At 40.5% G+C, this 139,777-nt stretch overlaps 14 protein-coding genes across 28 annotated transcripts in view; 8 read left to right on the top strand and 6 right to left on the bottom strand.

Moving 5' to 3' along the window:
• Window positions 1–809: 809 nt before the first annotated feature.
• LOC103716677 (dihydroorotate dehydrogenase (quinone), mitochondrial-like) lies at window positions 810–10,289 on the top strand. Of its 4 annotated transcripts, none has more exons than XR_005506712.1 (11): window positions 810–1,105; window positions 1,534–1,616; window positions 3,758–4,081; window positions 4,254–4,509; window positions 6,065–6,145; window positions 6,270–6,377; window positions 6,454–6,483; window positions 6,608–7,554; window positions 7,751–7,788; window positions 7,881–7,980; window positions 9,676–10,289. XR_005506712.1 is itself a non-coding variant. In XM_008804779.4 (11 exons), exons 1-11 carry the CDS (start codon window positions 962–964, stop codon window positions 9,766–9,768), a joined length of 1,395 nt encoding a protein of 464 aa, XP_008803001.1. In that variant the 5' UTR covers window positions 813–961; the 3' UTR covers window positions 9,769–10,289. The 4 variants fall into 4 exon arrangements, 3 of the variants coding, with proteins under 3 accessions (XP_038971041.1, XP_008803001.1, XP_017700599.1); XM_008804779.4 differs by having other exon boundaries at window positions 813–1,105; window positions 7,417–7,554; XM_017845110.3 differs by having other exon boundaries at window positions 814–1,105; window positions 4,284–4,509; window positions 7,417–7,554; window positions 7,866–7,980.
• A 7,802-nt stretch (window positions 10,290–18,091) lies between these two features.
• Window positions 18,092–19,858, top strand: LOC103716661. Of its 2 annotated transcripts, XM_008804769.4 has the most exons (3): window positions 18,092–19,064; window positions 19,169–19,262; window positions 19,508–19,858. In XM_008804769.4, the coding sequence occupies exons 1-2, from the start codon at window positions 18,258–18,260 to the stop codon at window positions 19,169–19,171; spliced, it is 810 nt and encodes a 269-aa protein (XP_008802991.1). In that variant the 5' UTR covers window positions 18,092–18,257; the 3' UTR covers window positions 19,172–19,262; window positions 19,508–19,858. The 2 variants fall into 2 exon arrangements, with proteins under 2 accessions (XP_008802991.1, XP_017700577.1); XM_017845088.3 differs by having other exon boundaries at window positions 18,092–19,262.
• Window positions 19,859–30,822: 10,964 nt separating this feature from the next.
• LOC103716654 (myosin-1-like) lies at window positions 30,823–44,173 on the top strand. 2 transcript variants are annotated; one of them, XM_008804750.3, is made up of 23 exons: window positions 30,823–31,684; window positions 32,273–32,374; window positions 32,456–32,599; window positions 32,695–32,845; window positions 32,957–32,984; window positions 33,958–34,123; window positions 34,332–34,395; window positions 34,522–34,535; window positions 34,623–34,707; window positions 36,090–36,193; window positions 36,334–36,472; window positions 37,472–37,590; window positions 37,673–37,825; window positions 37,908–37,997; window positions 38,154–38,231; window positions 39,056–39,214; window positions 39,311–39,514; window positions 40,862–41,067; window positions 41,169–41,304; window positions 41,546–41,675; window positions 41,802–41,948; window positions 42,044–42,117; window positions 43,259–44,173. In XM_008804750.3, the coding sequence occupies exons 1-23, from the start codon at window positions 31,352–31,354 to the stop codon at window positions 43,931–43,933; spliced, it is 3,501 nt and encodes a 1,166-aa protein (XP_008802972.1). In that variant the 5' UTR covers window positions 30,823–31,351; the 3' UTR covers window positions 43,934–44,173. The 2 variants fall into 2 exon arrangements, with proteins under 2 accessions (XP_008802972.1, XP_017701094.3); XM_017845605.3 differs by having other exon boundaries at window positions 31,580–31,684; window positions 32,260–32,374.
• Window positions 44,174–44,875: 702 nt separating this feature from the next.
• LOC103718580 (pentatricopeptide repeat-containing protein At2g13600-like) lies at window positions 44,876–47,288 on the top strand. Its single transcript, XM_017845173.3, has one exon. The coding sequence runs from the start codon at window positions 45,509–45,511 to the stop codon at window positions 47,087–47,089; it is 1,581 nt and encodes a 526-aa protein (XP_017700662.1). The 5' UTR covers window positions 44,876–45,508; the 3' UTR covers window positions 47,090–47,288.
• Window positions 47,289–47,368: 80 nt separating this feature from the next.
• LOC103716648 (B3 domain-containing protein Os04g0676600-like) lies at window positions 47,369–54,178 on the bottom strand. Its single transcript, XM_039115116.1, has 7 exons — window positions 51,449–54,178; window positions 50,994–51,109; window positions 50,349–50,429; window positions 49,995–50,095; window positions 48,818–48,864; window positions 48,672–48,748; window positions 47,369–48,067 (listed from the first exon to the last, which is right to left on the bottom strand). The coding sequence occupies exons 1-7, from the start codon at window positions 51,648–51,650 to the stop codon at window positions 47,783–47,785; spliced, it is 909 nt and encodes a 302-aa protein (XP_038971044.1). The 5' UTR covers window positions 51,651–54,178; the 3' UTR covers window positions 47,369–47,782.
• A 359-nt stretch (window positions 54,179–54,537) lies between these two features.
• On the top strand, window positions 54,538–58,036 carry LOC103716632 (transmembrane protein 53). Of its 3 annotated transcripts, none has more exons than XM_008804725.4 (6): window positions 54,539–54,704; window positions 54,920–55,042; window positions 55,196–55,931; window positions 56,008–56,113; window positions 56,672–56,877; window positions 57,588–58,010. In XM_008804725.4, the coding sequence occupies exons 3-6, from the start codon at window positions 55,219–55,221 to the stop codon at window positions 57,856–57,858; spliced, it is 1,296 nt and encodes a 431-aa protein (XP_008802947.1). In that variant the 5' UTR covers window positions 54,539–54,704; window positions 54,920–55,042; window positions 55,196–55,218; the 3' UTR covers window positions 57,859–58,010. The 3 variants fall into 3 exon arrangements, with proteins under 3 accessions (XP_038971042.1, XP_008802947.1, XP_008802940.1); XM_008804718.4 differs by having other exon boundaries at window positions 54,541–54,704; window positions 55,112–55,931; window positions 57,588–58,036; XM_039115114.1 differs by having other exon boundaries at window positions 54,538–54,704; window positions 54,920–55,931.
• A 972-nt stretch (window positions 58,037–59,008) lies between these two features.
• Window positions 59,009–60,747, bottom strand: LOC103716625 (putative GEM-like protein 8). Its single transcript, XM_008804707.3, has 4 exons — window positions 60,248–60,747; window positions 60,064–60,144; window positions 59,516–59,790; window positions 59,009–59,441 (listed from the first exon to the last, which is right to left on the bottom strand). The coding sequence occupies exons 1-4, from the start codon at window positions 60,414–60,416 to the stop codon at window positions 59,250–59,252; spliced, it is 717 nt and encodes a 238-aa protein (XP_008802929.1). The 5' UTR covers window positions 60,417–60,747; the 3' UTR covers window positions 59,009–59,249.
• A 1,113-nt stretch (window positions 60,748–61,860) lies between these two features.
• Window positions 61,861–69,039, bottom strand: LOC103716590 (transcription factor SRM1). 8 transcript variants are annotated; one of them, XM_008804686.4, is made up of 4 exons: window positions 68,880–69,039; window positions 68,698–68,776; window positions 67,963–68,586; window positions 61,861–62,719 (listed from the first exon to the last, which is right to left on the bottom strand). In XM_008804686.4, exons 3-4 carry the CDS (start codon window positions 68,334–68,336, stop codon window positions 62,224–62,226), a joined length of 870 nt encoding a protein of 289 aa, XP_008802908.1. In that variant the 5' UTR covers window positions 68,337–68,586; window positions 68,698–68,776; window positions 68,880–69,039; the 3' UTR covers window positions 61,861–62,223. The 8 variants fall into 8 exon arrangements, with proteins under 8 accessions (XP_008802908.1, XP_008802917.1, XP_008802884.1 ...); XM_008804695.4 differs by having other exon boundaries at window positions 67,963–68,589; XM_008804662.4 differs by having other exon boundaries at window positions 68,695–68,776.
• A 5,677-nt stretch (window positions 69,040–74,716) lies between these two features.
• On the top strand, window positions 74,717–86,503 carry LOC103716582 (probable protein arginine N-methyltransferase 6.1). The gene is made up of 13 exons (XM_008804629.4): window positions 74,717–75,212; window positions 76,131–76,196; window positions 76,306–76,374; window positions 78,488–78,523; window positions 79,046–79,111; window positions 80,407–80,475; window positions 80,666–80,743; window positions 82,154–82,232; window positions 82,663–82,757; window positions 85,134–85,218; window positions 85,359–85,567; window positions 85,661–85,779; window positions 85,879–86,503. The coding sequence occupies exons 1-13, from the start codon at window positions 74,931–74,933 to the stop codon at window positions 85,919–85,921; spliced, it is 1,296 nt and encodes a 431-aa protein (XP_008802851.1). The 5' UTR covers window positions 74,717–74,930; the 3' UTR covers window positions 85,922–86,503.
• A 10,276-nt stretch (window positions 86,504–96,779) lies between these two features.
• On the bottom strand, window positions 96,780–98,477 carry LOC103716573 (protein ASPARTIC PROTEASE IN GUARD CELL 2). The gene is given in 2 exon segments (XM_008804619.4): window positions 96,780–97,358; window positions 97,360–98,477. Coding segments are annotated over 2 exon segments (1,413 nt in total). The 5' UTR covers window positions 98,379–98,477; the 3' UTR covers window positions 96,780–96,964.
• Window positions 98,478–124,462: 25,985 nt separating this feature from the next.
• LOC103718571 (probable leucine-rich repeat receptor-like protein kinase At1g35710) lies at window positions 124,463–126,869 on the top strand. The gene has a single exon (XM_008807461.3). The coding sequence runs from the start codon at window positions 124,626–124,628 to the stop codon at window positions 126,654–126,656; it is 2,031 nt and encodes a 676-aa protein (XP_008805683.3). The 5' UTR covers window positions 124,463–124,625; the 3' UTR covers window positions 126,657–126,869.
• Window positions 126,870–127,196: 327 nt separating this feature from the next.
• LOC103716563 (high mobility group B protein 7-like) lies at window positions 127,197–128,943 on the bottom strand. The gene is made up of 8 exons (XM_008804608.3): window positions 128,823–128,943; window positions 128,586–128,668; window positions 128,422–128,470; window positions 128,230–128,337; window positions 128,068–128,125; window positions 127,926–127,970; window positions 127,727–127,816; window positions 127,197–127,623 (listed from the first exon to the last, which is right to left on the bottom strand). Exons 1-8 carry the CDS (start codon window positions 128,927–128,929, stop codon window positions 127,582–127,584), a joined length of 582 nt encoding a protein of 193 aa, XP_008802830.1. The 5' UTR covers window positions 128,930–128,943; the 3' UTR covers window positions 127,197–127,581.
• A 3,115-nt stretch (window positions 128,944–132,058) lies between these two features.
• Window positions 132,059–136,502, top strand: LOC103716555. Its single transcript, XM_008804597.4, has 4 exons — window positions 132,059–132,788; window positions 132,874–132,976; window positions 135,446–135,644; window positions 136,161–136,502. The coding sequence occupies exons 1-4, from the start codon at window positions 132,672–132,674 to the stop codon at window positions 136,219–136,221; spliced, it is 480 nt and encodes a 159-aa protein (XP_008802819.1). The 5' UTR covers window positions 132,059–132,671; the 3' UTR covers window positions 136,222–136,502.
• Window positions 136,503–138,495: 1,993 nt separating this feature from the next.
• Window positions 138,496–139,777, bottom strand: part of LOC120104257 — a 1,667-nt gene continuing 385 nt past the window's right edge. Inside the window, exon 1 of the mRNA XM_039115118.1 lies at window positions 138,496–139,777. This exon is cut by the window's right edge and continues 385 nt beyond it. Within this exon, the coding sequence (XP_038971046.1) occupies window positions 138,775–139,777 (1,003 nt within the window). The 3' untranslated portion in view covers window positions 138,496–138,774.

Below are 139,777 nucleotides of genomic sequence, written 5' to 3' on the forward strand. Positions count from 1 at the left end.
AGTATTCTTAGGTTGTGCTTGGTATCGAATTGTCATTTAAAAGAAAAAAATCAAAATTTTATTTTTACTTTTTCTTACATTTCTTATACCAGCAAATGTTTGGTGATAACAGGAGCCATTCCATCATGTTGGGGCTAGGAGGAAATACTCAATAGCCATTCCATCATGTTAAACAATCAAAACAACTCTATTGCAAACTAAATCCTAGATTGCATTATATAGACTAGTCTTGCAATGTTTAAATGAAAATAGGAAATACTCAAATTCCAGATTTTACCTAACCCATCTTGTTATCTATCCCTTGATTAATTGCCTCCCTTGGATGCAACTTGTTCTTTAGCCATTGAAAAATTCGCTGTGATAGTTTTATTATTTTAACCTTTTTGCATTTGACATGTAAAATTTTTGTTTTCTCGTTCCCTATATTACTATACATAATTAATGGATTTCAATACCATGCTATGCACATGATTACCATATAGTTTTAAACATAATCATGCATGTACTAATTGTGATATACGCGGCTTCCATTAAAGATTTTAGATGGAGAATAAATTTCGGAAAAACTGTAACGCATAAATTTTAGTTAAGATTAAATTTTGCTATAATTAATAAATCAGTGGGAGTTTGGATATTGGAGGGCATGAAAGTTTTATTGTGCATGGAAAGATGGAAATCTCATTCTTTTCTATAAAAGGTTAATATGACTTAAATATCCAAGTGGCAAAACAAAAAAAAATCTAATCGAAGTCACTATAAAAGGTGATTTTTAGAATAATTTACCAGCTTCCCCTTTGAGAGCTAAAAAGTAAAAAGTAAACGAAGTACAAGGTGTCGCCTTTTTGTCTCTCCTTTCTCCCGTCTATTACAGGACTCGAAAGGCGGGAGAATATATATTCTCCGTCTCTCTTGATCGCCTCTTGGAAGTCTCCTTCCTTTCCTGTGCGAGGGTTGCCGGACGATGGCGACTAGGGTTTGGAGAAGCTCCATCCGGGATGCCCTGTTCAAGAAACCTAAATCTGGGGCTGCTGGCGGAGCTGTCGGGCCGAGGCTGGCCAGCACCGGCGCCGGAGCCGCCCCGAAGATTCCACCCTCTTCCAAGAAGGTTTGAGCCTCTTTTTCTGATCAGCATTTATTTCGTTCTTTAGATTGATATTAGCTCTTCGTATGAGTGGTTGTGATGTTTCTAGGTAATTCTTGCTAGCTACAAAAAAGGTTTTTTCTTGTTATTGTTCCTGGATCATAGCCTAAGCTAGGTTTTTTATGTGATTCTTGGATTCGTATGCTAAAATTAGTGCGAACTATGCTTGTTTACTAGAAACAAAATGTTTTTTTTCCTTTCCCGATTCCTGGATTTATATTGGGAGGTTACATGAAACAGCTGATGCTTGCGAGACCTGCTATTTGATCACGATTCGTTTAGCAATTTTGGATTTTTTTCCCATTATTTCGAGAGGTGTGCCGCGCATCTTTCTGGGTTTGTTGTGGATTTCTGTTGATACTAGAAGGCAATTCTATTTTTTTTTTTTGTAGGGAAGGTTATTAAGTGGAACCATGATAGGGCTAGCAATAGCTGGAGGAGCTTATGTGAGCACGGCCGATGAAGCCACATTTTGGTACGTCTTATTAAATTCTTAGATTTGTGCATAATGATCTGTTGGCAGATTCAGACTTTCACTTAGCTTGGCTGTATATGTTACTTAGTGCTTAAAAACTGTTATGGATTTTGTTTTCTAGAAGCATTCAATTGGACTTCTTAGTCAGCACTTAACAAACTTCTCAATGATGTATACTATGTTATGATTAAGAATAGTATGCGCTCTATCTTAAAACTTTCATCGACCTCTATTGCAAACCTATTTATTAGTGAGGCCTGTGAACTATAGGACTGAAACTTTATAGAATGGCCAGTTTCTCTATATTTGTGGCAGAGTTCTTACCTTTCTATTTGGTTCTTCTTCCACACTTATTTGTTTCTGTGCTAGCTTTAACTTCTTGCATGTTTAGCTATGTTCAGAGCCTTTCCTCACTTTTTTTTTTCTGGTTCCAAGTGTTCATATGAGGTTCATCTCACAGAGTTCTTGACATGCATTGTCATTTAATTTTTATTATAAGATTTTTTTTGTTGGAGGTTAAATAGACATTCAAAAAAGAAACTTACATACAGCATATCTAGCACTTTCTGATATGCAACTTATATTTGTCTCTATGTTCGCACACATGCGAGAGATAGAGAGTTTACATTTGGCTGCATAAGTCCTGCACTTAACTACCTGTTTTGACATTAATTTTTTGCTAATTATTGATTTAACTCAGTGTCTCTCTTTATACATATGTTTGAATAAATACACATGCATGTGTATATGTACATGTCTGTGAGTTTGATGAAGGAACCGAGTCAATATTTTGAGTGAGTGAATAATGAACTCTCTAATGTAGCCAAAACCATCAAGTCGAGATTCAAAAACTCGTTATGGTTTTGGTTTTGCGTATTCAACCAAACTAGGCGAGTTTTAGTTTTTGTGGCCCTTGCTCTAGTTTCGGCAGTTTTTTTTGAATATTACAAAAATAACAAATGATATTAATCGAAATAAGGAAAAACAGCATATCAATAAATAGGCAAGCAGGAAGATGAATTAGACATCATTTTAAAGTACAGTTCTGTTGAATATACTGGTTACATGGTTTCACGTAAATGTCATCTTTTTAACTTATGTTCAGAGTGTACTCTATCGTCGTGCTTGTTGATGGAAACCTAACATGTGTTAATAGAAATGACAATTAGATTTCAACTCTGGGATAGTGAAACCTATATCAAAAAAATTGCTTTCCACCGAAATCTCCTTGCAAATCTTTTTAGAACTTCAAAATCTATTTTTGAATTGAAAGAAATGCTTGTTGACATTGAAAAATGAAATGGAAAAATATTAGCATAAGCAACCCAAATATGCAAAAAGCTTGGCCTTATATATGTTGGTTTCTGTGGAACTCCAAAATCATTCAACATCCAGCTGAAACTAAACTGTTTCACTTTTATTTTTGAAGTTCCTAACAAAACTTTAGATCATGCATTAGGTCATATGCCAACCATTAGCAGTCTCTACCTTACAACTAAATCAAGTTTGTTTTAGAGGCCTCACCTGCTAGCACTACAGGATTTTTGGAAACCATCATAATATCCATGCTACAAGTCTTTCCCTCTCCATTATGCTACCTGAGGTATTCTCCTTCATGGTGATTTAAAAAGTGGTGTATATGGCTGCATATGCAGATACCAGCCCTAAATCCATTTGCTATATGCACTGCAGATGGGTAGGATAGGTTGTTTGCATAGCATTATACATGCAAACACTTAAGCTTATCATTTCTAGTTGGGAGAAGAGAATGATATGAAAGTTTCTCACAGTGCTTGCAGTCCTCCAACTTATAAGTCTTGCTTGCTTAGCTTGCATGGTCATGAAGGTTGCCATCGAGTAGAACCTAAATTAAACTGGAACCTTCCGGTTCCACTATTCTTTTGCAAGCTAGATGCTTACTTCTTTCTTGGCATTCTTCAAGCATTGCGTACTCTCAAGAGATCTCCATGCGTTACAGAAGAATTATGTTATTTTTTATGCAGTTGTACATGATAAATCCTATATTACTTTCTGAATCGCATAACTTCTTTTGCTGCAGATACTGTTCATACCTTTTAAATCTATGTATCGAGTAATTATTTGTTTATCTGATTTAAGATTCTTTGCTTCTAATCTTGCAGTGGGTGGTTGTTTAAGGCTACAAAATTTTTGAACCCATTCTTTGCATTGCTGGATGCCGAGGTTGCTCATCGGTTGGCAGTCTCAGCTGCGTCTCATGGCCTCGTTCCTATAGAAAAAAGACCTGACCCAGCAATACTGGCATTGGAGGTCTGGGGAAGGAAATTTACAAATCCTGTAGGTCTTGCTGCTGGTTTTGATAAAAATGCGGAGGCAGTTGAAGGCTTACTAGGGCTAGGCTTTGGCTTTGTGGAAATTGGCTCTGTTACCCCTATTCCCCAGGAGGGAAATCCTAAGCCTCGTATCTTCAGATTGCGACAGGAGGGGTAAGCATGTATGTTGCAACTGAGTTTCTTAAAGTACTGATTTACCATTTAAAGCCATGGCATGAGACAGATTTATGATACCAAGTCTGCATAGCAAAAATTTGTTGGCATTTGAGCTTCAAGTCCGTACTTCTATTTCATCAATCATTGGGGTGCTTAACTTTATGAGCAGTGCTATAATTAATCGATGTGGGTTCAATAGTGAAGGTATTGTGGTGGTTGCAAAACGTCTTGGTGCCCAGCATGGTAAGAGGAAGATGGAAGAAACTTCAAGCTCATTACCTTCATCAGGTGATGAAGTAAGGCCGGGAGGAAAAGCAGGTCCTGGCATTTTGGGCGTTAATCTTGGCAAGAATAAGACAAGTGAAGACGCAGCTGCTGACTATGTTCAAGGAGTCCATACTTTATCACAGTACGCTGACTACTTGGTATCCCCTCGATCTGCTTCTAATTATCATAGTGCGAGGCTAATGACCTTATGATCTTTTGTTCATGTATGCATAGGATGTCATGCTTTCGTGACTTCCCAGATACAGCAAGTTCCTCTGGTCGGTTGGTTGGTCTAAGTGCTGGTAATTTCCTATGGTCTAAATGACCAAAGATGAGTTGCAGCTGCTAAGACTGCAATAAAAATGCGCGAACATGATATATATGCTTCTATGAGCCAGTTATTATCACATACATAACGTACATCGAGTCTCGTTGACTTATTACATGCATAACCAAAAAGTGGAAGATAACCACATTTGTTGTAATTGTAGCATGAAAACCTCAGCTACATGAAAAATCCAGTTACTTGCAGACAAACAGATCCCAAGGGTTTTGGTTGTGCATATATTAGATGTATTTTTGAAGGAATAATTTTGCGAGAGATGCCAGAATACCCTGTCCTTTTTTACTGGCTGGCCACCTTTGTGACTGCATTGCATTTAGTTCCTATCAATATTCTGCAGAAGTAGCAGTGTCATGAGGAATTCTGGCTGTCTGATGTTCATTTCTGTGGCTTGGATTTTGGAGGACAACCCAGATGTCTATCATTTTGGACATATTCTCAGTATAAGTTTCCTTCCTTTCTCTTTTGTTTCTGGGGAGCATTAGTCATGTGGAAAGGGGTTCTAGCTTGTTGGAGGTTATGACTCTGCTCCCTTTAGTTGTAATACCTGCAGTTTATATTTGTAGTCCCCTGTGATACAGTTCACCTTCCATAGAATACAAATACTTCAAGTTCAATTGAAGTGCCCATTCATGTTGTTAGACAGATATGATGAAGTAACAGATTGTTTATTACTTACTGGGGCAAGAAAGGAAAAAAGTCCAAAAACTGCTTTCAAACTTGTACTTAAAACCTAAAATTCAGAGTTCTAGAACTATAGTATTAGAATTTCCACTGTGTCATTTCAACTTTCCTGGAATTATACCAGTGCGGCTTTCATATCTAATGGTAACAGTTTTTTTATTAGAAAAACAAGAAATATGTGATAACATTCCGTATCTTATTTGAATGAGCCTCATCATCTCATTTAGAGTATGACTTGAGCATTAATTCATGGATATGGAAAGTTTGAGTTGGCACCAGGATGAGAATTGAGTGAACTCATCAACTAACTGTACTCCTGATCTTGGCCTATCATTAATATGAAAATCATAATGTTGGTGTTAGCTATAAATGACAAAATGTTATGTACTGCATTTACTTGGTTCTCTTATGTAATAGAATGATTACGATGAGAAACCTTTCGTACAAATAAAAGAAGGAGAGTATTTTACTATTGGGGATTTATACTTGATATAAGCTATAAAGCTAACCTCATATTTATAGGGAAGGGGGACCTGGCAGTCACTATGCGACAAGATGAACCATACTGCTTATGACATCTGACTAATTATGGACTATGATATCTAATTTTCAAACTAGTTTTTTGAATTATTGCTGTGAATATTAAGTATCTTTTTTTGTGTATTTGAAATCACATCATGTTTCAGGTCATAAATATCTCTTCTCCAAACACTCCAGGCCTTCGCAAACTTCAGGGGAGAAAACAACTGAAAGATCTTGTTAAAAAGGTATAGAAATTGGAATTTTAACTGGGCATTCTCCTCCCCATTGCTATTTTCTTTCAGCCTGTTAATTTAGTGCACTTGAGATGATGGGCAATTGATTCTTTTGACTTTTGTGATTGATTTGTAGGTGCAAGCTGCTTGTGATGAGATGCAATGGGCAGGGGAGGGTCCACCGCCATTGTTAGTGAAAATTGCACCTGACTTGTCTAAGCAGGACCTTGAAGATATTGCAGTGGTATAAACTCAGAGGAATCTTGTTTCCCCTCTGAATACTGTACCTTGTTCTGATAGTCTTCCTTTATGCTTTCTAGGTTGCTCTTGCTCTCCGCTTGGATGGGCTGGTAGGTTTCCCCAATATTTGTCTGAATCTTTCTTTTGGTTATTTTGAATTAATGTTTGTCAGTATATCTCTTTGTCCATATGTGTGCATGCATTTTATTTTTGTGTGGTTCGGTTGTTTTGCAGCGTCTTACTCAAGGATTAGGTGCTGGTACCCATTCCTGGTCTAATCCCAGGTTGGTATGGTATCAGGACAGACTGAAACAACCATCAACAGTAAGAATGAAGCGAAAATAAATAAAAAAAAGGTGTCCCAGGACACCAGGCCATCCAAAAGTGCTGCTATGCAACCGTCCCAGTCCATCCTGTCTGGTACAAACCGAGACAGTCAGGATGTCCTGGTCTAGTAAAAAAACCAGTGTCCTAGGTGCGTCCGTACTGTTCTCTCATCAGAATGTTATGGTACCGGCAGGACATGCCAGGATGCATCAGGACTCAAATCTCATAGTTATGAAGAGATGTTTTCTAAAACTCAGAACAATGGATTTTAAGGAAGCACTCTTTTCTTAGGTGTTGAATTTTTTGACGGATTTTGAGAATGCAAGAACTTAAACAAAAAGAGGGAAAAGTTACTGGTCATGCACTCCAACCTTTATATGCAGCTTTTGCAGTTTATTGCTCACGCATAGTTTAATGAATATGGTAGGTTTATGAAGGCTTTTTTCCTAGGTTTGTACCTTAGCTGTCAAGTATAATGGCATTGTTGCATATCTGGTCATCTTAACTGTATATCTGGGCACTGACCTCATTTATTGTGTTATTTCTGTATGATTTTATATGGCTTTGGAAATTCTGTATGCTCCCATAATTCTGCTTAGCAATAAATGTTACCCATATATCATATATTAAAACTGTTGAAATTTTAAATTACACCAATCTTTCATAATGGTTGCATTTGAATTTATTATGCACAAGTATAAACAATGCCTCCTCAGATCATATCAAATACAACTGTTTCAAGACCCGATCCTGTAAGTAGACACCCATTGGCTGGAGAATCTGGTGGTTTAAGCGGGAAGCCACTCTTTGATCTGTCAATGAACATTCTTAAGGAGTTGTACATTCTTACTCGGGTATTAATCTGCATCCATTTTTACTGGAATACATAGAAATCTTTGGTACTGCATTCCTTTTTCTTTTCAAAACTACATCTTTCATACTTTTTTTTTTTCTGTGTGCTCCAGAATGATGTTTCTCACCCCTGATCATTGCTCACTATTTTGTTCGCATTCAGTTTTGTAAACTGACTTCAGAATACTTGCATTGCAGGGAAAAATTCCCCTTATAGGCTGTGGTGGTGTTAGCAGGTATTAGAACCTTATAATTAGTAGAGACATTGCTGGATGCTTACTAAAAAGCAATTCATTAACTAAAGTTTATTAAGTGTTACCCAACACAGTGGCGAAGATGCATACAAAAAGATTCGAGCTGGAGCAACACTTGTTCATCTTTACACAGCCTTTGCTTATGGTGGACCAGCACTCATTCCCCAAATAAAGGTTTCTCTTGGAACAATGTTGCTTTGTAATATTTTTGATGTAATTCTTTTCATGTATTCCATCAAAGTGATCATTTCACAATCACGTGAAATAGATTATTCTGTTTCTTAAAAATTTTCTACTTTTGTAAGCTAATATAGATAAGCTGTTTCCAGTGATTAAGAAATAATCCTTTCTAACATGCTTCCTTTTGTGAATAATTGGTTTCTTACTCCATCTCACTGCATCTGGTGCATAATCATTCTATTATGTATCCTCTTATTCTGCATCTGCCATTCTCCTGTGAAGTTCAAGTGTTAATTAACCATCGATATTGACTCTAGCATTTTTCCTTATATGTTCGATTTATATATGTTGTGTTCGCACATTCTGAAGTCTTATTTTCTTGTGCATTGATACTGGTCAGAATGCTTATAATGTTCTAAAGCTGGGTAGGACCTCCCAAATTTTTGAAAGTTGAAATTGGTGAATGCAATAACCCTGAAAAATGCCTCTATGAACTATTTGAATTGGTAGATGTTCAACTCTATGTGGGGATCTCACCTGTTTGCATTTGAGGAGTGCATTTCTTAAATTTGATTCCAATTATGTGCACATTTAAAAGATATATTCAGAGATCATAAGCCTTTAAATTTGTTGTATTTTCAATAATGGTGTCAGAGCACAACTAGATTATGGTTTTAACGTCAGAAATATTTAATAAAAAATAAATACCAATGTGTAAATAGTTCTGTACGCAAAATATAGTGGATGTGTTTTGCCTAAAAGATTCGTTATGATATGACAAAAAGTGATACTCAAGTAGAGTCCCCAGAAAGTATATGTTAAAGACCACTTTGAAGCAAACCAATTGCAATGTCCAGAACTGGAGAATTTCTTTAAGTTTTAAATTTCTAAGTAAATGGGATTGCTCAAACTTTTAAAGGTAATCAGTATGTATATCTTCTTTTTCCTTTTTTTTGATGTAAGGGATTTAGTTGATTTAATAGCTAAAAAATCCCATGCCAGATTCCAATAACTCTAATTAAGGTATTAGTATTATGCAAACTTGAAATCAAGAATATAATAAAACCTCTATAGCAGCCTCAAAATAATCTTGGTTGACCAATACAATGTGGTGTCACAAAACACAGACCAACTTTGTCTGGAATGGTCTCATATTGGAAAATGTCAAACATAATATATAGCACCGTACAAGCACTGACCATACTGCCAATGATGATGCTTCTTGTCTCAGCCACAATTTTAAACCATACATGATAACATGACAGTTGACTAGTTGTGGTGGGTCTTTGATTCATCAAGTTGATTACTCTTCAAACCTGTGTAGGTTAGCACCTTGCAAAGTTGAGCCTAAGATTTTATTTTATTTTATTTCTGAGGTATGGTAGAAAACTGGAAATGCATCATCCAGGTTTGAGCCAGAACCTCTCCCCAGTGCATGCACAGGTGATAACTAGTAGTTTAAAGTCCTGTTAGCAGTAGTTTTTATGTGCTAGCATGGAAGGAAGCTCTCAAAATCGAATTTGTTATTTTGCTTCCCATCAACGCCCTTGCTTCTTTCACCAGTATACCATATCTTACTGGTCTGGATGGACTTTCATTTTATCTGAGCTAATGCTGATATTTAAGAAGCTATTCAATGTTTACAAAATAGGGTTTTGATAGTCTTTTTTTTTCATTTTCTTTTTCCAGGCTGAGCTGGCAGAATGCTTAGAAAGGGATGGTTTTAAGTCCATCCAGGAAGCAGTAGGTGCGGATTGCAGACAAACTTTTCATAATTCTTAGAAGGAACTGGATGGCTCAAAAATGCTTTGTGCTGATGGCAAGTGACTTCCCAATCTACTGATTTCCTTAACCAAGTTAAGCCAACTCATTCTACTTATGTGCAAAAATGAAACCAGTTTCCCACACTTGAGAACTCAAAAGTTGCGGCTAGTTTTCTCTTAACATCGAGCAATTTTCGTTCCTGGATTTTATTAAGTTTTGCTCCCTCGGTGTGACCTATCATCTCCATATTGGCGATGAAGTTTTGATTGATATATGTGGCTTCCCAAGGTATTCTAGAAACGTGCAAGTCATTTGAAACTTTGGGAAGTTTTTTATTCCTCAAAATTATATATATAGCTTGTTTTTGGAGGACAGACATTTTCCCATTTCTCAAAACGGGTCTGTTAGCCGTGTTTTTCCCTTTATAATTTTGCTTTTTGGTTGTTGGGAAAGGATGAACATTATTTTACCTCTTACCTTTTTGTAAGCTGTGTTGTAAGATTTTCAGATCCTATGATTATATTTTTCTTTGGTGCTCCTTTGACTCTGTTGTTCACTTGTTGGCATGAGACATCACTAAGGTAAAAACAAGGCCAAGCTCAGATTTTTAATTCTATATGTATCAGTAATATGCTTACTATTTATTGTTCAGCCTGGAGAGAAATATTTCTACTGAAATCACATTATGAAAAAAAGAATTTCTACTATGATCTACCATCGGTTACTATATGCTTTAACCCTCATAATCCAGAAAAGTGGGGTTTAATCAGCATAAAGTTGACCAAAGACTAGGTATTACCTTCCTACTTTGATCACTTTCATGAGGTTTAAACATGCATCATCTTAAGAAACATGGACTTGCCAATCCTGGTTTTAGAAAAGATTTAAGAAATATTTAGCACCTATAGGAATTGCATCATCTCCTTCAGAGTAGGAATCGATAAATCATTTTAAGGAATTGGCACCACAACATGCTGGTTATGATGAATTAGATAGTTTGTCCTTTGTCTTGAAGATCAAAATGTTTTAGTATATTGTCGCATGCAAGTTTTGACAAGAGACACTAGCCATAAAAATGCCAGTATCTATATGGGAGTTCTGTATCCTAGATCCTTTTTGACATAAAATATTATTATATTTCTATTTGACAGAAATTGGTCAAAATATGTGAGAATCCACCTGCAAAACCATCTATCTTCACCATAATATATAACAGAAGAAGTTCCAATTCATTATGCAGTCAGCCATATAATTTTTTCAGTATCTTTTATCATAGATTAGAATAGAGATTGTGATTTGCAGCATTTATGTGCATCATGCTGGAAATGTGCATACAGTTATAAGAAGTACCGGGCTGATGGATCATTCTTGCTTGCACTGTTTTCTTGCGCTGCATTTAACTCCTTGGAGATCCAACAACACAGATTGGTACTGCCTAGTGTCCAGCTTATAGAATTTCTACCTGACCTTGTGGGGTGAATGAATGATGAGTCATGGATACTCTCAGGACAAATTAAATTATGTCTTGTGAAAATTGATATTAGATTAAAATTAGAAACAAAACCCTGGATGTATCAAGTAGGACTGCACTTGAATTTGCCAAGAAATTATCCATACATGCAAAGAAAGTACTTGATTAGGAGAACTCTTGAAAACTCTTCTTGATCTGATTGCAAACACCCTGTTGTTCTAATCTTCATCCTTTTTTTCAGTATTCTTTGTGCTTTTAGTCTATCTTTTGCAAACACCCTATTGTTCTAACTTTTCCATATTTCGCCCTGAATATAAAAGAAACCATTGAAGTTCTAAAATCTCTGATATTGAGGAATCTATCATCTTGAGGCACCTCTTCCCCATGATGTTGTAGACCTCCTCCTTGATTATATCCTCTCTAAATCTCCCCCTAAATTTATAGTTCTGTTACAGTTCATGTAATCAAATTCTTATTAAGCTAAGATGTTCAACAATCATACAACATGCACCATGCTGTTTCTCCTATATTCCATGAAGAATTTCCATCTAGCTCTACAAAACTTACGTGTAAGTATAGATTAAATTATTCTTGGTACTCAATGAGAGATTCAATGCTGGTCTTGGAGCAAAGATTGTAGTTAGAGCATGGCATAGATTGTGAGCCATATAGTTATGATAACTATAAAAACTGCTCAGGTTTCTGCTGATAGCATTACCAAATTGAGGTGGTTGACTTATGCATGAGTTATTCTATATATGTACCTTTAAGTGTCTGAATGATTGTAATCCAAGAATTGTTGCTCTTAGAGCTCAATGCAGTATGGCATTCAAGTCTTTGGGAGCTGGACTCCTAGTAGAACTGGAGATGATAGGCAACTGTAATGTAGTTCACCCTAATGTAAACTAGGGACAGGCATTTCTTAAAATCAGGATCTTATCCTGAGGTATTATAATTGCTTGGTTCTTTCAATTAGGGAATGTTTCTTTTATGCATAATATAGACAAGGAATCTCATACTTGAGATGAAGCTACTGGAGTTGGTGATGGACATCACTATAATAAACTCTAATACGATATTCTATCACACCGTTTGCTGTCACTATCTATTTAAATTTTGGACCACGATCTTCATACGACAGTGTCTAGCATCATGCATTTCTCCACCTAAAGATTTCTGGAGGCATGTCACATCTGAGTTATGTAATCCTCATGTGCGCCCTCCTATTAGGTCTTAATGGTTTTCCTGTTGGGCACCATTGTTCATTTTCGGTCCGAGTATGTCGTTGTTCATTGGCTGTGCCTCGACAAGCAAGGTCCCAAGTGTCATTAGATTTTAAGAGATTCTTGAGTTCTGTTTGAGTATTCTGCAATATAGTATGCTGGCTGGGACAACAGTAGGCTTTAATTATTCTTTTCAAACATTATGTGAAATTCTGTAGTAATGTTTCTTACATGAATAAATTTAGTCCGCTTCTTACATTATCTCATACCCTTTGTCCATACCTAGCATGAAGTACCTGTGCATTCTATATCTAAATTAACCAACTTACAGCAATTGTTCTCGTGTCATCACGCACCGTGATGTGTTATGGTGTAGAAGAGGACTAGATAACAATCTATTGTGTGGATCATACCAGAAAGTTTCTCACAGCATCTCTTTAAACAAATTGCCTGGCTCTTTAGTCCAACTTGAATCACAATATTCATCGAAGTTGGTAGCATTCAGAAGGATTTGTTATCTTCTGTAATGGCCTTCAAGAATGGATATCTGAGCAATATTGAATCCCTTCCTCTCTTGCATGTAAGGTCTCACCTGCAGGCACCTTATCAACAAGCAGGTAAACAGAAAGTATTGACCCCTATTTAGCATTCTAGTGTGGTAGTTGCTTTTGTGCCAATGGTACAGTTAGGGTTGGAGAGCCCTCCCCAACCCTTAGTATTATAAAGGCAACAGCTGGCATGAAGATTTATGTGGTTATGGGTCATCATTGGGAGTCCCCACTATGATTTTTTAACTCTTTATCTGTTTGTGACTTCTGCTATTCCATGCATAAATTTTTCTACACTGAAAGGGCTAGATCTTAAGGCGGCTGAAAGCAACATAAAGTTGCAAGTTGGTATGGAGGAGATGCTAAAGGCTAATTGAAGTTTCTGGCTTTTGTCATTTGTCTCTGTAGTATTGCAGATAGGAGGTGGTTAGCATCAAACTCCTTCCCCGTCGGAGGTGCCTTTTTTTCCTTCATCATTGCATTCATGGAGGAAACATAAATTGAGATTCTGGGGTTCCTGTGGGTATAAGAGGCTGTGGACACTCAGGAGAGGTTTCTGGCTGCTGCAGCCTCCTGTACTTTAATTCTAACCACCGTGTCCTTAATCTCTACCCGTTCACCTCCTGTAACCTCCCAGGGACCTTAATTAATTAGGTTGCCTTGGAAATGCTTGTCTTGACCCTTATATAAAAACCCCGTAACTATAGATTGATATTTAGAAACAATGATTTGAGCTCTTTAGCTTTGTATAAATATTCAAAATCTATCTAGTGCATAATTGATGTAATACTAAATCTATGCCCGCATAGATTCTCATATACTTTTCTCATTTAAGCCGAACATTCTCGCCAGATTAAGAATTTAAATTCATACAAATCTAATTACAAATACTTCGATCGACTTGTGCTGCAGCATTTTCTAATCTACATAGGTCAATGGCTGAATCCGCTCTGATACTATCCGTCATAATTTAGAATCTCACCAAAAAAATTAGTTGAATTCTTTGACCTTGTATAAATGTTCAGAAGCTATTCAATGCATTAGCGACGTGGGATTAAATGTATGCCTATATAGATCCTCACTGCCCAAGTGGCGAATAGCTCCAGGCCAAGTAACTCCGGCATTAAGTACCTGGTTCATTGTATCTCATCTTTATCTTTATTCCCACCTACCGGAATGCCTCTTTCGGCTTAGAAGGGTCCGAGACCAAGCCATCATGAAAGGCCAAGAAAGTTGTACGCAAGTGATTGCTGCCATCACAACCGACCGTCCTACACGAGAGATCACGTTGGCTATGATCCATATACGACATGGAGGTGTTGCTCACCTCCTTTCGGGTCCCCTATCCCATGGTTTACCAATTACCATAGGCAGCCCCAAGCCTCCCAATTCCTGGGGTCAAATAATGCAAGATATTTTGTTTCAGGAAAAATTTATCCGGGATATTGCCGTATAACATTCATGCAATAACCTTGATCCGATTAATTTCTTCGTGATCTTGTAGTCTTTATATCATCGGTGCCAAGGTACAGTCCTTTCTTTCCTGCTTCACGCTGGCGCTGGCACATTCAATTAAGCACGTCAACTGGAACCCGTGAAAATGATGAAATTGTATCTGTGAAGCTACTTTGATGAATATTTTAGTGCTATGAAGATGTTAATCTGGTGGTACGATTAGAGTAAACTGAGGTTTAGGTTTTTTTTTTTTGGTTTTGGTTGGCTGGTAGATAATGAGCTACATAATAGAGGTGGCTGCCTTTCAAATACTCTTAATTCCCTAAGTCTTTTGAAGATGGAAGTCGGTCCCAAGTCACTTTCTTGGTTGAGCTTATGGAGCAAACTATTGTAGTTTTTTCACCAATTGATGGTGATATTTGTAACAAACCAAGACTTCACTCAAAATGGCTAGTCGTATGTATAAGTATCCAAAATCTATTTAGCACGTACGGGTCCTGATATACTCTTTCCATTTAAGTTCCGACGTCCTCATCACGATCGGCTCTGATACAATTTGTAACAATTAGGATCTCACCCATAAGACTAGTCAGAAGGTGTTATTATTTAGATTTTTAAATATTATATAAGTATCCAATATTTATCCAATGAATAATCGATGTGGGACTAAACACACGTCTGTTACCCCGTCATGACATTATTAATCACGTACTCATCCTAAAAAATAAAACATACTTGTGTGCTTGTCCTTAAATTGCTTATTTATTCTCATGTATCCTTCCTGACTTTTGTTGCTCCAGTGCTCAGCTTCTTTATCTTGGTTTCAGGAACAATTACAAGCTGCGAGCACATGCCATGCGTTCAAAGAGAAGGATGAATGGCTTCTCTTGTTTGTTTCAATGCATTGATAGCGAAAATAGTGGAATGCCAAGTCGTTTTAATTATAACTCGCGAGCACGCTCTCCTTGCATTTAACTAGTTACTTCACCTTTTTCCTTCCGTCGTGGAAGAGCCAGGAGAGCTCAAGAAAGATGGCAATGGGGCCAGAAAAGTTGAGAGGCCACCAATGCCAAGCGTGCCATTGAAGCCTTCCTGCCTTCCACTAGACCACTACCTTCTCGCCCAAGGTAGAGAGCGTGCGCGTGCTCTCACAATTCACAAATTGGGTCCCTTTCCCCTCCTTTGGGACCCTTCCATGTCTCTTTTCTCCGGGAAAGAGAGGAAAAGGAGCCACCGGCCGCCATAAAGAGCCCGGACGGACGCCGGACGCGCCCCCTGGCCGACCCCGGTGGCGTGCCCGCTTTGGCGCGGTGGGGCTCCATTCCGAGGGGATACGGTGGTGTGTGGATTCGCATACTTTAATATGATCTTTGCTTTAATAAATAAATCATGAACACAAGCATAATGGGTGGCTAAGGAATAAAGACCATAAAAGGTGATTAGGGAACTTATTTCCTTGGATCGGTGGCCAAGCCGTGGGAGCACTTTAGTTTTCATGTAGGCAAAAGCATTTGTTGTCGTCATTTGCATTTCTTAAACAGTAATATCTGAAAGGTATTATTTGAATCTCTTGATCTTTATAAGTATCCAAAATCTATTCAGCAAATAGTCGATGTAAAACTAAACACACACTCGCACGGATCCTCACATACTCTCTTCTTTGGATCTATTCTACAGTGTCCTCAGTGCACATAGGTTATGAGCTAGATCTGCTCTGATACCATTTGTAGCAACTCAGGATCTCATCCAAAAAAACTATTCTGAAAATATTATTTGGATTTTCGATCCTATATAAGTACTTAAAATTTATCTAGCGAATAATCAATATGGATCTATATACATGCCCGCATGGATCCTCACAATGCATCTTACATAGATAATTCTCTTGCCGTGGGACAATATGGCTACTTTGTAACTTGCAGGTTTGTCGTCAGACATAGCAGATCGAGGGATTATGGAATTGCCAAGCTAGTAATTACGAGTGCGAAAATTTTTTAGTGGATGCATGATGGATAACCTGAGGCATTTTCCTCTTCTAGATGGTGCACTCATATCTCTCTTTGTAAGCAAAGCTATAAATTATTGGTTTCTATAAGCATGGTGGATGAAGGCCCAGTAGTAAATGAAGGTTCAAGTAATTTATCTTATACCGATGGTGATTAATTAGATATAAAGAACTTGAGAAACGTGTCGAGGGGCCCCTTATCAAACACTCGCATATATAAATTGAAGCATATTTTATTAAATTAATCATGGATTAGTATTGTTGATACAAAAGTACCATACATGTGCTTCTCTTTATAAATAGGTCCACAAAGCCAAATCCGCGGAACAAAGATAACATTTTGTGAGCCACGTCATGTTGACTTGGGCTGCACTCAAACTCGTCAGGATATGCCAATCTTCTTCTTAATATAAAGTATGAACATAGAGTTTGATATAAGACCAGGAAGATGAACCATGTCCCATGACCTATCATGCATAGACCTCGACCATATCTCGTCACCATTGTTGGTGTTCTACTAGTATTGCATATATTTATTGGAAACGTTCGTACGTGTATTCTCCTCTTTTTTCCACATTCCCATTCGTGCCAAGTTTACGTCTCACACAAGAAGATTTCATATCCCCTCATTAATTCATTCATTCCTCACTCCCATCATCACCAAAACATACCACTCATTATAAATTTGCTCATACACTTCTTGCATCGATAATTTAGATACTAATATATATGTTTCATAAGACGCATGTATTATTGCATATATTTCATACTATTACAATCTATAAGAAATCATAATTATGCTCATGATTATGCCCAAAGAAATCTTCTATTTTTATTTTTTTTTAATAATGATCATGGATCTCCTGTGCATGACACCATAAAATGCTCTTGATAGTTGCTATCAAAAAATGGACGGCTAAGATTATCTGGGTACGCTGGTTGCAGCTGGAGGGCAACGTACCACAAGTCGGGCTGTTATTGAGGTAGAGTTGCAAGCTATCTAGGAGGGCATGTCCTATGTGAGGAGAGTCCTGGGAGCTGACAAGATAATTCTATAGAGGGAATCCGTCATGGTAGTTGATAGGATACGGGCACCTGATGCTTCGCAAGATCTGCGGTTTGGTTGGGAAGTCAGGCTCCTTCCAGGTTATACATGTTTATCGGAAAGCGAACAGTGCGACACTGGATCCCTTTCTTTGTGGCCCGACATTCGGATGGAGTGGTTTGGATCAGGATCGGAGATATTTCCCACCTTTTGTATCATTTTTTTTTATTTTGATTTGGCAGATTGTACGTATGTGAGAACTATATGAATGATGTTAAAAAAAAAAAGAAAAAAGAAAAGAAAAGAAAAGAGGGCGACTATGAAATAGATAACCTACGATTTGATGACTTACATATTCTTCCATCGGGGCGGACCATAGATGTACAGTATTTTAACTGCAGTTTTAGGTTTAAAACAATATGGACGTAACGAGATGCTGTACGTACGGCTCCTCCCACTCCCACATCGTTGGCCGTATCCCGTTTGTACCCCATATTCAGTATACGCTATCCCCTTCCCTCCCTATCCTTAGTTTTTTTTTTCAAAAAAAAAAGAACAAAGTAACGACGGCACCCTCCACGATAAATAACAAGAGCCCCCCTTTCATTCGAAAATCCCCTCTCTCTCTCTCTCTCTCTCTCGACTGTAACCAGACCACCACTGGAAAATAAAAACCTTGGCGGATCGCCGATAGTAGCGTCTTCCATCTTGCCTTTCTCTCTCTCTTCCTTTCGTCTTCCGATTCTCTTCTTGTCCTGCAATGGCCGTCCTCCGACGGAGCACGCCGAAGACCGGCCTTCATACCGCGATTTGGGCCGCTAAGTTCGCCTTCCTCCTCGCCGGAATCTTGTCCATTGCCGCCTTCGCCAGGATCGCCGTCCCCTACACCGCCGCCCTCATCGCCTCCGCGCTCCCCAACGCCTGGGCCGCCCTCCGTACCTGGCTCGTCCCCCCCTACCTCTTCATCACCGTCCACCTCATCATCATCGTCATCTGGAAGCTCTCCGACCAAAAACAACCCCACTCCTGGCCAGCCGACGACAAGTCCCCGGACTCCCCTCAACCCCTCAAACCAAAAGATTTCGGTGCTTCGCCTCTTCCGCGGAAGCCCTCGCCGGAGATCTGGCAAGAAATGTCCCCCGACCCGCCGGAATCCGATTCGGCGACGCCGGCTTCGGCGGAGGAACCCGGCGAGACCTCGCCACCGTCGGACGTGTCGTGCCTCACGACCGATTCTGACGAGCAGTCCGCCGCTGCGTCCCGCCTCGACGTCAAGAAAAGCATCACGCCCGCGCCGGAGACCGTGGAATCGGTGATGGAGGAGGAGTCGGCGCCGGCGCCGGGAGCGGAGATCGAGGAGAACGACTCGATGGACGACACGTGGAACGCGATCATGTCGAGGTCGAGGTCCTCAAGATCGGAGGCGGCGGCCGGAAGGGGGATGATCAGGGCAGCGCCGGCGGCGGCGGATCCCGACGAGATGAACCGCCGATTCGAGGATTTTATAAAGAAGAAAAAAGATGAGATCCGGCTTCAGAGGGACGAGTCGGACCAGCGGCGGTCGGAGGTGGTTAGCCGCGCTTTATGCTAATTAATCCCATCTCCCCCCCGTCACTACCCTCTCTCACTCCCTCTCTATTATCCGTTAATTAGTCCTTTAATGAACATTAGTGACGGAGATCAAAAGGTCACCACGGATGGATTACTCTTCTTCTCTCTTTTTTTAATCTCGTCGGATGGAGAGAAGAAGAACCCTAAATTTCAGGTATTGTTCTCCTTTTTTTTTCGAAAAATTCTTCTTTTTGACTACCGTACGATCGTGTTCCAGAATTAGTTTTTCTGTCCTTGTTCTGAAAGGAGGCCAGGGGCATTCCGGTCATTATATGTTTTCCCCTTTTTTTCTATAATATTATTCACTGCGGCCAATTTCTTTTGGCATTTGGGTTACGAGTTCAAATTTTGAATCCGTTCCCTCCTAGTGATAAATCTTTATTCCCTCTGTGGTTGCAGGCTTTTTTTGGTTTTTTTGGATGGAAGTGACTTGTTTGATGATAGGACGGGATGGTGGTTTTGCTGCTGGTCTGGTGTTCCCCTTTTTGGTCTTCCACTTAGGTATTACTAGATTCCTGTTTTCTATAGTTGTTTTACTGTTCCTTACGAGCTTACAGCTGTCCTGATACTGTTTATATAGTGCGCATGGCGTGACGTGTGTGTTTGTGGCATAAATTTCTCTTGCTGTAGGGTGGAATGTCGTGTTCGCTTCTTAATATCGATGTCTTATTCCTTTTTGTTATCATGCATCGAACTTGTCTCCTGTAATTTATAATTAATGATAATAATATGGTATCATATATTTATAAATCACAATAATATATGATGGAGGTTTTAAAGAACCCAAGCAACCAACGAAGAATTTTCAGTAATAGCAGTGGGTTGGATGAGAATTTGCAGCTGTTTTGGTTCTACTCCCATCAATCAGCTGTAATAAACACAGCAAGATTTGCATGGGGCTGAATGAGTTGCATATTAGTTTGAGAGAGTTCTGTACCTCAAAGGGACCCCAAGGAACCATAGGGATTCATAAAATTTTATCATATTCCCATCCATATAGGAGATGCCGAAGGCAAGGTTTATAAACCGACCTGCAGCCATTAAAATGGTATTTAGCATAAATAATTCTGTTCCGCATGAGAAATTATTAGGTAGATCAGATTCACCATAAACCTTGGGTTCTAGCTCATGTTGTTGTTACAATAGATTTGATATATCTAATAATTTCTTGCTCCACGAAGTAGAGGATGAAGAACCATATTAGCTGCAGCTTTCTATGTGATAAAGTGCACCTTTCTTTGATTGGAGGTGTAACCCCACAAAAAGGCACGAAACTCCTCTAATTTATCTGACACCTTCATGGGAACGGGCCAAAGAGACGTCAAAAGTAAGTAGGAGTGGAAATTAGCACTGATAGGATAAGTGTGAGCCGACCGACTGGACAAAGACTGCGATTTCCAAGCTGTCGATCTAGAATCCAAGTGGGTAGTTATCTCCTTTTCGCCATGGAATGGGGTGACAGATATTGTTTTTTTAATGTGGTATTATCACTAGAGCATTTACTTAATGAAAAAGAAGAATGATGTATTGTCCCGTTGGGCACTTCATGATGAAACAGTACTTGTAACCTAAAGTTAGATATACTAAGAACAACGTGGCCGTAATGTTGGTTAGGTTTGTATGTTGTGACAAATTATTATTCAAAAGAGTTTAAGTTCACTCATCAGCCCTTTTAACCATAAACCTCCTTCACTACCTCTACATCTGTCATGCATCAAGACTTCGTTGGCGGACAAATATTTTGTTTTAAGCTAATTGGGAGAAAAAGAAGTATCTACTGTTTTTTTTTTTGCCCTTTAGTTAGGTTTACTGATAACATCATACAGAATCATCAAAAGTGTTGTATTAGTAATGAATGTATGGATTGTTAAACACTATGTCAATTAATGGTCTTGGTTATGAGTAAATATCAGAAGAAATTAACTATGCCTCTAAACTATTACATAATACAAACTCCTGCGATGGGTGAGATGTGTCCCACTTTCTGCATTTGCTCATTCATCTAAGTTTAGCTAACAAAGAAAGGTCATTCTCTATCGTTTTATTTATAGACAAAGCCCTGTCTCGTACATTTTATTTGAAGTAATAATGTTTCCTTGGAATCTTGCATACACTCTTATGGATTGCTTGGTTACTTTTTAAACTCTTCAGCACAATCATATGGTGGGATTTCTATGAAATATCAGGAATACTAATTTTCCATTGCATGGGACCAACCAAAATAAAATCTTTGGACGGCCTATCTTTGATATTGATCTGTCAGAGCCCGCAAATGATTTTTAAATATAAATACCTTCGTTCATGTTCATCTTTTCTTTTCTTTTTTATTCTTGCTAGGATAAGTGGTCCACTGACAGGCCGGAGAGTCCTTTCATGGTCTCTTCTTGTCGTTCAAATATCTTCTCAAGGACAGTAGTCATGCGGTGGATAAGAGTTTTAGCATTTTTTTCAAATTGACTGCTGACTGCTGACTGCTGACTTAAATCAGTAGGTGACGGATACATATTCCCTTTTCCATTTTTGGATTAGTCAATTTTTGAGCAATCTACATGAACTTATGTAGACTGGTCTTTTAATTCTATTGAACTCTCCAAGCATGCTCCCAAGTTTTTGCCCACCATTTTTCGTCTTTCTCCACTCGGTTTCAAGAAAGAATAGTAAATTTTCGAGTTGGCTGCTGGTTTTTGCTGTAGGATCTATCCAATTTAATGGGAAGAGAAAACTTTAACATGTTGTCAGCTCTCCCCTTATGCATTACATAACTATTTTCTTTTTTCCTTTTCATTTTTTTTTTTTTAATTTGATGGATCGCGGGCTTTAAGAAGTCCTTGTATATACACATTTTCCAGCATCACTCATTACATTATCCTTAAATTGAAGACTCCCTATTAACAGCATCCTTACATTACATTGCATTTCCATGATATAACAGTTCTGGAATCACCTTCCAAGATTAGATTATCAGCCCGTAAGACAATAATGGCACTCGCCAGTCCTCCCCATATAGCTCTTGATTCCGCCGGTACCAAAATATTATAAAAAATTGTCCCATTTGCTGGGTTCTTTTTGGGATGTAACTCCTAATTGAGATTTAACTAGTGTTTGTAAAAAAAAAGGCATGAAAAAGATTGGATTAATTTGATTTGATGCCCACTCAACAAACAAACTATTATGCTTAATGAACAGACAAATTTCATGATAATATATCATGATCATAATTATCTAGCTTTTTGTTCTACAAAATCCAAAAAGAAACCTGTCCATTATGCTAGGATCCTTCGCCCTTGATTAACCACTTGTTGCTCTGAATTATTAGTTATGTTCAATATCCCTAACCACAATGATCCAAAAAACAAATCTAATCAAAATTTAAAATTTATTTTTGGACATGGACATTTTTTCCCGCTTGGCGTAGAAGTTATGTGAACCCATGATTGTCAATGTCATTCCTTTAAATAAATTTAAAGCGCTAATCTGCTGCTTCCAATGTTGGTTATGTTCTCTTTTTATATATATTAATAAAAAGAACTTGTGTGAGTTATGATAGAAGTTAACACGTCCATGCTTAGCAGTAGCCAATTTGAAATGGTTGGAGAGTTAGCAATTTTAATTTCATATAAAAAAGATGGGACAGGATAATAGACAAGGAAAGCTGAAAGCCTCAAAATATGAATTAATGGAAACTGAGTTATTTGGCTGGAATAGTTCAAAGACTCAATAATTAGAGCTTCCTACCATAGCCACATACTCTCAAAATATCAGTACAAGGCTACAAGCTTGTTCGAGGTCTACCATAAGAGTTTGCTGCCTTTGAAGCCCTGAAACCATGCAGGCGACTCCAGAAATTATTCTTGCCTACTTCATAATCTATCATGATTCTTGTAATTGACTCCAAAAGTCAATTAGAGAAAAGAACAGTTGTTTATAAAGTGGTGGAGGAAGCTGGCTGTCGCGTTCCATAGAAGGATCAGTGATCAGATAAGGTGCTTGCCATCACTGTCATCCGGTGCATCCGTAAATATGGCACACCCAAGCATCGATAGACAGCGCACCAACCCACAGGAGGTGATCTTTCTAACTAAAACAACCATGTCAAGCCAAGCAAGTGATCTAAAAAGATGCAGTGCCACTCATTGTTTCATAGATACAGCCGACAAGAATACCTCTAAGATTCACCGTTCTTACCCGAATTCACCCCAGTGCTCCCCAACTCGACCATGGATGCGACAAAGGCATCGAAGAAGAATCCGTTGAACCTTCGCCATCGTCTTGACGTCGCCTCGAGTCATCATGTCCCCATAGAGTCCCTGATGGGTCGCTTGCAGCCCATGACCTTCCTTCCTTTAGATTCTTGTTCTAGGCATTGTCTCCTCTGAGTCAGATTGAAGTCAGCCATGGGGATGAAATATTAAATACAACTTGCCCATAAAATAATAATAATAATAATAGAAGCGAGATACTCAAACCCCAAAATGTGCAGGTTGGTTTCATTTCATCCGCCACACTTTCGCATGAGATGTTGAATGTGAGTAGTGAACAAAATATGTCCGTGGGAAAACCCAAATCCGAACCTGAATCCGAACCCGAGCAAAAAAATAAATGTTTCTAAATTTTTAGATGGAGACTAGTCCAATTGTCACTCGCCACATCACCTTTATCAAAATAGGGGCGAGAATTCATCCTGTCATCCATCATTGTATATGTGCCCCAGGATTTGTACTGGTCTACTGGATTTGGTCGATCTAATAATTTCTCAGTTTCTGCTAGGTTGATGTGGTGCACCTGACTAACCTCCCAGACCCAGCCAAATTTAATTGTGGTCCCAATATGATTGTGGGCCATCGTTTATTTAGCACTTTGCATGGTTGTTATTGTCTGCACTATTTTCTCGTAGCTTCTTCTTTCAGCCCAAAATTTAGTTTTCAAATTCTTAATTTAGACTTGTTACGGAAACTTCCAATGATAGAGGGCAGGAATAGGAGAGCAGGCCTAGCCTTTTAATCGGAACTGATTCGATATTTTTGCTTCTTTTTTTTTTGCCCTTCTTGTTTTTGCGGCGGAGTTGCAACCAACCAGACCGCGGCAAGGGTAGTCAATCTTCTCAAATAAAGTCTGGTTGACAATCCGATGTAATTTTTGGAATGTTGATCTATTAAACCAATGTTTGGTTGAAACCTGCCTCCATGTGGATGGCAAAACTTATAACTCACTCCACTAACCCTCAAAAATCATCCACCACTTTGTCTGGCTAACTCTAGTTTGTACGTGCCAAGTTTTTTCTTGCTTGTGGGTGTGTGTGAACCTTTAATTGTGTTAAAGAGGTTCTTAGACACATACATCTAAGGAGTAAGGACCCAATCTCCAACTCATGATGTTGCCATGATTGCCCATTATCTGAAGAGAATTATTCCTTACCCTGCACGCATTGTGTGACCGTGTATGCCGCCAATCATAGCCGCTCGTTCTCATAAAGATGCACGCTTAATAAATGGGGCTCATAGAAATGAGTGACTGTGATTGATGACATGCATGGCTGCATGGTGATTTCAACCTAGAAAGGGTCTTACAGGCCATCCACCAAACATTGGGCTACCCAAAAATTGTATAGCGTTGGCCCACCGAACCCACCTCTTATTGAAATGAAGTGCTCTAGTCTCCGCTCCTATCGTTGGCATCATCAAACAGTGCTTGTGAACATGAGCACCTTGTTCATCAAAAGCACCAATAGTTTACACCGAAATCATAATATTGTTGAGGCATTTATAATATATTTATTCGCATGATAGGAAATATGGGAGAGATGAGAATGATGAACATTTTTTCGGGGAAATAACAATATATATATATATATATAGCAATATTAAATTGTAACTCATAAAGATAATTAATAAGGTTAGAAGAGATTATATTACATCGGATACAAATGAGCTTCTTCAAAGTAGTGCTCATAGAGATATAAATTTAATGGAGAACAAAAGCTTCGATTCATGATTCTTTATGTAAATCCAATCGGGTTGGTTTTGACAATGTCAATTAAATCAGTAGACAAAATTTTATAAAACCCCATAGATGCAGCCAAGCAGGGATGGTGGCATAAATCCTCCAAGTGATTTAAATCTGCTATTTATTCCATGCCCATGGTTGATCACCTACCCAAATATTAAAGATGAAGACCATATTTACCTACACGGTTAATCTTTTGATTTTTTTTTTTTGGCATGCCTGTCACGTGTGGGCTAAAGGACAAGGGTAGGATTCCGTCTCGTGTCACGGATGCTGGGCCACAGCAGAAGACTTGGGAAAGGAGAACTTGATGATGAGCGAAGTTGGAGGGTTCACGGGCCATTCCCAAAAACAAACAAAAAAAGGTTGTCCGGAACTCACTCCAAGGGCGGATCCCGTTTAATTTTATTAGGTCTAGCAATAGATAAGTTTTAAAAATAAAAAGTTACGGTTTCAATTAAGTAAAAGGGGATGCGTAGACTTAACTACGAATAGCGGGTACGCCCATCCAAGCAGGGCCTATTGGTGCAGATGAGTTGGAGTTGAGCTTTAGCTTGTTCGGGCTTCGCTGCTTGGTCATGCAAACAAAATGTTTTTAAGTTTGGTCGGAGCTTAAGCTAAGCTCCAGAGTAGCTAATTTAGAGGTGCAAATAGGTCGGATCGGGTCATATGTAGCTCCGATCCAACTTGGCTCTTTGTTCGTGTCCGAACTTTAGACCTAGATTTGATCTGATAGAAAATCGGGTCCATGTATAATCCAAACCTGACCTAAAAAATTCAAGTCCAGTTTGGGCCAACCCATTCATGGCTTCAGAACTTGTGTTTGCACCTCCGTGGGCTGCAGCTCGCGGGTCTAAATAATTTTATATATTCGAGTCGGTTCGGGCCGGATCGTAGGGTTGAAAACTCAAAATTATCCAAATTTCAAATGGGTTGGGTTGGGTCTGAATTCAATAAATCTAGATCCAACTCGAAAAATAGAATGGGTCCAATTTTAAAACCCGACTCGACCCCACGGATCCTTCAAAACAGGTTGGGTCAGATCATAGGAGCTATATAAACTCGGGGAATCAACCATGTAAATGAGTAACGTACCCCTATCCTAAGCCAAGTTTGAGCTTCCACGCTCTTTGCAAACTGGTCGATCTTTGAACTCTGTTTATTGATAACTCAAGTCCTACAGCGTGGCCTGAGCTTGGCTCATTTAAGAATGAGTTCGAGTAGGCTGGCTCCTGAAATGGACTCGAGTTACTCAAGAATAGCTACATTTTCCATTATAGCTCTGAGTCATCGACTAAAGCGAGCGACTGACCTAGAAAGGAAATAGAATGGACATGTAGGGTGATGGTTCAATATTAGCATTGCTCGGAGAAATGATATGTGGAGTCATTCAATTAACCTAGCCCCTTCCCATGTATGGAAGGAATCATTAACATAAGGAACACAAAAGCTTAATTACAAAAGTATATAGTATTATGAGCCATTGGTTAGCATTTGGATTGTCATTGCATGGTCAGCATATTAGGATCTTGCAATACCTTCGTATCGAGGTGCTCAAAAAGTTTTTCGAGACAATCATTTGATGGGTAACATCTTTCCTTTAAAATGATGCTAGACAACCAATGGTGCATATAAACAATTCTTAAAAATTAGGATCAAAACCCCAAAACTTTTGAAAAAGCACCTACCACCTAGGAACGTGACCTTCTACCCCTAAGAAAGATTTAACCCTAATATTTTCGGATCGTCTAGTATTGATGTGCCATCCAAAGGATTAAGAGCTCTTCATGAATCCTACTTCTGCTCTTGTAGCACCTCAGATAGTGTTTTTTACCTAGGAGCCCCCACCTCCGAGTTTTCTCAAAGTTAACTTCGATGGATACGTGCTTGATGGTGGCAGAAGAGGTAGTGCAGGCTTCGTCATCAGGAATTTGGACTCCAGGGTGGTTGCTGCTGGCGGGTGCCATATCTTTGACATCTTTGTTCAGAAGGCGAAATTGAGAGCGGCGTGGGCCGGTCTGGATTATGCACGACGTATTCTGCGGGCTAGAGCAGTCCTGCCTGAGGGTGACTCCGCCACGGTGATCGGTTAGATTCAGGGAGCATCGATGGCGTAGGTGGGTGCCACTCTCTGCTCCAGAATATCCGGGCTATAATGAGAGGCGATGTTGCATTCCAGGTCGAGCACGTTTATATAAAGGCCAATGGAACTGCAGATTGAGTGGCTTTGTATGTGGTCGATCACTCTGAAGGACCCTATGGATCGAAGCAAGAAAGGGCTATGTACATTGATGTGTTGTTTTTTATTTTTTTTGGATGTATTCACACTAGAAGTGTATAAGCTATCTGTTGCAGCAAAAAAAAAAAAAAAAAACTATAACCATTCAACACTTTTGTACATTGATTGGATCATATGGTGACGGTCGCAAAATTAACAAGCATGGTTTATCTGTGCCATGTGGCCACGAGGATTTGTCAATCATCAAGCAAGATCAGAAAGGGCTAGTAGATCATCCACACAGGGAATCCATGCTTCATTTAGACAGCCCAGCAATTACTGTTGCCTATTGATAACCCACTCAGTCACCAACTTCTTCTCCACTTTTCTCATTTCTTTTCAGGACACCAACACATGGTTTGTTTAGGTCATATCTCATCTTCTCAACTCATGACCATTAGACCCACCACCTTTTGATGCATATAAGGCAATCAATGCTCCTAAAAAGCCATCCATTTCTCATCAAGGGCAGCCAGCATAACTGTAGGGCTTCTGATTCCTGCTAAGTTGGTGCCAATGTTCTGCAGACATCTGAGCAAGTGTCTTCTTGAAAGGATTTGGACATGATTGGACTTTCCAGTAATGTATGGTCTTGTGGGATTTGCAGTTCTTTTCTCTCATACTGTGTGATCATTATCACTATCCAGTAGATTTTGGTTTAATGTCTGTCTCATGCTTCTTCTTTTTTTTTTTTGGCAGATTGAGAAGCCAACACCTGACCAAGTTCTTTACAGCTCACACCATTCTCTGTTGCAGACTTTGGACACATTGGTCCCATGCAAAATACCCATCCTTTTCTTGATAGAAGTCTTACAATCTCATGGATGTTCATGGTTAGATCAGCTAGTTTCGATCCATGAAATACATGTGCATGAAATCTATGAGACGTATGATGGACAACAACATCAGCAATACTTAGCAGCATAACTTCAGGTTAGGTAAATAAAGTCTAGAAATATGTTCAGCTGCACTTTGATTTGCCTTGGTCCTTGGTGGAAATAACCTAAATAGATATTGGGTAATTTAGCTAGATAGCATTGTATGAAATTGAACTTGAGAGGGTATAGAACTCTTAAAACTTTGCAGCACTACATTATAATAACTTTTTGCATGTAACATGGTTACTGATTGGAGCAAAGTGGCAATTGCACGAAAAATTTTTGCGAAAGAGCAAATAAATTTGTTGATGGTGTCACTTACTATCTAAAAACATCGAAAGCAGCTATCATATGGGTAGCTTGTCACTGCCTTCTCTCCCATAGACACTTGTGCATTATTAGCTCATGATGTTAACTCAACACCATTTGATGGGCCAAGTTTATCATGCAAGTTTAATAATCTCGCAACTACATCTTTCAATTACAAGTGCCCGAGAACTATAAAATATATTAATAAACAGGAAGATTTCATCTTCAACATTACATCATTTGTATGCTTTTTTTCTTTTTTTTTTCTGAGGGGTAAGGGAGGCAAAAAGCCACCCAATTTTTTTTTGTTAAATAGAAAAAAATATTTACATAATTATACAAAAGAAGAAAATGATTAGTGAATGTTATAGTATAGTTTTTATATTTTCTTCAGAACAAAATTTGCATCCAACAGAAAAAAAACTCTAAATACAATCAAATAAAATAACATACTTGGCCCACAAAACAATAGATTTTTCAACGATAATAAAAAATCACTATGGCGATATATTCTTCATCCTTTAACAGCTTGCTTCTTAGTCATTCTTAAACAGTGATAATATATTCTTTATTCTTACCCAGATTTTTTCAAAGTCAAGCATCAGCTTCTGATTGCACAAGAAAGACCAACAGTTAAAAGAAGCTAAGTCCCTTCAAAACTTCCATTTCACTCTTCTTAAAAAAAATATATATAATTTTCTCACTTTCTCAGTCCTCCATCCAAATACATAAATCTCCCTGCACGGAAATTTCAATAAACTCATGAGACTTGCTCCTATGAAACTACTCTGGCTAACGCAAGCCTTGGCAAGAATAAATAGCAGAGGATCTTCTGCAGCCATACAAGTCAAATGGTGGTGTTTGGCAGAATAAAAATGAACATAAATGAAGCTCTCCTTCCACTAAAATCAAGACCCCAGGTTATAGTACATGGGTTAGAATCAGACAATAAAAATTTTGCTATCTACTCCAGTTTTCGACGTTTTCTGCAACAAGAACTATGAAGGTGTCATATTAGTCCAAGCAATTTGTACTACCCTATATCTAGAGGCAGTCACGAACACTTGTTTCCATTGCTTTATCAAAAGAAATGAATAATATCATTGTTATTGCACCAATCCTACGACTAGCTACCATGAAAGATAGGTTTCATGATCATGACGTGATGCCAATTGTCATGACATTGCTTGGTACAAATGTAGCTGGGTCAATTAGATTTTTTTTTTTTTTTTTTTGGCTAAAGTGGATATTTTATACAACACGAGTACATATACATCCAAAATAATTAGAAAACAAAAGACCACAAAGTGCCCGAGACAGCTCCTCCTCTCCGACCTATATAATGTCTCTGAAATGGCTGGCTACGTAGGCAGTCACTCAATTTGCAGTTCTATTTGCTTCTCTAAATAGATGCTTAGCCTAGAAGGCGGGCCAATTAGATTTTGGCCTTCTATAGGCCGAATTCGAGCCATAGTTGCATCGAATTGAAGGATATTTGGTATGCAAAGCATGGACCATCTCATCACTCATTTAAAATATCCGGAGAAGGCTAAGCAATTGATGCAATTTAGGAGGGATCCGTGTAATTTCGTTAGGAATTGGCCACCCATTGAGTGCCATGTCAGCGCACCACTATAGTGATCTTTGTTAAACAACATAGCATGTAGAAAACTTTGTTTTCTGCCACTTGTTCGCTTATTTGGTCAGGCTAGACTTGTAGTTTTATTTTAAAATCAGTTCTTAGATTGGGTCTAAAAAAGTCTGCGTAGATCACGAGCCAAATCGAGTTCGATCTGCGCGATTTACGCACGAACCGGTCGGAATTCGCATCTCAATTTGAAACTCATGCCAAACGGGTCGGATCCCGGTCCGTGGTCTCCGTTCGGTCTAACTCGTAAATACAGACCGTCGGTCCGTCATCCGACGGTCTACGTTTAAAACGGGCCCGTAACGTTACTCCCCCGGGCTTCCTCCCCTTTCCTTCCTCGGCTCCTTTAACAAAATACCCATTCAATCCTCACTTATTATTCACATTATCGATAGTGTCTTTGTTATTTATGAAAGGAAAAGGGTAGTTTAGTCATTTAGATAACTCGGGACAACTAATCTCGATTTATTTTGAAATGAGGATTATGATTTAGAATTTTTAAACGTTGATGACACCATTAAAACCCCTATAATAAACCTCTAAAGGAGTTTATGACGATAATAATGAGGGCAAAAAGGCGGTGAGCAGTGGAATTGAAAAGCAACTCGGTTCTGCAGTCTCTTTGAAGAAGGCTCGTCGACGAGACCCCAAAAGGCCAAAACCCTCCTCTCGAGTCCCTCATTCTCTCCCATTTCCTAGGGTCTCTCCGCTCCTGGATCCGTGGAATGTCTCTTCGGTCCCCACGAAATCTCCTTGTTCTTTGCTCTGGATCCGAGTTCCAGCGCCATTCTCTTCTCCGAAGCCTCTAAAAGCTTCTTCTTTTAGGGTTTCGCAGTTGAGATCATCTCAGTTTGACCGCCATTTTCGATTTAATACGTTTTTTTTAAAATATATTCTGCTTCCATGCTGTTCTTGTTCAAAGGATTGCAGAGGATATCGTTCCGTTTAATGCGTCCTTTTGTTCGAAACTTTTTCTCGATCTTTTAGGGTTTAAAGCCAAGATCTTGCGGGAAATTTCAACTACTGAAGGAGGTGTCGGTGAATCTTGGTTTCTACGGGTAAAGGAGTGTTGGAGTGTTGCAGGAAAGAGTTGTTTTGGTCTCTTAGGGGAGATCGGGGAGTGTCGGATGGCGTCTGTCGGAATGCTGTCGCCGGGAACTACAAGGAGCCCATCGGAGATAACGACATCAGAGATCTTTGCTCGGAAATCGTCTTGGACGCCGCTTATAGTGGAAAACAGCGACACCAAATCTACTGATGTTGGTGCTGTTGCTGAAGAAGAAGGTTTGGAGGCTGCTGAGGCGAATGAAGAGTCTCCCTACAGTGCGAAGAGTGCCTATAGTAATGAGAACAAGCCTTCCGACGCGGATAATGGTGGAGATAATATGGTGCCTTCCCGTTTGCCTGCTACCTCGCTGGAGTCCAGATGGAGTGATACAAGTTCTTATGGTGCCAAGAAGGTAATTTATTTTTTTCTTGTTTTAGTTATTCACTTGCCCGTATTCTGTTTCTACTCTATTTAAGATTTCTTTGACTTTGATCTTCCTGTATATTGGAAACAATCTGCTGCTATTTCTTTGTTTAGATGTGATGGTTGCTCACCTTAGCGCTTGTTCTTGGACATTATTGTACCCGGTGATGTGGCGTCAGGTTTTATACTTAACTAGTTTCTGATATAGCCCCCTTTTCCATGTCGGCAACGGTATCTCATGCTTGTCTTGTGTACCGCTGTCACACTTTCAACAGAACAATTGTCATCTTCTAAAAAAAAAATTCACATTAATTGTCACTGCTTCTTAAAATGTTTGTACCAAAACATGTTTGTTATTATCAGAAAACTTGTTATTCTCCTGAATCACTCTACTGCCTGTCTCCTGTTATGGTAATATTGTAACTGTTGATGTCGACTTAGTCTTTTAGTGAGGTTATTGAAAATTTTATGCATGCAAATTTGGGTTAGTATCATATGATAACAATACTTTATTTTAGTATGATCAACATGCTGTCTATTGATTGCAAGACCTACATGTTGAAGTTCTTTGTTTCAGAAGCTTGAAGCTTGGTGCCAACTTTCAAATGGTGACTGGGCATCGGGAAAGATATTATCAACTTCAGGGGAAGAGTCTATTGTTTCTCTTCCAGAGGGGAAAGTAAGCTTTATTACTGTACTTGTTACGGTTTTTCTTCTTCTTCTATCTTTTTAGCTCATGTCATAATTTTTCATTTTTCAGGTTTTAAAGTTTGACACTGAGAGTCTGTTACCTGCAAATCCTGATATCCTTGATGGTGTTGATGATCTCATGCAACTTAGCTATCTACATGAACCATCCGTGTTGTACAATCTGCAATATAGATACCTCCGTAATATGATATATGTAAGTAGTTCTAGTTGTTACAACTTTTCCCCATTTATTCCGAAAGTGTAAATGTACCATTTATTGTATGAAACTTCTCTGTATTTGCATCTTAGACTAAAGCAGGGCCAGTATTGGTTGCTATCAACCCATTTAAGGAAGTCCATTTGTATGGAAATGATTACATTGAGGCATATAAGCGGAAAACAATGGACAAACCACATGTGTATGCGATAGCAGATACAGCTATTCGTGAAATGATAAGAGGTAACATTTCTAAAGCTTGCATCAGCATTATCGCATATGGAAACAAGGGTATAATTTATGTGTTCCTATGATTCACCTTAACCTCTAAGATTTTGTTTTCATTGTTTGCAGATGAAGTCAATCAGTCGATCATCATAAGGTTAGCAGTTTGTTTTTAATTGCTTTTAAGATTATTGGTTGAAGATGGGGCATGATCACTGAAGTTTCTTATTAGTTCCATATTGAATTCTTGGCATGCCCCTTGTATTTGCATGAATCATTTCTTGTTAAGAATATAATGTAATACAATATTTGCCACTAAAAATGAATTGTGAATTTAAAGAGACTACTGACAATTGTAGCCCTTGTTGTTGTTTTGTTCATTTAAGTTTTATTTTAGACATGCACATAAACATAATTTGTTACATGCAAACGTGAAGCATGTTTCCTTTGGCTTCAGCAGATTTAAGATATGTTAAACAAAAGCCATGTTTGCTCTTTTAGAGTTTTTTCTTATATTTACAATTAGCAGGAAGCGGTAGACTAATCAATCCTACTTAGTTGGGGCTGGGCTGGATTGGTGTGGTAATTAATTGACTGCAAATTTACATTATCGGTACTTTTTACCACATTCTGACAGGAAATAAACTAGGACTGCAGCCATTAATTGCTGCATGAAAGGAATGGAAACGGTTTAACTGAAGATCCATCGATAGCACGTATGTTACATATTAAATGTTGGCATAATATCATGCAACAGTTCTGCTTTCATGTTAATGGCCATCTGGGAATCAATCTAACGTTTGTTAAATGTAAGCAAGTTGTTTTATCCATGTGAGACACATCTTTTACTTGATTTGTGATGGTTTTACTTAGCATTCTGTACAATTTTTTTATTTTTGGTTTTTGTTGTTTGTTCAACTTTTGGTTGTATTATGATTCCTGGTTGTTAGAAGTGCTTTAGAGTTGATAATATAGAGAGATTTTGTGAAGGCTGTAGCCTAGTTTAACAAGGAGTTCTTTCTAGATTCGAATTGGCACGAAATGTGTATAAGCAACATGTAAGTTAATGAAGTTTGGGCCAAATCTGTTTTTTGCCCCTTCCAAAACTGACTGCCTTCTGCTTTTTCCAGTGGTGAAAGTGGAGCAGGGAAAACTGAAACAGCAAAAATAGCAATGCAATATTTGGCTGCACTTGGAGGGGGCAGCGGAATAGAGTATGAAATCCTTCAGACTAATCCAATACTTGAAGCATTTGGCAATGCAAAAACATTAAGAAATGACAATTCCAGTCGCTTTGTAAGCTTTCTATTATTCGCTTTTGAACTGTTTATCTTGCAAATTGCTTATATCTTTCTGTGAATGACCTAGTTGATTGCACTTACATAAAAAGTTAAAATAATATAATATTCTGTCAACTATCCCACGAAAATCATCAAGCTGTTCATCCTGGGAGCACTATCTTCTTTTTTTTTAAAAAAACAATATTTTTTTGGTGTTGATGCAGGGCAAGCTAATTGAGATTCATTTTAGTGAAACTGGGAGAATTGCTGGAGCCAATATTCAAACTTGTAAGTCATATGAACTGGGTCAAACTTTGAGAGGTCATATGCCAATCACCTTTATTTCCTTTTAACTGATTTTGACTGTTGCATTCTTTTTCTGTTTTTGGCAACGCAAATTTTATATCTGGACAGTTCTGCTCGAGAAGGTATTTGATTTGTCTTGTTGCCTAGCCTATGTTGATTTTTTGCTTTATGGTCTGTTATTTATTTTGATGTCTTAATATTTTGAGCAGTCAAGAGTGGTACAGTGTGCACAGTGTGAAAGATCATATCATATATTTTATCAGCTGTGTGATGGTGCTCCTTTATCTCTTAGAGGTATACTGTTCTACTCCATAATTTGCATGTTGTGAGTATTTTCTTGAACATCTCTTTGCACTGTAGTCTGACAATACAGAGTGCTGACTTATCTAAATGTGAATTCAATACTCTGATCTTTTCAAATAGAAAAATAAATTATATACAAGGCTAGAAGTTGTGCTGGATGGTGCATAGTGGGTGGTGGAATCTCAAGACTTGGGCTGTTTATGAGCACAAGCTCCTAAACTGGCATTTGTTGGAGATCAGAGTTTTTTTTATTGTGGGCCTACTTTTGGTCAATAATTTTGATTAGCTCTCTCTTGATTATATCACTTTGATATCTGCATATGCTTTATGCTTTAATGCTACCTAATCTAAGGTAGTTCTAAGTTTAAATAGAGCTTTAAAAGATTTCTAGCATATTTCTGAAGGAAGAAAACCTAAAGTTAATCATGATGATCTCTGCTTCTTGAATGAAGAACCTCCTTGGATTATCAGATATGGGTCATAGTTTGTTAAAAAAAGAAAAACAGAGAAGGTATATCTTGGAATTTTGAAGTGTGTGAACACAAAATGGAAAACAAATGATATATGTGATCCAAAAATAAATATACATGCAGACAGTCTTCGAATGATAATCTGAATTTAAGAGGAAATCACCAATTCGATCCTCCAGAGGAGGACTGTAGTGAAGATACATGTCAAATTAAATTAAATGCTAAACAACTGCTGAAAATTAAATTCCTTTATTCTTGAGCATAGATGCTTTCTCATTTTGTCAATAATGGATGTTACTTTTATTCTCTTGGTGTATTTTAGTTAAGAGCTTTTGTACCATGTAAGAAAAGGTGCATATAATTGGAATACATATACTGTTATAAAAGGCTTGTGTATCAATTTGTTCTCTGGAGCAATCTCGAATTCTTCATGCATCTGACAACCAGCAAGACCACAAAACTAAGCTTTGTTAACGGAATAGTGGATCAGAAATATATTATATCACCTTTTCTGTTTCTTCTACTGATAGCTTTTGTTAGCTACCCACAATAAATCACTTTTATTGTACATATTGATTTTATGAAGTTTATTTTGATATCTTCCTGCTTGGCTTTGTAAGAAGATATTTGGGTAGCTCTAGGCTTCGCACTTCATCTCTTAGCTACATGTTAATTATGCTTTAGATTTGTTTTTGGCGGGGCTGTAACTATTTGATGCATCTATTTGTAATACATTGGCATATAATGACATCTGATAGTCAAAAATATTTTATGTCTATTATTCTGTAAGTTACCTATTTCTTTTGATCCTATACCAACTGATTCCAATTTTATAATATATATTCATCTATTTGCCTACTTAAGTCTCCTTGTTTTGTTTGAGTTTTGCTTATTTTGAAACAGAGAAGCTGAATTTGAAATCTGTGGATGATTACAAATACTTGAAGCAGAGCAGTTGCTTTACAATTGCTGGTGTTGATGATGCTTCGAAGTTTCATTCTGTGATGGTACTCGATCTTGTTGTCCTGATAAAATCGTGAATTTTCCATTGTTAATAAATATGAATATAAATATCAAGTATTATGTATTCTTCCTCATCTTCATTATGTCATTATAATCACATTCTGCCAACTTGACTCATTTTCAGGAAGCTATGAATGTCGTCCATATTAAGAAAGATGATCAAGATGCTGTATTCGCAATACTTGGTGCTGTTTTATGGTTGGGCAATGTCTCTTTTACTGTGATTGATAATGAAAATCATGTTGAAATTGTGGAGGATGAAGGTAAATTCTTTCAAAACATCTTCAAGCAGTTTGAAATGCTATTGTCTTTTGAGCTACTGTTGGAGTCATTGCTTTCTGTAAGGTATTCTGTTTTACCAAAATGATCGATCAATCTAGATGTTGTATATGATGATAGAAGCACTAGTTGATGATATACCTGTTGTCATGGATTGTAATTGTCATGCCAGCATACTTGATGCAATGATGTCAATTCTGGTTTCCTTTTTTGGCTGCACTTGTTTAAGTGACAGCATAATTCTTCTCAATGGGATGCCTGGAGGTGAACAGAAATCTGAATTGATTATGATCTAGTACTTCAAAATTTTAACCTAGGTTTAAAACATTGGTGTTGGTACCCATACAGGTACCTTACTGGTACTATATTGTACTATTCCAACATAATATGCCTTCATGTGACAGCAGAGCAAATATGAGGGCACTACATGTCAGTATTACTGGTACAATTTGATACAGCCGGTCTGCCTTGGTACTTGAGTCCCTATTTTTAACTATAGTATTTTTAAGAGTTTCTTGGTGATACAGACTTTGACATTTTGTTTAATTGTATGAACCAAATATCTCTTCTGTAAATTTTTTTTTTTTGTTACTGCTAAAGAAAGATAGATCAAAATCAGTTTTAGGAGAGCATATCTACAATACATAATTAACTAGTTATGTAAATTTTGTAGCTTTTGATTTGGAAATTGATTGGTTGAGTAATTTATATTTCTGATTTAATTTTATGCCCAGTGTATAATTGGTTCATTGAGGTATGAGAAATTAGTTTGAAATAAAAAAATGATATGTGAACGATTCTGTATTTTCTATCTCTTTTTGACATTGTTATTTTTGTCATCAAATATCCTTCCTGTAGTCTTGCTTTTACATCAACAAGAATACTTGGATGGTTGAAAATTTCAAAGTCCTCCATTTGCTTAGCATCCACTACTGGTGAATTCGCTTATGTTAAAGTGTTTCTGATGTCCTGTTTTGTGTCAGCTGCACTTACTGTTGCTAAGCTTATTGGATGTGATATTGGGAGTCTAAAGTTAGCCTTATCGACTCGAACCATGAGAGTTGGCAGTGATACTATTGTTCAGCAGCTCACTCTATCTCAGGTTACCAAGCTTTTGATGTAGATGCATTGTGCTATTTTTATGTTAATGTGATAAATTTCTCTAGCTGATGTCTTCTTTTTAGGCAACTGACACAAGAGATGCATTAGCAAAGTCGCTGTATGCTAGCCTGTTTGAGTGGCTGGTAGAACAAATAAATAAATCTTTGGAAGTAGGAAAGCTACGGACAGGCAGATCCATCAGCATTTTGGATATCTATGGCTTTGAATCTTTTGATGTATGGTTCTTTTGATGTTATTATGCATATCACTGTTGTTGCATGGACAACCATTCAACATTGATTTCATGTTATTTTGCAGAAGAATAGCTTTGAACAATTCTGCATAAATTATGCTAATGAAAGGTTGCAGCAACATTTTAACCGCCATCTGTTTAAGCTGGAGCAGGAGGTAAGTTTTCTTTATCTTTAATCAGATGATATACTGAGATTACGATCTTTGCTATGCTTTGGCTTATACCATGAGACCCAATAAGATTGTTTCCTTTATTCTATGATATGAACATTTTCACTTACTGGTTCTCTTTCTTTTTGATCATTTGCTCAGGAATACATCCAAGATGGCATAGACTGGGCGAAAGTTGACTTTGACGATAACCAAAATTGTTTAAACCTCTTCGAAAAAGTACGTGTGCTATTATCTGTTCACTTTATTAATGATTGATTGCCTATATATCACTTGTTAATTCTGGTATGTTATCTTTTCTTGAAATAAATGCCAACAATAAGGTCAATGGAACTGGCAGTGGTGAAGATTATGCCTCTTTTTTTTTTTTGACATGTAATGATTTTATTTGCCCTGAAATTTATTAGACAACTGCTGCAATGTTGAATGATATTAGTCCAGTGTTTGATAAAGATTAGCAGATAATCTCTGGTTAGTCTTCTATTCTTCCAGAGTGGCAACAATTCTTCTCTACCTATGCTGGTCAATGATTATGATTTCCAGTTGTTTTGCATCCAGTGTCATGACTGGTGGCTGCTTTTTGTTCTTTCACAATAGAATATTGAACTCAAATGGTGTGCCGTATTCAATATTTGGGGTTAGCTTTCCTATCTATATCCCAAAACGCCCTGCCATTTGTCCGAATTAGGACAGTTGAATGCCTTTGCACAAATTTTTGACAAATTGTTTAAAATATTGGTAGACACAGATTAAAGTGCATATATACTGCATTATGATGCATTTCATAGAATTGACATCATCCACATACAGTGCAACTCATGCTCCTAGCTTGGCCATATGTCAATTGCATTCTCTTATGGTTAATTTATTTCATGTATAATTAATCATTTGTTTATATGCACGTGTACACTTCTTCTATGTGTTTTAGTCTGCTGTTGCTTTTTTTTTTGTGGGTGTTCAACATGTTATAGAATCTTTTCTGTTTTTAGATAGAATGTGGAATAACTCTTGTTGGTGTTGACTTGCTCTTGTCATTCAATCAGAAACCATTAGGGTTATTGTCTCTTTTGGATGAGGAGTCTACTTTTCCCAATGGTACCGATCTGACTTTTGCAAACAAGCTCAAACAGCATCTTAATTCGAATCCATGCTTTCGGGGAGAGAGAGACAAAATCTTCAGTGTCAGTCATTATGCAGGGGAGGTTGTTGCTAAGATCCTTTTTAAATGTTTGTGTGTGTGTGTGTGTGTGTGTATTGTATTTTTGATTTACAAAATTTATTTTGTCTCCCATAATCAGGTGGTGTATGACACATCGGGGTTTCTGGAGAAGAACAGGGATCTTTTACACATCGACTTAATACAACTCCTAGCTTGTTGCACATGCTGCCTTCCTCCAATGTTCGCATCCAAAATGCTTGCACAATCTGCAAAGACAGTGGGTAATATTTATAGATCTAGTGGAGTGGAATCCCAAAAGCTTAGCGTTGCAACAAAATTTAAGGTAAATGCTTTCCAGGTCTCAAGGCATGTCACTGAATCCAATTAATATAGAATTTAGATTGAACCTGTTGTCATTTACATAGGACACTAGCAGCTATGTATTTTTCAATGTACTTTTATTACATATATACAACTTTTCTCCTCAAGTTAAGAGGTGGTTCGTTTTAGTCTATCTGAAGCTATAAGTTTTACATTTCGAGTGATTTGTTACTGGGAGATGCTAATGGTTCAGTATGGTTGTCTGGACAGTTCTGCTTTTCCTTTGTGCTTTCTGTTTTTGATGCTCATACTTTTCTTGTCTTCTTCTGAATTGCCCTAAGCATGAGAACATGGTGCTCACACTTATTGGGTGATCCTTCTTGATTATAAGAGTTTTTGGTAATCCTAAATGTAACTGGAGATATTTCAGTAAAATTTTCTGAGTTTTTAATATCACTTGCCACTTAAAAGGAGATGTAGCTACTAGCTGCAAGCTAGACATATGTTAAGGGATTGTATAGGTTAGTCCATATTAGATGCAATTGCTAATGTAGCTTCATTAGATGATGCAATTTCTGTACCTTTTGATAACATAATATTTTGCACCATATAATGGAGAGTATGCATTTCAAATAATGAAATTTAGAGCATTTTGATGATGAAAATTTGCCTCTTTGAAATCGAACTTACTAACTTGTTAATCATTTGAAAAGCACAAATATATAAATATTTTGTTGTTTTCAGGTATAATTTTTCAAGAGCTTCTTGTAGTCATAATTGATCGGTGAGGTTGTTAAGCTAGTATAACCAACGGGCTTCATGTATCACCAGGAACTGTCAAAAAAGATACATAGGCTGGGTTTAGCCTCTCCTGGTTGATGATCCTTTGCTTGTTTTATTATTTGTTTTTTTTTCCATACGGATAAAACTTATACAATATGAGAACTTTCACTACCTAACAATCTATTTGTACTGCAGAGTGATAAACTTAGTGCCTGTTTGGCATCATCGTTTTTTCTTTTTTTGTTTCTCTTAGTGAAATACCACATGGAAATTGATGTTGAAGATGGCATTTGCACAGAGCTTCTGATATCTCTTGCTTTTATTTCATTATTTTTGAAATCAATAAATCTTTGCTACAAAAAGCTCTACAGATTTTACATAATTTCAAAAGGGTTCAATGCTGCATCTTGACCAGTCTAGTTCTTTTTTTATTTTCATGTGTTTTTGAAAACAAAAACAGAAAACAAAGACCATACCATTTATGCCCTTAGCATTTTTATGTTGCTTTCTCAGTTTTAAGACTTGTGAATTCATTGCCTTTGTGCGAGTTCCTCTTTGAAGTTCTAACTTGGTCCTTGGTTTTCAGGGACAATTATTTCAACTGATGCAAAGACTAGAGAGCACAACACCTCACTTCATACGTTGCATTAAGCCAAACAATTTGCAAGTGCCTGCAACATATGAACAAGGCCTTGTGCTACAGCAGCTGAGATGTTGTGGTGTCCTTGAAGTTGTACGCATATCAAGGTCAGGCTATCCCACGAGGATGTCTCACCAGAAATTTGCCAGAAGGTACAATAATGTTTCTTTAGACCTGTTATCGAATGACCTAAATTTTTCCTGTCACCGTGGTACAGTTTATGCATAATGTTCTTGTTTCGTAATATTGCCAGGTATGGATTCCTTCTTCTTGAGAATGTTGCATCTCAGGACCCACTTAGTGTTTCGGTGGCAATTCTTCAACAGTTCAACATTCTTCCTGATATGTATCAAGTCGGCTACAACAAATTGTTTTTCCGAACTGGACAGGTATGACTGGTACTCCAGATGATGCGAGTCTTCCTGGATGACCATCACTATCTAAACTAGCAACGACAAGAAGTACTGCTGTGATCCTATCATATTGCATCAGATCTGGCTATTGCCTTTTTTTTATAGGAGTACTTTATTATGGAATGAGATTTATAAAACCCTACTCTGACTGTTCATTTCTTGTCCACTTAATATACGACTACTTGCATTTTCTTACTATCTGAAATGACATCTATAGATTGGTGCACTTGAAGATACCAGAAATCGTACTCTTCATGGCATTTTGCGGGTACAGAGCTTTTTCAGAGGTCACCGAGTTCGTTGCTATGTGAAGAGGCATCAGCAAGCCATCATTACATTGCAATCATGTATCCTTTTCTCTGGAATAATTTTAAAATATTGTCAATGAAATGACAACAGAAACACATTTATGAGGCTTCTTTATTATTGTTTTTGGTCTATTGAATGCTTAGCAGAAATTTATCCTTTTGCAGTTATTCGTGGGGACAAGGCAAGGCGAATGTACTCAGTTTTGGTACATAAGCATAGAGCTGCTGTCATTTTGCAGAGAATTCTAAAATCCCAAACTACTAGAAAAGAATTTGTGAATGTTCGTAATGCTTCAATAGTAATACAGTCTGGTAAGAATCTCCATTATCTGTCTACATGCTTAGTGCAGTACAATATAGTTTTGTGTGATGTTCTTACCTTTACTAACTGGATATTCGTGTTATAGTAATTCGCGGATGGCTTGTTAGGTGTTCGGGAGATGTTATACTGAACGCATCAAAGACAGTTGTAGATACAAAGGTACACTGCATCTTTTGATTTATTTGATATGCTGAATGGTGTACTCTGCCATGATGTAATAGCACTGAATTACTGATTTCTTTGCCTAGGAAGCAAAGCAGCTACAACTAAATGTCCAGATCAAAATTTAGCTGACCTCCAAATTCAGAGGCTAAATTAGCATATTAGGATTTTGACCAATTAAAGGACTGTTTCCATATGCATTAGCATAGTTAGTACTGATAAAAGTCTGAACTCTAAATAGTGATCAAGAAATCATGATGATGACCAGGTGGATTTTGCATACATAAAAACGAGCCAAATTTTCTTGTGCAAAGATTATTGGTTATACTGCAATAATTTTTTTTGACTTCTGATTTTTTTCATCTTTTATGGGATGTATGGATGCATCTAGGGATAACTCTCATGGCAGTGGAGAGCCAGCTGAAGAGAAGACTAGCAGGAGGGAGTAAAGGGATCCGGGAGGATCATGGACCCTGCAATCCATCTAATAAAATGATTTCCGTGTGCCGGAGATTTTGGGATTGCTTGATCAATCATTCTCCCCGATCCCCCAAGATGTTCTCTTCTACCACTTTCCTCCAATTCTATCCTTGTGGGAGTTATCCTGCAGATGCAGTGATTGGGCATCTGCAGACCCTTTAAATTACAGTAAAATTCATGCATCAGTCCTTTTATTCTTCTTAGTTTAATAATTTTTGACCAGAATGTTTTTACATCTGGCTATCTGGACCTCTAAAAGGTGAGGTATTTGCATGGGAATATATCTGCTCGTCTCTACTGCAAAGCTAGGAAGTGGAGTTTTGCTATTTGATTTAGTCCTGTTGTTTTTTTAGGTACCCAGGTCTCAACCTAGGATCAGAGAGTTATCCTGAGCATTAATATTTTTGTGACATCATATTTGAGGCTATAAAACTGCAATATCTTATATCACTCTTCAAATTCCTGATTCAACTAATATGCTTTTTGACATATATTCTTTGACTCAGAAATTGTAGGCCAACTCAACCTTGAAGCAGTTCCGTATTAATCCTTGACACAAGTTTCTTGAACCTCTCATTTATGAAACTACAAATAAAATACTTTAATTGTATTTGCATTTAGCTCATTAATTTTGATCTATGATTAAACTCTGTCCTAGGTAGCGGAAACTGACCAGGTGCCAGTCAAGTCATCAGTCCTTGCGGAGCTCCAAAGGAGAATTCTTAAAGCTGAGTCCGCTTTGAGAGAGAAGGATGAGGAGAATGACATGCTTCACCAGAGGCTTCAACAATATGAGAGCAGATGGTCAGATTACGAACAGAAGATGAGATCCATGGAAGAAGTCTGGCAGAAACAGATGAGATCATTGCAGTCTAGCCTCTCCATAGCAAAGAAGAGCCTTGCCCTTGATGGTGTAGATGGGAACTCTGATGGGTCCACGGACCAAAGCTTCTGCACCAATGGGAATCTCACTGGAACCGAAGGCCTAGAAAACAAAGGGCCGCCTCTGGGATCACGACTTACTGGCAGAGAAATGAGCGCGAGCCTGAACATTATCAGCCGTCTTGCCGAGGAGTTTGAGCAACGGAGTCAGGTTTTTCTAGATGATGCCAAGTTCTTGGTGGAGGTGAAGTCAGGGCAGGCGGAGGCAAGCCTGAACCCAGACCGAGAACTAAGGAAGCTAAAGCAGACGTTTGAGACATGGAGGAAGGATTATAACTTGCGGCTACGAGAGACTAAGGTTATAATACACAAACTGGGAAATGATGAAATTAAAGCTGACAAGGTGAAAAAGAAATGGTGGGGGAGGTTGAACAATACAAGGGCTATCTAAGTCATTTCCCGCAAATAGCAATCCTTTTGTTATTTTGAAACGGGAAGTTGTTGTTCAGAATCCATTTATCTGCCATTGCAGTTGTAAAAAATAAAAAGAGCACGGTGCCTTTCAGTTTTTGTTACACCTTCTTATCTTCACCTACAGCTTGAACTCTGACAAGTATAGGAGAGCTTAAGAATCTCCAAACATGCCACTGGACCTGCAACAGGATGATTGGCTACCTGTTGTCCTTTTAGAGATTGTGAATGTTTGATCTGCAGTGTGGGAGATATTATTGCCTACACCGTGTGCACCAGCATAGACGTGTATGCAGCCAATCATTTCTATGGTGGTGCGTCAAGATGAATGAGGCCTACAGAAATCATCAGCCTTATTGATTGCATGCATGCAGGCAATAAGGGCAGGGACTTGGTGTCTTATGGATCCACGTACAATTCTACATCCTCCTAGGTCTCATTAACTATTTATGTGCATAGGCATTGCTTTTTAGCAGGAGATTCGTATGTCCTTCGCATGCAGTAGCACAATAATTTAGGGAGTGTAAAAAAGAGGAGGGGGGAACATCATGGGTTTTTAGCAGGCAATGATTTCTTCCACTTAGGCATCCGGATTAGCTATATAAGAAATCAAATTAGGAAATACCTTTTCCAAATCGGTGCATGTATGTGCTCTCTGGGCAATCAATCAGCTCTCAATTTGGACGTTTAAGTTTTCTTTCAAAGGAAAGAGCACACTTACGAAATAAGAGGGTCCTACTTAAGCCTTTGTGCGTGCCACTTCATATAACGGGCAACTTCGCCGGAACGCTGACCGACCTTTTAACTTAAATAAACAAAGAAATAGAATGCTTTGCTTCTTCGACCAAAATATTTTTAGGGTTCTTGGTGCTGCACATAGAAAGTTTTTTTGTTGAATACATAATTTTTTTTTTTTTTTTTTTTGTCTCATCTACTACTGAATGGGTAATTTGCTGTTCATCCACTCCTTGCATCTTATCCGCTGTTTGCATATCGTACCAATGGGATATCCTTTCAGGACACCCGTTCTTTCAAGAGAAACTAAATACAAACTTCATGGAGGATTATACGGAAAGCATCAAAAAGCGTACTTAAAAAAAAAAAGTTGAATGCTCATAAGAGTTGAACAAATAGCGTCAGCATTATAGTAATGGATGTAGCCAACTTCCTCCGAGAAAGAAGCCAGTCAACCCACTGCATGGTTTTGCTTTGCAATTTGAAGGAATTTTTCCGATCCAAACTCTTATACCATTTTGGAGCATCCAGTACTCACATCCCATTCTTCTACAGATTCTCTCGTGCCCAAACGAATTGATTGCTCAAAATTTCATAATGAAATTGCTGGAAGTTTAAGAAAATGACATCAAACCTAATCATTTAGGTTTCGATGATTACTCTCAGTAGAAGAATTCCAATCTCAGCGCCAATTGAGGTAGGCTGCGTCCTGCCTCGTCTCCTCAAGGGGTTTAGGGTTTAAGGATTTATCTGAAGATTTAAAGTAGCGCGCTGGCTCTCCCGCCAAGGCCATCCCTCCCAACTCCCGCTCCGGAGGGTGATGAGTCCGAGCAACCTGCACCACCTTTTGAGTAAATGTGGAACCTTGAAGGAGCTCCTACAAATCCACGGCCAAGCCATCACGCGAGGCCTCCACCCCCGCCTCCAACCCCTCTCCTGCCAAATCCTCAACTCCTATGCCCGGTTCGGCCGAACCGTCGAAGCCCGCGATCTCTTCCTCGAAATCCCCCACCCCGACCTCATCTCCATCACCAGCCTCATGTCAGCTTACCTTCAAACCGATCATCCTCACCGCGCCATCTCCTTGTTCTCCGAAATGCTCGCCTTGGGCCGACGGCCAGATGGCTTCAGCATCGTAGGCGCCCTCTCGGCTTCGGGCCGAATAGCTGATCCAGCCATCGGCACATCGCTGCATGCTTTGGTCTACCGCCATGGTTTAGGCCACGAGACGGTTGTCGGCAACGCAGTGATAGATATGTACTGCAGAAATGGGAAGATTCGGAGAGCCCGGAGGGTTTTCAACGAAATGCCTGCGAGAGATGCGGTCACTTGGAGCAGCATGCTGCATGGGTACGTCAAGTGCGAAGGACCTGAATCAGCTTGCGAGTTCTTCGACGAAATGCCGCGGAGAGACGCAGTCTCGTGGACGGTGATGATCACAGGTCATGTGCAAGGGAAGCAGCCGGTTCGGGCTCTGGAACACTTTCGCCGGATGAAATCAGAGGGTCATGATCCGACACTGGTCACGATTGTTGGGGTTCTCTCGGCTTGTGCTGATATCGGCGCGCTCGACCTTGGCCGTGCTATACATGGGCATATCAACAAGACGAAAAATGTAGGCTCTGATGTTACTGTTTATAATGCTCTTATAGATATGTATGCAAAAAGTGGGAGCGTTGAAATGGCATATGATATCTTTAAAGAGAGTATTTATAAGGATGTTTTTACATGGACCACTATGATTGCAGGATTTGCTGTTCATGGCAGTGGAAAGCAGGCTATGGAAGTATTCTTGGAGATGCTGAGTGCAGGAATTGAGCCAAATGAGGTCACGTTTTTAGCTGTTCTGTCGGCATGCAGCCATGCAGGATTTATAAACGAAGGGCGGAAATGGTTTGCAAGTATGAGCAGAGACTACAATATCAGGTACCAACTCGAGCATTATGGGTGCATGGTTGATCTGCTAGGGCGAGCTGGGCTGCTAAGCGAAGCAGAGAGGCTGATAGAAAAGATGGGTACAGAACCAGATGGTGTTATATGGAGATCTCTGCTCAGTGCGTGCCTGGTTCATGGCAATGTTCGATTGGCCGAGATTGCAGGAAAGGCAATCATGAAGAGAGAGGCAGATGATGATGGGGTCTATGTGCTTCTTTGGAACTTGTATGCTTCTTCAAATAGATGGGAAGAAGCTCTGGAAATGAGAAGGAGAATGAGGAATAGGAAGGTGGTAAAGAAGCCCGGTTGTAGCTGGATAGAGAATGATGGCTTTGTTCATGAATTTTTAGTGGAGGACAAGACACATTGCCAGCGAAGAGAAATATTTCTGGTCTTGGAAGGAATGGCGAAGCAGTTGAAAATGGATGACAGTGTTCTTTTATTTCAAGAAGCTGATCAAAGGTAATATTATTCAGCATGCACGATACTATTGTTGCATACGAGTTTTTTACTGATTGATTATTGTGTAATCTTTTTTTTAATTGAAGATCTGTAAGTGCATAAATTATAACCAATTTTGTTCAGCAGCATCAATGCTTGTAAGATTCTACAAACATCATGCTAATAGCCAATTTTTTCATTATTAACAAAAGGTTATTTGTAGATATTGTCTCTTTTTAAGTGCAGCTAGCTTTCAGGAGAATTTACCATCACAAGAGGGGTATAAATGGGCCTTGAAAAGCCAAATTAGTCAAAGAATGTTGCATATCTCCTCAAATGATGATTTAGTATAGTTCAAGTTACTAGGTTAGAGATGCATGACGAAACCTACATTTGATTTCTCGGTACATTATCTCATCATTTTGTTGTGAAACTGCAGATAATATTAGGGGTTTTGAGATGATAGCTTTTTTTTCTACTAAAAACCTTCTAAGTGTTTACATGATGTACTTTCTGTATCATTAAACAATGGAAACATAAACATAAATCCAAGGTCAACAGAATATAAAATGCAGCACCAGTACAAACTTTAAAAATTCAAAAGTTACATGGAGATGTTTAATACAGAGATTGGGAATCCTTCCTCCAAAAACTCATAGAATAATCGACCAGCTGACCCTGTAACTGAGAAAGAAACATGTTTCCTTAGGACTGTTATCTAAGGAGGGAGGTTTTGAAAATGAGGACCAGCAGGGTGCCCATCAAAATCATTCAGGACACCAGTCCTCAAGGAATCATTTCTGGCCACGGTGAGAAAAGAATGGCTACCCTGTCCCAAGCTTTTACTTGGCTCTAAACACAGCTGGTGTTTGGCACCTCTCACCTTCCCAATTCTTGACAAACAAGAGTTGCCATCTTCATTCATGTTGCATTGGTTCATGGTGTGACAATGTAGCAAATCCACAGATGTAGGCAGTCGATTGCCCTTCTTGCTAGCAACCGCCTGAAAAAGAAAATTGAAATTAGCTAAGTCAAATCAAATTTGAGGAAGGCTGGTTTGGTCTTTTAATTGATCAAATTATTTTGCACAGCCCTTTTAATTTGTCCATATCAGGAGAAGCTTGCATATTCAAGATTCTCATTAGTTGAATTTCAAGTCACCCTCACTGAGCTGTCCAAACCTGCTGAAAGCAAGTTGTTGAACAACGTAGTGCGACAAAGTTATCATCCAGTTTCATCATACTTGTAACATTGTGGGCATGTTTTCATGAGGGCATGGGCACATGTCAGTGTGCATGTGAGGGCAGGCAAAATCATGTTTCTGATAAATATTCTAATAATTTATAGTTGCAATAATACAGCAGAATGAAAGCTGGGTACATCCAAGGAAGGAAAAAAATTATATCTTAGATGAAGAATCCAAGAGTTACCTGCTACCTTTAAAGGAGACTTCTATCATGGATGCAAGAGGGAAATCTAAGAAAACCTTTACAAGAGACCTCTATCAAGGAGACTTCTATCATAGATATTTATCATATCTATAGGCAGGTCAGTTCAATTATTGTATTATGCCTTCAAAAAGACAAAAAGAAATGAGGTTTACTCACATAATTTCCAGATGCAGAGCTTTTGTAAATAATGAAGAAGTCCCCTGCCTCAAGACCGTGGGTTCTTACAAAATCACCTGAAAAGGGGGGAAAAATCATGAAATATACAGTAGAAATCATCCTTGGTGCTACCGAGATCTACAAACCTGTAGTTTCCATAATATACATTCTACTTCTGTTGTTTGGCCAGAACCTGAAAACACAGTAAGAGAAGGTATAAAGCAAAATTTTTAACAGAACAACATATAAGCTTCGGTCGAACAACATAAAAGCAAAATTTTCATTACTGGCACTTTAGCTTGTTGATTCAAAAATGGAAAACCAAAAAGAAAAGACTGTTTTGCAGAAAAAGCATTATGTTTATCCTTTGCTCTTTTTTAGGGAGTCAAATAACTTTCAATTGTTTCAGCATAATCAAGAATTTTACTGTCTTTGAGTAGTTGCTATTAAAAACAGTACAAGTAACATGGATTAATATTTGGCAAAAGATTCTTGATACTGAGATTTCTCGATGTAACATCGAGAATACATTTTAGGACTGCCGATCATTTCTAACAACTACACTGTACAAATTTACACTTTTCATCTTTTGAAAAATATGTCTGGGTTGCCGCCACCATGTTTGAAACTTGGACATCTCACAGGAAGGGAGGAATGCCAATTTTTTAGCTGACAAATTTAGACTTTCTTTATTTTTTAACTTGTAACATTAATTTCAAAGTTTTGAGAGGTGATTATGTGTCCGAACTCTGGCCATGAGAAATTCCACACGATTTTACCATTATTATTATTAGTGGTAGTATTTTTGACTCTGTGCTAGTAAAGTGTATGACACAGGAAACCTATTTTAGATGGAATGGTGCTGGAACTATATCTATTTGATGCATCACTGTCTCCCTTTATGATATCCTTTTTTGTATCACAGTCTGTTAGTTTCACGTATACCTTGAAAGTTCTAAAACAAAAACATTCCCAGAAATTCAAGTTTATTTTAAGAATTCTATTGTTCAGAAAAACAAGAAAAATTGTTCTTGTGGGTATTTATTATTTTATCTGCAAACTTCTGTTTTTCTCTCATAATTTGTCCGGAAAGGAGTTGCTGCATGACTGAGATAGCATGCTTCAACTTGCATAGTTAAATTTCTTCAAATATACTGCTATTTTTTACAAGTGTTGAAGCAATTACATTATAAGATTCAAAAAAAAGAGAAGGGTCTGTAGTTTTCTCTTCATTTGGTAAATGATTACATTTTTAGAATTACAATGACAGCTCATGTTCCGTCATCTTTTGATGATCTGGGATAGTGTGATACAAGTAAATACCTGTACTTGAATTTCCATGTTGTTGGAAGTATCAAGTCATCCATCTGCAGCATCATTCCATCTCTTTCAGATAAGGGAGGAAGGTTAGACTCGGCCTCCTTCTGCAAATTGGTATGAAATGGAAAATAATGTCAGTCATTCACTCACCATTCTTCATGAACATGGTATGAAGATATTTCAGATATTTACAGTTGAAGTTAGAAAGTATGATCCATCGATACTTCAGGAAAACAACATTTAAACAATCAGTTCATTCGTAGTAGCATACATATCAACCTCATTAAAAAATAATAAGAATAATAAAAGAAAGGCATCACATTCACATAAAAATGACAGGGTAAGAAGACTTCATACCTTAGGTAGGACTATTCTCCCAATTCTTCCAACATCACTATTTGTTAACTCTTTTTGTAGAACCATTTTCAATTCCTCCAGCTGGATTACAGGAAAATTCATATCACTTTTCTTATGTAAGAAAATGACGGATCACAAAATCTTTCTAGAGTCTGCAATGGTATTCTCTCTGATAAATAAGATAAAAATGCAGCAGTGCTTGATAAAAATTTTGACCATACATAGTGCACATGCAACAGCAGCAGCAAAACTATTTCTTACAATGATTGTGTCCACAAATGAAAGTTCAATTAAGTATTGATTTTAAACATCAAAAGAATGTTAGAAAATCAATTGAATGGCTCGAAATCATATCAAAAAAGGAAAACATGAATGCCTGAAATTAATTCTAACGAACAATTGAATATCAATTTTTCAAATATTGATCATTAGAGGTGATAAGCTGGTGTAGCAGCAGCTCAAATTCAAAGCAAAAGAACATGTAAAAGACAATTTGTTTCCATCATCACATCCTTGCAAAGACCCCCCCGCCCCACCAAAAAAAAAAGTTCCTAATTCATCATTCTCCATCGATCGAAATTTTTATTCGCAACTCATGCTGCTCATGCCCATCTAACGATCTACAAAAATCTTCAGAACACTCACCCCATGATTCATAGTCTCCTTGACATCAAGATGTCCATCATCCACGAAATTCATTAGTGAACCTCTTGTAGATGCTGAAAGAACGTTTGGTCCAGCCATAGGATTACACTGGCAAGCTGCAATGCAGCAGAGCTTTGAAGTTAATAAGAGTCGCATGGATTCATATACCGGTCATTAAGGGAATCAAAGGGCTGTGCCCTTCAGCAAAATACAAGAAGCTACTACTAACAAGTGCAGTACAATTAACTCATTGCAGAAATTCATACCAGTTCTATTCGCAACACATGATATATAACAGCGGAGATTAGTCTTTGCACCATCTTAAAACATGTCATGCATGGTACAGCTGCTAGAGCAGATGATGTTCACCTAGGATCTAGAAAAATGACATGAGACGTAAAGATGCTTCATAAAGGAAATTAGAACTGAATAGTTTATGTACAGAAAGATGTTACCTGATTCAGGATACAACTTGTTTGGAGTGTTTGGAGAGGAGCTTTTCATTTGCATCTGAGAGGTATTAGAAGGGTCTTTGATCGCATCGTTATGTACTTTCAAATTCGAAGCAGAAAATGGATGGGGCAGATCATCATATAGAGAACCATGATATGAAAGTAGATAATTCATAAGATTTGCTCTCAGTGCGTTAGTTGACATTGGAAAGATAGACGTGAAAAGTGAGTCTAAATTGTTAGAGGAGGCCTTGAGGCAGTGACAACCTATAGAAAAAGAAGCTTAACTAAGTCAACCTTAGTTTCAAAATACAGAAGAAAAGCTCGATATACTGTAAACAATATATCAACATTACTATAGATTCCAACGATACTTCTAATGAGAGCGGTACAAATAGTTGTCAACTCAAGCCCAGACAACACTGTGTCATTCATCAAGAATACATAATTCAGCATATACAAGTTATAGATTTATTTGATTAATGTATTTGGGTTGATTCACCTACAATATAGACCATTCAACATGATTAAAGTTAGAGGAAAAAAAGAAGAAGAAATGAAATGTAAGATCAAGTTATAAATTGTGAATTGTGTTCGTATCAATCATTAGTTTTCAGAATCAGATTAAGCACAGGCATCAAATATAAAATACACGAAGCATTCACGGCTCCACGCAGGCTGTGACCTAGTTGGAATTGCAAGGCAGGAAGCTGCAACGCCTTTGACGACTCCTGCTCAACCTGTCCAGCGATCATTTCATCACAACCTCCTGTCGCTTCCACTCCATTCGACGCCGTTTCCTCGGCGCTGTCAAATAAAGGCATCATCACCAGCTTGGTCACCGGCTGTCCCGCCGAACCAGAACCAACGCCGGCGCCTCCTCCCGTTGCCATCTCCGAAGCAACGACGAACTCGGCGGTGACTTGACCTCCTTGGGACATGATTAGGAGGAGCCAAAATCTTAGAAAACCCACTAGATATATAGTAGGAGGGAGGTCATGCGAGTGTCAGAATAATGGTGGTGTTCCTTCATGCAGCGTGGAGAATTCTAGAGTTCTAGAGCAGATTATGAGTTCATTTTGTGCCTAAAAATAGCATGGGAGAGAGAGAGTGCATGCGTGTGTGGCTTTGGGAATCGGCAAGGATATATTGGAGGGCGAAGTCAGAAGTAATAAGAGAGGAAAAGAGGAGAGAGAGAGAGAGACCCAAGTGGGGGAGTAATGAGGCCGGCCGAAGGATATCGACGTCCAGGTGGAAAAACGAAACGCACCGGCCGTTATTTTGCGTGCCCCACCTCCACCATTAATGGCGTATCATAATACCCTGGGCTCTTCTTTTGAAGCAAACTGTGAAATAGGAACTGGTAGGATGAGAGAATGGAAGCTGGCCTTTTTTAGGGTAGATGACGACATTTGGGTACGCCGTGGTGCTGCGAGATAAAGTTGGTCCCATCTGCTGTTTCGTAGCGTTAATGGAGGAGGGGAGCGTTTTCGAAGCTTTTGCGAAGTGGGGCGAGGGATTGATGGTGGAGTTGTTCCCGAGCTCTATCGATGGGGTCTACGTGGAGTCCATCCATGGAATGGTGGTTGATGCTGTGATGGCGGTGGTATCGGGTAGGATGAGCCAATCATTGTCGTCCAACCGTTGGATTTCTGCCAAGTTGATTCGGTCAAATTGACCGTCTTCCATCAAGGGGAATAAATTTAAGAAGAAAGATCTTCTAAGCCACCCTACTCTAACGGCACCCAATTTATATTCCTGCGACCCTAGAAGCTGTATGCAGTCATCGCAGTGATGACCCCAGGATGATGGAAGATGTAGATGGACGTAACAAAACCAGTGTATTTGATTACATTTTCAAATCGTCCCCACTTTTAAAATGTTTGCTGAATCTAATGATCTAGACCCATCCTTAAAAAATCACCCGAAGATAGTGACGTGGACGTAGAATTTGGAGGCAGAAATATTCCTTCAACCAGAATTAAAATATTAAAATATATGAAATATATTAGGAATAGCTTTAGTACTCGGTGATTTTGGATTTTCATAATATACTAAATAGATTTTGGATTTCTATAATATACTAAATAGATTAACTGTGAATATCCAAATATCTTTAGTCATTGGAACATAGCATACGGTAATCTTAGATCATTGAAGATCAGATAATTCTAAAATAAAAATTATTGGTGATCTCGATCACAATAGCAATTCTATTTAGATCACCAGATGCTACCTAAAGCGGCCCATCTAAACCTACGGGAAGTAGTCGGATTTATTGCAGTCGTTTAATCTTTGCTCATTGGCTTATGGCATGCAATGTATGTTAAATATAAATTCAGCATGCACACGTATGATCTAAAAATACATGCAAGAGAGTACATTTTTAGTTTCATCATTGATAAAATGTTTCTTCCAACAAACGTATGAAAAAAATATGGAGGTAAAACTCGACATTGATGTTGGAGAGTATGGTTCTGTATATTAGCATTTTTTTTATGAATTGCACTAATATCTTAGTACGATTTCGTAAGATAGTAATCTTGGTGGTTCGATATGTGAAAGTTGGGTCGCACATCCTTCAATTCCACAATCAACAAAGATACAAAAAATTTTTCCAAAAAAATAATAATAATTGCACAAAAAAATAATAAATTTTGCTGACTAATAATAAATTAAAAAAAGTCTACATATCATATATAAAACAGCATGCATAGCTATCAGTAAAAAAAAAAAGAAAAAGAACAAGACTAGCTTGCTAATGAGAGGAAAGCTACCTAAAATAAAAGATGATTACAAAAGTAATGCCTATAACATGCACAACCTATATATTCCACGAATTAGTATTTTAATTTTTCTATTTCTCCACTATTTTTCGTTCCCACGTACTGGACGACATTCCTTACCATTCGTTCACCTTGATATCTATGCCTCATCGCCAATGTTGTTGCCGTGAATCTAGTCAGGTTAGACGGTCCTTTTCATTAAATTCGGAGCTTCCTTCCATTTTTTCCGCCGCGCTCTGCTCTCATCTCGTCGCCCGACCGTCTAAAAAGCGAAATAGCCCTTCCTTTCCTCCATTTTTTTTCACTCCACCTTCTTAATCTTTTCCCCCTCCGCCTCGTCAATCCAGAAGAAGGAATCCCTCCTTCCCTCTCTCTCTCTCTCTCCACAACGAAAAAGGAGAGGGAGGGAAAGGGAGAGAGAGAGACAGAGACGAGAACTAAGAAGAAGCCTTCGGACGACGGGAGGGAGACAGGTCTCAATCTCTGCCCCTTTCCTTTTCTCTAGATTTTCTTATAATTTTCTTAGTTCTCTTAGACGAGAACTAAGAGAAGCACGCTAATTTCGGGGACCGCGCTCGGTCGGCGCTGTTGTTTATCGTCTCCTGACCTGGCCCTGCCTCAAGCCGCGCGAACAACCATTTCATTTTTCTCTACTCTTTATCTCTCTCCCTGTTCTATAACGTTGCAGGATGGAAGAATAGAAAAGGAAGGAAGGAAGGAAGGAAGGCCTCTTCTCCTCTGGCGCTGGGCTTGGCTGTCGACGCTCTTTTTTGACAGCCGAGCCGGCGCCTACCTTTCTCCCAATTCCTCGGTGAGTCCCAACTCCCCCTTCACCTTAATGCTATTATAGAGTACAACTAACTCGGTCAACAATACCCAGCAAGTTTCAATTTTTGTTCCTTTGGCTCGTCCTGCTTCCGCGTAAAGCTCTTGTCTTTTTCACCCCCTTCGTACCTGCAATTAGTTGGAACGCGTATTTCCGTCCTGATGGCTTCCCTTTCCGGCATTCTCCACCGGCCTCTCTCCACCGCCGCCGTCATCGCCCTCGCCGCCGTGTCGACGGACCTCCCCGACCGCTTCTCTCCCTCCAAGCCATCCGAACTCGATGCCGCGTCGCCACCCGCCTCAGCGGTGGTATCGGAGCCTCCGCGGCACCCCCGGATTTCCTTTGCCAATCCCTCCGGCCTCTCTTTCATCTCCAAGGTTCAAAATTTAAGCCTTCACCATGTGCCGGATTCTTTGTTCGGATCGTGTTCGATACCAGCTGCTTCGCCGCCGGTCCTCCTTACCGTGTACCGCTATGCTAAGTTGGCCGAACCTGCTAAGTTCGATGATTCGACGCCGCCGATTCCTTCGTCGCCGGCGGAGGTTCTGTATCGATGGCATCCCCCTGACCCGAGAGCTTATGGGGTGTCAGGGAAGGATGGTTGCTCGGCTGCCAAGTCTCGGACGGTCGTGGTTTTGCTTGGCTGGCTGGGAGCGAAGCAGAAGCATTTGAAGAGATATGCGGAGTGGTACACTTCGAGGGGCTTTCAAGCCGTGACTTTTACCTTCCCCATGACGGATATCATCAGCTACAAGGCCGGCGGTGAGGCGGAGCAGAACCTTGAGCTGCTTGCTAACCATCTAGCTGATTGGGTTTCGGAGGAGAGTGGGAAGAATTTGGTTTTCCATACTTTCAGCAACACCGGCTGGCTGATGTATGCTTATTTCTATTGAGTGATTTCTCTTTTGCAACCCACTTCATGACTAAACTGTTCGGTTATCTCCTTGCAGCTATGGAGCTATACTTGAGAAGTTTCGGAAGCAGGACCCTTCAATAATGGGGAAGATCAAAGGTTCCATTGTGGACTCGGCCCCTGTTGCTGCCCCTGATCCACAGGTAAAGAAATTTATTAGCTATATTAGCACAATTCAGTACAAAATATGCTTTTGTAAGCTTTCTAGGATGTATATTCCTTAGTTTTCATGATATGTGGTCTGCAATATGTTCTGGTGCTTAATTTGTCTTGGATACTTTTTTGTAAGCATATTTAAGAACCAAAGTCTCTTTTCTTTGTTAGAAATTCTAGTACCTGTTCTTTCATGTTTATGGGATCTTCCCACTGTATAAGAGTTGACAATGACCTTTTTAGTCAAGTATTTTCCCACAATTCACATTCATCATGATTTGATTGGTTTGCATCGTTTATCATTTGCCTGAAAATAGCACACCCTTACTTCATGGGAACAATAATGTACACATTGATAGTAGAGTAAAATCCGAGCAAAGTTTGCAGGTTATATCTCTTCTTAAAAATCATCCTCCATCTTCCTGAAGGTTAAAGTTCATGACATTTACTTATGCTTTTGTGTTATCTGGATTCAGTTTTCGATGTTTTTCCTTATTTTCCCAAGGTTGTACACCCTAAGAATTCAGTTTATCTTGTCCATGTTGTAGGTTTGGGCTTCTGGTTTCTCTGCTGCGTTTTTGAAAAAGCAGAGTGTAGCAACTAAAGGAATGCTGAGTTCAAACGGATCGGGGAGTGGCATGATGGTTGCTGCTGATTCTGGTGTGAAACCTAAACCAGCAGTCATGGAGGTTGCTTTGCTGGCAGTATTGGAGAAGTTTTTTGAGGTTGTCCTGAACCTTCCTGCTATTAACAGGTAGCAACTTCCTTCAGATTGGTTACCTGTCTGTAATCTGTAACGTATGATGAGTTTTTATTCTTTACAATCTAATTAAACAGTACATTCATGCTCAATAGACTCAATCAAGTATAGGAGTTGATTTGGATCTTATGCAAGTCTGGAATATTCTGGATGGTTGCGCCTAGGAAGACCTTAGCCCTACATTTATTTTGAGTACTAGGCTAAATAGGATTAAAATCTTATAGTTTGATTTTATGCAGTGGTTGATAAGAGCATAGGTGTCCCATGGTACCACGGATATGGATGTTTTAGATGGCATATGCATTTGTATGCACATATTTATTTGTGTTCTGATAGCTCAAGCAACAGCATCAATGAGCTGAATTGGAGTTTGATTCAGGATAGTGCATGCATGAATGCAGAGGGAGTTTCCTTTTTTTTATTTAAAAGAAGAAAAAAGAAAGATGTAAGTGTGTGTGAAACACTTCTTATTGATTTTACCCTATCATACGGCTTAAGGAAGTTTCTTTTAGATGTCAAAATGTGTTTCCTGCAAATTCCAGTAGATATTTCTTCTAATGGCATTGTCATTGAAATCTCCATGCTATCCATGAGATGTTGAACTTGATATTATGTTTGTGTTACTTGATTGGTTCGACAGCTATGTTCTTGTTGACTGATATATACCAAGATATTAACTGATAATTTGCCTGCACTATTAACAGGAGGCTCTCAGATGTTTTGGATGTGTTATCATCAGACCAACCAAAGTGTCCGCAGCTGTATATATACAGCTCTGCTGACAGAGTTATTCCAGCGAAATCAGTGGAATCATTTGTAGAGAGGCAACAGAGAGCCGGGTATGAGGTCAGGGCATGTGATTTTGTGTCCTCGCCTCATGTCGACCATTTCCGAAGCCATCCAGGTCTCTACACTTCTCAGCTCACCAACTTTTTGGAGGACTGTGTGCTTACCGGTTGCAAAGATTTGTCATAAGTTCTACATATAGATATATATTGTGATGCTTTCATTCTTTTCCTGGCATTGATCTATTTCTTGCCAGGCATAGCTAATTCAAGAGAAATTGTTCAAATTTCACTTGTGCATCCATCGCATGATTCTAATATAAGAGCATATAGTTACAAAAAGAAGGAAATACATTCAATCGTTTTATTTCCTTTCACTCTTGAATTGCAATCAAAGAGCTTGTGCAGTAAATATTAAATGGCTAGTGCTTCAGCGAATAGCAGATATATAGGTATATGAAGAATAAGTTTACAAAACAGATATTTAGAGTGGCGAATGATTTGCAAAAAGTTTTAGCAGTTGATTCGTCATGATGTCATCCTGCGTACTATGCAGAGACATGCTACGGCGTGATTTTGGATGTTGGGTTGCTTTGCTCTGAACAGAAATCTGCACATGGATGTTTTCTTGAGACATACACTGATGTAATCTGCCTCTAAAAATTGCATTGGTTTGCCGATATCGTGGTTTTGTATGACAGATAGGTTGCTTTGCCCAGAACAGAACTCTGAACAGCGACACTTCTTGACATGTAGCTTGCTGTAATATGCCTCTAAAATTGCATTGGTTTGCCAAAATCCTGGTTCTGTATCATAAACAGATATGTGGGATAGCTCTTATCTTTCTCTATTTTTCCAAGCGAAATGTGGGATTAATCCTTGATCCAGTGGAATTACAGCACCTGTCTCTCAAATTGCAAAGGTCATTTCAGTATGCTGGCGATGGTAATACAGTCTAAGAGTCCAGTTTTGAATGTACTTGTGAGATGACGATGACGAAGAAGAAGAAGAAGAAGTCCATGGATGGTTTCAGAGGCAAACAGGATAGTTGACTTACATCTCTAAGCTAAGATAGTTCAACTCTAAGAACTTCTGAAAACAGTTAAAAGTGCTTAATGTGTTCATAGATCATTAGAACAGGTCCCAAGCACAATAGTTATGTTAAATTGGGGTCTCAATTTTACAATGAATGTCATGAATGTGTAGATCAGTAGTTTTGAATATATACCCACTCTAGACAAAAGGGGCTTTTGTCTGTCTGCTAGGTTGCAATGCTTGTATAAAGACTGATTATCTAATTTATGAGGTCATCAATAATGTGAATTATTAGTAGTCTCACATGAGAATTCACCAACAAAACACTTGTATTTCACTCACTCATGTGGCATACAATGAGCACATATTCATGGTTATGTACAAAAGGCAGGCAAGGCTGATCCTATTTTGTGAATGGCATTTAACTGACTCTTCTGGAAAAAAAGAGTGGAGAGCCATTTCTACTGATTACAACAGGAAATTGTGATTTTCTTCACTCTATGTAGATAAACCATATGTTGAGGCATCCAACTCAAATCAACCAGTTTACTGCAAAAATCTTGCTTCTGAATCTGAGATAGCTTGCCTCAAGTACATGAAAGATCTCTGATAACTAACAAAACCCATAAACCAGAACTCAAATTCATCCTTAGTAACTATCTGCATGTACTTTTCGTTTGGCTTGTTCGCATTCTCACTCTGGCTGGCTCTCTTTATCCTTTCTAATGGGATCAAAACCTGTGAAAAGAGAACAAATTCAGCCAAGGCCTGCTGCAAAGATTTATTTAAAATGGCTGTAAGCCTAAAAGTACCTTGTAGGGAACTCTGGCCAATTCTCCTCGGGGAGAAGTGAGCGTTAGGGATCTATCACTACGGAACGTAATCTTCTTAGTTGAAATAAAGAGCAGCCCTGCAATAGGACCGGCCGTGGTTGACAGATAGCACTGAAAAGCCTTCAGCAGCTTCTCTCCTTTTTCAACAGAGAAATTTTGTCTGAAGACTCTCTTGACGCCTCCTGCTTGAAGAATCCTTGCACCCAAGCTCAACTTTCCCTTCACAGTTTCGGAGATATTGGGCCCCAAACTGACTGCAGAGTCCATGAAAGTGCAAGACATAAGTCCTAGCCATTACTTCTAGCAGTAGCAATCACCTACTGCCCTATGTATTGGGCTAAGCTTGTGAGCAATGTTTTCTGTCACAAGAATTTCAAGTCATTCTCTGACTGATACTAACTCGTAGTTATTGTTTTCTAGGTTTAGGATTCTTCTATTTAGCAACTATAGTTCGATCATCATATTCTATATGAAAGTAGCATTGGTTTTTCCATAATTTGAATTGAATTGATGAGATGGACAATTACCATGATCTCGGATGCCTTTCGCGTAGCTATCTGCTTTTTTGCTGAACTTGCTCATCCAATCAATTGCTGAACCCACTCTTTCTGCAAATAGAGAAGAGTTCTTTAGAACTTTTCCAAAGGCATTGAATAACATACCATGTGTCCAAGCATGTTTGATGAAGAGAGGAGGGGAGGTGGTTATTACTCTGTCTGAATTGGGAGGAACCATATGAGGTGGACTGGAGACATAAGCTACCAGCCTGAGAAGCAGAAGCAGGTTTGCCTCGACACTCAGCTGCATATCTGACACAGGTGATAGGAATGCCAATGACTTGATCATGGCTTGGCTTCTTCACATTTGATGAAGCTTCCATCTCTACTTGTCTCCTCTCCTTAAGAATGTCCCTCTGGTAGATGTCCTTTGGTCCAGAGAACCAGCAGGTAGGCCTTTTATAAGGTGAAGCAACCTTTGGAGCAGTGATTACATCCAAATAAATAAAGCACTAAATTAAAACACCACTTCATGATGCAGAGTCATCAGCAGCTCATTAAAGATAAATTCTTTGTTGTAAATCCAAAAAGAGAAAAAGAAAAAGTTCTCAATTCTTTTCTGTTCCTTAACTCTTAAATGAACTTGTATGGTAGAATCAACCCTCTACTCTGTTGCTGGTCTTTTCACAAAGTGGGGAGAAAATATGTCAAGATAAAAAGAGAATGACATACAGATGGGAATCAAAACTTTTTCTTAGTGCCTTCCATGTAATTCATAGCATATTTCCCTGATAGGCACACAGGTTTCTTATTATCCTATTGTCAGCAGAAGCAGAGGAAAAGAAAACATTATACACTTGAGTAGAGGGAAATTATTTTTCACACAGAGACATGCCATGTGCCTGGTTTGAAGTAAGGCAGCAATGCCCTAACTTTTCCTTTATGTTATTTTCTGTCATATTATGTTCCCCAACTACATCTAGTGCACTGACGCATCTCCAGGTCAGCAGTTTATTGTGCTGCCTGTCTTCATGGGCCACTTTATAGCAGCTTTCGAGACAGGAGGCTGGCTTACTTGTCTTTGTCTAGGTGGAAAGTAGATAAATGAGAAGGACCAGAGTAAGCAATTCATAACAAAATCCATTATTAAAGGATGAAGACCAAAGCAACCTTCTGATGTAAGGAAAACAAACAAAGTTTGTAAGATTGCATCGGCCAACAGAAAGATAGATGCATTGTTTACTCAAAAACAGGAAAAGTTTGATGCATTACGAAAACCCGACGATATATTCCTTATCTTAGGGTGATTCGCTGCTTATCTGTAAAGCTAACTTTTCCTGTGCTTTCCTTAGTCTGAGGTGGAAGGCTATTTTAAAGGGCCTTCCACTATAACTGCCTCCTTTTAGTCAAGATGATACAAACATTCGGATCAGATTGGATTTCCATTCAAGGTCAAGGTCCACTCAGGTCATGCAGTCACAGGACAAAATCACCAACCATACCATAACTAACAATCTAGAAGGCCACCCTTTAGATTGGGTATCTCAAGCCACATTTTTTTGGAGCTCCAAAGAAAAAACTCAGTGGTGCAAGTCCCAACTTGTCACAGCTATTTTAAATCAGCCACCTGCCTACCACGAAAAATTTTTGGACTCTAAGATAAAAGTGTTGCAAATACCACACAACGCTTTCGTTTAAATAATTCATAGAGCTAAAGGTAGAACACATACCATCTTAATGTAAAAAAAGATACAATAAACAGACACAAAGGATTATAACGCAACGAGGAAGAGTCAACTTAACGAGATGGAAAGAATTCAAAACACATTAATTAATGCCATGGGCTTCAGAATCCTGCATTTATTAGTTAACGTCATAGCCTTTAGAGTTCTGCATTTATACTCTTACACAAGTAGGAAGAATTAATACATCACACCATAACAGGACTCTCATGACCTAAGAGCTGCTCTCGTCTCATGTAACAACCACAACTACTACTTAATGCATGTGAACAGATCTTAACTACCGTTGCTATGGCTTATTTAGACATGATGCAGCAAGTTGACAGAATTCGACTATAGATTGAAACAGCCAGCTTATTCCACATCGAGGAAGAGGAGACAATAACAACACAGTAGGATCAACTCTCCCTTCTTTGTACACTAGGAGATCCTTTTGCTGCCGCTTATCTCATCGGTGAGATGTAGGAGGCATTGGGTAGGTCACTGGAGCCATGTTCATTGGCGCACCAGGGACTACAGCACCAGCTACTGGGGCTCCCACTCCATAGGCCATATGGGGTGCAGCAGGAACAGGCATATTAACAGGCGTGCCTACTGCAGAAACAAGGGGACCAACTGGCTGTCCTATTGTGGTTCCATATACACCAACTCCAGGAGGACCGCCTGATGGCTGAGAGGATTGCTTAGCAGATTTTCCTGAAGTTGTCGCTCCCCCATTTATTTGCCCAGTGATTGGCCCTTGTGGAGCTGATATCTCTGCATTAGTAACACTGGTGATATCATGGATGCTTGATCGTCTCCTGTCTTTGTTCATTGAGTTCAAACGAATAAAATATTTCTGTGCATGGCTTGCCACCTGCGTAGGTGTCCTTGATATTACAAAGTTTCGAGAAATGCTCCTCCAGTCACCTTTGCCATACTTATCAAGTCCAAGAAGAAACAATCTGTGGAATCAAAGATCAGGTGATAGATTCAAATAAGAGCAACTACATTCTCAGTACTGGAACCTAGCAATTATAGAATATCGAATAAAAAATATAGTGAAAACAGCAACATGATTTGATGCATATGATATAAGAAGTTATTAAATTAAAAAAGTGAAAAAACATGTTCTAGATGAACATGATAAACATTTGAAAATATTCAGGTATGGAATATTACTGTGCAATATATATGCATTTCCTATTAAGCAGTCGATGTTTTCATATTAAGTATTGCTGCCATAACAGCTTTCAATGAACAAATCTAGCATCATGAGCACAACAAAATTAAGAACAAGAACAAAATTTTATGTAATCAAAGGGTATCTACTGTCCATACTTTGTGTTTGTGAATTGTGTAGCACCCAATGTGACCATTGATGTCACAACAAAGCCATCCATGAGAACATTGACTGCTTAATAAACAGGCACCACAGAGAAAGATCTAAACATGTAAAATGGATATGAATCAAATAGTAGATTCTCCTATATATAAATATTTATACACATGTAAAATGAAAAACCTAAATTATTCACATCCTAATATGTCCTGTCTATTTACCAAATCTGCAAATCTCCCTAGAAAAGTATTATCTGAATGATTCATATAGAACTAAATAAGGGAATCAAGTAAAGAAATATTTATTCATTCTAGTCACTGTGTGATGTAAAGATCTGGAAAACCAACTAAAAGAAGTTGCATTAGGCTTGTTTCCAATACATGTCTATTATCAAAGTAACAGTTATTCAGTTTGGAAGGCAATGAAAAGAAGATATTAAATAAGCAAAAGGATGCATCCAATAATTCATATAAACCGTCACATTTTGTAGTTTCATTAATGGTTCAGCTCTGGTGGGGTGGCTTTGACATTTGAAGTTTTCCAACTAAGTTGCCAAATAACAAAATTGGTTATCCTCCAAGAGTCTAATCCACAATAAATTTCTAAAAGAAGGAAAAGATAGCTTGTAATAAAATTATGTGCAAAATCGGTTAACTGGATGATACCATACTTTTAATACTCAGGCTCATCATAATACTTGCACTGGCATTTTATTGTTTAAAAAGAAATCTTTCATTTCAAAAATCCTCAGGTGATGATTTTAGTTCATCTACAAGTATTAACTAATAGAACAGAATCTATAGCGACATCAGAGCATCTAGCATTATTTATTTCTGAGGCACTATGTTACTGATAAATAGGTGATGATTTTGGGCTCACATGGAGGGCCATAGGCAAGTGTTACACAATAAAAAAGCAAGCCCAGAAATAGTCACAAGAAATTATACAAGTTTTTTACCCATGCTCAAGATAACATCTAACATGTCACATCGTCCTACAAGATTTCTAGTCATCTATATTTTGATAACACTATATTTTAAATAATATTATAACTAGTATAAAAAACTGAAAGGCTCAAAAAGAAAAAAATGTAGCTCATATAACTCTTAAAACACATGAACAGAAACACTAAAATAATGGTTTCATCCTTTGTCCATTCCGTTCTTTCTATTTAATTACAGTTTCTTTTACTGATTCGCATTAGCATCAACAGACTGACAGGATCAAGACTAAGATGAATTGGTATGGAAGTGAAATCCACATCATTATCATCATTGTATGGTTAGGGCTCGAAACAGGCTGGGCTAGGCCACGCCCCTACCCAAGCCCAGCCTAAAATTTTAAGTCGAGCTTCGGACTGGTTTTAGGCCTGAAACTTTTAAAAAATCCAGGCCCAAGCCCAAGCTCGGGCCTAACCAGAAATCCAATTAGGCCGACCCAATTTAGTCAAAGCCTCTCCCAACTTCTGGGCCCACAGCATCCACTACCACACCCACCTCATCAAGGTTTTGATCTCATTGAATCCTACCAATCTGAGCCCTCCTGACTCACATCGGCATTGGTGCCGCTCAAGAATAACCACCAATGCCAATTGGCCCTCCTGATCTCCCTGCCAAGATCTTCGATTGGGAGTGGGATCTCATCTATTACGCCAAGGTCCTCTGGATGCACAAAAAGATATGGATCACTGCCGGCAACATCATCCTCGCCGGCCTCTGCAATTGCTAGGATGACAAGGCCGATGTCATCCTCAAGTACATGCCCAATGCCTATGGTGAGCTCCTCGAGAGCACCTGCCTCGACAAGGGTATCAATGGAGGTCTCGATGAGGAGGATGAGGGTGCCAGTGATGACTACATCGAGTTTGAGGATGATGACATTGACAAGATCTAAGAGAGCTCAGGGGATGCTTTGCCTCCATGTCACACCTCTCACACGATCACAGTTGAAGCCTAGAACCCCTCACGCAATCCGGGCTCGAGTTTGAGCTTAGTTTCGAGCCTTGTGTGGGCTCAAGCTAGGCTAGGGATATACCCAAGCTCGGCCCGAAAAATATATGGGCTTTATATTTAAGCCCAAATTTGACCCAAATTCTCTTAGGCCTACCCCATAGCCCGACCCGAAGTCGGCTCCCTTTGATGGGCCTCGAGCAGCCCGATCCCATTTCCAGCCCTACATATGGATTACACCTTTAGCTTAAATGAGTTCCTTCTTTGTGAGTTAAAATGCAAGTATCCACCTCATAGCATGCACACACACTTCACCAAATACAACCCTCAATATATTGAAAAATTAACTGATTCTTTCCGGCTTGCAACTGACCTATTAAGCTTCCGCACCATATGACCAACTAGTGAGTGACCTTTGCCTATGTCAGCCCATACTCTACCAGATAACAGCCCTGTGTCCAGCTCTAAATTGTTTCCAATACAACTGAAATACACAAGTTGTCCTGAAATTTAATGAATTAGATATTGTTGTCATGAGCTTCTACAAGTTAAATGGTTGTCGCCATGGTGATTGAAACAAAGAAGCTGCTATCTAGGTTTTTCAAAGCCAGCAACCTCTCCAGGCTTTCACATATTACTGGCTAGTTTTGTAGCTTTTCAAAATGAGCAGCTTAGTTACAAAGGCTCCTAGCACTAATTGGCCATCTGAGCATTTATAGAAAGTACATGAGTAATCAGACTGACATCTAACCTGTTCTTCTCCTTCTTTAACTATGAATGGAATAGCAGTAATATTACCTTGAAAATCATGTGAAACGATATCACTTATGGGATATTGACAAGATTTAACATTTGCAACTGGTTAACTTATCTGGTTATATATTCCGATTTTAAATAATTATGGACCGACCACTCTCACTATGAGAGATCGATGTTGGTGTAATAAGAATATTAGATCGGATAAAATAAAACAAATTTAATATATGAATACATTCAAGTCTTAAAATTGTGGATAGTGAACGAATTCCATGCAGTTCAAGCCAAAGAGGAACTTTCAATTTTAACTTTTATGGAACAGAAAAGAAAAAAATGTATTAACATTAAGGGGCACATTTATTTACAATTAGTAGTCAACCACCTATCTTTTAGATCATGATGTCCTTAATACTCATTTTGAAACCTTCCCTTTTGTTCGTGATTGGAGGAAGGGGAGGAGGGTGGGGGTGCATGGGGGAATATGGGCTCTTGACCATTAACTTTGTATATTCACATGATATTAAGTCAAGCCAGCATTTCTAACTGGCACGTGATCCATCACTTCTAGTGACTAAAGAGAAAAATAAGAGATTGAGGAAAAGGTTGGTCACTTACGAGTCACTCCCAAAGTAAATAAACTTGCTCAAAAAAAAAAAAATATATATATATATATAAATCAAGAAGAAATGTTAACCACATGCTGAGCGAAAAATGATTTTCAACTGCTCTGTTCAGATGGCAGGAAACAAGCCTATGAGGCAAGCCGCTCCTTTGGGGAGGCAATAGAGCCTTGTTCAAGATGTAGAGAAAGTTGGGAAGAAGGAAACAAAGAAATGGGTGCAATCCAACTTCCACATAAAGGCAATAAGGAAATAGGAGACCCAAAAAGGATAGAGCTTGGGAAACTCCTACAAATAACTAGACTGCTTGTGATGTTGAATGAAGGTATCTAAGAGTACTGTAAAAAGGAGGCATGAGAACAGATAGGAGAAGAGCGAAAGAATATACTATTTTGGCCATTGGCACTGGTTGAATTGTTGAAAAATGTTGGCAAGATGGTGCAACAACAGTGAAACTGATCAATTCAGAGAGTGGTGTATTGGTTTACTATGAATGACAACATTAGGTTGCACTGTATCTAGAAGACTGCCATGGTAGTAGGAGATAACTAGAACTAGCACGACTTTCGTTTGCTATCAACTATCATGAAGCAGGGAAATATGGAACAAGAAACAGAAAAATTACAGTGCCAATTTCTCTTAGAACTGCGTTACAGTTACTGTATGTAATATTAAACAACAGGTAATAAATTCTAATACACCATAGGGGTCAGAACAAGGAAGAAAGAAAGAAAAGTGAAAACAAAAGATTCATCACTCCTGTTTTATACTCATCAATCAAAACACTTAATGGCACGCATGTTCTTAGTTGCTAAGTCAAAATAGGTTATAATGGCCATCTCCTGTTGGTTCATAGTTCCAGAACACCCTAGGATGGTGCCATACAGTAGTACCATGCTATTACAGGAAAAATGGAAAAGCATTTTTAATGCTTAGTTGTTTATAAGTCATGTTTTTTTTAATAACAAAAACTTCTTGAAAGTGCACTAGCCAACTCCTTTAGTCTCAACAGATTAGATCTGACACAGATGAAGGCTGATGTTTGCCTTCAATTGTTAAAGGAGAACCAGTAGGCCTACCAGATAATATCAGGAAACGCATAGTCCAAAAGCCAGCAGAACATGTTAGCATCATTTTATCAGGGCATGAAATGATGTCCCTAAACTGCTAAATTGTTGAAAGCAGCAACATTGAATGGATGCAGCATCAGAAGTAGATAGATTAGAAGTCATTTTAGAACGTAAAGTCATCCACAGTGAATTAACCATAACAGTAACCTCAAAAATAAAGTTCAATTTGACAAGAAAATTTGCTGAGTCATCAAGAACTTCATATATTAAACATCTGTCAATGTACGGATCCACATGGCAAACACCAACTTTTCTTGGCAGCCAAATCTTGACTAGTTAAAGATGCCCAACTATGATTTTTTTCCCTCAATAAAGAAATGCAAAAGTAAAAATCAGTAAAAACAGTAACATAAATAGCATCTTTTGAGCTAATACCTGTGAAATCTGAGAAAGCTTAAAATATGAGTTTACCTGTGTTCATCCTCAGTCCATGCTATTCCTTTACGACGCTCTTGATCAGACCTTGATGCCTTACCACTATGACTAGAATCACCATGTGAGTGTCCGCCCTTTTTTCCGCTGCTGCCTTCATTGGCCTGGTCACCACCATCTGAGGAAGAGGGGTAGCAAGGTACAGGAACTCGTCCAGATTCGATGGCATTGACGTCTTCCACTAAAAGCTCATAGTGGTGCTTGATATCCTCAAGAGTTTTTCCAGGCACATCAGCCGCAATTTTCTCCCACCGATCACTGCAATCCTCAGGATGAGTCACCAGAGCATTCTCAAATGCCTTTTCCTGCTCCCGGCTCCACGAGGAGCTGCTGTTTGCCTCTTCCATCACCATCTTCCCCTATTCAAGCTATCTAGCATATAATTTGTGGAAAAGGAGAGATTGAAACAGCTGAAAGGAGGGGCTAACCAAGGTCCCTAAAACCAGAACCTCTCCAAATTCATCAACACATACACACAAGGTGAGAGCTTTTCTTTTCTCTAATTTCCCCTCTCCAAATTCATATGACTGCTAGACCCTCGCAGAATTCTCTGACAGCTCTTGGGAATTGGATCTGGATTACTTCTTCCAATGACAACAACACCTGCTGGCAAATTGATAGCTTGAAATTTAAGCAAAGGAGTTAAAATATAACACCTCAGGCAGGAAAAAGGATAGTAGATGTGTCAGAAGCGGGGCGAGGAAGGGTTACCACCACTGCCACAAGGAGCCAAGAGACAGTTGCACAGGGAGAAGAACAGAAGCTCGCCAGTCCACAACAAAAATAGGGCTTTCTGGAAAATGCAAAGAAGACCGTGAATCGAGGCCACAATTGCCAACCCTAGTGATAGAGGATGAATCAAGATTCAGCAAGATCAAGGGAAAATATCCCGTTACCTGAAACAAAGGTAGCAAGTGGGAAATTAGGGTTTCGATTGCGAGATGGAAAGAGACCAGAGCAACCAGACAAAGAACCAGTTGAAGACAGCAGAAGGATTTAAATCCCGCAACCCAAATCCCTTGATAAGTTCACAGTGTCTGGTCCACGGATATGAATCGTTCGAGCCCAAAAAAATCCTAGCCTTTTCTATTGACATCTAACCTTGCAGTAAAAACTAAGAATTTTCACTTCTATTTTTACACTGAAGTCAAAACTCAAAACCCATCACCAACAAAAACCTCTTTTTCTCCACCGACTGATGTCAAAAGAAACAATCTTTTCCTCTAAACACAATTTGATTCAATCGGAATGATCCCTAATACTCCAATCATTCAAATCCAATTCCACAAAACTTCTCGCTAGTTCAGCTTGTTTCCACCGAACTGCCGAAACCCACCAAACAAAAGAATCCAAGTTGCCCTTTAGCGACCGATTGGGACGCAAAAACCAATTTTTCTCCTACCAAAAAGTAGACAAAACTCCACCCGGCGCTCCTCCCACCAAGTAATAGTCAAGCAACGATTCCAGCCACTTCTTTATATCGTTTCAATTGGATAAAGACCATCCACATCAGTAAAAGCCCGACCCCAATTTTCTTGTCTTCTATCCAGTTTTCGCCCGCAGTAAGAGCACACATCCAGATGCCTTCACCTCCACCCAAACACCCATTCATCCAATGCTATCATAAATTTTAAATCTTTTAACCTTTACCATAGTAAAAGGAAGGGGAAAACAAGAACGCTACAAGACTAGCCAGAGATAAAGGTATGATTTTCCGGAGAAAAAAAAAAGAGATTTTTAAGTGAAAAGATGATATTTTGAAGTAAAAAAAGATCGAGATTTTTACCTTGGGGAGCAAGAGCTGTGCGTATGAATCCAAGAATTACGCAAACCCTGGGAACCGCTTAAGCCGGAACCCTCTCCGGTCCCCGCATGGACTGGGGAGGGCCTGTCAACCAATCACGACCGTCCGTGCTTGGCACGACGGCCGTGATTAGCAGAGCCTGCGGTCCAGTCATTCACAGCTGTCATGCCAGAAACGGATAGCCGTCATGCCAAAAACGGATTAGCTAAAAAACGGATCGCCGTGATTGCGCCGCCAGTCCTCCCCTTTTTTCTTTTTTTCTTTTCTTTTTTTTTTTTTTTTTTTTTTTTTTTTTTTTTGACACGGGTTGTTCAGACAACGCGTGTCCGAATACACCCAAGAACATCAAAATACAAAATCTCGCGTAGTGCCAATGGCAACTCCCGCTCTCCTGCCCACAGGGCGTATCCCGAATGGTGTGCTGCATATGCAGCTACCCAGTCAGCCGCCCCGTTGGCCTCCCTGAATACATGCTTGGCCTCAAAGGCCACAACATCCCTCATCATCATCCTAATATCCCGGATCAGAGGATGGTCAATGCTCTCCCGCCGAATCCACCCAATAACAGTGGATGAGTCGCCCTCCAAGATGATCGAGCTAGCCCGTAGTACCCGCCGCGCATGGCAGAGGCCGGCCCAGGCAGCTCGCAACTCCGCCGCTGGCACTGATGTGTCGAATAGCCGACAGCCGTCCGCTGCCACTACCCGAGAGTGAGGGTCTCGTATGACGAAGCCGGGCACCGCCTCGTGTACCACTGTCTAGTACTGAGCCATCAAAATTGACCTTGACCAGTCCTCCCCATTCCAAGCCGAAAAAAACCTCCGCTTGCTTAAACCCTGCAACGGAATTGAAGCTTTTGAGTCGATGGTTTTTGAACCGGACCCGGTCCAGCCTCCATAGGAAAACCGGATCGGTATGCAAACAAAATGAAACTAGTGGCGGCTAATTTTGATCAGAGGACACTTTTGAGTCACGTCCGAGCACGCACGCTTTGGCCAGCGTATGTATCCACGTGGCGTGAGAGGGTGTGGGGTTGGGTGCAATGCAAGTACATGCAATGAGAAAGGTTGGAGATCAACCGCCAATCATTACAAGAGACAAGGCCTGAGTGATTCAATTCACGACTGGCTCATGAGCCTGATGACTTTGAACAGTGATCTTGACCTGCTGAATGGCCGCATTCATATCGAATCTAAGCGCAATTATTTTTGATTTATATTAGCAGTATTTAAGAAAGAATATTATTAGAGAGGGTGAGCGACATCCATGATCAGCTAAGGGTCTTCTGGGTATTGATTCTATTTTTCTTAAAAATAAAATTATGAAAATTGAGACAAAAAAAATATGTTTGATATTATTATTTTATTATGTTATTTTTTAGAAAAAATAAAAATAAAAAATTCTTGCTTTCAATATTTTTAAAATTATGAAACTTGTGTTTTTTTATTACTATCGCTAGCATTGCCTCTACCACAATCATCGCTACCGGTATTGCCGACATCATCACCGCCTTCATCGAATCACCAGCACGTCCGCAACTGCCGTCACTGCCATTATTATCTTTGAGGATCCATGTGGGTGCATATTTAGTCTATATCTGTTATGTGCTAGGAGATCTTAGGTACTTATACAGAATTAAGAAATATAAATAATACTTTTAACTGGTATTTTTGGATGAGGTCCTCGGTTGTTACAAAATAATATCAGAGTGGATCTAATCTATGGCCCATATAGACTAGAGAACATATTAGTGCAGGCCCTTATAGGCTGACCATGGTATAAATGATCGAATTTATTGTATTTATAATTGGATTTGACTGAATTTGGATGGATTAAAAGTATTTATGATTGGATTTGATTGAATTTGAATTTGAATCTTTTAACCCAATGAAGATATAGAGGCTTAAATGGGAGATTACATGAGTATCCATGTAGATGCATGTTTGGTCTCATATAAATTATGCACTCGAAGAACTTTTGGATACTTATACAGGAACAAAAAATTTGAATAACACATTCTAATTAACTACATTCGGTGAAAACCTGTATCACTACTAGCGTGGCATCCACCACACCATTGCTACCTTGCAACATCTGCTTCTACTATTATTGCCTCTATGGCCATCACCATGTTTACCTTTAAAATAATCAACTACACTAAACATCTTTTTTTTTTTAAACAAGATTAAAAAGAGGGAAAAAAAAAAGAAAATGACACCAAATGACATCTGCAACCCATATTTTTGCTAGTTAACAAAGCCGGCCAGCCAACCTTGCCAAGTTGTAGGCAAGAAGCATTGATCTAATAATACATTCATGATTAACAAGTCTTATCTTCTTCTAATTATTAGTCAAGCTAAAGCTTGCCTATAATGCCAATTACTTATGCTATCTTATGTCATAACCAAGAAGTTTCATTCCAATTATTTGGGATTAGCTTTTTATTAAGGTTCCTAAAATTATAATCCGGTACAAAGTCACCTAGAAGTCATCACAATTATATATTTCACCATGATCTCGTGTTCTCTCCATTCACGTGAATTTTGTGGGAAGCTGTTGCGGCGAAAACAAGAGTCAGTGGAGCCCCAAGGTGGTAGCACAGTTGGAACGAGACTTTACTTCCTTCCACCAGCGCAGTCCAGATTCGAAACGCACGGGCGTCGATTAAATATTGGGGACCGTATGCTTCCTACCTGGATACGCTCGGTGAAAACGCTATTTAGTCCAGCTGACACTGAGATGGCGCTGGAATGACGTACTCACACGTGAGGTGACCCACGAGTCGGAAAGGGTATGAGCAAAAATTTCTACCCGCATCGAACATTCTTTAATGGAAGGGGGGCTCAGTGGGAGCTGCTACGCAGATGAAGTTTCCCCTCCCTCTCCCCTCTCCTTTTGTCCTAGCAAAAAAAAAAAAGAGCCGGGGGGACAAGCGGCCGAGGGAATCGCCGGGGACCAGAGTCCCTACAAATGCCATGCACCGAGGACTAGAGAGAGAGTTGGTGGAAGATCAAAAGGCAAAGTATCATTGGGATCAGAGAGTGAGGTTTAACCATTTGTAAGCACATGAGAGTGCACCATAAGTCCATAACATGTTAACGTCGGTCATTTCCCTGCAGCCTGCAAGCAGGACACCATGATGTTCTCTACAAACAAACTTCGCTACCGGCCAATTGTGCCCATGCCTTCGGTCCATCACTCCTCCTACATCTCAGAAAGAGACAATTGGAGAGGGTCTGATTCGTTTGGAACGATCCGTAACAAAAAGTTAACGTGCAAGCGACGCAGAAATGTGGCCTTGCAAGAACCATATGTTTCTTCTCTAATTTGCCTCATGATAGAGATTTATATGAAGATGATGGATTCATCCTTCTTCTTACATCTACTAAGTCATCTCCTGCAACCAAGCCCTTGAAGGATTGAGTCTGACATGATTAGTATTATGTAGATTATCACATTTTTTAAGTTCTCTGGTTTAGAGGGTGGATCTAGTTCTATGGCGCCCACCATTCTTTCTCTAGTCATGGTGACTGTAATGACTGATGATTGACTCTCTGATCGAGGGCTTTTTATTCCAACCTTTTGAGCCTTACTCATGCCGAAAAAATCCAAAATTTCGGAAAGGTATCAACAACAAAGAGTAATGGTTGGTTTGGACCATGACAATACTAATTTAAATAAGAGCTTTGGTTGTTAAATGGTAATGAGGCATCTGAGGCAGTCTGAAACCTCTCCTTGGGTGAGTGACATTGCTGCCATCTAATGATGGAAATCCTTGGTTCTTTGGCATTAAGAACTACCTCCAAGGTCAACGCTTCCTAAAATATGCAGTCACAAGGAACAAAGAAGCCAGAAGAGAAATGTGAATTGGGGCTTGTCCTAGTTGTCACAACTTGTTGCTTAGAAATTAGAATTCTAAATTTGATTTTCGAATAGTGCATGCTTAAAAATATGCACTCTTAACTAATTACTAGCATGGATTGGTCTCCTCTCTTTTTCTTTCCTAAAAAGATTACATGTAACCTACTTAAAACTGCATGACATTCACACTGCTGATTTTAACCTAAAGTGCCAATAAAATAATGCAAATTTGAACCTACCAGCCAGAAAATAAATCCCCAAAAACATATACATCCTCCTTCAATAGATGTGCCAGAAAACAATTAACTTAGCTTGCATCATACAAGAACGATGCACAAAACCTAGCCTTTGCAATCCAATGAAACACAAATCATACTTCATGAAAGACAATCAATACCACAACTAAAATGAAAAATTTATAATATAAAAAAATCCCATCTGGCATAGCTTGTGGGTTTTTTTTGATGATCTAGTTAAGACTAGACACATAAATTAAGATTTTACATATTGTCAAAGAGATAGCTAAGAAAGTTATTAGTGCAGTATCATTATCATTGCTCTTCGACCGTATATCACTATATCCAACCTCATTGCCATAACCAAACAAATTAAATTGTTGATGTTCCAAAAAAAAATTTATTTGTATTTTGTAGATTAGAAGGAGGGGTTAATTTCATCTTCCTATTCTATCCACCCTACCTCCCGAGAGGGGACTCTAATTGAAATCAAGCCCCTACCACCTTGCCATTTACCATGTGAGCAATGACTCTTCCTAAGCTGCATATTTACAAAAAGCATTACACATAAGCTAAATAAGAGAATTAGCCACATAATGATGGTAAAGGAGCAATGAAAATGGATCATTAATGACAATCAAAATACTTGCACCAGTCTTTATATTATCTGCTCTTTTCTGATTTTGTTGGTTGTACTCAACTTGTGAGCTGGTGAAAAAAAAAAGAAAAAGAAAAAGAGAAAAAAAAGGAAAGAAAAAAAAAAGAATATGCTGTTTGCTGTCCGAGAAAGACAGCCGAGTGAGAGATACCAAGTGTTCTTGGAGCGCTGGACTGCTGCTATTCGTCGTGCACGTCGCCGTGAAACCTAGAGGAAAGAATTAAAAGAACCCAAGCCCCCAACCCTTCGAATCCCCTCTGCCTGCCCCTTTGCCCTCTCCGCCCTCCTCGAACGCGAAAAGGAGGAGCGTTTTCTCTTCGGATCGCGATAGATTTCCTCTTCCCTTATCCTCGACGTGTCTCCTCTTCCTCCTTGGCTACTACTCGCGATGATGTACGGGGATTCGGGTTTCCGCAACGGCTACTCGCAGTACGGGGCGCGGGGGGAGCCGCGGTACCGGAGGGGGAGAAGAGGGCCAGGGGACTTGCGAGGAGGGCGCGGACCGTTTAGGGTTTGTTCGTATTACCCCTCTTCTTCTTCTTCTGCCTCGACTCCTTCTTATGCGCAGCCGCTAGAGGGCGATAGGGCTTCGTCTCCGCGGTGGTTGGAGTTCGATCGGGCCTACTTTCAATCTTACTCCCATGTCGGCATCCATGAAGAGATGATCAAGGTGAGACGTTTTCTCTTGTTGTTTCTTGAATCGTTTTTGCATTCTTGTTGCGGCTGGGACGGGTTCTGTAATGTTATTTTGTTATAAAGCAGTGCTGGAGTCAATCTGGAAGGTAATAGGTTACTGCATTGTTGGTTTATCTATCTTTTTTGGAGTAACGGTTTGAAAATCGTGCATTTAGCAGGTAGAATATTCATCCCCCTGTCCATCCGATCTTTTTTTACTAGAAATTTGTTAGTCAGTCAAATTTGTTGGGTGTTCTGGGATTGAATCTGGTAGGTTCTTTGATTTCACTTGCTTCTGTATGTTAGACTCTATGGTGGAGAGATTTCACTGAATTGTAATATCAGATTCTGGCTTTTTAAACGGACGGTATTAGTGGAATGGGCGACATAAGAGATGAAGGGTAGAAGGGACAACCTTAGCAAAGTTTATGGTGAAATCATGTAGTTATACCTATTCATTTGTATGGTAGTATTGTATGATTTCCTTATCGATGAGGCTATGAAATAGTTTTCCTTTTTTACTAGAGATAGATAAAATGCAAGAATTTTGTTGCTTAGTGGAGAACACACGCACTATTGGTGTCAGCTTAGAATGAATGAAATGGTCTAAAAACACAAATTTTAAATCCCAGGTTTATGATTGACATCATCTTCATAAATAGTACGATGTCCAAACTATCGATCAATAATCTGAAGTGATGAATTTGTTTTTTCTATGTTGCATAATATTGTCTTCCTCCTCATCCTCTACATTTGGCCTAGATTGTGCTACTTTGGGTGGAGTACCACCCACTGTTATATCTGTTGTCCTAGAATGTGGTGGCAATGGTGTTATGCAATTGAATTTGAATATCATATTATCATATAACAGTTTGTGTCTCGATAACTTTAATAATATGATTATGGTAAACAGGATCGTTTGCGGACTGATACTTATCGGGCTGCTATCATGCGACATCAACATTTCATTGCAGGCAAGGTAATACTCTCTGCTACATATGTAGAAATTGTACTGAATTAAAGATTAAATGTCTACAGCTCTTTGCGTCTGATTTTCCTTCATAATACAATATGAAATTTTATTGTAGGTTGTCATGGATGTTGGCTGTGGAACGGGAATTCTCTCTATATTTTGTGCTCAAGCTGGTGCTAGACGAGTAAGATATGCCACATTTCACATTACCATTCCACATCATGCATGTCTAACACGAATGTGATTAATATTGTACAGTTATTGAGTTACATTGTCTTCTTTGTATGGTTAAGCAATAAATTTGAACCAGTGGAACCATTCAAGTACAAATCGCATCTGCATTAAAATTGTAATTTTATCAACCTTCAGCACACCATACACCATAGTAACAAATTTAAATAACACTTAATTAGAACCACAAAATAGTGAATGAAGCAAACTCATATTCATGTTGCATGATGTTATATCAGGAGAGATCATTATATCATGGAGTGAGTAAGAAAGTAGAGGCACAATATAACAAAAAAAGAAAACTGTAAGAAAAAAAGGTCTGAGTAGAGGTCAGCATTGCATATCATTAATGCCCCTTTGAGTTTTGGGTATCATAGTATCATATCTTTATAATCTTTCAGAGTTGGTTGTTGCATGCTTCATGCATTATAAAAAAAAGTTTTCAGACTCATCTATTGTTGTTGTTTTTTTTTTTTTTTTTGGCTTTCCATCATGTAAGCCTAGCATTGATTCCCTAATGGTATTGACATGACTGGAGCAACAAATATGGAATCTATATATATTGCAGATGTGGAGAGACCTCATGGTAATTTGGGTCAGAGCGAGAATGTAGGACCTGTAAATGGATACTAGACTGGATGTCATATAGCCTAGTCATTTATAGATCATGATGAATTTCCTGCCAACACCTGCCGCATAAATTCCATGTTAATAATCTCAGTGGTCATGGACTGCATCTATCACAGTAGCAGAGTTAGGGATGAAAAAGAATTTCCTAATTTTGTCTGATGCCTTTATTTGTCTAATACATGACTCTAGAAGGTGAAACCTGTACATCTAGGTTGGCTTCTCGATTAAGTGGCTGATATGCCCCTTTGTAGAAGTGTCGAGGTCACATTATTGGCATGTGATCCCATCCTTCCACGCATAACTCCACCTTATGCTGCTAATCACCATCAGGATGATCTTTTTCTATACAGGGCTACTTAGGTTGTTGATGTTAGTGTAATCATGATATTAAGTATCATCAGGAGGCTCATTTTTAGAGTATCTAAGGATTTTTTTACAAGCATTGCTCAATCCAGTAGCACTCTTACCCATGATGGACAACTAATAAAGTTAATCATCTGGATGGCTTACCCTATCTTTGACCCAGTAAGTATCCTAGGTTTCTTCTGCTGCAGGCTTGTCTTTGACCAACTGATAAATCTTGTGGCCTAAAAGAATCACGTGGATCCACTTAATCATATATTAGTTCTTGTAATATGTCATCATTGCTGTGTTTGTTGTTGGGGTCAATTATGCCAGCCATATTCATCTTATCAAGCTTGATATTCTTTCATTTACTGAACTGGACATGATTTCTAAAATTGCTGGTTAAGAGTATATAGAGCTTAAACATTAATTCATGAATTTCAATATCTATAGCTACTGGTTAGTGAGTGAACTTACATAAAACTATATTCGACTTCTATCTAGTAATAGCCCTATCAAGCTTAGTCTTGCTGCTTTGAAGCTTCCTATCATGGGCAAAACCTAATTTGTTTTTGTAGCTCATGTATGTAATGGTATCTTGGTTTAGATAATTTGCTTCAAATGTAAACAATAGATTCAAAGTTTTAGTATTCTGCTAGAAATCATCTGTCTGACACCTAATATTCAAGTGGGTTTGCTTTAATGAATTTTACTATCAAAACTATTATACATGCAGATGAATATAGAGGATCTCTGTTTGTATAGATAAAGCTCTCCCATACTATGTGCTTATTCTTCTCTTTTCTGGTTAGACATGTACAGATATAGTATTCCTTAACATACTCAGCCTTAATATTAAGAGTTAGGTGGAGAATTGATTAGTAATGGAGTTAATGTACTCTGAGAACTATCACTGTTTATACTTTAAGAGTAATGCTTCAAGCTATTTCTTTTTTCTTATAAAAAAGGTTGTCTATTCACATTCTAAAGTTTATGATTTAGGAAGAGGTGTTCCTTTTTCATTTTTCTTTTTGTTATGCAACAAAAGCTTCATTTCGCTTTCAAACTTCTTGGGTTGCTCATGTTCTCAGGTCTATGCTGTAGAAGCAAGTGAGATTGCTGTTCAGGTACATTCTTGCTTTGCAAAATTATAAAATCAATATGTAACATTTTGTCTTATTTTTTTATTAATGTTTTCTTCTTTTGTCTATCTTGCCTTTTGCTCTTTATAACCAAAACCCCAACCACTGAACCTTGTGCCAGCTATAGGGGTTTGGCTTTATGGATCTTGATTCACTAAGCCTAACATTAAGTAGTATCCATTCCAGATCCATATCATAGCATGACATGCTTTTTGAATATTTTCTTATTGTAAATCCATGATTATGGATTTATGATTACTGAAGAACAATCCAAAAATGATAAGATAGCAGCCAGCATCATATTTACATGCGTATGTTCCTTGGTACAAAGGCACATGGAATGCACTTGAGAATAAAATAAAACATTCTTTTGATATACATTTTATTCCGCTTATCTTAATTTGTTACAGCTCCCACATTTCTACTAAGGTTTTGATGTTAAATTGCATGATGGTTCTGAAGAATAAACATTGCATTAATAAGTTATTTTTTAAAACATTTCATCAGGCTAATGAAGTTGTGAAAGAAAATGATCTATCTGACAAGGTCATCGTCTTGCATGGACGAGTTGAGGTAATTTTCTGCTGATACATATCTGTGATTACTCATTATTCTTCTGTGTGATGCTTATTTGTATTGTTGCAGCGCTTCTAAAGTGTGCTAGTATCATTCTGTGCAAATCTATAAATTATAAATATAATAAAGTCATTATTCTAGTCAATTTCTGAATTTTGCATCTAATCTGTAGAATGATATAATTTCAACAAATTTAGACTAAAGATTAGAGCATCATAATGCTGTTCAACAATGCTTGGTTTTCAGTAGAAGAGTCAAATTCTTAAAAGAAAGACTTCATAAATAAATATGAAATAGTCTACAAAATAATTTCAACAAGTTTAGACTTTTGTTCTTTCTTCCCATCTTCTGTAATTGCAATCTCATGCACCTTATGAAATCATTATGTAGGTTTTTAATCATAAATTGGTTTTTGTTCTCCCACTACTGATTAATCTGAACATCATTCATCTCATATATTCCCTTCTTCATTCACTTTCATGCAACCAATTAATTTGGAGATCATTCAACTCATAAGCTCCCCTCTCCCTTCACTTCCATTCAGTGACCTAAAAATAAGGAGACTCTGAAGGCCACTAGCCAAGCTAATAGAGTTGCTGATATGGTGGACACCCCACTCCCCGACAAAAATAAAAAAAGAAAAGAAGAGACTCAGGAGAGAGAACAGAGGTGGTAACAAAAAGAGCTGCATGTAGAAAGAACATAGCCAACATCCATATTTTTGTGTAGCCTATTATCAATCTTGTTGTGCTTTTGTCACATTATAGTTCCCTAATCAAACTATTGTATTGTAAAAAGGCCCATTATATGTGCTACCTTCTTTTGTAACTATGATGATCGTCACCACACCCCTACACCAAAAATTGCAATCACCTTGAACTATATCATCTTTGTAGCACTTATTTCTTACCTTTTTAAGAACTTAAACTCCTTCATTTCGGTTTTTTATTTTTCATTGGGGATCCAAATCAGACTTGATTCCCCTAATGATATCAATCCTTATTTTGTTTCTGAAAACTTTCATCTGAAATTTAAGCTGATCAGTTAGAGTTTAAAACTTAAGATGGTAGCATGTTTTTGTGACACTTAATATGGTTTGTTATTGAATTCTCATTTAGAGGTTTTATGTTGATCTTCTTTCTTAGGTGATCCTAAAATGCAATTGGGGTCTGCAACTAGATGCTGTCTTTCTCCTTGTCCAAGATTGTCCATTGATTTTCATATTTTATCCAGATTGTTTTTACAAATGCGAAGTTCATGTTTGCAACTCATCCTAAACTTAATGACTGCAGGATGTTAACATCGAGGAAAAGGTTGATGTCATAATTTCTGAATGGATGGGCTATATGCTTCTTTATGAGGTGCTTATACTGACCTTTGTCTTGATGTTTTTTTTTTTAAAAGTTTATTGATACTTGTATGAATGTTTCTGATGAATATATGAATTTGCATGAGGTATTCCAGCAGAACGTCTGCTTACGTAACACATGATCCAAATTTCATTTTTCTTTTGATCCGTATAGGTCTCTAATGCTGTGGGTTCTGTTTCAGAGTATGCTGGCTAGTGTAATATTTGCCAGAGATAAATGGCTTAAACCTGGGGGACTTATCCTTCCTTCACATGCAACGGTAATCTATCATTCCCTTATAGTAGCTCCAGAATACTTTTATTAGTTTCCTTTTCATGCTGATTTATATTTGGTGGTTATTAAAACATGAAATAAAGTTGGAAGCTATTGTTATAAGAGAGAGAGTTGTCTCCTCCTTGGGAATGAACATGCTTCTTCAACATTATACCACTTAAAAGATTCATGATATGATTGGAATGTTTATTGCAAATCTAAGCCGGGCTTCCAAAATTAAAAGCATCCACATGTAAACCACTTGAAATAATGTAGAAAAGTAAAATCTGCACAAATAATTTTTGGGAAACTTTTATATGTGTTGAGTCTAACCTTGAGATGTAAGATATGTTTCTTCAAGTTGATGCACATCAGGTTGGTAGACATGTGTTCATCAGAAGACTTGTTCCTTTCTAGTCCTAGACCTCTCTGTGGAAGTGTTGACTAGCCAAAATGGCTGGTCTAATATAGCAAGAGGGTGACTATGTGGGTGAGGTGGCATAGTTTAGAGGGATACGGTGAAAGATTTATATAAACTAGCACGCATCATATGTGAATTTTTTATATTAGAACATGGCATGATGCATGTTATGTCTCTTATTCTAACTGATATCACATGAGCATTATATAATTTGACGAGCTATGACGCAATAGTTAAAATTTTCTATTTAATAAGAAGTATTTTTTCCATGAATTCACTTATCAAATACACATCCTAGTGGTGCACCCATCTATATTTTCCTTTTCATTCCAGCTATGTTTGTAAGTTACCTTCTTAGGGTAACGCTTCTTTATAACACTTCATGTGCCTTTGGACCCCTTAATGTTAATTAATATTCTAGCCTTTGTAGTCATGACAATTTTTTCTAGTCAGCTCTGGCATTCATATTAATTGTTGATGTAATTACATGGATTTTGACACCTCAAACTTCTTTCCATTTCCTCCCAGTTTGATATCCGTATGACTGTCGATATAGTTCCTTATAGTTTTCACGTCCTGAATACCATCTCTTTTCATCCCAGTTTGCTGTCTCATATTTAGCAATGCTATGTTGTGTGGTTTTAATTAGTCTACCAAGAAATCCAAAATTATGGCATGATTATCCCTGTTGAAAATATTAGAAAGTGCATAACTGACTTTTTAGGAGGTTTATCATGACATTAGAAACGGAAAATATAATTGATTTGCTATATAGATTTGCAATGACAAGGCATTGTAACCAGGATCAGCTCCTAAAGGCAGCAGAATACCCATAATATACTGTTATCCTGAAACCGTAGAATAATAACTAATAAAAGTTTGTCATTGTCTCAATTAGTTTACCAACCAGTATGAGTGATATGTTGATTGTAAGTTTTGTTGTATAATAGATGTTATTTGAAACTCATGCTGGACAATCTTCTGTCTCTTTTGCAGCTTTACATGGCACCAGTTACAGATAGCGAGAGGTATCGTGATAGCATTGATTTCTGGCGTGATGTCTATGGGATTGACAGTAAGTGTGCAGTAATTACCCTAACAAATTTATTATTTGGATAGGGAAGTTGAATGTCTCTCCAGAATAAGGTTGTTGAAGTATCAGGTGCTATTATGTGTTTGACCATGTTCTTTGAAACTAATCAGAACTAGGAAAACCAGGCCATGGGCAAGAGGAAAGGATCTAGTTAAATGGGCATTGGAAATATATATCTATTGACCAATATTCATATGCATGCATGTGCTGGGGCATAGGTCTATGCATGGTAATATCTTTGTTCATTAACAAATTCATTAGAACAGTTCAAAAGACATGGCCTCTCAATTTTATTATCAACATGAGTATGTTGTTTCCAAAAAAACAGATCATTTTTTCAAATTGCAGAACTATATCTGTGGTTTGGCTTGAATTTTACATGACATACATGAATATTTTTTGATGATTGCAGTGTCTGCAATGCTACCACTTGCAAAACAGTGTGCATTCGAAGAGCCCGTTGTTGACACAATTAGCGGAGAGAATGTTTTAACATGGCCTTTTGTGGTGAGTCCTTTATTCTAAATGTTACTTATAGCCCATGTTTGGTCAATTGTCTTGTCTGATCATCATAATTTTGTTGTTAGAATTCCTTTCTGTTTATTGGCAAGCTATTGCTCTTCCTTAGAAGTTAGAATATGGTACTGCCAATGTTTCAAGTCTCAGTTCTGGTGGGAGTGCCAGTCATGGCTGGCTCAGCATGTGCCGTGCCAATGCACAAGCCAAGCTATTTCAAGTCACTAGCTGGCACAATATGTGCCATGCCAATTCACAAGCCAAGCGACACCTAATGAAATAATATTAGAAAAAAGAATTAAAGATTAAGAAAAACCTTTTTAAAATGAAAATATGATTTAACTGATGCTATGCCAACTTTGTGCTGATCCTGATTTTGGCCTGGCATGGACCAGCATAGGCTGGCACTTGAATCCTTTGGTTCCACCAAAGTAAGTCTCAGATGCTAGTTTAACATTTGAGCACCACAGGTAAAATTTTGCACTTCCATTCATCTGGTTGGTAGATAACAATTGGGCAGCAGTTACTCAAATATCAGCATATATCAGACATATTCTAAAACAAATGGACTGCTGATTCAACTTAGGCTATTCTTTCGGCACAAAAAAAGGTTAGTCAAGCTCCTATAGTGCATGGTGGGCCAATCCACTTTGACTCGTTTTTATAGTTTACACACTTTTGTATTGCCTCTTCTTACTGCCGTATTTATGTTAATGCACTTTCCAATGATACGTAAGCAAGGATCTTTTATATATTTTTCCAGTAGTAATTCTAGGTACTATCGTATGTAATGTAGGCTTAGCGGTTCTAGAACCGTCAATGATTGGTGAACCGGCGGATCCATTTGATTAGAAGAATGATCTAAGAGTGCAATCAAGAATATCATCATTATGCTGATATTTGATCGGTTACTTAACAAAGGAAGCAATTTGCCACTTATATTGAAGAGAAAATATCTTAGTAGATATTATCTTTGATTCTTGAGAGTATTCCACAATCTCATAAATTTTATATGATTTTTTTTTTGTGTCACCGTATGGGTCTATATTACATCCTGCTGAATGAGACTCTCAGACAAATGTCTATATCCAATTCTGTGTTCATGTCCACGCAGCTCCAGATATAAGCTAGTGTTTGCTATCTATGTTCTTATTTAATAAGCCCATCGACCAGTAATACAATTGGCTCTCGGAGGTTATGTTGATAGATCTTTTGAAGATAACATTTGTGGCTGCTAATAGTTAAGTTGGCTCTTGAAACAGTGGCATCAAGGTGTTCCCTTTTATTGTGCTTTGCCTTGTCAGTATTGATCTGTAGATAAATTTTAGATATGTGCTCATATGATACTTAAATATTTATTATTAGTCTCATGAAGTAATATTTATTAGAGGGAAGCTTTTCAGGGAAGGACTTGTCTAAGTTAGCTTCATTGGATAGTAGGGAGACTTGCCTTCTTGGTTATATGGTTCGAACTCATGTGACCAAGGATCAAAGATTGAAGGTTCTTCCAGACTTGGAAAGAATCTAGACAGAAAAAAAACAAGGTTTGATGCAGGAATCTTTATCCATCTATGATTTACTAGTTAAAGGCTAAAGAGTTAATTGAAGTGTAATTCATAGTGGTAGATAATTGCAATTAGTTTTTTAAATAGAATATTACAATTGGACTTAAACATTTTACCAAGCATATAAATGGGGCTTCACGATATTATGATGTTCCAAGCTTGGCGAAGAATTGCAAAACTAGCTCTTTCCAGGCTTTAGTTCACAATTAATTTGGAAGAAGAGTTCAAGAGAACGTATTACCCCCTCTATCCTTTAGACTTATCATTAATTGGGACTTAGGACATTTTCTGGCCTTACTCTATGTAATAAGTTGATGTCTACTTGTTTACGAGGTCTTTCCTTTCCTCCTCTTCTAGGTATCACAGACAGCTCTCGCATTATTTTTGGTAGTGCTCCCTTTCTATTTTATTCTGGAGTCTGGACATTTTTAATCTCAGGAAGTTTCATCGTACAAGGAAAATGGAAACAAAGGTAGGTGGTGTTGTCTCATTGCAGATAAAGAAAAGCTGCAACAGAGAATTCAGTACTAGCGGGCTTCCCTTGGCTGTGACCATCATTGTATCTAATTCTATGGTGTTACTTTATAGATACATGAGAATCTAGATAAGTATGCTCTGGTTGTGCATTCTTTTATGTGAAAGGTAAAATTAATCAGAAACAAATTCTTATTTGTTTGATGACTACTTTTCTTGGTTATGTATACAACCGATTACCTTGGAATATACATGATTCATTTCCATGCATATATAAATTGGAGGGTGCCTTTTGTGAATGAAATGCCTCTGTGGACTACATGAACAGGTTAAGTATGTGGATTGCTACACTGTCACAGCTCAAGAGCTTGAATCTATTACCACTAAGTATAGATTCGCATCAATGATGCAAGGTAAAATATAATTATATACAATTGCATTTAAAATTTGTTTCTTTCCAACCCTCCATTGGTCTCTATACTCCTGTTCCATTTAGAAAATATTTTCTGTTCAAAGAGGAGATAGCTTACATTTGTTGCATCTTTTCTGGAAGCCCCTCTCCATGGATTTGCTTTCTGGTTTGATGTCGAATTCAATGGGCCACCAATGTTTCCATTGAACAACCATTTGCATTTCCCTCCTGCAAATTCATCGTCAGACTTTTATGCGCATGGTTCTGGCCACAGAAAGAAACGGGTTAAATCTGATGATGTAATTGTGCTGTCCACTGCACCTGAGGATGCTCCAACACACTGGCAACAGGTTATCAATCTCCTGTCATTCTCTCTTTATTCATATTCAATGGCATTTTCTGTTCTTTCTCTGGCCTGAAATCAATTATTAAATATTTTGCAGACAATGCTCTATTTTTATGAACCTATAGAGGTGAAGCAAGACCAAATTATAGAAGGTTCCATAACGTTATGTCAGAGCAAGGAGAACCCGAGGTTTCTGAATATTCACCTTGAATACTCGTGAGTGCTTAAATTCATTTTTAGCTTATAAAGAAGGTAGCACAATTTTGTGTTTTAGCGACCTCATATGCCTCTCTTTTTGGGCTCTATGCTAAACAGCTCAGGAGGTCGATCTTTTGTAAAGGAGTCTGTTATGCGATGATTTAATATGGGTGTTTCCCTTTGGTTGCTTCCAATTGACCTTCATAAGCTGGAGTCAGTGTGGCTGGACAATGACAGGTCAGCTTTGATGATATGGTGCCTTAGTTTGAAGACTGAAGGAACAAAGTGACTTTTTTTGACATTCCATTTAACTTGGTGACGCATTTCGGCCTATGGGAAGAGATTTTATATGACAAGTCATCTGCAGGTGGCTGCATATATTTGCTATGGAGGATGCCCTTATTCTGGGCATTATATGAGATCTTTGGTATGGATGGCGTTGTAGTTTTTAGGGTCCGACATTTCTCGCGAGCTGCTGATGACATTTAGATTCAGCTGGCCTTGTCATTCCTGCTGAGCTACATTCATTGAGATCAACACCTTGGGCATTGTCATCCATATACTGTATGGATCAAAGCAATGGTGTTTCTGAGGTTCATATGACTATATTTTGCATCTGCTATGTTAACCTACAAATTTTTTGGTAGCTTTTATGATTGATTGTTTCTTTTTTAAATATTTGCCATGTACCGAAAACCTTTTTTCTGAATTGAAGAAAGAGTTCATTAGCATACTGTGGAAATGCCAAATGACCTATTTACTCTAGGATATTTTTTAAGATATTACCCTCTTTCTTTCGCATGCTCTCTTGGTGGTTGGTTTCTGATGCTATGCTCCTAGATATGATTTGCTTAAAAGTGATCCATCCTCGAGATGTCTGAAAATTGGGTGCATGTTTGGTTGAGTATGAATCCTCTACTTTCTTAATATCCAGATTAGCAGAAATGCAGATGATTGTGACTTGCATGAATAATAAAGTTTAGAAAACCGAATTAAGGTATTTGCTATCCTGCTGTAATGGGAATGAGATACTACGTAGGATTTGATAAGAGGATCTTGGATGTGGATGTCCTTTGTCCTGTTGGTAGGTTTTTACTTTGTTAGCTAGGGTTGTACTTTATCTTAGCAGTTAGAAAGCTGTTGCAATGTGGTGATGAGAAAGCGGGAAGCAACATCCTCGAGGATGAATCCTGTTGAGTTTTCTCCAGTGGCTTCGAAGTTCAAAGGCACCTCCTGAAGGGGGGAGATTATCCGTATCCTTGACCAGATACTTGTGGCTTATGTAAACCAAAATTATGGGGCCAGATTTTTTTTTTTGTATATTTCAATAATCAATTTTTTGTCTCAAAATTTCCTCCAAAAATGGTTACTTTGTCCAAAGACATAATATTTTTTTATCTAATCAAATAATAGAAAAAAATAGCGCTGCTATTTCTCGTTACTTCCGGCTGTTCCTCACTATAAGACCTTGATGGTAGCTATTATTTTAGTAATTATTTAACATTAAAATTTCAAAAAATTATTTTTTTGAGTCAAATAACAGCTGCTATAACCATTATAATGGTCGATAGCAGCGGCTTCTGAAAGTGGCACATATCCCAAGTTACCGTTAGCTTGTTAGGAAGTGTGTCCTTATTTAGAAGCTGATCCTTTGCTACTTCCTGTCGCTCATCTCTCTCATTCAATTTTATTAATGAAGCATGATGGCTTCTTACTCAGTTTTATTCATGCCGTACGATGGTTTCGAGCACGACGAAATTATAAGATGAAATATGATGCCGATATTCCGACAACGGGGTGGTGTTGTTGGAATTGATTGAGTTGACAGCAGCATATAAGGCTGAGGCTTGTAAGAAATGAAAGCAGAGTGGGATCCCATGAAGCCCGTGACCTGAAAATAAATAGGCGGCCATTATCCCGTCCCTTTTTCGGGCAAGCTTAGTCACTTCCAATTCATGATTGTGTGCTTGTCAGAAAGATGGATTTCTCACTGAGAGATTAGGCTTGTGCTTGATGCCGCATGAAAATAAGGTGCTTTGTGTAATGTCCGGGCCCAGAACCTACTAGGCCCAATAAAAAATGGGCCCAGTTAAGGGTTGGGCCCAAATTCCACTGTGGGCAGTGCTGTATAAGGATTGAAATAAAAAATAATAAAAACGAAGGGATAAGACCGACAGGGAGGGGTGACCCTCACCCCTGCTGACAGCCGCTGCCGGCGCGCCGGAGACAAGGGGGGCGGCGGCCAGTCCCGAGGTATGGAGGAATGGAGAGGGAAGGGACCTCTCAGAGGGGGGTCTCATCCTTAAACAGTCCTTTAAGCCTATGCCGGCAACCCCAAAATGACAGACCCCCTAAACACCGAACGAGAGAAAGAGAGAGAGCCCGGAAGCTCCAAGAGGAAGGAGGAACCCCTAAGTCGGCAGAGGTGTTGGAGAGGAGGCACCGCAGGTCATCCCCGGAAATGGTAAGCTCCTGTTACCAAAATAAAAATAGAGGAGGGACTCCATGGACCTCAGTTGCAGTCACTGCCGGCTCTCGGTAGGGGGCTGCAGTCGGCCGGAGTCCATTCCCCTTCTTCTTCTTCAGTGGGATAGGGGGTCTCAGTGAAGAAGAAGAAGGGAGGAAAGAAAAGAAAATGAAAGAAAGAAGAAAAAGGAGAGAGGGAAGAGGGGACTCACCCGTGTGTGGCCGCGGGCATCGGCCGCAGGCGCGGTCGTGGGCTCAGCCGCAGGCGCGGCTGTGGACGCCGCGAGCTCGGCCGTGGCACTGCCGACTGTGGCTCGGCCCTCCCAAAACCCCCTTCTTCCTTCACAGGGGAAGAATGGAGAGAGGAAGAGAGAGGGTTTGGGAGTGAGAGAGAGAGAGAATAGGGGGTGGTGCCGGAGGGAAGGACCAAAGAAAAGAAAGAAAGAAAGAAAGAGAGAGGAGGAAGAGGCCGTAGATCCGGCCGGAGGAGAAGAAGAAGACCGGAGGACCGGCCGAAATGGCTAGGGCTTCCGATCGGAACCAAGGAGAGAGAGAGAAAGGAGAGGAGGAGGGGACTTGCCGTGTACGGCCGTGAGCGTCGCCGGTGCGGGCTCGGCCGGGGAAGCCGAGAGCTCGGCCGCGGGCTCGGCCGGGGAAGCCGAGAGCTCGGCCGCGGGCTCGGCCGGGGATGCCGCGGGGCTTGGCCGCGGACGCCGCCGGTCGTGGGCCGTCTCCCTCCGCTCGCCATCCTCCCCTCCGCTCGCCGTCCTGCCATCGTCGGAGAAGAGAGGAAGGGGGAGATCGGGAGAGAAGGAAGGAAAGAGAGGAGGAGGGGAGGAAGCTTCGGGAAGGAGAAGAAAAGAAACAGTGAAGAAAAAGAAAGAAAAAGAAAAAGAAAAAGAAAAGAAAAGAAAAAAAAAATAAAAAGAAAGAAAAGAAAAAGAAAAGATCCTATCGGGTTAGATCTGGGTTCGGGTCCGAAACCCGTTAAGCCTAATTGACCTATATGAACCCCATCTGGTTTTAAATCGAGCCCAAAGGTTCCAAATTGGGTAAATTGGACTTGGGCTAAATCCTTGGATGGGATCCAAGCAAGTAAATTCATAATATGATGAACTAAGAGATTTTATAATAAATAAATAGGGAATAATGTAATCCCTATTATGTTGTTTTAGGTGATTAAGGATTTGTCACCTGGACTTGAGCAATTTGGAAAGCGAATTGAAGTAAGTAATCTGTCTTAATCCTATCGTAGATCTTGTAATACGTTTTATAAGATGAACCAGTGTTTTTTTATACAATTTGAATTGTATGCATGATTAGTGAAGAATGTAAGTAACCTGTCCTAATCCTGTTGTGGATCATGTTATGTTATTAATGTTTCCTAAGCATTTATTTTAAGTATATATGTTTCATACATGATATGTTACAATGCATAAGTAACTTTAATGATCCCAGAAGCTATGGCTATGTATGCAACATGATGATACTGATAATCATGCATGTAAGTTTATAAAGTCTTAGCTAGCCCAGAGGCACTATAATGGGCTCAAAGATGCTACTGAGAATGACTGAGCCGCCAGTGGCTGAATAGTAACTGAGCTGCCCCGCCAGTGGCTGAATAGTAACTGAGCTGCCCCGCCAGTGGCTGAATAGTAACTGAGCCTGCCCCGCCAGTGGCTGAATTGGAATTGGGCCTGCCCCGCCAGTGGCTGAATAGTAACTGAGCTTGCCCCGCCAGTGGCTGAATAGTAACTGAGCTGGCCCCGCCAGTGGCCGAGTCTGACTTCGCAGTAGCATCCGAGAGTAAAAGGACCACGGCATGCCGGGGCACGGTTTCATATGCATATATTATGAAAATTGTTGTGATTTGCACTACTGCTTTGTTTAAATCGCATACTTATTATGCCATGATGATTATTAGATAAACATGCATGTCAGCTTCTCAAAACCCTGATTTACATGTTTAGTCTACTGGTTGATCCGGTAGGATTATGCAGGATTACTTACTGAGCCGTGTAGCTCATATCCGTTTATTTACTTTTTTCTTTCAGATCCTCACCACTGATAGCTGCCAGAGACACGTTAATTTGGTATTAGCGCTTCTTTCTTTTGGGGTAAAGCAAGTATATACTTTTGTGTATATAAACTACGTAGAAGCTCTGTATTTGGGTACTGACCAGCATGTTGTACTAGATGAATACACATGAAAAGATTTGGTTGGTTTGACTACCCTATTTCCCAGGTATGAGGCTGCGTGCTATTGTGGGCGGTAGTCGGCAATAGCACGGCCGTGTCACGGATCCGGATCCGGGGCGTGACATCTAGTGGTATCAGAGCAACAGGTTAACCATGAGTAAAAATTTTAAGTTTTAATAAGGGAATGGGTAGTTAAGTCTCATTCGGTGAGATTCCGCATAATTGGAAAGAAAGAAAAGATTTTATTAGTCGTATCATCGGTCAATCACGAAAATTGTTTGACACAAATATTTTAATAGGTGACAATGAGCAACAAAAAGAGAGAAGTTAGGGCTAATACAAAGCCATTCTAGGGGCATGGTTATGACAGGTATGGTATCAGAATTCAAGATTTAAGACTACCAAAAATTTTGGTGTTTTCAGACAGAATGGTAGCGAGCCATGCCAAAATAAAAATAAGCTAGTTTGGAGATTTCTCGATGGAGTAATTTGTATTTTGGATTATGATTAAAGTATATTTTGACTGATATAAAGTGGAGTACTAGCTATGGAATATTAAGGTACATGGTGGTTATTGGTGTATCAGTATATAGGTGATTTTGGAAGTTTAACTTGATACCGGATACTGTGGATAATACTTCTAGTTTGAAGTTAATTATTTTGATGGCAAGATAGGGTTCATTCATAAGTTGTTTAAGGCTTGGACAAGGAAAGCTTTTATATTCTTCGAGGTTAAAATCGGTATGACAATTATGCATGAAACTATTGTATAGAAAGAAAATATATCTGAGAATGACATTTAAGAGTTCTCCTTTGTTTACTTGGAATGTGACATATTAGATCTTTTCAAATTACAATGCAAGATTGGTATTTTGATTGAAAGTCATTTAGTAAATTCTGGGATAATTTCCAATCTTGAAGAATATTTTTGGCTCATTTTATATGAATGAAGTCGCTGAAAATGTAAAAAATTTAGTTAAAGCATTGTTATTTATTTAAGGGGATCTTATGTTGGGATACCCTTTCTTTACTCGTTCATGAAAAGGTAAAAGGAAGTTCTAGCTAAGTAACATACGATCTAGATGGAGGAAAGATTTGAAGTGCAAATACATATGAAGGATTAAATAGTTCTGTTGGTAGACAAATAGTATGGCGATCAAAAGTTATTAATGAATTCAAAAAAAAAAAAAAAAATGATGTTTTGAATCAGAGTGCGCAGCGAAAACATAGTGGGCTGAATTAGTTCTCTAAGTTGGTCTGTAGTATTATTCCATTGATTCGGAAAGTTGTAATAATAAAAAGATTTGATCTGTTTTCTTCTGTAGTAGGATTTTCCTTGATAAATGAAAAGAAAATGATCGGATTTTTTGGGATATCGCTGTGCTACCTTAAATTCTCCAGTTTTATGTCATGCTAAGAAATTCTTAGCATCTCGAGACTAGAATTAACGGATCATCAATTTTGATCTCAGATCTGGAATATGCTGATATAAACCTCCGTCCTCCTAAACTTGAAGCTTGAGTTTCTTTAATTAATATCAACCCTCCATCTGATTGAAAGAAATTAAGGTTGTCAATTGACTTTGATGAATAACTATCAAGGGTGGATTGAAGTTGTTTATGATCTAATCTTGTGATAGATCGGGTAATCGAGAGCAGTTGATACTTTGACAAAGAAACTCGATCTTCTTATTCAGAATTAAGATGTTGATTCTATGAATAATCTGGAGAGAGAGCTATATAATTTCACCAGTGAGTTTTTTCTACTGTGGCAACTCCCGGAAGATTTTGAGCATCTTAAATTTAGTATTAACGGATGGATGGTGCCTTGGTTGGGCTTAGACCTGAAATGTTCCCTACTCCTAGCTATGACATCTTCGATCTACCTATCTAAAAGGGGTTTGAAGTTTTGCTAGGATAAAGGTTGATCATTAAATTGTAGGCAAAGTTAAGAGAAGAAAGAGGATTATAGATTATGAAAAGTATTTGATGCTAATGCTCTCACCTATTTCTATTAACCCGATTACGACCGTTGTGTGGACTTAATCGAAAGCAATTAATTTCTCGGGCCAAGGATTATAGCATCTAAGGTGGGAAGATTAGTCTTCTTTTGGAAGAGATCAAAAGAACTCCTATATCATAAATAGAAGGGATCAAGTTTTGAGGTGCCATAAATTTGCCAAAATCTTATCAGCAAGCATTTTAAGAGAGACTAACTGAGAACTAGAGGATGACTCAATGGTTGACTACTTTTGAAAACCAGAACCTAGGGTATGTTTAATTTCGAGGACGAAATTTATTTTAAGGGGGGTAGGATGTAATGTCCGGGCCCAGAACCTACTAGGCCCAATAAGAAATGGGCCCAGTTAAGGGTTGGGCCCAAATTCCACTGTGGGCAGTGCTGTATAAGGATTGAAATAAAAAATAATAAAAACGAAGGGATAAGACCGACAGGGAGGGGTGACCCTCACCCCTGCTGACAGCCGCTGCCGGCGCGCCGGAGACAAGGGGGGCGGCGGCCAGTCCCGAGGTATGGAGGAATGGAGAGGGAAGGGACCTCTCAGAGGGGGGTCTCATCCTTAAACAGTCCTTTAAGCCTATGCCGGCAACCCCAAAATGACAGACCCCCTAAACACCGAACGAGAGAAAGAGAGAGAGCCCGGAAGCTCCAAGAGGAAGGAGGAACCCCTAAGTCGGCAGAGGTGTTGGAGAGGAGGCACCGCAGGTCATCCCCGGAAATGGTAAGCTCCTGTTACCAAAATAAAAATAGAGGAGGGACTCCATGGACCTCAGTTGCAGTCACTGCCGGCTCTCGGTAGGGGGCTGCAGTCGGCCGGAGTCCATTCCCCTTCTTCTTCTTCAGTGGGATAGGGGGTCTCAGTGAAGAAGAAGAAGGGAGGAAAGAAAAGAAAATGAAAGAAAGAAGAAAAAGGAGAGAGGGAAGAGGGGACTCACCCGTGTGTGGCCGCGGGCATCGGCCGCAGGCGCGGTCGTGGGCTCAGCCGCAGGCGCGGCTGTGGACGCCGCGAGCTCGGCCGTGGCACTGCCGACTGTGGCTCGGCCCTCCCAAAACCCCCTTCTTCCTTCACAGGGGAAGAATGGAGAGAGGAAGAGAGAGGGTTTGGGAGTGAGAGAGAGAGAGAATAGGGGGTGGTGCCGGAGGGAAGGACCAAAGAAAAGAAAGAAAGAAAGAAAGAGAGAGGAGGAAGAGGTCGTAGATCCGGCCGGAGGAGAAGAAGAAGACCGGAGGACCGGCCGAAATGGCTAGGGCTTCCGATCGGAACCAAGAAGAGAGAGAGAAAGGAGAGGAGGAGGGGACTTGCCGTGTACGGCCGTGAGCGTCGCCGGTGCGGGCTCGGCCGGGGAAGCCGAGAGCTCGGCCGCGGGCTCGGCCGGGGAAGCCGAGAGCTCGGCCGCGGGCTCGGCCGGGGATGCCGCGGGGCTTGGCCGCGGACGCCGCCGGTCGTGGGCCGTCTCCCTCCGCTCGCCATCCTCCCCTCCGCTCGCCGTCCTGCCATCGTCGGAGAAGAGAGGAAGGGGGAGATCGGGAGAGAAGGAAGGAAAGAGAGGAGGAGGGGAGGAAGCTTCGGGAAGGAGAAGAAAAGAAACAGTGAAGAAAAAGAAAGAAAAAGAAAAAGAAAAAGAAAAGAAAAGAAAAAAAAATAAAAAGAAAGAAAAGAAAAAGAAAAGATCCTATCGGGTTAGATCTGGGTTCGGGTCCGAAACCCGTTAAGCCTAATTGACCTATATGAACCCCATCTGGTTTTAAATCGAGCCCAAAGGTTCCAAATTGGGTAAATTGGACTTGGGCTAAATCCTTGGATGGGATCCAAGCAAGTAAATTCATAATATGATGAACTAAGAGATTTTATAATAAATAAATAGGGAATAATGTAATCCCTATTATGTTGTTTTAGGTGATTAAGGATTTGTCACCTGGACTTGAGCAATTTGGAAAGCGAATTGAAGTAAGTAATCTGTCTTAATCCTATCGTAGATCTTGTAATACGTTTTATAAGATGAACCAGTGTTTTTTTATACAATTTGAATTGTATGCATGATTAGTGAAGAATGTAAGTAACCTGTCCTAATCCTGTTGTGGATCATGTTATGTTATTAATGTTTCCTAAGCATTTATTTTAAGTATATATGTTTCATACATGATATGTTACAATGCATAAGTAACTTTAATGATCCCAGAAGCTATGGCTATGTATGCAACATGATGATACTGATAATCATGCATGTAAGTTTATAAAGTCTTAGCTAGCCCAGAGGCACTATAATGGGCTCAAAGATGCTACTGAGAATGACTGAGCCGCCAGTGGCTGAATAGTAACTGAGCTGCCCCGCCAGTGGCTGAATAGTAACTGAGCTGCCCCGCCAGTGGCTGAATAGTAACTGAGCCTGCCCCGCCAGTGGCTGAATTGGAATTGGGCCTGCCCCGCCAGTGGCTGAATAGTAACTGAGCTTGCCCCGCCAGTGGCTGAATAGTAACTGAGCTGGCCCCGCCAGTGGCCGAGTCTGACTTCGCAGTAGCATCCGAGAGTAAAAGGACCACGGCATGCCGGGGCACGGTTTCATATGCATATATTATGAAAATTGTTGTGATTTGCACTACTGCTTTGTTTAAATCGCATACTTATTATGCCATGATGATTATTAGATAAACATGCATGTCAGCTTCTCAAAACCCTGATTTACATGTTTAGTCTACTGGTTGATCCGGTAGGATTATGCAGGATTACTTACTGAGCCGTGTAGCTCATATCCGTTTATTTACTTTTTTCTTTCAGATCCTCACCACTGATAGCTGCCAGAGACACGTTAATTTGGTATTAGCGCTTCTTTCTTTTGGGGTAAAGCAAGTATATACTTTTGTGTATATAAACTACGTAGAAGCTCTGTATTTGGGTACTGACCAGCATGTTGTACTAGATGAATACATATGAAAAGATTTGGTTGGTTTGACTACCCTATTTCCCAGGTATGAGGCTGCGTGCTATTGTAGGCGGTAGTCGGCAATAGCACGGCCGTGTCACGGATCCGGATCCGGGGCGTGACACTTTGCTTCTAATAAGGTGCTGTTTAGGGAGGGTGAAAAGGTTCGATAGGTAGCCCTGGACCCAAAGCTTGGATTCCCTCCTCTGCATGTTTGACACATGAAGGACCCAATTTTTATCTTCCTCGACAACCTTTTTGTTTCTCAAAAGAATCAAGGTGCTGAGCGATGACTTTCAATTTGCCATGCCTCATTCAAACTATTAGTTTGGAATTTATAGTTCAAATCTAAATCACTGATGTCAACAAAACTGGCGACTTGCTAATTGAGGTGGTTGGCACTCTCATGTCCTGCCCGATGCAATTAGCATCCAATTGCTCCTCCAACCTAAGATGAATTTATTGTGTTTTGATTGAATAAGAGGAATGAAACCACTATACTCTCTCTTGCCACCTTCTGATATTCTTTGTTTCATAAAATAAGGTTCCTGGCTGCGCATTCTTTTTAACTCATGCCAAAAGGATAAGACTTTATTATAAAGTTCCATCAGCAGCAATACAAGATTCTTAGCTTCACATTCACGATCCATAAACTCAATAATGACTCCTAAGTGCTCCAAAAGCACTCCAAGGGGTTCCGGCCTGTTCTTGGAACCAAATAAAGATAAGCTTGCATATCCCCAACGATTCTGGCACCAAGGCCATGGCCTTGTCTAAAGCTGCCGTCTCTTTGCTTTGGGGGATTCCTCCCTTTGTCCGGTGTCACCAATCCTTGACTTTAAGTGGGCCTAGGTCATTGAGGAAACCCAGGAGTGTGCGGGAATTGAAGCAAGCTCCGCCCAAACTGGGAAGGACAAAGAGGAAATACCCTTGCCGAAGTCATCGATTGATTTATTTTTTTTTTTTTTGTAAATGCGGCAATTTATATAGTTCTAATTTGAGTACATCCTGCCAAATCACGAGAAAGCAAAAAGTACAAAGAAGAAGAAGGTCATGGGCATCAACCCCAAGGTGAGACAATCACATGCCCTGTTGGGTTCATATACTCGTATACTGTGTACATTTGCGTGTCTTTTGTGCGTGTGTGTGTGTTTACGTATGAGAGTGAGTGAGTGAGTGAGAGAGAGAGAGATCGTGATGCTGGTATTAAGCATAGATTCTAGTGAAATCTTTTGAGTTTATTAAGTCGTACAAACCACAAATCTTATTATGTTGCAAGAGAGAACCTCGACTTGCTTGAGTCTGACAGTTCATGATTTGTAGGGGACCCTTGGATTCACTTCATAGCCCATGCTCCGCGCATTGCATGGTATCTAAGAAGTAAACCATGGCAATAAATTGACAAAATTCGACTCGCCAAGTAAGATACATAGCAACATTACAGAATTCAGCAGCCAAATCAGTAGGCTCCCTACATGTTGTAATAAAATTATCTCATAACCCTGAAACCCATAAACAGTTACACTGAGCACATTTATTCTTCTCAGTAACATATAAAGTAGTAAGGTTTCTAATTGTATCATTTTTCACATTATTGGCTAACAAGTAGTAGGCCCAAACCCCACAAAACCATTGGCAGAATCCAACGTAATCTGAATACCTTCCTGCTGAATATTCCCCAGTATCGACATCCCCGACGAGGACGGAGCAAACGCAAAACAAAACGTCCCCGAATCGTCCACCGGTATTAGAAAGTTTCGTGCCGGTAGAGTCAGTATCGTGCCGCCCGAAAAATAGAACGACACGGTCGGCACCCGCACGCTCTCGTACCCGGCTAGATCGTAGCACGTGTCGAATATCGACACCCCCGACCCCCGTGGTAACCCCACCGCCCCCTCCACGAATGCGTCCCGCAGCGCCTCGTACGCCTCCCCCGGCAGTCTCGTCACCGCCGTCCCGGTGTCCATCACCACTCCCCCCTCCCCATCCTCGTTTAATTTGAAGAGCTCTTCCCCGAGCGGTAACCTCACGCCCGCCGACCCCGAGGCCGGAGAGTCCCACATAGTAGAAGCTGGGGGCGCGTGGGCTGCGGAGGAGCGGTACCCAGACCGCGCCAACCGGGACGGCCGAGCTCCGGCCGAAGAGTAGCGAACCGGTCGAACCAGACCCTCGGCTCACGAGGCAGTAGCTGAAGGCCCCCCCGACCTGGCCGCCGAGCTGGCCCACGAAGGACATGGGCCCCCAGCCCAGACCCAGCAGACCGGCCGCCCCGGTGAACAGACCGCGGTTGCGGTGACCGCACCCGATGGCGACGTTCTGGACCGCGGTCGGCCCGAAAGTCAACGTCTCCAGAGCTAACGTCCCCTTGGTGTAGGAGCCGTCTCCGTAGGAGACTTCGTAAAGGCAGAGGCCGGCGCCGCCGCAGGAGGCGGAGGCGCCGGCGCGGGCGATGTCGCAGATGGGGGATTTGCATGATATGCCGGCGAAGGAGGTGGAGTCGGCGGGGTCGAAGACGGGGTCGGACTGGGCGTAGCATTGGGTGCATGGCCGGCACTGGACCCACACGATGTCGCTGCCGGAGTCTATCACCATGAACTGTTCTTTCGGCGGGCTGCCTACGCCGATGCGGACGAAGTATTCGCCGCTTCCTTCGTCGAGGCCGGAGACGACGTCGGAGCCAAAGTCGTCAGGGTGGTAGCCGGCGCCGAGGCGGCGGAGGAGGAAGGAGACGCGATGGGAGTCTCGGATGAGGCGGTCGTGGAGGGTGGAGTGGTTGCGTCCGGGGAGGGTGTGGCGGTGGAGGAGGTTGAGGAAGAGCTTGTGGGGGTCATGGTGGTGGGATTTTTCTTTTTGTGGGGTGGCGTCGGGAGGGCGGTGGCCGGCGGTGAGGTCGTGGAGGTTGACATGGTGGAAGTGGAGGGCGAGAGTGGTGAAGGGAAGGGTGGAGAGGAGTTGGAAGAGTAGTAGAATGAGAGAAGGTGTTAAGGGCGGCACCACTTCCCTTTGTCGCATTGCTTTGGTTTGTGTGAGAGAGCTATGATGGTGTCGGGGTGAGAGGGGTGGGATTTATTTGCGAGGGTTTGGACCGTGAACCGTGGAGGAGGTGATGGTTGCGTTCGTTGCCGGTTGTATATATCTATAGTTTTGGTATTTAGCTACTTAATCCTATCGGACGCATGCAACACGCGTGACAGTCAATAACGGGCACGGGGATTTTAGGAATGGATGTATGATATGATGATAATATTAACCAACCAAGAAGCTTAGATATTCATATTTTAGTGTTAAATATATTTGCATGATCTTGTAAGCATCCTCTAAATTTTCATTTATACGTTTCTTGTCTCTTTGGAATGTTAGATGAGCTTATAAGTTCGCAATTAACTGAAAAGAAGCAGTGAAGGGCAGGAGTCAGGGGGCTATCTTTGGCATGAAAGAAGATTCATCTCTAATTCTTTATCGGCTAGTTGCTCTGAGATCCATATAGATAAAGAAATGGTAGAGTTATTTTGAGATCTGTGCAAATAGATGAATGAAAGAGTGTGGAGTGCTTTGAGATCTATATAGTTGATAGTTCAATAGTACAGATTTGTGCGAAGGAAGATGAATTGCATGCATCCACAGCGCAAAAAGTAGAAAGGTGCATTATGTGTAGGAAAATTAGTTGGATATGATTTCAATATTCTTTGAAAGATATTTCATGTGCACAAGCTTGCCCAGAGATGTCGAAACATTTGATGCAATTATTACATGATCGGTACTAATCTACAATAATGAACAACCAACCTCCTCTGCAGTGTGCAAGCCACGCCGCAAAGTGCTGTACAACATTCGATAGTAACCATTAGAAGATGGACTGCCGTCAAACAATATGTATCAGTATGACTTGTTACGCGCATTGAGAACTGCACAGTGGGGCCTCGTAAAAAAATTTCTATCAAAGGTGTGCTCTTTTCTGAAAGATTTTTATTCTTTCTGCATCAAGTAATTTAAAAAAAAAGATTTAACCAGGATGAACAACATGAAGCATTGGTTTGAATATCAGTAAATGCACAAGTAACTCAAAAAGTTACAAATGAAGCATAGGAATTGGTGAAAAGCATCTGAGTGACTTTTTTTAGTAACATTTCTGTGTCAAAAATTTCTCGACTACATCTTGTAAGCATTAAACTTATTCCCTTGTATGGACCATGTATTGTGGATGTGATCGATAGGGATGTCTATTTGGTATTTTAACTTTTTCAGCCTTTTTCTCTTTCAGGTGTCGCTGCTGCTGGTTTTTTTCTGCATCATTTGTTGAGCGGTAGCTTTCGCACGACTGCTTTTTGGTAAAAGACGAGAGGACGAGAACTAGTTGTCTCACTTCAAGCTGATTGAACTGAATGAAGCTCTAGAAGTTGATAAGAATACTGTAGGTTTGCATATATATTTACATGCGTCTTCTTAAACCATTCTCCACTTCCCAGCCGTTCATTCCAAACACCAATCGGCACTCCACACGTGCGTGTCCATATCTTGTTTGTTTGCCTAATGGAAATGATACACAGAGAGGTTCTTGCGAATTAGCCTTTCGAATTCCTACTGTGCCAAGTTTATCATTCTTTATGAAGCTTTTTTCTTCAGTTTTTTTTAATTCAAGCACAAGACTCTGGTGGCTCTACGCTGATATACAATATACAATGGAAAAGCAAGCATGGCATTACGTGTCTACAGACAGGCAATGCTTTATTTAAATGGCATTTCAGTTAGGTTAGCTAGAATCATCTAGTTCTTTTAAAGATCACTGAGATTTGTTGAATTTGATAGTTGAAGCTGGCTCATCATCTTGAAGGCCAAGTAAAAGCCACAGCCTACCATATTTAGCTACGCCATACCTTCATCAACAGGCTTTGGATCTTAGTATGCTTGTATCCAACAAAAAAAAAGAGCAAAGAAAAGCATGCAACATATTGAATATGTTCGGTGCTATACTCAGATAATCGTGACAAGATGTGGGACTTGAATTCTGCAGCCAAGGTAGTATACTGAAGAGCGAAGACTTCGCATAGATGCCATACGCAATAATTTGAAGTACACTTCCTATTAAGAAATTTATCTTCGATGTCGCACACTCTGCAGGGTGAAAAACTTTCAAAGCATTGTTGGTAAGATGCTGACATCCCTGAACTTGAGCTCTTCAAGATGGTATAAATCATGTTGGGAAGTGGTTTCAGTATCCTGACAAAACTGAACTTGAGGATTCAACAGCTCTCCCAATCCTTACCTCTTGTTTAGCTTCTCTTCTACGCACAAGCATGGAAGATATCAGTGGAATAAGGGAGTCATGCATCCAATCATAGAAGACTGTTATATATTTATATACAGGGCTTGCCACAGGATATCCAAATTTATATAGAGGACCTACTTCCAGCATGGTTATGGCCAGCACTATGTATGATATGACAGTTGTTCTCTGGAAGAGAACAGCCTGAGTTTTAGCAACAATTAGGAAAGGAAAATATCTGATTACTACCCAACCTAATTTCACTTGGATGAAAACTTGTAAGAACCCTCAAATTATAAGAGAAGAAATCTCATCAGATTTTATACGTTTTAGTTTACTCATTTTATTTTGGAAATGCTCAAATCAAATTATAAGGATAACCAATTGAAATATGAAAAAGAGGGGGAAAAAAAGGAAACCCCTTGATCAAAGATCCAATGTTTGCATATGTTCGCTGTGAAATCATACAATGGTAACAGTGGTGTATATCATTTATTGGGCTTACACTGTCTCTACGAAACTCCATTCAGAAATTTCTAAATAGAGAGTTGTAAGATCTATTACTGTGATGGAAAATATTTAAAAAGCAAAAGGCCGTTTTACTTCAAAATCAACATAAATCTATGCTTTTATATATGCCTGTCCAGTAATAAGCAGAGCTTTTTACAATCAAAACTAAATCCTCTTATAGATGCATATTAATTCTCTTGATGAATTCAACTTGCCATGGCAGATAGCAACTGTAAAGTATCAAATGCCATGCATCCATACATTACATCACACTTATAACCATGAAACCCTCTATCTACCCTTTTTTCAAGGTATGAATGTAACATTCTAGGTTTCAAAACTGCACCAATTTTATATCCATTGCTCTAAATCAACATCAAATCAATTTGAAAATTTGTAAGAGATCATTTTTAGCTCTGCCACATAAATTACATGATCAGAAAAATATACCCGAGATAACAAATAGCTATATATCATATCATTATGCTTATAAGATGGTCAGCAAGAAAGCTGAGCATTATGGGGCATAGTGACTTCTGCCACCCATAAAAGAGCTTGGCCTTTTCAATGCGCTCTACCAGGCTGATGTAAAAGAGTTTATTATTTCTGTACATGCTATATTTTACTTGGGAGCCTTGTGAGAGGCTTGTATCATTTTTTAATCAGTAAAATAACTCATGCTATTAAATAAATCCACCTTTTAAGCCTAATGAGTGGGCAGAGTTAGTTAAAAGGCAAGATCACAAATCTGTGGTTATGTAGACCCCTGAATCATGGTGGCGGCAGCTCATTTTATTAGTGTGGGGTTTGGTAAGTATAGCTACCACTGAGAAGTGGAAGGGATATTCAAACTAGATGTTCAAAAAGATAGCATGCTACTGTTGCATATCATTATTGTAGAAAGGTACTCTCATTTTTTTTTACTCCTACCATCATTCATGCTTGTCTAAAGTCCCTCAACACAAGAAGTTCGAGCAGTGCTGCAGCGAGTGGAAAAATGGAGTTTTATCAACACATATGAGCTTAGGTATTCGTTAAAGCAACACATATCATTGGAACTATGTAGTTTTGCATCACATTACAAGTCCAGAGGAAAACTTACTACACATTCCTGGTCAGAGCAATTCACCCCTTTCAATAACCAACCAGAAAGTGATCATACCGTGATGCTGCTGAATGAAACCCTTCAACTGCTCAATAAACATGCTATCTAAAGCATTTAATGAACAGACTGATGCTAAATTAAGGGCTTTCGCCTGCCAAGTTTGAACTGCACACTTTATTAGGTGTTCAAATTCATAGATGGGGTTAAAGTAGTCCTGAATTTTAAAAGCCATGAGTTCAACCAAAATGGTTTCAGATTAGTGCTGCAACAGGAACTGCACACAATATAAACTATTGAAGATAACATGAATGCGACAACACCAGAATCTGGTGGGCTAAAAAGAATTCATAACAAAGTGGAGACATCACCAAGATGAAGAATGGAAGTTTGGGAGGTTGTGGGGTATGCACGACTTTCCAATTATTGAGGCATTATCAACAGAAAAGCAGAAGTTATTTTAAATCCAAGTGCTCTCTCCCTCAGCTTTTGGCCTGTGGGCAGGTAACATGTGTCTCTCACAAGCTTAGTGGTGCCACCTTAAGTATAGTACCTTCTTCTTTTCTAGCAGCTAGGCAAGCTAAACCTATAGAGTAAAATAAGATTTGAGGAGGACAATTTGGTCTAGTTGCAGAGAGGAGAATGGATCCCTTCTCTTTTATGAGTTATGAATCTTCGAGGATCCTGAAAGGGGAGAGATGATGCAGCCAGATGCCTTTTAAACTAAACTCTCTTGCACTGAAGGAGCTAGCAGGATGCACTAAAAGGAAATTAGCATGAACTCTTGGTCTGATAAAGATGATGAAGCACAGAGGCAAGAAGATAAAAGCAACCACTTGAAAAGGCCAGCTTTAGCATTGAAGATCCACTATTATTTTTTTTTAAGAAAAAGGTTGTTCGTAATTCGAAAGATGCTAAATTTCTGAGATGAATGCCTTGCATATAAAGGCATACCAATTGATTTTTCTACCCCAAAGCTACAGAATATATCAGAAAAACATGATACTCCACTGCTTTTCATATTTGACATAGCTTTTTTCAGCAGCAAAACAATCAAAAGAAAACTAATACTTATCAAACAACACCAAGGGGTCAAGAATTCAGCTCTGGAATGGTACCGGCACACTTCATGAAGATTAATATTCATGAAATATATTTCACAGAAGCAGATCATCTTGCCACAAAACGGATAAATCCACAAGGTCTATAGCAACAAGTCCTGAGAGCCATATGCTTTCTGACATGCATCAATCAATGCTCAGACCCTGATGCTAGTAAAAATGATGAGTAGCTATTCAACTGGTTCCATGTCACTTTCCATAGTAAAACAAATACACAAGGAATAACAGGAAGGATTTATAGATGAATCCTTGCAAAGCTATAAGGTTGCAAGATAAGCAAATTATAAGGAATAATAGTTCGAGCAACATAAAGCAGAATGCCTGGTATCGAAATAATTAGCTACTCAGAATTTCAAATTTGTGCTCTTCGGGAAAATGAACACAAGCTGTATCAATCGCATATTAGAGTTTCCCATGCAGGCAAAAGTTGATAATGGTGGCCGTCACAAGAAACCAGAAAATTCTGTATCCTATCTTGCTTGCTTATTTATTAGTCAGAAAATAATGGAAAGTTTGCTCTCTCAAGGGTGGCTACAACTGGGAGTGGCTTAAGGGTGGCTTTTGGAACTGCTCTTTAAGTCTGAAACCACTCCAAATTTGGACACAAACCCAAGACAAAATCTAGAAACATGGTCAGGATAGGGGTTGAATATAGGTAAACCCATACATCAGTTGGGTTTTGAACAGATCCATTTGCTCTTGTCTACAACCTGCTCCAAATCTTAGATATATGCACGAGGAAATTCTTTCTGGTTTACACCCAAGTCTTGGACCAATAACTAATTTGATACTGAACTTGTCCCACCACTCAATACAACCCTAAGGACAGTGCTTTGTTCCCTTCTCAGCACTATCAATGTAGGCAAGCCTGCGCTCTCACCAACTTTCCCACTTGAAAAACTTGTTTATCAAAATGCAAACTAAAGTTCCTTCACGAAAGAGGTCCCTTGAGAGTTCTTTATTAGTAGAAGCAGCACAAAGCATGCCCTAAGAAATTTAGAGAGAAATCCTTTAACGTTCGGACAAAACTAGTTGGTTTTGTTGAAAGATAACCAGAAATCAGTGAGTGCATAGGCCTTGCCCCGGTTTCATTCTATTCTAAGTGAAACCAAAAAAGAAAGAAAGAAAGGGAATTCGAATTCATGTCTGAAGGCAGACTGCATCCATGCATTAAACTCAGGACTTCTTAGTTCTTCGTTGCAAGAAATCGAAATACTAATCAAGCTTTGAAGCAATTGCACTGCATATTGATGGATTGATCCAATGACATGATAATAAATTTAAGAGGTTGCTCTAGAGCTTGGGTGCCGCTCTCTACTCTTCATGGAGGGTTGCAGCTTATATAGATAGTAATTATTTCCAGTAACGGACCTTACTGATCTTTCCCCAGAACCATTTATCGTTGCCGCCGAGACGTCGTCTTTGTGAGAGATGTAGTGAGTGTATATGAGTTCCTCCTCTCTGGATTAAAGCATGCTCAACCAGGGATCTTCGTGGGACGATTACAAAAGAAAGAGAAAGGGAAAGGTTTCGTAATTAAACTACAAGAAAACAATGGAATGGAGTACAAGACGCTTGCTCCTCCCCCTAGTAAAAACTCCTTAAAAGAAAATAACAAGACAAGTGATTGATCTGCCTAGTCTAATATATACATGCACAGGAGGAGACTATATATGCAATGAAATAATCTTTAAAAGAGTCTTGAGGTACTACTAATGTAAGATTGTCTACCAAAAGAGATCATCTAGCCTTCAAACAGAAGAGTCTTGATGAGCTACTGTAAGAAATATGCGGAGTCCGCGGTAAATTTAAGGAATCAGCTGTGTCCTTCAGTCCCCTCAGTTGACCGACAACTGGCTACTCAATCAACTAGTTACTTTGGAAGATCTCCAAGCATAGGGAAGTGTCTGGGTGTACAAATCTCTCCAAAAAGGCTTCTCTCCACTGATCTGCAACTCTGCAACTCACCAACAATAAGATTAAGGCACGCCTTGGTTCATGGAAGTGGAGATATTTGTCTTGGCCTGAGAGCTTGGCCCTAGTTAAATTTGTGCTGGGCATGCTACCCCCCCATTCGCTTGTTTACAAACTGCTCGGTTCCTATACATTTCATTCATCAGCTGGACTCCTTATGCAGCTCATTCCTGTGGGAACGTAAGTTGGCTGGACTCGTTCATCTTCTGGGACATTATTTGCACCCCAAAGAAGACGTACCGGAGGCCTAGATTTCCCAAAGATAGATGTTTGGAGGAGAGCAATGATTACTAAGACTGTAGGAAGGGTTGCGTTTGCACCATCTAATCTGCGGAGTAAGGTGGTCAGGGCCAGGTATTCCTTTTTCTAATTGGTTTTATTATAAAGCTCCTCGGGATATTTCACCAATGGAAGTCCCTGGGCTCCCGTGTTTTGGCGTCTCCGGTCGCCCCTCAGGTGGGGAGGCCCCCCCCAGCCAGGAAGGTGGTCAAAGACTTCACCACCTTCCTACCGTGGAATCCACCATTGGAACATTCAATGGTAGCTTTGAGATATGTGCACGTAGATGATTGAAAAGCTTAGAGTGCTTTGAAATATGTGCAAGATATGATCCAACTGCCAACATCGTCGAGATCGAACATTCTATCGCATGGACGATGACCGATCATTCTTTCACGCAAAGGTACAACCCGAAGCCATAGTTGTTGGGACGGCACCGTATCTTTAAGGATTCGGATGAATGTCAATGATCAAAGTGCTTTGAAATCTGTGCAGTGCGGTCCATCTAATGACGGATTTGAATGGAAGATACAAACTTTTTTTTTTTTTGCTAGGAAAAATACAACCCTTCTCCGGAGTTGTTTATTTATGCAATTAACCATCTACATGCAATTCAAGTCTGGTTAGAGAGAGATTCAACAACAATTGTGCCATGGATTCTTGGTATCTTAAGGTCGAAGACCAAACTATCCATATTTATTGAGAGGGGAATCAAGTGCCAAGTCTCCTGGCCAATTTGGGTTCACAGACCAAGCAACTCACTATTTGGATTGCTGTCTTTTCACCTCTAGTGTCTTTTTTTTTTTTTTTTTTTTTTTTTGCTAAACCGGGTGATCTATACAACACGTGTACGGATACACCCAATAAAATCGGAAAACAAATCCCGGAGCTCCCGAGGCAGCTCCCCGTCCCCAGCCCATTGTCACGCCCCGAACCCGAACCTAGGCCCGGGACGCGCCAGACGCCGCACACCCGCACGGCGGACCGCACGGGCGTGCAAGGCTGAATAATCAGACACTCAAGTCACAACATCAGATCACAATATCAATACTAAAAATCTATCATTTATGATAATCAAATCAATAATTCAATTTCAAATGTCTCAAATAAAGTTGATAACATTTATTTACAAGATCAATTACTTATGACAAAATGAATCTAAATCTATCTATGTCCATTGTCATAAGTCCTCTCCTCCCGAATTCCCCATCAATCATCTCCTACAATTATGTCAAAAACAGGTATGAGCTACAACAGCTCAGTAGGTAACAACATGCATAAAGTCACGATAACATGTATCAAAGCATATGCAATGTAACTACAGGTCATGTGCACAAAATAAATATGATGATCCGCAAACCAATCCGATACTCAAGTAATATATATATACCATCTCCGTCTATCATATCACGCATAACATAATCCACAGATCAAACCGCATGACTACGGCCACATCACCCAGTGGCATGGTCACACCGAAGTGTCAACACTCTGCTCCTAATGGAGCCCTGCACCGCAGTGCTGCACCCCAGGGTGCCCAATCTCTGCCCCTCAGAGCATGCTCCGCAGAGCCAAAACACCCCATAGTGCCGGAACTAGTTCCTCATACAAGTCGACAGGGCCAACGTTTCCACCCCATTGGCGGGAATCCTAGACAATAGTCACGCGGTCTCCAAAATCACATCCACAATTTCCAACAATCAAACTTAATATAAACATAAGTTTTCAAAACCAATATCTACATAATAGATTTTCAGATGATCGATTTCCAGTCAAAAACATGCTTTTAATTAATAATGATGCCAAGAATATAAAACATATCAATATGCTGGAAATAATCATACACATATGCATAATACATGTAAATCATACTTTGAGCAAGGTTACCTACCTGGGCTCGCTTAAAAATCCCTGCCACAGATATCACGAACCCCTGGTTAAACATAAATATTAATTATTTAATTAACTAAGAAACATAATTTAAATTATTCCCAATCCCTTAAATTTCTAAGTTCATGGATCCAAGAATGGGCCCCTAAGATCAGACATAGACCCTAAGAACAGGTAAACCAAAACCCCAAAAATCAGGATCCTTTAAACCCAAAACCAATTGTAGCCCAAAACAGATTAGGCCCAATTGAACCAAACCAGATTCAGGTCCAGATCAGATCTCAGGCCCATACCAAACCAGCCCACAGATCCAATTAGGTTCAACTCAGCCCAACACAGATTCCTAGCCCAACCCAAACCAGGTCTGATCAGACCATAACAAAACCCATTCATGAAATAGGTGGAACCGGTTCACGATTTAAACCCGGTTCAAAGTCTGGTTCACCCTTAAGGCACGGATTTCAAAGCAAGGAAGAACCCAGGCCGAATAAAGAAGAAGAAGAAGAAAGGAAGAAGGGAGAGAAGGAGAAGAGGAAGAAGAAGGAGAAGAAGAAGAAGAAAGGAAGAAGGGGGGGGGGGTGGCCGGTGGTTCCGGTCGGCCCTCGGCGGTCGACCGTGGCCCTCGGCGGCGGCGCTCGGCCAGCCACCGTTGGCCATCCCACCTCCACGGGCGGCGCCGGACGAGAAGAGGAAGAGGAAAAGAAGAAAAAGAGGAAGGAGGGAGGCCGGGGCTGCAAAACTCGTCCCCCCTGTTCGCCCACCTCCAGCCGAACTCATTTCGGCCGGATTGATCCCGGCCGGCCACCGTCGGCCGGCTGCATCTCACAAATCTTCCCCGAAACAGGGGAAGTGCAACCGGTAACATCACTCAATCCTCCCCCCCTTAAATCCAAAAAAAAGAAACAAATAGATGGTTGTCTTCCTCACCTCCGGTCGTCGACGATGAACCCCGGCGGCGTTGGCGGCTCCGGCGACGGCGGTGGCTCCGGCAAACCTCTCAAGGAAAGGGAAGAAGATGAGGGGAAAACTCAAATTTTTAGAGGGATGGGGAAGGGATGGGTCTCGGATGAGGCTCTCAGAGGAGAGAAAGAGGGGGAGAGAGAGAGAGAGAGAAGAGGGGGGAAAAAGCGGGGGTTTCGCTGGCCGTTCGGCCGGCGTGGTCTTCGTGGGGAGACCACGAAGAGCTAACTGAAGTCGGCATCCATTGCCGACTTCAGTTCTTTGGGCCCAGTAACAGGCCCAAATTCAGATCTTTACACTCTAACCAACTAAAAAAAAATTTCGTCCTCGAAATTAAAACATACCTCAATCCGAGAACAAAGCAGAAAACTTCTCTCTCATCTCCTCCTCCAGCTCCCAAGTAGCTTCTCTCTTACTGTGATTGCTCCACTGCACCTTTACATAAGGAATCGTGCGCCTCCTCAAAACTTGATCCTTCCTATTTACCACACGTAGTAAGTTCTTTTGATCTCCTTCAAAAGAATTCCAAACTCCCAACCTTGGATTAAAATGCCATAATTATATCCCAAAGAAATTAATTTCTCTTGATTCTACATAGAGATCATAATTGGCTTAATAGAAATAGGAGAAATCTTTAGTATCAAATCCTCTTAATATTCTATAATCATTTTTTTTTCTTTTCTTTCTCCTACATCATTCCAACAAATAAGAGATCCATGTTAAAACATTCCAAGTCTAAGACCAACCAAGGAATCATCAATCGTAAATGCTAAATTTAACATGCCCAAGATTCTCCCAAAAGTTGTCAACAATAGAAGATCCACTGGTGAAAATTACATAGCTACATTTAGATCATCCATAGAATCAACAACATTCTCCTGAAACTAACTCAAGTATTTCATCATAATGCCTTTTAGATCAAATATTAATGATCTTAACCAGTTTCAAAATAAGTCAAACCACCAGACTTCCGCTGCACACTCTGATTTAATTCATTTAATTCTCTAAAGTCACAAATGATTTCTGACTAAAGTATCACTTTGCATTAAGACTAAAAAAAACTCCAAATTTCAAATTTTCAAGTAGAACTAGAGCAAAACCTCTAGATCTTTTTGTCCTCAATTTATATAGAGTATACTTACCATAACTAACCCCCAATCCTTTAGTCAAGTTTAAGGTCACTACGTGATCTCCACAACCTTCTTAGAATCCAAAAATATCTAGGTTTAATTTAAAGGGGTAATTCTTGTATTCCTTTAGCAATTTAATCAGAAAATCTACATTGATTTTCCTTCCAACAGAATTTACTTCAAATTCAATGGGTTAGAACTGTTGAGCCAATATCACTATGAGTAGGAATTAACCCTATCAACCTCCAAATTCTTTTTCACCAAAATTCTTAATGTCTATGATCAATGCTACACATAATAACTCACATAAGCAATCTCAAAATCGAAATTTCTACTCAATTTTGTATTTTACAATGACAAAAATTTCTAGTTAGATCATAAACCGAGACTTGAGTTCAAATTAACACATCCAATAGTCTCCAACAATTATAAGAAAAATTCAGTAGCCCAATCTGAATATACAAATTCAAGTAATTAGAATTCTCCACCAATTTGCTTACTAGCCCTAAAAATTTAACCCACCAATAGAAATACATCTATTTAAAATATCCAAACATGTCAATACCAAATATAATTTCATATACAGATTTAACCTCGAAGAATAATTTGCTTTAATATTATGAAAAATCGTTCTTAGCTCACTCCAATGCTATAATAAATCCATGCACAAACTCTACTCTAATAATTACCAACAAAACCAAAAGTACTATTACATCTGCACCCATATCATGTTTGAACTTTCAGATCACTTACACAACATCTAAACATGATATAACTAATATGCCAAGGCTAACCTTCCTATACATGCCTTAGGTCTACCCTCTCTTATCATGATCAAAGACAATTTATACTTTCCTTCCACACTCATCGAAAACCAAATCCGATGCATACATTTTATCACAATGCCCAGTGATCTCACACCTTAAGCACTGAATTTAATTATCATGTCCCAAATGATCATAACCTTAAGCTATGATATATTTCTGTCACGATCCCTAGTGATCTTAAACATATGCTCAGATTCCAACTGGTCACATTTTCCAATAAGCTTAAACCTCAAACTTTAATGCCACTAAGGCCACAGTCCCTAGTGGTCTTAAACCTTAGATTATTATATCATTCTTGTTACAATCTCAAGTGATTATAAACCAAATCTCTGATAGTTTTTCTATCATAATTCTCCACTGATACTCACCTGAACATAAACCCTAGGATACCTTAACCTTAAGCTCTGATACCACTAAATCTGTCACGCCCCGAACCCGAACCTAGGCCCGGGACGCGCCAGACGCCGCACACCCGCACGGCGGACCGCACGGGCGTGCAAGGCTGAATAATCAGACACTCAAGTCACAACATCAGATCACAATATCAATACTAAAAATCTATCATTTATGATAATCAAATCAATAATTCAATTTCAAATGTCTCAAATAAAGTTGATAACATTTATTTACAAGATCAATTACTTATGACAAAATAAATCTAAATCTATCTATGTCCATTGTCATAAGTCCTCTCCTCCCGAATCCCCCATCAATCATCTCCTACAATTATGTCAAAAACAGGTATGAGCTACAACAGCTCAGTAGGTAACAACATGCATAAAGTCACGATAACATGTATCAAAGCATATGCAATGTAACTACAGGTCATGTGCACAAAATAAATATGATGATCCGCAAACCAATCCGATACTCAAGTAATATATATATACCATCTCCGTCTATCATATCACGCATAACATAATCCACAGATCAAACCGCATGACTACGGCCACATCACCCAGTGGCATGGTCACACCGAAGTGTCAACACTCTGCTCCTAATGGAGCCCTGCACCGCAGTGCTGCACCCCAGGGTGCCCAATCTCTGCCCCTCAGAGCATGCTCCGCAGAGCCAAAACACCCCATAGTGCCGGAACTAGTTCCTCATACAAGTCGACAGGGCCAACGTTTCCACCCCATTGGCGGGAATCCTAGACAATAGTCACGCGGTCTCCAAAATCACATCCACAATTTCCAACAATCAAACTTAATATAAACATAAGTTTTCAAAACCAATATCTACATAATAGATTTTCAGATGATCGATTTCCAGTCAAAAACATGCTTTTAATTAATAATGATGCCAAGAATATAAAACATATCAATATGCTGGAAATAATCATACACATATGCATAATACATGTAAATCATACTTTGAGCAAGGTTACCTACCTGGGCTCGCTTAAAAATCCCTGCCACAGATATCACGAACCCCTGGTTAAACATAAATATTAATTATTTAATTAACTAAGAAACATAATTTAAATTATTCCCAATCCCTTAAATTTCTAAGTTCATGGATCCAAGAATGGGCCCCTAAGATCAGACATAGACCCTAAGAACAGGTAAACCAAAACCCCAAAAATCAGGATCCTTTAAACCCAAAACCAATTGTAGCCCAAAACAGATTAGGCCCAATTGAACCAAACCAGATTCAGGTCCAGATCAGATCTCAGGCCCATACCAAACCAGCCCACAGATCCAATTAGGTTCAACTCAGCCCAACACAGATTCCTAGCCCAACCCAAACCAGGTCTGATCAGACCATAACAAAACCCATTCATGAAATAGGTGGAACCGGTTCACGATTTAAACCCGGTTCAAAGTCTGGTTCACCCTTAAGGCACGGATTTCAAAGCAAGGAAGAACCCAGGCCGAATAAAGAAGAAGAAGAAGAAAGGAAGAAGGGAGAGAAGGAGAAGAGGAAGAAGAAGGAGAAGAAGAAGAAGAAAGGAAGAAGGGGGGGGGTGGCCGGTGGTTCCGGTCGGCCCTCGGCGGTCGACCGTGGCCCTCGGCGGCGGCGCTCGGCCAGCCGCCGTTGGCCATCCCACCTCCACGGGCGGCGCCGGACGAGAAGAGGAAGAGGAAAAGAAGAAAAAGAGGAAGGAGGGAGGCCGGGGCTGCAAAACTCGTCCCCCCTGTTCGCCCACCTCCGGCCGAACTCATTTCGGCCGGATTGATCCCGGCCGGCCACCGTCGGCCGGCTGCATCTCACAAATCTTCCCCGAAACAGGGGAAGTGCAACCGGTAACATCACTCAATCCTCCCCCCCTTAAATCCAAAAAAAAGAAACAAATAGATGGTTGTCTTCCTCACCTCCGGTCGTCGACGATGAACCCCGGCGGCGTTGGCGGCTCCGGCGACGGCGGTGGCTCCGGCAAACCTCTCAAGGAAAGGGAAGAAGATGAGGGGAAAACTCAAATTTTTAGAGGGATGGGGAAGGGATGGGGCTCGGATGAGGCTCTCAGAGGAGAGAAAGAGGGGGAGAGAGAGAGAGAGAGAAGAGGGGGGAAAAAGCGGGGGTTTCGCTGGCCGTTCGGCCGGCGTGGTCTTCGTGGGGAGACCACGAAGAGCTAACTGAAGTCGGCATCCATTGCTGACTTCAGTTCTTTGGGCCCAGTAACAGGCCCAAATTCAGATCTTTACACCCATAAGGTGCTCCCGGCATGGTTGGCCACATACGTGGCCACCCAATCCGCAGCCCCATTGGCTTCTCGGAACACATGCTTCGCCTGGACCACCCCTCCGTCCCTCATCATCAACCCGATATCGCGGACTAAGGGATGGTCGGTAGCACCAGCTTTCAGACCCCCCTGGATCCAACTAATGACCGTAGCCGAGTCACCCTCCAAGATGACAGATCTAGCTGAGAGCACATGCTGAGCGTGTCGAAGACCCGCCCAGGCAGCTCTCAGCTCCGCTCCAGGGACCGTACAGTCAAATACCTGACAGCCTCCTGCCGCCACAACCCTGGAGGTAGGGCCCCGAATAACAAAACCCGCTCCACCTATCGTGCCACCATCCAGCACGGACCCATCAAAATTGACTTTGAGGAAGCTTGGGGGTGGGGGCTCCCAGGTGAAAAACACCGTGTGAGAAGCTGCCGAGGCAGAAGGGGAACCCCAGATATCCCGAGCTATCAAAAGTCCGTCTAAGGAGAAGGGACAACTAAACTCTGCCGCCTGCGCCCGGGCGCTCTCCGCCACGAGCCTTGGCAACTTGCTCTGCTCACCAAAGGTTCGAGCATTCCTAGCCAGCCATATCTGGTATGCTGTGCAGGTCGCTCTAACCGCCTCTTGGCGAGTCAATGGGTTACTCGACCACCAGCGGATAGTTCGTAAGAACTGGTCCCCTTGGGTCCAACCATCCCATGGCAGCCCCGCCGTACACCACGCCGCCCTCGCCCATCTGCACTGAAACAGTACATGGTCCACCGACTCCTCAGCTCCGCATGCCACGCACTCTGGGGACAACCTCAAGCCCCGCTCACTCAATACTGCTCTTGTCGGAAGCCGAACCCAAGCGACCTTCCATAAGAACAGTGCGACCCTCGGATGGAGGCCTAGGCGCCAGACCCAGGCACAATTCAGCCCTGGCTCATGCTTTGGCCGGAGCACACGGGAGAGGTCCCCCACCCTCACTCCGGTCCTGCACGACATGCTCCACACCCGGGTATCCAGACCCGCATGCCCCGGGATCGGAAGGGACCTAACCCTCTCAGCCAAGCGTGCCCCAAACATGTAACCCACCCTCTCCTCATCCCAGGCAGCCCCGCCCGGGACAAGGAGGTCACAAACCCGCAGTCCCTCCACTGCCTCGGTGTCAACCATAGTCGGCCAACGTCTCAAGGGTAGGGTACCCACCCATGAGTCACCAACCACATCAATACTCTGCCCATCTCCTATCAACCATCTAGTGTTCTCCTCAACCATGGGAAGGTATCTGGCAATCTCTCGCCACATGAAAGAGCAGCGACGCCCACTGCGGACCGCCCCTGCAGTGCCAGTGCGGCCATATCTGGTAGCCATAGTCTGACTCCAGAATCCCTGTGGCTCCAGCGTGAATCGAGCTGCATGTCGGGCAATCAGCGCCTCACGTCGCTCCACCAGAGACGAGACCCCGAGGCCACCCTCTCGCACTGGTAGGCAAACGCTCTCCCATGCCACTAGATGCACCCCGTGACCCCCTCCATACGACCCCCACAGGAAGCTCCGAAGTAGCCGCTCAATCCTCATAAGCACTGTTCTCGGAACTACTGTGTTGGCCATAAGGTAGACAGGCATGGAAGCTAGCACTGACCTAATCAGCGTCAATCTACCCATCATGGAAAGTGAAGATGCCCTCCACCCCTCCAGTCTGCTCTGGATCCTCTGCACCAGACCTGAACACTCCGCTACCCGTAACCTCCGACCCGTGATGGGTACTCCCAGGTAACTCCAGATCCCGTCCTGAGCCGGCATCCCAAGTAACCCCCGAATCTCCTGTCTGACCCTATGCTCAGTGCTAGGGCTGAAGGAGATTGTTGACTTCTGAAGGTTAACCTTCTGACCCGACATAGCACAGTACTCCGCCAAAACTCTCCTGAGTACACGTGCATCCTCTACCTGCGCCCTGGCCAGGAGTAGGCAATCGTCTGCGAATAGTAGATGCGATATAGACCGAGACCCTGGGGCGGGAACAAACGCCTCCAGCTCCCGGTTAGCACAAGCATCCCGCAGAGCCGAAGACAGGACATCTGAACAGATAATAAACAAGTATGGGGATAACGGGCATCCCTGTCTAAGCCCCATCGTAGACCTAAAAAAAGGGGAGGGCGTACCGTTGATCAAGATGGAGAATCTCGACCCCTGGACACACCCCAACACCCACTCAATCCAGGTCTCATGAAAACCGAAGCACTCCAAAGCGCATCGTAAGAAACTCCACCGAATCCTATCATAAGCTCGTTCCATGTCCAACTTGACAGCCATCAAGCTTCTTCGCTTAGAGGCCCGTCGCAAATCCCACATCATTTCTTGGGCCAACATGACGTTATCAGAAATATTCCTACCCCCCACAAAAGCACCTTGCTCCTAGCAAATGAGGCCTGGCAGCAGATGCTTCATCCTACCCACCATTATCCTTGCCACCACCTTATAAAGGGTTGTGCACAAGCTGATGGGCCTGAAATGGCTGGGCTCCCTCGCATCCTGGCGTTTAGGTATCAGCGCGACATAGGTAGCTCTCCAATCATCAGGCATCACTGCCTGACTGAAGAAGTGCTGTACTGCCTCCACCACTGCAACCCGGATGACACCCCAATATCTCCTAAAGAAGAAGGGTGGAAAGCCGTCCGGCCCTAGGGCCTTGTCCCCTGCAAGGGCCCAGACCGCCTCCTGCACTTCCTCCCCTGTCACATGTCGAACCAGAAGTGCATTCTCCGACATTCCGATTTGCGTATCCGCCCTCGGGAGCTGGCCGACATCCCCGGGATCTCTATCCTCCGTCCATCTGGACCGAAAGAAATCTAGCAGTACCTGACTAACCTCAGCCTCCCCCTCCACCTGACGACCAGTCCCATCTCGCAGGGAACGAATCATGTTCCTCTGCCTCCTGATGACCGTCGTCCGGTGGAAGAAACTGGTATTCCGATCTCCCTCTCTGATCCACTGGACCCTGGACTTCTGTCTCCAGAAGACCTCATGTTGCCGTAGCAACGAGTGATGATCAGCAAGTAGCCCCCGTAGGCTTCTCATGTCTGCCTCCGGGAGCTCACCTTCCTGATCTTCCCTGCTTTGAAGATTGCTAATGGCAGCCTCTACCACTTCCATCTTCCTAAAAATATCTCCCACAACCTCGCGGTTCCAACGACGGAGCCGCCTCTTAGTTAGTTCCAATTTCCGTGATACCCTCTGCATGGCATTGCCGTGTACCGGCAAGGACCATGCCTCCCGGACGATATCCCAGGACTGAGGGTAGGACAGCCACACCTTCTCAAATCGGAAAGGGCTATGATGGCCAGTATCCGAAGTTGTTGATAACAACAGTGGACAATGGTCAGAGGCAATACGGGATAAGTGTCTGACCTGGTAGGTGGGAAAACGGATGATCCAATCGGGGCTCGCCATAGCCCTATCTATCCGCTCCCAAACCCTAGTCATACCAGACTGGTTGTTACACCACGTGAATCGCGGTCCCGAGAAACCCATATCCACTAAGCCATTCTGAGATACAAAATTTCGGAACTCTCTACAATCTACTGTATCGGTGAAGGGTCGTCCCCCTCTCTTCTCACTCGCACTTAAGATACAGTTAAAGTCACCTATCACCATGGTCGGAGACCCCTGGGCAACCAGATTAGTAATCTCGTCCCAGAGAACCCTCCGATTCCTATAATCAGTGCTCGCATACACCCCACACAAAACCCATGGAGCCGCATCAGGCTCGGTAATGATCATGATAACCTGTTGGGGGCAGTTGTGGAAGACATCCACAGACGCCACCCCCCGCTTCCATAATACCAAAATGCCCCCTGAAAGCCCTTGGGAGTCTATCGCATAGGACTCCCAATCGGCCTCCAGACGACGCTGCACACAACGAAGTCCGTTACCAGATAATCGCGTCTCGCAGAGGAAGCAGATCTCTGGGCTATGGACCTGCACTAACCTCCTGAACGACGTCCTAAAGGACGGCTTTCCTGCCCCTCTGCAATTCCAAGCTAGGATCCTCATGGAGAAAAGTCTGAGAGGTCGGCCACAGGCTCATCCACCCCCTGGGCCATCGGGTCCAGCATTACCTCGGAGTGCATCCCCCTTAGCTGACCGTCATCCTCACTCACTCCGGAGACAGCCCGCATAACAGCCGCTCGGACTCTCTGCACCACCGTCGGATGATCCACCGACAGTATACTGGTAGTCCCTGCGACCGCTACCCGGTCATCTCTGGTCTCCCTACTATCCCTCGGGCCATCCCCTCCCGGCCGGCCTGAGCCAGCTGCTCAGCCTCAGGGTGGCTGACTAAAACCCGACCCCCTGCCCCGTGGGCCCCACCGCCTAGGTCGCGCTCGCCCGGGCTAGACTCCTGCGGGGGGTATACTATGACTCCAGTGCCTGCCAGAGAGGTCTCCGGCCGGGGTCTCTCCTCCACCTGGGGTGGGGAACCAAACCGGAATACTGTAGCTGCCCCCCGTGCTGGACCCTCGATGGTGTCCATCAGTCCAGGCACACTCAGTGCTCCTGGTGACCCGAGCCTCTCTCCAACAATCTCCGGCTCTATCACACCCTGACTACTCGCCAGACCCATACCCTCGGCCATAAGGCCAAACTGGAAAGGACCAAGCCCCGAAAGGACAGCCCCGAGGTCAACCTGCCCACAGACAGGCTCACTCGGAGCCACCCGCCCACTGGGCCCAGCCAGGATGGGCGGCCCACCAGGCAGGCCTCCCCCACTAGGCGCACCCGGCCCAGCAGGCGCACGCGGTCCGCCAGGCGCGCGCGGCCCGCCAGGCGCGCGCGGCCCGCCAGGCGCGCGCAACCCGCAGGCCCCACGCAGCCCGCCAAGCCCGCGCGTGACGGGGCCTTTGGGCGCGCGGGATCCCCTGGGAGCGCGCGACCCATTTGAATCGCGCGCTCCCTTGGGCGCCATCGACACCCGGACGACACGCGCGCGCACACGTGCCGTGCGCACCACGCACAGCGCACGTGCGCGCGCCTTTCCCATCCCAAAGGACCCCCATGGGCCCTTATCGAGTCGCGGCCCATCATCCCTGGGCCGCTTGCCCGACGGGCCCATGGTCCCACCCGCGTCGATCAGCGGGCCAGATATCGCGACCGGGCCAGCCCAATGCACGTCCGGCCCAGGCTTACCAGGCACACCGTCCGGGTCAACCAGGCCAACTCGGGGTTGAAACGCCGAGTCGACTCGGTTGCTACCGCGGTAGGGTTCCGGTGCTCCGTCGCCCACCCCCTCCGTCGGCGATTTCAGCGGCGAGTGGCGACGGGCGATCTTGGTTGGTTTCTGCCAACCATCGCGGTCCGGAGCGGGTATGGCCGGTGGGCTAGCCCGGTCTTCCGGAGTCAGCGGCCGAGGCGAGGGCGCCTTAGCCTTCGGCTCGGCCGTCTTCCCCAGTCGCGGCAGCGGCGGCGGCGGCGGCGGCGGCCCTCGTGGGAGCCGGGATCGGTTTGCCACTAGCCAAGGCCCGAAAATCAGCCCTTGGTCGACCTCCCCGGTTCCCATCGCCGGCCCTACTTGAGAAGCCCCCAAGTCCACCCCCACCTCCTCCGACTGCTCCGACGCCGAATAGCAGCACGCCTTCACCAAGTGGCCAACCCTGCCACACCCGGTACAAAAATCGCCGATGTTCTCGAAGACGAAGGGCTGCCACCGCACCCTCGTCTTCCCCCGAATCAGAACCCCGGGAAGAAGGGGCTCGGTGGCATCGATCGCCACCTTCACCCTGGCGAAGCCCATGGCTCGCCGTTGTTCGGTCACCCCATCAACGGCGAGCGGCCGCCCCGCTTGGGATGCTATTTCCAGTATGGTCGCGGCCGACCAATATTCCGGCGGTCACCTCTAGTGTCTTTGTTTGCATCTCCTGACGCCTTTGGCGTTCCTTGCATGAGAGCGTAACGGGAGCTTTGCCTATCACCCACATAAACCCTTTTCACTATCTATTAACACATCACCTTGGGCTCTAAAGATAGCCTTAAGCAGCCCAAATACAGCTTACCAACGTTTAAGTACTAGGATTAGCTGACTCGGCCCAGTCATGGTCTGAACGACAAAGAGAGACTAAATGAAACAATATAATCATGGAGGAAAGATGAAAAGGAGAAGCTGTAAGGCTTTGCGAAGAAAGGTCATCCAATCTCCTTTCTCACCAGCCCAATACCCCAGCCCATAAGCTAGCAAACAAATAGCCCATAAGCTAGCAAAAAAAAAAAAACGTCCCACCGCACCTTCTGCCAAAGCCCATTGGCCCATTCTTAATAATGTTATTATTGCTTCTTTTGTGTGTGTGTGTGTGTGTGTGTGTGTGTGTGTGTGAGAGAGAGAGAGAGAGAGAGTCAAATAAGTATACCAATGAAAAGTGAAATGTAGCGGTGTCAACAACAAAAAGTGCAACAATTTGGGACCTCATCCAAAATGGCTAGCCAGAAGATATTTTTTTGGGTTTCTTAGTCCTGTATAAGTATCCAAGATCTCCTCGATGAATCATCGATGTGGGACTAAACACACGCCCGTATGGGTTCTTACATACTCTCCTATTCAAGCCCTAACATCCTAATCGGGCTAAGAGTTCAAATCCATTCATATCTAATCACAACCACTACAATCGGCTCATAGTCAATCTTCATGAATCCATACTGTAGCGTCCTCTAGTCCACATAGATTATGGGCCGAGTTCGCTATGATACCATTTATAACAATTTAGGACCTCACCTAAAATGGCTAGGCGGAAGGTAATTTTTTGGATTTCTTAGTTCTGTATAACTATCGAAGATCTCTTCGATGAATAACCAATATGAGATTAAACACACGACCACACGGTCCTCAAAAAAAAAATCATGTAATTATTTGTGCCTCCTTCTGGTCTCTGAACGTGTCCAATCAAGAAGCAGAGAGGTAGCGTTGATGGCGGACGGAGAGCTCAATTGCCAGCATTTAATAGTGCTAAAGGTCCCGAGCAAGGAAACACAGAGCTAAGATATCGGCTTTCTAGCATATAAATTGAACGAAAATGCCATAAAATAAGCAATTCAGAAGAAGTCTAAAGGGCCTATGAAAATGAAAACAGTAAGTGAATCGTTAAAAAGGGCAACCGAGACCCCACGGTTTCTTTCCGAGCCACTGATGTTAATGAATGCAAGCAGGCCTGTACCTTGCCATCTCCTCTCGAAAGAAGCTTCTTTGAACCTTTTATGAAAGCCATTAATCATTTATAAAGACAAGGATTATTTCGGTTGTTTCTCCTTCTCGGTCTCTCTTTACTTCGTTTAGCTCTTTGGTGGAATTCAGGTTCTAATAACAAGCTTGTGTCCACCATGACACTAGTAGACCCCATAGGCTCATGGCCCGGCTACGATTTCCAGCTAAAGCCCAATTATATCATGCAATGTGCCAATCCTTTGTCACGATCACGATATTATTACATCCATGTGAATCTTTGAATTTTTTCTGGTCTCGGAGGACCACAGTGTCATGCATTGGAAGCTCATTGGACCTTCTTTATATCCCCATTAGGTGTCACCTCACTTATGTTGACTCTTTTGGAGTATTAATATCATAGCTGCTATATATAGCTATGCTTCATCTTGTTGTCTTCATTTGATTTATTTGGGCACCATCATCCCTCAAAAAATCTTAGCTAGCCAACAAGTGATTCCATGAACATGAGCACGACTCATAGTAGTGTAGTCGCAATGCATGGTAATGTAGTCATTGCTTAGAACACTCTCTCTCTCTCTTTTTTCTTGAAAAATTTCCATGATTTTGTTTGCATGGGATAAGTACTATTCAAATGCTATTCTGTTCATTTTCACAATTCAATATTCGGTAAGCCAAAAACATTCTTTTCAGTAAGTAATCACTTCTTCGATTTACTAGAAGAAAAAAAAATAATTTGGAGTCCTAATTTGTGCATGAAAGGTGTTTATGTGGTTTAGACAAGTTGACATAATTTACCATAACATACATTTTCATCTGGATATAATTGTCAGTAAGAAGGACCGCTAGCGCCATTTTCACAACTCATAAAACTTGGGGCCCAAAATGTTGTCCTACCTTTTTTAACTTTAATTTGCTAGTACAGCAAGTGTGCAATTTAAATGCACAAATTCAAGCCTAGCAGAGCTGGAAGAGCCTGGCCTTTCATAATGTTGTTTGTGCCCTCATTTTCAACAGTGTGAAGTATTCAAGCATATCATGAGACTACCCAATAAATTGGCTTGTGAATCACCTAACCCATATATTGGGAGGACCCGTGCAGGAGTCTGTTTAATCCCACATTGGTTATGCATAATTTTGGATACTTATACAAGGTCAAGAATCCAAATAACATCTTCTGGCTAGCCTTATTAGAGTGAGATTTTGGGATGTGATAAAATGATATCAGAGCGGGTTTGATCTATTGCCTATGTAGACTAGAAAACATTATAGCATAGGTTCATGGGGCTGGCCACTGGCTGATTGTAATGCTTGTGATTAGATATGAATCGACTCAAACTCTTAATTTGGCAAGAACGCCATGACTTAAACGGAAGGAGTATCTAAGGATCCATGCGGGCATGTGTTTAGTTCTATATCGACCATGTACTAGGTAGATCTTAGGTATTTATACAGAACTAAGGAAATCAAATAATATCTTTCGGCTAGTCTTTTTGGAGCAAGATCCTCGACTTATTTGTATCAAGTGTTGTCGAGTTCGATTGGCAAAACGATGCCTGACCCAATTGAGATATCAAATCTGGGTCACAAACTGAAAGCAGTCACCAACTCCTGAGTCCTGAGACAATGTGGTCACAGCCAGGTGCGCCATTGCTAGCCATGCTAACAAACACAAGCCTGCCTCATGTGATGTTATGATGGAGAAACAATGTCATCATGAACTGCCTTCTAAGACTAGCAAGTAAGTGATGGAAGGAGCACCAGAAAGGTGGACATATTCAATGAAAAGAGAGTATGTATCCCCTAATAAGGTTCATCAGCCTATCATTCTTGTGGTGTCCCACATAGATGATGCCACCGCGTAAGTTCCACCAAATGACCCGAGTTGTAAAGTTCACCAAGCTACTAATTCCACTGCTGAGGTGTGGTGGTTATATGTGATTCTAGCCTTTGTCGCATATATGGCATAATTATATCTTTGAAGCAATCATCTTCTCTGTTCTGGAGTCACTCCCATTCAAGTTTGATCACTGATGGAAATTATTAAAGGAAAGATTTATCTAAGATCCTGTTAATGATTTAAGATCTCAAAATGATTTTTCGAAGATATTATTAATTCTTGGATTAAGTTGAGAAAGTTCTGTTTAGGTTATAATTCGATAGTTTAGGTTTGGGTTCTTGCATATGTGAAGTCTATGAATTCTGTGAAATAGTTTAATTTTCGGAATAAAAAAAAAGAGTGATTTTATAATTTTAATTAGAGCGCAAGACACATGTGAGATACATATAATTTGGCTTTAAAGCAAAAGGAAAGGGAGCAGGAACAAAGTTGAAATATACTGTTCCATTACCAAGTTTCCATGGCTATCGAGTACTGTCTGTGAAAGTGTGGCTTTGAGTGTTTATGTAAAAATTTCCTCTAAATAGTTTAGAAATTTCCATATACCAACCAAGCTTTTATGATGACCCCAGTCCCTGGCTATGTGCTGGACTCAAAACGGACCTAGAAGATCTAGTCAAAAGCTTGGTCCAAGACTGTCATGGGCACCACACTTGATGGAAACTCAAGTGGACCCATTACTAGGACTACATTACCATATCATAATGTCTTCTTCTTCCCATAGCCGTGATTAGCGCAGGGCCAAGAAGACCTGAAAATATTTTGGTGATCGAGATCAGGAAATTGTACGAGGGAATCACAAGACTAAGGAACTTGTCTTTTTTATTTTTCAAATAGATGCTAGATTCCATGCAACAACTCTGCTATGGTTTAGACTGTGAGGTTTGAAGAGGTTCTTCTCCATGCAGCTCACCACCACTCTTCAGTCTTCGTTCATCAGCCAGATCATAACTATTGACATCTTTGAGGCAGTTGGAGAATTCTGTTAAACTTTCTAATGAAACCTAATTTTTCGTGCAAGATTTATCGTCTTGATACTGAATCGCATACCAATATTATCTTTTTACAATATCGGGATATAGTATAGTACGAAATAGCAAGATATACCAAATACCGGTATGGTAGGAATATTGTTACAGTATGATATGGTACAGTTACCGACCGATACCATAAATCTTATTTTCGTGTCAACAAATTTACTTTATTAATTAAAAAAAATGGTAACTTCCCGAGTACTGGGCTATACAGTCTTCCTGCATAGCATAAATCAAAAGGAAAGAAATCTGATGGGTGTATGATCTGGATCACACTAAACAAGGGATCTGTAAAGAGTCAATGTTACAAAACTTCAACCTGGTGACAGGACTAGCGCATATTTACTCGACCCAGAAAAACCAGCTTTAATTAAACTTGGCAAATAAAGCAGTAAAAACACAAAACTCGTCCATCTTTATGACTCAAAACATAGCCCAAAGTCCAGTTTGCTGATTTATTACATCGAATAGAAGCTTAAAATTTGTCATGTATGTGACAATCCATGCGGGCGCATATTTAGTCTCACATCAATTATTTGTTTGGTAGATCTTGAGTAATTATACAGAATTAAAAAATCCAAATAATACATTCCGACTATTTTTTTTAGTAAAATCCTGAACTGTTACAAATATTATCAGAACGGACCCGGCCTATAACCTATGTAAATTATGGGACACTACAACACGAATCCATTAGGGCTCACTACGAGCCGATTGTAGTATTTGTGATTAGATATAAATGGATTTGAACCCTATACCTGACAAAGACGTTAAAGTTTAAGTGAAGAGAGTATGTGATTACCCGTGCGAACATGTGTTTAGCTCCATATCGATTATTCGCTGGATAGATTTTGGATGCTTATACAGAATTAACAAACTCAAATAATATCCTTCGGATAGCTTTTTTTGAGTGAGGTTTCGAGTTGTTACAATGCTAGGCTGCCAAGTTTACGCGTAAGAATCTCAGATATGTGCATGATCTGGACCACAATTCACAATCATTCAATTGGAACATTAGATGTTCGTGAATTAAGGGAGACCATCCATTCTAAATATATAACGACTTATGCTTTAAGTGATACCTGTCATCATGCATGCTCTTTATCCCTGTCGCAGCTTTAGCTGAAACATTATATATTGGCCGTGCAACTTTTCACACGCAAAGGATATCGAAAGCAGTAAGGAAAACACGCATCAATGCCCTTTTGTGCTTCATGAACACAGCATAAGACCCAAGCCACAAAAGAAACCATCAGTCATCTCCATGAGGCCATTAAACCACTAATCTCTGAGCTTCACTGAGTCCCTCTTTGATTGGTGTTCATCGTTTAGTTGGTATTCATAGATGGGAAAAATTCAAAAAACAGTGCGCTCCAACGTTCAAAAAAAATATTATAACCCTCGTGATGTTTCGCAAAGTTACATGTGAACAAAGTAAAAGAAGTCATCCCATACCCTATAAATTGGCAGCAGCACCAGTTCATCATCAGGCCTTCCTCCCTACGTTAAGAAACAAAGGAACTCCCTTTTGCCCTTCTCCCATTCCCTTTGCTTCTTCTCCCACCAGCTTCCACAGTCCCATATATTCTCTCAACCACAGCCCCAAACAAATCAAAACCCACTACCACCAAATGAAGAATTCCAAATGGGCCTTGAAGCTTTGCTTCATCTTTACTTATCTGGTTATGTTCTCATCTCATTCCTTGGCTCAAGGAGGTGGTGATGATGGCTTTCCACCTTGCTCACAGGCAGACAGAGCAGCCCTCCTCAGCTTCAAAGCCGGCATCTCAATGGACACCACAGGCATCCTGTCCTCATGGACTGGTCTTGACTGCTGTGGAGCTTGGGAGGGAATAGAATGCCACCCCACCACAGGGAGGGTCATCAGCTTGCAACTTCAAAGGCCTCAAGGTGAAGGTGGTAATGCCCTTTTCATGAGGGGCACTCTCTCCCCATCTTTGGGTAGCCTCCAGTTCTTGGAAGCGTTGGTGATCAGTGGAATGAAGCAGATTAGAGGTACCATTCCTGAGAGGTTGTCAGGGTTGGCCCACCTCACCCAGCTTTACCTTGAGGGCAACATGCTTCAAGGCTTCATCCCTTCAAGCTTGGGGAGGTTAACCTCCCTGAAGGCCCTCTCACTGAGTGGGAACCAATTGCAAGGCCAGTTGCCTCCAAGCCTGGGGTCTATTGGTGGTTTGCTTCAAATTAATGTTGGAAGGAATCTTCTGACAGGTCCAGTACCACCCACTTATAAAAATCTTCATGGTTTGCAATCTCTTGATCTCAGCTACAACTCTTTCTCTGGGGGAATTCCTAGTTTTTCAGGCCAGTTTCAGAACCTGACCCTTTTGGACCTTTCCCATAACCAGTTCTCAGGAGAGATACCTATGTCCCTTTGTAGTTTGTCTAATGTCTTGGACATCTCATTGAGCTACAACAAGCTCACAGGTGAAATCCCAAGCCAGATTGATAGGCTAAGGCCCCTCAGTACCCTGTCTCTAAGTAATAATCTTCTTACTGGCTCCATTCCAGAATCACTTGCAAAGCTAGAAAAGCTATGGTATCTCAATCTTTCAAGAAATGGATTCTCAGGTTCCCTGCCAAGTAGACTAGCAAATGGATTGCCTTCCCTTCTATCCATGGACCTGTCCTACAATAGCTTGCACTTGGGAACCATCCCAGATTGGGTGAAGAACAGAGGGCTCAGAGATCTCCACCTAGCAGGCTGCAATATAAAGGGAGACTTTGCAACTTATACACTACCAGATTCCCTAAACTCCATAGACCTCTCTGAGAATTATCTCACAGGGAGGATCGACAAGTTCTTCAGCAACATGACAATCTTGCAGGAAATAAAACTCTCCAGCAACATGCTTAGATCCAACATCTCAAGTATTGTGCTGCCAGATGGTCTCACCTTGCTTGACCTCCATTCTAATCAGCTCTATGGGTCAGTTTCAGGTCTCCTGCAGAAGGGCAGCAAGTTTTTACAAGTATTGGATCTCTCACACAACAAGATCACTGGTGGGCTCCCTGAGTTCAGTGAAGGGATGGAATTGAAATGGCTTGACCTGTCAAGGAATGGACTCACAGGCCAAATACCAAGCTCCATTTTGAAGCTGGCTAGCCTGGAGAGGCTGGATCTTTCTAGGAATCAATTCAAAGGGATCATACCTGCAAGCATGGGCCAAATGGTGAGGCTGGAATGGTTAGACCTGTCAAGCAATGGTCTCACAGGGAGAATACCAATGAGTTTCACTGGACTTGTAAACATCAAGCATGCAAGCTTCAGGGCTAATAGATTCTGCGGGCAGATACCCCAAACACGGCCCTTCAACATCTTTCCTGTGGTTGCTTATGAACATAATCTATGCCTTTGTGGCAAACCTCTGCCACCCTGCAAGAAGCAAGAAGCTTTCATAGGTGGAAGAAACTAGTCGGCAAAATGATGACTCAGCTATCAAATGGCCAACAACATTCCAAGTCAGTATCAGTGGGAGGGTAATGAGGGTATTACTTTGCTTCATGCAGGATTTGTATTCTTCTCTTTTTTTTTTTACATATACAATGCTTATTCTTTTGTCTTCACTAGCGCTGTACTTAGACTTACCAGTGTTCAAAAGAAAGGTTATGAAGAAATAAGTAATCAATTTCAGTTCAACAAATGTGATGCATTACATGTTGCTCTCCAGGATATGAAAAAAAGAAAGCAAATTAATGATACCTAGGCAAGCAGCGCAAGCAAGTATATGCCCTGCGGTGGTTCTTAGATTTAAAATTTGACATGAATAGTCATTAGATAGCTTCCCTAGTTTCAAATTTAGTTCATGCAAGGTGGTGCCAATCATATAGAACTAGTCAGCTAGTCAAAGAATTCCATTCTATGCAACAAAGGTTATTAACAAAGAAACGAGCATAAGTCTATGAACTTGAAACTGAGACACAAATCTCTTAAGATATACAGTTGAGGCTCAAAATTCATCAACGGTTGCCATATCCTGGATGCAGCATCAATGCTGTACAAGTTGCAGTGCACAACACAACAGCACAGATAGAACCAAGGATAGCAATGTATCAACATGGGACAAAATCTAGAACAAGTTTAGCCTGTGACACAGAATATTGCTATAGGATAGGTTGGAAAAAAGCTGAGATGTATACACTGTGGAATACTATTGCTGATACCATCCAAATGAAAGGCTAACAACTTAGAATAGCTTCAAAATTTGCTCACTGAAAAGTAAGCAACTTTAAAGGGACAAAGCCCCTCCATGCAAGCAAAGAAACTCATCAAAATTTACAGGTAGAAAACAAAGAAGCTATTCTCACTAAGACCCTGCCAGAATCAAAATCCTCTGCTTCTCACTCTTCTTCCTTCTCAGATTCCTCTTTTTCTTCTTTCTTCTGCAAAGGAAAAGAGGAAACAATTAAAAATGCAGTTATTCTAATAAAAGAGATAAAAGGAAATAAGAGTGAAGCAATTAAGGAAAGAAATGGCTCTGCATACCTCTTCCTCATTTTCTTCATTTAATTTCGCCACTTCTTTCTCGTACTCTGCTTTCAGCTCTGCTGCTTTGTCCACATACGGCTTCTTCTCCTGTTATCAAAGCACGACACGATGAACACATCAAGCAAAAACATTTCAAAATAGAAAGGGTGAAAAAGAGGTCATGACAACTAAAAGAAACAGGATTCTTTATAGTCACCTCATCGCTCATGGATCTCCACTTCTCACCACCGTCCTTTGCAACCTGTTTTATAACCAATTATATATAGATCAGTAAGATAATAAATAGTAGCATAAATTACATTGCAGTAATGCTGAGAGATGTCACGGATGACTCATACCATAGAAACACTCTTGGAATCGGGATGGGCTTCTTTATATGATTTCCTGAAGTCATCCCTGAAATATAGAACATAAGAAATTTAAAATTAACTCGAGACCAAACCAGAAAGAGAAGAAAAATGTAAATTATTTCACGAAAATGAAGTGTTGCAAAGTGGTACATGAAGAGGAAGAAGGCAGTGGGAGGGCGTTTAGGTGCTGTGGGATCCTTAAATTTCTTGCCTTTCTTGCCCTTTCTTTCCTTCTGATCAGATGACGCCGCCCTCTTCCTGCCACACATTTCAGACCCCCATTAGATGATATCAGTGGCCATCAAGAACACATTCTAACCCGAAACAAGTGTGAGAATCTACCTTTCTGCAGGCTTGTTAGCCTCAGCTACTTTCTCCACTACCTGAGCCTCTGTTTCAATAGATGTAAGGAAAGGAAATCGTAAGAAAACCGGAAGAAACCACAGTAAATCAAGGATGAAACTATACAGTATGAGATTAGATCCCACGGAAGGAGGGATGAATACCTAAGCTCGTTCTGATCTTAGAATCAAGGCTGCAGATATGCATGTCAATGAGAACCACTGGAACATCTTTGTTACACGCTTCACTGCAGTCAAATCAGAGCTAAATGAATCTATAACATCGAATGGTTGATCGCCCAACAAAAGGAAAGAATCCAGAGAGAAGACTAGCTTGATTGATGAAACGCATCGTATCAAAGAAAGGTAATAGAAACTTGGAAGGAAGGAGAAGGAGAGTACCATCTGGTGAACGCGCTTCCATCCCTGGCGCGCTTCAGCGTATTAGTCTCGGCCCCCACCCTCTTCCGCCCCCTCGGAGGGTGAGTCCTCGATGAAGCCCCCGCCATTGCTAGAGCCCGAGATAGAGAAATTAGAAGGGGAAGGGATCGGAATGGCCGTTTGAGGTCGAAAACCCGCGGGAAATTGTTTAAATTTTACTGGGAGGGAAATTTTTCAAATTTCACTGAGTGGGGTCCGAACCGAAGGGGCTGATTTCTCGCCTTCCTGACCGTTGATTTGCTTGATTAGCTGGACGGATGGGATTGCTCCGCTGAGTTTTCCAGCGGAAGGCCGGGATGGGAATTGGGGTTGTCGCGGTTAAAAACTTTAATAAGTGCGCCAGCGATGATGATTCGGTGATCATGCCGTCCATTCCATGGACCTTTCAAAGTTGACCAGATTGCTCAACCCGCGATAGGTGAATGATCCCCACCTTCCATCGCTGGATCCAAAAGGGCTTCACTATAAGCCAAAGGATATCTAGTCCCGGCGTACATGTGACTGAGATTAGTCAGCTTCGGTGCACGCCACTCGAGGATAAGCCAAAAATTTTGATCGAAGTTATATGTGTACCAATGAGTGCTTGAACCCTGTTTTTCATGGGGAGTCATTCTATTGTATTAAGTGTGAAAACTTTGCTCGGTGTGATATTAATTTATTGTATCATGTCATAGGCCCCAGAAACTAAGGCTGCAAATGGGTCGGATTGACCTGACCCGCGTAGACCCAACCCGACCCCGAATTTTAGGACCCGTGGGTCCGAGTCGGGTCCTAAAATTGGACCCGAATCATTTTCTGGGTCGGATCTGGGTTTACCGAACGGATCCGACCCGACCCGAATGGACTCGAAGATAGAAAGAGAGAGGGAGAAAAGCAAAATAGAGGTTTTTTTTCTCTTTTTTTTTGTGTGGGTCATGGCACTATTGGTCCGTCAGGATCCTCTCTCGGTCTATTACATTGTTGATACCTCTGGGTCGTGTCTCGGTAGCTGGCTTTTCTTTTTTTTTTTCTTTGATTTTTTGGTTTCTGTTTTTTTTAACTTTTACAGGGAGGAAGTGAGGGAACACCGAACTGAATATGGGTCATGTGCCAGTTTTCTGCAATGGAATTGGATTTTGGAAGAAGGTCTGGGATTTTTTTTGTCCTCGTTAGAGGGAGCTGGGAGACACCAAGTTCCGTTCAATCAGTCGTATGGACAAAAAATAGTGTGATATGAAATTCGGCTTGTAGACCGATAGTGTGATATGAAATTCGGCTTGTAGACCGACTTAGTTAGTAAGTCGGGGTCATCTGTTCTGACTAGAGATCAATTGCAAGTCTTTCAAGTCATGGGTCACCCAACACCTCATAATTATGATATGACCAAATTAGATTTGCCTAAATTCTTTCTCAAAAATACAAAAAAATTGGATCCGATTCGGATTCGAACCCGACCCAACTCGGACCCGGACCCGATCCGGACCCAACTCGGAACCGACCCGACCCGACCCGATCTTCAACCGGGTCGGGTTTGGGTCCAAAATTAGGACCCGAATAAAAAACCGGGTCGGATCAGAGTCACCCAGGATCCGACCCGACCCGACCCATTTGCACCCCTACCGGAAACAAAGGAAAAAACAATGTTTATCAAATCATATAGATATTGAAAATATTTAGTTCAATTAAGAAATAACAGGCATGGAGTTAAGAGGTGCCCATGATTTGGATTGACTCCTTTGACTGAACCAAACCAGACAAGCCTTATTGGGTTAGTTTACTTTGATTGGAGCTTGAATGGGATTGTTCTCAGTTCCAATCTTCAAAAACCTGGTCAAATATTTCAGGTTAGTTCAAGTTAAGAAGCCAAGTGACCCAAGAAAGCATTTGGTATGGGATGATCATACCAAGGTCATGGGCGATATGGGTGGAGGTGATAAAATTACCGTATTTAGTTACACCATGATAATCCTATATGGTAATGATCCCAAATTATCTCCACTCTTCAAATCACCATCCAATTTAGTAATAGAGCACCCATCTTCGAGGTTGGGTATTCAAAATCACTACATGATAATGATCTTGAACTAAAATTTGGAGACAAAAATATCATTCGGTCCAGCAAGAAAAATTAATATATCAATATATTGTCAATATATTATATCAATATTATATATATTATAATTTATTATATTGATATTACATATATTATATTTATGGTATATATTGCATCATTAATTATATTATTGTCGTATTATTATTCAATGTTATTTTAAAATTATAATATAAAATATATTATTGCACTTTATATTTATATGATGAAATTATTTAATACAATACTTATATTTGCCTCATTTTTCTAATTAAAATAAATATTAGTATTTAAAATAATATATTATAAGTATAAATAAAATATTACTTCCAAAAGAACAACTAATATATCTTTATAGGATTAATAAATATATTTCTATAAAAAATATTCATAATTAATATATAAATAAATATACTTATATTTTTATTCTAAAATAATATTTAATATGGTCAATAAATTTATTTTTGTGGAATATATTAATGATAGTTTTGGTATTACATAGCCAGTGATCTTCAATTTCTATGAAATACCAAACATGTTATTCGTCGATATCTAAAAATTTTTAATTATTAGAACATAGCATACAAAACATAATAATTTTAGATTATCAAAAATTAGATTATCTCAAAATAAAAATTACTAGTGATTTAAAATCACCATGGTGAGTTGGTGACCCCAAATAGGGTCACTAAACAACACCCAACTGTAAACAAACTCGATCCACATTCTCAAATACACATATATATACCCATAATTTTCAATCGTAAAAAATTTATACATATAATTTTATAATAATATTAATTACATATTAAACAATACATAGTTGATTTCTATAAATTATTTACCCGTCGATTACTGCTTCTTGTAGTATGGTACCAATTAGTTGTCGCTTAAAGTTGTGACGCATTGGATCTTAGATATATAATTTTTTTTGATTTGATTGATGTGAAATATCGATGAATATTGCTATATTTATTTATTTTTTAAAGAATCATTTCAAAATTAATTTGAGGCACCTCAGGTCCTCAGTCTTGATTGAATCACGATGGGCTGATTCTTATATTGATGGGTTCGACCCTGGTCCAGAAATTATAAACCGACTCAGATTAGAAGGGTACAGGGTTAGCAAACCACTCCCACACAAACCTGGAACAACGATGCGTACCCCCTAATCAATAGCAGTCGTCACGCGCATCACTTTATCATCCCACGCTCTCTCGCCGCCGGTCACCGCACGCCCAGCCATAACTCCCATGCGCGCCTGCTCCGACCGCTATTCTCTCGACCCTCCCAATTCCCAAGTGCGCCTCGCCTCTCTCTCCCCGGTCCCTTCTTCGCTTCCCCATCTCTTCTTCGGGCGCGGGACTGCACCGAGACACGGGACCCTTCCACCATCCATCAGCCCTCGTGGCCTGCTGTTCCCGATCGGCGCCGCGCGCACTGTCCACCCCGCGCCCTCAGTGGCTCGGCCTTCTACCGCTGCGTGCCTTCGTTGAAGCCCGCAAGCTTTTCGACGTAATGCCTGGGACAACCCAATGACGTGCCCGCTCCTCCACCAGAGCCAGATCCAAACCTGAAAATCCGGGTTTGGCGCGGAGTCAGGTCACTTTGGTATTCGGATCCGAGCTCAGTTACAGGATCTAACCCGAATCCGGCCTGCCCTTTCTTCTGCGAGTCGCCGGTGATTAAGCCGACGCCTTTCGAAACCTTAAAACCCTAAATCCCCGTTTTGTTGGCTCCCCATGGTCTCCTCGAAGAAGAATGCCGCCGTCCCTGGGTCGGACGGCGACGGAGAAAACGGCGTGGCTAATCTGTCCCAAGACGTGGAGTGGCTTTCTTCCCTTTCCGAATCCGAGCTCGTAAGTTTTGCTTCTCAAAGTTAAATTCGGAAGCTTGATTATCTGCTCACTCTGTTTGGAATTTATATCGAAGACTATTCTGCAGGATTTTCTTATCGGTTTAAAAGAATTGGTCATTAGAAGGGCGAAGAATGCGGGCTGTAAAGATCTAGCTGAAAAATTTGATGCGAGGATGCTCCGCGCTCTTGGTATAACACGATGACTTTGTTACATTCATTTTTGGTCAATAAGTTGAAGCTTGATTTCATTTTTAGTTCGGCAACTTTGAAGTGATTTCGAAAAGATTTATGTTGATGTACTATAAGACTTTTTGTAGGAAAGCAGTCAAATTGAAATATGTTGTAAAAATTTGAAAGGTATAGTCATGGTTAAGTTTTTTTACATGAAAAGATAAATATAATGAGGGCTGATAGAACTAAATTTGCTTTATTGGATGGAAAAGTTTAGGAAGAGGGAGTTGGCACAATAAAAGCTGGAGTTAGGTTTACCATCTCTCGCGAAGGCCCTTTTATCCATTGACATGTAGAATTTTTGTTATAACAGTGCAGAACTCCCTTTAACTAAAGCTATTCTGTGTCATTTGACAATGTATCTGTAACTAGTGCTGGATGTGTCTTCGGGGGAGAGCAGGTTAGCATTGTTGAGACACGGCAATGTGCTATTTTTGTCTGATAACTAGTCATGAATCCTGATTGCCTTGCCAACTAGGAATTAGGAGAAGAATTCCACAAGGCTCGAGGTTTCCTTTGGATCACCTCTGTCGGCAAAAACAAGAGCCACTTCATGAAGTTAACTATGTATTTGAATTCAGACTTAGTCTTTCAGTCTAGAATTAACTTTTAGTCTTGAAGATTTCTGTTTTTGGGTTATGTCCATAGGTGTACTTTAAAGTGCCATAATTCAAAATTCACTAGTTTTTTTTTCAGCTATACGACATATGATTTTGGGGTATCTCAACAAAAAAAACTTGACTTGGATCCATTAGAAGCTAAAAAAATTTCTGCTTCAATCAAATTATCATGCCCCTAAGGTGCTGATGTGGGATGACATGCAAATGCCATTCCTCTTTCTTTAATAATAACATAAATTTGAGTTTTTCCAGTTGATTAGTTAAATCTGTGGCTGATGTTAAGTCAATGTTTTCGTTTTTCCTTTTTCTCAAGGTCTATATTCATGGAGTTAAGGACAGCCTCATAATATTGGGGAATATTGGACCAATGTTTCTTTAGTTTGTGTTTTTTCACCGATATTTTTTACCCATTTATGGCAATTCCCATGTTTATAAATAGGTTTTCTCTGAGCTTGACCATATATTTGACTTCTATCTTTTCCCTTTGCTTTCTTGAGGTCAGATTCAGAAAACAAATAAAACATTAGTACTTGTGTTTCCAATCATCAATGATTAATCTATACTGGCAAGGGGACTGCATTTTAATTTCATGGCTCTCAGTCTTTAGTAGAAAGTTTGCTCTTTCCATGTTGTTCATAAGTTAATTTGAGGTTTGCTTCTTGAGGTGGAGGTTATGAACAGTCTCGTAGTTTATTGGGGTATATTTTTTTGCCAAAAATTGCTCTTAAAGTTCCTGTCATGCTGCTATTGAGAGATTAATGTTGGAAGATCCTAGAAGCTTGTATGTTGGCTTGCCTTGGCAGGTTTAGCGACCATGCAAGAAGATAAATTTAATTTAGACCAAGTACTTCAATTTTGGGTATTATGATAACCATAATTTTTGGGGCTTCAACTTGAGCTCTAGGTGTTCACTTCAGTGTTATGATGTGCTAGGAGTTAATATCATTTCTTTTTTCTTACCTGAGTTGGTTTCATGCTTTTTGTTTTTGTTTTTTTAAGACATGCATTCTTTTTTTTTCAACATGCTTTGGCATGCAGAAAGATAATTCTGGAATGAACCACAGCAATGGCCTATTTCTGATGTAACTTCAGTGATCCTAATCTATATTCATAATAGTACTTATCTTAAACAGAATAGTCTTAGATCTAAGGTTTGGTTCCAAAACTAATCTGAATTGGCGACTTTTTAAAGATTACCAGTATGTACACATATATCCTGTTCAAGGTTTTCATTTCTTGTAATAATGAAAATGTTTGTGACTTTGGGTATGACTATCTATAAGACAGATCAAGCAAAACATTGGACAATCTAGTGAGGTAAGCAGACAAAGTTTGCATTATCTGCAGTTCATTCAGCTAGGAGGGATGTTTCACTATTACATTTGTATGCTGACCATGTCACTGGAAAGACTATAATCCAACTATCCAACTAAGAGAAAAAGCATGATGTTGTAACTGATTTCGGTGCATGGAACTTTTGGAATCTTAAGTGTTATCTCTATTGTCTTTCTTGTAATTCAAGGTTCCTTTTCTTTTCTCTCAAAGCTTTTATTTGGTTACATGATACCACAAAAGTACTTTTGAAAGTTGCAGACAGTAGTTTGTCCTGAAGGATGATGCATGCCTTGAAATGTTGATTTATAGCTTGTTATCAGGGATGCGCTATCTGTTAGCCATTTTATCTCCCTTTCGCCTTTTATTGTCAAAAATCTTAAGGTTCATTAAGAGGGGCTTCATCCTAGATCTAGACTTCATGGTATGCATAAAATTTGGTGAGTATTTGTTATTCATTCTGATTTCTTTCCAGGAATTGTCTTGATGGAACATTTTAAGGCACACGCCGAAAATGCATCAATAACTACAAATGTGCTCGAGACATCTGCGTTGTTGAGAGACTGCAATTTGGCGACTCCAAATTCTGAGAGGAATCCTGGCTCTATTACATTTAGTGAAGATGTCAGAACATCAAGTTTTGTCACTCCAAGACGAAAGCGGTTGTGGGAAGGGTAATGCTGTCCGTAAACACATAATATTTTCTTCGCGTTATTTTTGTGTTTTAAATCATGTCTGTATGTGTATGTGCAATGTCCTATTGGCCTAAAAAATCAGATGTCCGCGACAGGTGATTTTTTTATTTATATCCTTCTCTGCAGAGGTGTTATTTCCACCCATGCTTTTCAATATCAGATGTTAATTGCTTGTATAATGTGTTTGTGTTACTTAAGTGGGCCCATGTAAATTTGATCAATGGAAATTCTTATTTTTAGTTGCTTAATTATTTGGTGTGATCAGCAGTATGCATCACCTATAAATCTTATTTTGAACCAAGCTAGTGCTATCTTTATGATCATTAGTTATGTAGAATGATTCTGAATTGTTTTTTAGACGAATGATTTCAATTTTTGTCCCATGCTTACAGGGATTAATCTGATATAGCTTATAAAATGATGATTCTTTACTGCTTTAATTGAAATACTTAGTAATATTTGAAGCAAGTTTTAATTGCTTTGTTTTATGTCTAGACTATGTGAAGAGAGAGCTTCCAGCAGCAAGAGAAGGAAAACAGCAAGAAAACTCATGTGACCTTTTGTACCAGTTTATGGACCACGAACGTGGCTCTTTTGCACTCCCACACCATCATGTCAGTGTATCATTTCAGTTCTCTTTCTCTCTCTCTCTCTTTTTTTTGAGATGGTTCATCTCATGCAATACTGCCATTTGTTTGTAGACAGAGGTGCTCTAAAGTAACTGAATATTCATGAAGTTTATGAATATCAGGACTCATTGTAACTGTTTCATTACTTCGAATTGGTGATTGCATTGTTTTTATCAATAAAGTCTCATCTTTTTAGATAGGGCAATTTCTTGAAAACTATATGTCATAGCCAGATATTGTGAGTCATCTTCATTATTTTTTATTTATTGTGTATTTCATGCATTTTCTACGTTAGCATGCAATCTGGGACACGAAACATTTCATTGTATGGATATCGTCTCCATCTATTGGATAAAAGAAATGTTAAAGGTGGCTCATAACAAATGGCACACACACCTCTTATAGATAATTTCTTTATTTCACCATCATGTGCAAGTACGGATCCAGCATGATGGTTGATGGATATTTTGTTGCTCAACTTGATTCTCTAAATTTATTTATATTACCCTGTAGGATTCCATGGCAGTGTACTTCATGAGTAGTTTCGAGTAACCTGGAATAGCCTCTGAGTCTCTGCTCAATGCTTAGATTTTACTTTCAGTTGGGTTTTGTTCAAGACCATCAGAGTTCCAAACAAGGTGCTGCATATTTCTAAGTCCTGCACACGTATATTTTCTGCATATACGTGTGTACAAGTTCTACATAGATGAGTCATGATTCATATTTCGTAGGGCAATGTTGTTGAACATGGTCCAAGTGCAACAGAGGACAAGAACTCGTTAATGGACATGGTTGACGCTCTGGAGAGAGAAGAAGCCATATGTTCTTAATGGCTTCTTCTATCTAAGGGCTTTTGATTTTTGGCATGGTTGAATACTTCCAGTTGCAGTCCATGATGGAGTCTTTTATGCAAGATGTTTTCTCGAAGCTGATTTGTGTCGTCGTTGTTTTGGTGGATTTTTTTTTTGGTATCAGTAGGATTACCTCCCAGCGCACTTCTTTGCCTTCCGCCAACTTCAACTGAATGTTCTTAGCCCAACTACTAGCTTTCGTTTAGATTTGATCCTCTTAATTCGATTTCTTGATGTACGAGTTGGGAGTAAGCAGAGTAAAAGAGGCCACAACGGAAGACAGCACCAGAGGCATGCCACAACTTGAGGACGGTGATGAGAGAAAAGAGGTCGTCATCTCATTCTTTTTCTACACTCTTTGCAAGCATACTCGAAATCGAGAGTTGTTTTCCTAGGTGCATGACTTCAATCATGGTCTATAAGGGCATTCGTTTTGTGACCGACATGGCGATTACATATGCGTGCTTAGAAATCAGATGCTCGTGTTTTTCGCTCAATTTCCTTTGCTGATATGGTGTTTGTGAAATGGCCAAGTTCCACGGGAGTCCCAACCGAGAGTCATCCATCCTTGTCTCGCATCAATCTTCAATGCTGTTGCATAGGACGGAGAGACAGACATGGAGAGGTAACTCGGAAAGTGTTGAGTTCCTCCGAAATCTTGAAGATGTTCCAACGTAACGGGTGCTGATTGTCACTACTGAGCCGTCCTTGAATCCAATCGATCATTATGGTCGAATCATCTTTTGAGTAGATACAATCGGTGCGCCGACCACTAGCTGCTACGAGCTTAGATTCATGGTTTTGAATTACAAAGCCCATTTTTTCTCTGCCTTACCTTTTAAAATACTGTAATCAAAATTTACCTTTAGAAAGAAAGGTGGTGCGGCTCGCAGGAAACAAGAATCGTGGAAAAAAAATTATTTGTTAGCCAGATGTGTCGAAGTGGCCGATTTGGGGTATTACCGACACGGCTCAAATAATATAACATCGCGTGGCTTGCCCCGCTTCGCTTCATTCACCGGGCTGGTTCGACGACGATGATAACGATCGAGGTTCACATCGAGCCAAGTGTCTCTCTCCTTCTGCCTTGTGAGATGGCGATGGGGAAGAAAAAAACGAGGAAGCTGAGGCAAGGGCTTTCACAAATTTTGAACGTGCCGTGAGGTTTTAGTGAACCGAGAGTGGACTTAACTTGGGGGGGGGGTTGGATCGGGAAGGGACGGTTTCAGCTGGCTAGACGTTACATACATTTCAATTTAGTGGTAGTGAACATGACACAAATTTTTCATTTGTACATAGTTACCGCTAGTGAGACAAGAAGAGGGCCTAAGCTATTCCATGTCGTGGTTGATCTCAAACCACATAATATTTATATTTTCTGCTTCACTGACAGGAACCAACATAGTGTACCTTAATTACTTAGGCCAAGGATTTGAACTAATTAGTCTTTAGCTTTATCACTACTACCTTTTGCATGCTAATCTTACCGGAGTTACAGATTTTTGGATCTCTAGTTTTGATGACACAAACAAGTTTCCACAAGCTTTATTTTACTAGGGCACCACGGAGACAAACTAGTTTCTACAAGCTTTATTTTACCAAGCACAACAGATAATTTGTGCACTGAGTTTACCTCACGAGTCCGAGATTGATAATACCCCATGCTGCATGGGGCCATGCCTTCTCCTTTGCCTTGGCAAGCATCACCCTTCCCCAAGCGACCCAGCCCTCCCAGGTCATCCTCTTGTCCCAGCTGCTCCCCCACTCTATCGTCAGCCTCAGCCCCATCTCTGCCTCCCTCTCAGCTTCCTCATACCTCTCTAAGTTCATATAAACTTGAGCCAGCACCAGATGAGGCTCCCCAACAAATGGGTTCTTCTCACAGCTTCCCAGCAGCAGCTCCTCCACCCTCTCCCACTTCCCTTCCCCCCAGTCACCACAAACAGCCTCCCAGTACAAGTCCCTTGCAACAATCTGCTCCTGGGCATCCAGCACCTTGGTGCAGCCATCAAACACAGGTGGGATCACCAGCTCAATCTCCTCATCTCTATCACCTTCGCTTCCCCCTCCTCCTCTCTTCCTCTCCTCCAAGTAGATCTCCTCCTCCCTCAGTATAAGAGTGTACAACGCACCCAGCTTTGAATTCAAATGCATCCACAAGCCTGGCTTCCCAGTGCCAGGCCACAGCACAGTCCAATTGCTCCCGCTGTACTGCAGCCGCCCATCATCATTGGCGAACATCTTATCTAGGTAGTCGAAGTGCTGATCGCTGGCGTCGGCGATGGTCATTAGAAGGAAGATAGCGACCATTCTCCTCGACACCGCCACATCCTCCCCGGTCTTGATGTGCCTCACCGTGATCCCTCCTGCTGGGAGGAGCGACTGCAGCTTTCTCCGCCATGGCTCCGAGGAGCTGAACACGCCGTTCTCCTTTGCCTCCCTGAGAGAGGCTTCGGAGAGGGCAAGGTGTTCGACGAACTCGGCGTCGGAGTAGCGGAAGAGAAGGTCATCAAAGATGAGGGTGTGGCGTGGAACGACGCAAAAGAGGTGCATGAGGCGCTCGGCCGGTGCACCGACGAGGCTGCGGACATAGTCACGGCTGGTGCCGGCTTCGAAGATCGCGAGGTTGACG

Source organism: Phoenix dactylifera, chromosome 17 (genome assembly GCF_009389715.1).
Source record: "Phoenix dactylifera cultivar Barhee BC4 chromosome 17, palm_55x_up_171113_PBpolish2nd_filt_p, whole genome shotgun sequence".
Taxonomy (NCBI): Eukaryota; Viridiplantae; Streptophyta; class Magnoliopsida; order Arecales; family Arecaceae; genus Phoenix; species Phoenix dactylifera.

Bases quoted from the DNA above. Each gene is read 5' to 3' on its own strand.
- LOC103716661 (XM_017845088.3), top strand. From the start codon at position 18,258: ATGGCCGTCCTCCGACGGAGCACGCCGAAGACCGGCCTTCATACCGCG.
- LOC103716648 (XM_039115116.1), bottom strand. From the start codon at position 51,650: ATGTCAACTAACGCACTGAGAGCAAATCTTATGAATTATCTACTTTCA. The intron at 50,430-50,993 runs GTGAGTGTTCTG...CCTGTAATCCAG, and splicing joins AGGAGACTATGAATCATGGG to CTGGAGGAATTGAAAATGGT. The intron at 48,865-49,994 runs GTATTTACTTGT...CTGTGTTTTCAG, and splicing joins ACATGGAAATTCAAGTACAG to GTTCTGGCCAAACAACAGAA.
- LOC103716555 (XM_008804597.4), top strand. From the start codon at position 132,672: ATGGTCTCCTCGAAGAAGAATGCCGCCGTCCCTGGGTCGGACGGCGAC. The intron at 132,789-132,873 runs GTAAGTTTTGCT...ACTATTCTGCAG, and splicing joins CCCTTTCCGAATCCGAGCTC to GATTTTCTTATCGGTTTAAA. The intron at 135,645-136,160 runs GTAATGCTGTCC...TTTTATGTCTAG, and splicing joins CGAAAGCGGTTGTGGGAAGG to ACTATGTGAAGAGAGAGCTT.
- LOC103716563 (XM_008804608.3), bottom strand. From the start codon at position 128,929: ATGGCGGGGGCTTCATCGAGGACTCACCCTCCGAGGGGGCGGAAGAGG. The intron at 128,471-128,585 runs GTATTCATCCCT...CTATTGAAACAG, and splicing joins TAAGATCAGAACGAGCTTAG to AGGCTCAGGTAGTGGAGAAA. The intron at 127,971-128,067 runs GTATGAGTCATC...GTTATAAAACAG, and splicing joins ATTCCAAGAGTGTTTCTATG to GTTGCAAAGGACGGTGGTGA.
- LOC103716625 (XM_008804707.3), bottom strand. From the start codon at position 60,416: ATGGAAGCTTCATCAAATGTGAAGAAGCCAAGCCATGATCAAGTCATT. The intron at 60,145-60,247 runs GTAATAACCACC...CTCTATTTGCAG, and splicing joins TTCCTCCCAATTCAGACAGA to AAAGAGTGGGTTCAGCAATT. The intron at 59,442-59,515 runs GTACTTTTAGGC...CTCTTTTCACAG, and splicing joins TGGCCAGAGTTCCCTACAAG to GTTTTGATCCCATTAGAAAG.
- LOC103716632 (XM_039115114.1), top strand. From the start codon at position 55,219: ATGGCTTCCCTTTCCGGCATTCTCCACCGGCCTCTCTCCACCGCCGCC. The intron at 55,932-56,007 runs GTATGCTTATTT...ATCTCCTTGCAG, and splicing joins AGCAACACCGGCTGGCTGAT to CTATGGAGCTATACTTGAGA. The intron at 56,878-57,587 runs GTAGCAACTTCC...CACTATTAACAG, and splicing joins AACCTTCCTGCTATTAACAG to GAGGCTCTCAGATGTTTTGG.
- LOC103716590 (XM_008804686.4), bottom strand. From the start codon at position 68,336: ATGGTGATGGAAGAGGCAAACAGCAGCTCCTCGTGGAGCCGGGAGCAG. The intron at 62,720-67,962 runs GTAAACTCATAT...TTGATTCCACAG, and splicing joins TGGACTGAGGATGAACACAG to ATTGTTTCTTCTTGGACTTG.
- LOC103716654 (XM_008804750.3), top strand. From the start codon at position 31,352: ATGGCGTCTGTCGGAATGCTGTCGCCGGGAACTACAAGGAGCCCATCG. The intron at 37,998-38,153 runs GTAAGTTTTCTT...TCATTTGCTCAG, and splicing joins TGTTTAAGCTGGAGCAGGAG to GAATACATCCAAGATGGCAT. The intron at 41,305-41,545 runs GTATGACTGGTA...TGACATCTATAG, and splicing joins TGTTTTTCCGAACTGGACAG to ATTGGTGCACTTGAAGATAC.
- LOC103718571 (XM_008807461.3), top strand. From the start codon at position 124,626: ATGTTTCGCAAAGTTACATGTGAACAAAGTAAAAGAAGTCATCCCATA.
- LOC103716582 (XM_008804629.4), top strand. From the start codon at position 74,931: ATGATGTACGGGGATTCGGGTTTCCGCAACGGCTACTCGCAGTACGGG. The intron at 78,524-79,045 runs GTACATTCTTGC...ACATTTCATCAG, and splicing joins CAAGTGAGATTGCTGTTCAG to GCTAATGAAGTTGTGAAAGA. The intron at 79,112-80,406 runs GTAATTTTCTGC...TAATGACTGCAG, and splicing joins TCTTGCATGGACGAGTTGAG to GATGTTAACATCGAGGAAAA.
- LOC103716677 (XM_008804779.4), top strand. From the start codon at position 962: ATGGCGACTAGGGTTTGGAGAAGCTCCATCCGGGATGCCCTGTTCAAG. The intron at 4,082-4,253 runs GTAAGCATGTAT...CTTTATGAGCAG, and splicing joins TTCAGATTGCGACAGGAGGG to TGCTATAATTAATCGATGTG. The intron at 6,378-6,453 runs GTATAAACTCAG...TATGCTTTCTAG, and splicing joins ACCTTGAAGATATTGCAGTG to GTTGCTCTTGCTCTCCGCTT.
- LOC103718580 (XM_017845173.3), top strand. From the start codon at position 45,509: ATGAGTCCGAGCAACCTGCACCACCTTTTGAGTAAATGTGGAACCTTG.